At 38.8% G+C, this 144,179-nt stretch overlaps 1 protein-coding gene and 2 long non-coding RNA genes across 4 annotated transcripts; 1 reads left to right on the top strand and 2 right to left on the bottom strand.

The window, feature by feature from the left end:
* Positions 1 to 33,782: 33,782 nt before the first annotated feature.
* On the bottom strand, positions 33,783 to 35,712 carry LOC127059677 (uncharacterized). Its single transcript, XR_007777692.1, has 3 exons — positions 35,604 to 35,712; positions 34,709 to 34,915; positions 33,783 to 34,515 (listed from the first exon to the last, which is right to left on the bottom strand). It is a non-coding gene; the product is annotated as an uncharacterized LOC127059677 (long non-coding RNA).
* METTL15 (methyltransferase like 15) lies at positions 35,607 to 119,685 on the top strand. 2 transcript variants are annotated; one of them, XM_050975316.1, is made up of 6 exons: positions 35,607 to 35,733; positions 37,065 to 37,344; positions 74,182 to 74,318; positions 108,864 to 109,055; positions 111,653 to 111,831; positions 119,127 to 119,685. In XM_050975316.1, the coding sequence occupies exons 2-6, from the start codon at positions 37,081 to 37,083 to the stop codon at positions 119,570 to 119,572; spliced, it is 1,218 nt and encodes a 405-aa protein (XP_050831273.1). In that variant the 5' UTR covers positions 35,607 to 35,733; positions 37,065 to 37,080; the 3' UTR covers positions 119,573 to 119,685. The 2 variants fall into 2 exon arrangements, with proteins under 2 accessions (XP_050831273.1, XP_050831272.1); XM_050975315.1 differs by lacking the exon at positions 35,607 to 35,733 and having other exon boundaries at positions 35,858 to 37,344.
* On the bottom strand, positions 65,507 to 66,604 carry LOC127059679 (uncharacterized). Its single transcript, XR_007777693.1, has 2 exons — positions 66,535 to 66,604; positions 65,507 to 66,335 (listed from the first exon to the last, which is right to left on the bottom strand). It is a non-coding gene; the product is annotated as an uncharacterized LOC127059679 (long non-coding RNA).
* Positions 119,686 to 144,179: the final 24,494 nt, after the last annotated feature.

Genomic DNA, 144,179 nt, shown 5'->3' with positions numbered 1-144,179 from the left:
CCCCTTCTGCTCTTCTGTTCAATCCTGCTGCATGCCAATCCTTGAATATTTCCCACAAGCTTTCCAGCATTCCCTGTGCTTTAATTCTCTGAGCAGGGTGAAGGATGCAAGAGCTTTTTGAAGTTACAAATGCCGCAGCTATGTGTTGGAACCCCTGTGCAGGGTCTCAGTCCTGCTTGCTGTGTCTCTCCCTGTGAATATGGTATTTTGCTCTACATACTGGGAAAGTTTCACAGCAAGAACCTTAAAGGATACCCCATTCAGCCTGACGTTGTTTCAGGAGGGAATTAGCCTGGGAATTTGGGCCTGTGAATTCACATTCCTTTATTTCACAAAAGGGGCCAAACCAGTCAGTAAGAAACACATGATTCACATTTTACATGCAAAGCTCTTCCCTCAATTATCAATAGTGCTTTCATGTGACCTAGAAAGCAGCTGTTGCAAATAAAATTCAGTGTAAAGCAGAAAGGTAGACTAAACATTCGCTCCACAGAGCTGTTTTTATCTGGAGGATGGGTTTATGTCCATTATATGTGGCTGCAAAGGCTGAACTGTCCTTTTTAAAGCACTCCATCTGCAGTGTGTCAAAAATAGTGCTGTCCTGCACATGCTTACATTTTTGGCAGCAAAGTGACAGCTTAATTTCTTTTACAGTAAATATATAGATATATTACACAGTGATATGTAGAGCAGATGTTTCTAAAAATGCAAAGAAATTCCAGTCTGTTCATGTTGATATAGTAGCTTTAGTATTTCAAAAAAGAGATGGTTTGGTGATGCAGTCATGGTGCAAACATGAATATTTGAAGAGCCTGTACACAAACACCTTGTATCACTGGGTATGGCCATGACATCTACAAATAAAAAGAAAACTTATTTCAAATTTACCTACGGAAAAAATAAAGCATTCCTTTCAAAAGTTTTCAAAGTGAGGGACAATTCTTGTATTCAGAGTTCCAGCATAACAGGCTTGACTCATCGATAGATGACACATCAAGCACAGGGAATTTGAAAAAGCACTGCTTAACCTCGCTAAAAAAAATCATGGTTTTGAGAACAGGAAAGAAGGAAAATTGCTTTCTGATCCTTGACTTCACCATGTTCAAAAAGGGTAATGAATGTTCTGATAAAACACACTTCATTGGACAAATAAATCTGGTTCAAACTGACAATGTTATGTAAAGGGTTGTTCAAGTCTGTTTAAAAATCATCTTGAAGCCGGAAAAAAAACAAACCAACAAACCAGAAGTCCAGTATGAGATAAGAATTTAAGTTAACCAGTGCATTTTTTGTTGTTGTTGTTTCACTTGTAAAACTTTTTTAGTGACATCCTTCACTCAACAGTATAAACGTATAGGAAGGGGGGAGGGGTACCAAAACCAAGCCTCTAAATTTAAAAGTGCCCAAACAAACAGACTTTTAAAAAAGAACAAACAGCACCACACATACATCTGTGAAAGCCCAAGAACTACACTCAGCCCTTCACAGGGGGACAGCCCCAAGAATGGGAATTTCTGTTGTCTCTCATACTAAATAGAGCAACAGGGTACCTTGCATCTCATTTACAGCTTTAAATTAATTATTACTGGCTTAATTCAGTTGCTTCATTAGAAGCATCTCTTGCCATTTGAAGTGCAGGGGAGTACCTGAGACAGATACATGGGGTATGGAGATTATGACCTGTGGAAACGTTTATTTAAATTCTAGAGTAGCAGCCTGAACATCATAGGCCTTGTCAAAAAGCAGTGGATATCTGTTAGATACATTGACCTTGATGTTTTCAGTGTTTTCATACACCTCAAGCATCTTTTGAAACCAAGGGGACAGCAAACTCCAGGATTGCTTCCTTGAGCCCTAATATTGTGTCATTGTGCACAGCACAAATTGTGTACATCGGCTTTTCCCAAGGCTACCCTTGTTTGTTAAAGGTGCTATGAGTCATTGCTACTGGATAAATAAAATTATATAAAATTATGTTTTATATATATATATATATATATATATATATATATATATAAATGATTTATGGGGCACAGCCACCTTTTCCTTGCTTTAAGATTGATGTATGAATAGAATCAATGGAAGAAAAAAAAATAGAAAACCCATATTTTGCAAAGCAGTTTTTGATTCCCCCCATGGTAAAGGACTAAAAGGACTAATTACATGAAGCGACGAAAGACATAAATATTTATGAAAAATTGAGGTGTTGAAAAGCATATCTAATTGGGTAGATCACACAGAGATTTGCACATCAAAATCTAATATAAAGCATGTGTACAGAAATTATGCATAGGAATATCTGGAAGGCCATTCACAGAAGTGAAAGTAAGGCAAGCCATTCTGGGAAGCAAGCCATAAAAAATATGTCCACAGCTTTTCATGAAGAAAAATGTTTTTTCCAGTAGACAAAAAAGGGGTTAATAACCAGGTGCTGCCTGTTTTAAGAATCACACGAGTGTCAGCTCTTAATTTTTCAGCAAACAATCTAAATGCTGCTTCCAATAGCATCCATTTGGGAGATCTCCTCAACTTAGTGCAGTCTGACAGCATGAAAAAAAAAAGGCTTGAAAGTGTTTGCATTTTCTTCACACTTGCTGAGCAAACTGACAAAACATTAAGCATCACAAGTGTTAACACTATTTGTTTACGATGAAATAGTAGGTTTTGCTGCAAGAGCAGAAAACAGCAGTAGTGATATATCACATGATGCAGCTAGAGAAACTCTTGGGAGACTTACAAAAAAGCTAACAAGACAGGAATCAGCGGAGGAAAGATTTGTCAGCCAGCTGCTTTCTTCTAAATTTGTGATGTATGTTTAATATCTCAATTTCGCTCTTGCAAAACTGGGGACTTGCACACATCTTCTAAAATGTGTTCTCACGTTGTTGTCTGAAACAGCATTGCATATAAGAAAAAGAGTTTAACATAAAAAATTGAGAGCATTGCTTCCAGTTGTCTGGGTGATATTTCATCCATTGATCCACATGGATGGAATCAAAAGAGAAAAACAGGAATATCTGCTTTCTTTAGAAATAACGAAAGAATAAAATTCTTAAAACTCTTTGCGATTTGTATAAGAAAAGCTGTTTTGAAACATTTTTTTGTAAAAGTTAAGTTAAATATCCCTAATATTTTCATCACCATCCACAAAAGTGAGTTTTCTCTCTTTGAAATATTTTTTGTCAGGAATTCTCAACCATTTATTTTGTCCTCTGTTATGAAGAACAGAAGGGTGTAATCTGGTATGAAGATGGCTGAGATTTATTTAGTGTCCATGGTCAAAGAGGGAATTTATCTGCAGAAATGTTTTCTTGGAATCCTTCCCCTGAAAACCTAAAGCCCCTCAGATTCTTGACATTACATATACATGCAATATAAAGAAAAACTTGTTTGGAGCTCATAAGATTTTTCACAGAATAGTTAAAATTACACAGATGTACAGTTGAGAATTATGTCTTGTTTAATTGTGTGCCTGGAGATGGATTTTTGGGTACTGACATTTGAAAATGTTGGCCTTTGCATAGAAATTGTTCCATGATAAATCTGTTCAATTAACGAAATTTTATGTCCAAATATCTGTCACAGATAACAGAAGCAGCATTGACGCTATGTCTTGAATTCAAGTTATTTCTAATATTTTGTGAGTTTTGTAGGCAGAGTTTGTGATAATTGGCTCCAGCTGTGCAGGACAGGTGACTGCCATGGAAGGTAAGGAGCCCTGGAGTGCCCAGGGGTGCTGAGCAGTCACACAGGGAGCAGAGGGCTCACAAGGGCAGGGCAGCAACAGGAGGAGATAAAAGGCTGAAGACGGAGAAGGGCAGATGATTGCAGCCTCCTGAAGTGGTGTGGTGTTACTCTGCTAGGGCTGAAGCTTGCTGGTATTTTATGGGGACACTCTGGGTATCGTGACTGTCTCAGCTGTGGCAGGTTTGGATTTCCCAGTAATCAAGGTAGGTACAAGAGCATCTTTTTCCAACACACATGGCCAAAAGAATAAGTAAAAGTCTTAAGACTTCCAAGCAGATCTGCAGATGCAATAAATTTCTTGACTAAGGAAGGGTAAACATGGTAGACTGGAACTTAAAACCTTTTCTCCTATCCAAGTTGAATAGTGATGAAGGGGTTTGAGCTCTATTGGAATTGAAAAACAGTGGAGATATAAAAGATGTCCTGAAGTTGTTCTAAGTTTTCAAATGGGAATTCTAAACTTTTGAGATATTTTTATGTAATTTTATTTTTAATTCTTCTTCACTCACTTTTTGTTTGTTTTTTTTTTTCTTTCAGTGAGAGGGTTGTAAAGCATTTATGAGAGGTGGGAATGGAAACAGTGAATAGAGGAAAGTGAGTTGGCTAATATTTCTATTGGTTTTGTTAAATGAACTGTTATGAAACTACTTTCAAATATAAGGCATTGCAAAGCATGCTTTTTGTACATTCACTGGAAGGAATGAACTTCAGTACAACTGTAGTGCCAGTAAAACAGTATCCTACAGTTGGAAAACAGTATCCTACTTATATATTTATACAGTTAAACATGAAGGAAGGCATCTCTGACCTGGGAGGGCAGGAAAGAGCAGGTACAAATTGAAATGTGAGATATTCAAGCTGTGGCTCAGGGGAAGCCCTTTTTGCCTTAGGGACTGGAACAGTAGAACAGGCAGCCCAAGAGACTTGTATATTCTTAATCTTTAGAGAGTTCTCAAGACATGATTTCTTCAAGTCTGGAGCAACTGTGTCTTATCATCTGACTGGCCCTGCTCTGAGCTGGGTTTTGGACTAGATGAACTGCCAAAATCCCTTCCACACAGGGGCTTTCCATGTTTTACAGATCCTGCATCCAAGCTTTTCTGGATAGCCACAAGCCTTCAAAGACTTTTTTTCTCTCAAATTATCAATACAGAACTTAGAGTGTGCAAGAGTTGAGAACTGAGTGGCTTTGGCTGCTGGCTACAAAACCAGCATTGGAAATTGGTCCTGGGGGAAAGGCTGTGATGGGATTCAGTAAGGGACGGAATCTCTGATCTGGCAGCCTGGTGGTCAATGTGCGTGGAACTGTTGCATAAATCACACAGGGACAGTATATATAAGAAAGATATAGATATAAAGGAAAACTTTTGCTGAGGGATGGCCATCTCTGGTTCCTTTTGTTGTCCATAAAAGAGTTCTGCTTTCTGGCAGAGGCTGGAGAGTAATGCAGGCAGCTGTGCTGAGCTAAAGCTGGTTTTTATGGTTGTGGCTCAAGTCCCCAGCTCTGAATTTCCTTTTTACTAACATCTGTAAGGTCCTTGCCTCTTTAATCTCACTCCTTGTTTTCTTCATTGAGCAAGCTCTCTGTGGAATGGCACTGTGTGAAGGTATCCACAGATATGAATAGTTTACACTGAACTGAGGAGTTTGAGTTGACCCTTCATGAATATTTAATGGTGATAAAATTTGTCAGATTGGTACTACTCAGGTGTCAGAGTTGAAAAAAAAGTTATTTTTAACTCTGTGAAAAAAGCACTGATTAATTTTTGTACACCTATTGAACTGACTCCTAATAAAATGCAGAGATGCTTTCAAGAAATTCCAGAACCAAAATATATTAAGATGATCCATCCCTGAAAAAAAATCCGTTTTCCCAGATAAAGTAACAATTTTGGCTGTGACAGCTATGAAATGTCTCTGTGACTGTGTATGCACAAAATTTAAGATGAGCAAAACAAGTTCAGTCCATGCACTCCTGACAAATCCTTGCACAAAACTCCTCAGAAGATACATTCGAGGCAGTAGTTCATTTCATGCCAACATTTTTAATCTATTTCTTCTGTGAAGTTTTTCAGAGTTGTTGCAGTTATTTTCTTTTAAATGAGAAGGGGATACCATATTTAATTTCCTCCTGTCTACAGATCAATAATTTGATATTCTTCTTGACATTAGGTAGGGTGGGTTTTTTTATGCCTCCCACACTTAATTTTAAGTTGCTTTCATTGTAATAAAAGAAAATTTAAAAGCATAAACTGGTGTATTTTGAACACAAATGTATGAAAAATATGATTAAATGGTTAACCACCTCTTCTGGCCAAGTACACAAGCACTCAAAAAAAGGTGAAATTGAACCCATTAAATGTTTTTTCATATTTCAAAGTTCAGTTCTATATCCCAAAACCAAAGTAAGCCACCTCCACTTGTATGTGTTTGTATTGCACAACACAACATTAAAAATAGAGAAAATTTTATTATGTAGGTATTTGTTATGGAAATGTAGGTTTGATTCTTATCTTTTGGGTCTCTATGTCCTTTGGGAAATATCCTTTCCATTTGGTGATAGATGGCAGAATTATATTAATAGAAATAAGATTTAGCCAAGTTATTAAAATTCTCTAAATATTAAGTTAGGACTAAAAATAATGCAGCAAGGTCTCTTTCCATTTTCAGTACACAGAAATTTCCCAAACTTTGACGTAAAGCAAAGAATTTACCTAGCGGGTTGGGGAAGGGCTTCAGGTTAAACATTCTATTCAAATACAGCGAGTTCTTTATTTGTGTTTGGAATATTTTATATTTTGAACTCTTTATTTGTGTTTGGAGTATTTTATCAGTTCAAAAAGGAACTATTGCTCTCTGGTTGGTTGGGGTTTTTCCCTCCTCCCAGTTACTCCTATATTTTAAGTCCCCTTAAATTTATCATTTAGTTGTAGAGATGTCTTACTCAGGTTTGCTCCAATTTTTACTCAATTCCACTGTAAAGCGGGCTTTACAGACAGGACGCTGTTTTCCCCTAAACATATCCTTGTATTAGCAAACAACAAAAGCTGCTGAAAAAATTGAGTTTGCATCCTCAGAGTTGTAGAACACACATCCTAATTTTCCCCTTCCTCAGTGCTCTTCAGTGCACTGGCTGCTCCCTGCTTTGAGAATGTTTCTGGTGTATGAAAAAAAGCTGTTGTTCTTCCCAGAGCATCAGAAGGATTTGTTTCTTAGCCTTCTATTTCTATCACATGGGAACAGATTCTATTTTAGATGTTTTCAGAAACATTTCATTTTGGTAGGCTTGAATGTGCTTCACCTAGTTACCTTACTTCCTCATCATCCTAATGTTTTCAAAATAAATTTAGGTAAAACTGGAGATAACAAATGGCTTGAAACCATCCTGTGCAGATAGCAGTATGGTGTGCCTTATGTAAGAAACTTTGGATATTGTGTGTCACCGACATGTTTTATGAAAAATCCTTTCCTTAGGATTTTTCTCCTCCTGAGAAGCTGAGAGGCCTCAGGAACAAACTGTAAACAATTCTTATCTGCTGCTGTGGAATACAACAGGGGGAATCTGTGATTGGCCTCATCAGGCTGTTTCCAATTAAGATCCAATCACAGTTCACCTGTCCGGCCGGTCTCGGTCTGAGAGAAGACTTTGTTATTCATTCCTTTTCTATTCTTAACTTAGCCTTCTAGTGAAATCCTTTCTTCTATTCTTTTAGTATAGTTTTAATATATTATCTATCATATAATAATAAATCAAGCCTTCTGAAACATGGAGTCAACTTTCTCATCTCTTCCCTCATCCTGTAACCCTTGTGGAAAATACCACAATTGTGATCTCATATTTGACATTTCCAGACATAGAAGTAATCTCCATCCTGTCCTTGCACATAGAGGATTCTACAAGAAATTGAAGTTGGATTCCATAACTCAGGGAACTGATGTCTGGGGATCTTCCCTACTCTGCTCTTTGCTGATGGGAGGTGAAAATAGAGCTCAAACTTATCAGGCACAAAAGGAAACTTCACTGTCTATTTATTCTTCCCACTTTTACCTCCTAAGTGAGTTGAAATGATGAAAATCTTTGAGCTCTTGTCAGTCTGGAATTGGAGAAGTTAATTCTTCCCTGAATCCCATCTGTCATAGCTTGACATTTGTTTATTTAAACCCAGGCTTTGATGCCACATCTGTGTAATGAGATCTTTGTGGTGGACACCAACTCCTCCCCTAAACCAGGGTAACCTGCAGGAGATGGAGCCAAGGCCAGAACTGGAACACAGTCTATTGAAACATCTGGACCATCAAATTAAAACTCTTCTCATTGTCAATTCTTGCATTATCTGCCTGCATTAAGTTAATGGAAACCCATCTTAAAATAAATATTTTTGTTCCCACTGAAGATCTTTTCCAGATCCTTACTCCTTTGATGCATAGGAGGCTTCTTTTAAACTTATTTATGGACACGCATATTGTTATGTTGACACACTGACCTTTCACAAAGCCCTGACTGCTTTCTTCCTCTGCTATGTTTCTAGGGAACAAATTTATTTCTTTCCTTGGCTTCTCCCTCTTCCCAAAGTTTTCATTCTCTTTGGAAAACTAAGCCATTTTGGTCTCATTTTTCCTTTGGTTATTCTATCAATTTTTCTGTTTCCTCACTCTGGTAAAGTTGTTCTTATTCCTGATGGATAAAAGCCAGGAGTATTCCAGGTAAGAAATTTTTATCCTGTGAGAATCTCATGCTTAAAATTTAACCAGTGATAATGATAATGATTTCCTTCTTATTTTCAGAGAGAAGATGCCACCAGTGGATATTTAGCAAATAAAAGGCCTGCTTTTACAAAAAATGTCACTTAAGGTGGAATGCATAATTATATCCTCTGCTGCCAGACAAAGTTACTTTTACTCCCTAAAACAAGATATAGAGTCCTTACTTGGGGAGGAATGTCTTGATCCTGGTTTTTGGGCCATCTTCAGCAACTTTTGTACAAATAGATATCATATCTGTGTATGAGTGGATATTAATGATTTCTACTCCAAAATTATGGGCCTGATTCTCTCTAGAAATCAAGTGCAAAACCCTATATATTTTCATCATAAAATTCCATATTGGTTGCAAAATGTATCATGCACTTCACTTTCAGCCTTCTTATTAAATTTCCCATCCCAAATAAAAAATTTTAATAGGAATTTCACCTCTTAGACATCACAGGCTGAAGTCACATGAAAACACAGGACAGGTGCATTAAGACATTCAGTTTCTAACACATTTTTAGACCTATACTGGAATAATTTTGGTCCATTTCCCAGTCAGACTTTGTTCAATAGAAATGTATTCATAAGACCCATGAAAGATCTATCAGGACCCAAAGAACAGCTGCAGCACAGCCACTTTATCCCATCATAACAGGCAGTAAATTTATTTAGTCAGCTGTCTTGGAAGTTTTGTATCTCTAGTGACACCTTGTGCAGGCTGTCCTAGAGCAGAGGCTGGACAGAGCTAAAGAATAAAGCAGGGATTTATTCCAAGGATCTCCTCTATGGACCCACCTTGGGCAGCACCAGAGCCCAGCCAGGGCTGTACCCAAGATGAACCAAAATGGCCCCAAAATGCACGAGCGCTCCCGGGGTCTCTCCCTGGGATCAGTTCTGCTCCATTTGCACCTTGCAGTTCATTGTCCCATCCCAGCTTTAGCCCAGGCAGTCCCACCCTGCTTGTTTTTCTCTCTCCAGCCCACGGGGTTTGTGCTCTTGGGCCTGAGATTTGGATCATTTGTCCTTGGTGCCCAGCTGGAGCAGGAATTGTTTTGTCGCCCTGCTCTGTGCACAGTGCTCACCATCCCCTCATGTAAAGCTCAGGAAATATAAACTAAAGCAGCACAGAATGTGAAAAATAGAAAAGCTGAACCCTAAGACATCAAAAGGGTTCATTGTTCAGGTGTATCAGTGTGATTGGAATGTGCCAGCTGGCTGGCAGCAGAGGTGGCACAGCTGTGGGCCAGGAAGGAATTCTGTGGGTCATGTCCTTCTGAGCCTGAAGCCCAAGGTTTTTTCATCCCAGCTCTCTAAAGGCAGGCACCCTGTGGCCCATACTCAGCAGGACTGGGTTGTGTCCTGCCACCCTGAGATCTGCATCCTGTGCCAGCTTTGTTAGCCCAAATCACAGAACCACAAAATCAATTAGTTGGAAAAGGCCTTAGAGATCTATGACCAGACAGCACCTTGTCACCCACAGCATGGCACTGAGGGCCACCTCCAGCCTTTCCTTCAACACCTGCAGGGACAGTGACTCCCTGGGCAGCCCATTCCAATGCTCAGTCACCTCTTCTGTAAAAAATTCTTCCTCATGTCCACCCTGAACCTTCCCTGGCACACCTAAAGGTCTTCTTGTCCTGTTGTTGGTTGCCTGGGAGACAGTCTGACACTTTGGTTCCTAAAGAAAAAAAAAAAAAAAAAGGCAAAAGCTCTAGGACAGAAAAGTATGAGGTGAATTTCTTGGTGAACAGAATAAAATAACTTAGATCTTGATTATTCCTTTTATTTGAGACTAATCTTTGTCTCGTATCCAGAAACCCATATCTAAAATGTTAATATTGCTTGGAAATAGTTATTCTGGGTGTGATGTCACATTGTTTTCAAAGTGTTAATTTTATTGAAAATTAGCTAAAAGAATTATCTAATTTTATTACAAATAAGCTCTGTGAAAATGTAGATGCTTTGCAAAATGTGTTTTGGGTAATTAATTAGTTTGACTGCCATTAAATTGGATGTTCAGCAAGAAGTTTAGCCAAGGCTTCTGTGTTTCAGAGGATATAATTATGGACGCCACTTTAAGTGTCCTTGTTTCTAAAAGCAGACCTTACATTTGCTAGATATCCACTGAACGTATCTTTATTCTCTCTGAAAATAAGCAGGAAATAATTATCAGACCAGCACTGGTTGAATTTTAAACACAGGATTCTCAAAAGATCAAGTCTCACCTGGAATACTCTTGGCTTTTATCCATCATGAACAAGACCAACAGAGCAAGGAAACAGAAGAATTGATAGAATAATTAAAGGCTGGTAGAAGAATTAAACTGGATGTTCAGCAAGAATTTTAGGCAGGGTTTCTGTGTCCAGGCTTTGCTCATGACCCTGCCGGGTACCCATAAAATGGGATTTGGCTGCTGCACACAGGAGCAAGGCATGGAAGAGCTCATTGGGCTGTACCCAACCACCAGAAGTTTTATTTAGTTTCTTTAATTTTATTACTGCTGAAGCTGCACCCATCGACAAGTGAGGAGTTTTTTCTTGAGCATTGCCTAAGATGAGACAGGATTGTGGATTTCTGGATCTGCTGAGTGCTAGGACCTGAATCAGTCTGCAGGGCTCTCCTTACTTTGGGTCTTTGTGGGATGTTTGTCAGCTTAGGAGCAAGGAAGCTTCGCTTCCTTCTTGCTTTCACAGTTTACTTTTACTCTTTTTCAAGGTTTACTTTCCTCTTTAGAGGAATGTATTCACATGTAAATGAATATCTTTCAATTTCATCTACATTCTTGTATTAAAGGCCAGATGCACTATGGAGTATTGCATTTCCTTTTTTTCTTTTTTTTTCCCTTAGCTTACACCTTCATTAATCCTCTTCTACAATAGAATCTCCCTGAAACATTTCCTAAGAACATCTTATTAGCAGTGCTCCCAAATTGCATTTGATCTCTTGCTAGAGGACTATTAGAAAGTCACAAGGTTAATTTTCCACAATTAAAATTAGTTGTCCTTAGTCACAGCCTTCAATCTGCTGCTCTTCTGTCAGGAATGATAACTTTCATACAGCAAGGCCCCCTGGAAATTCTGCTTTATTGGAGTTGTTCTTCCTTCTTGAGAAGCCTTTTCTGCTCAGCTCCTTCTGCAAGAGGGAAGAGATGGAAATACTCGTTCTGGTCCACATCAGCCTTCAGTAGAAGCGTTCTTTTTCAATATTAGAAAGATCAAAACATTGGATGACAGAGTACCCAATTTTATCCAACATAAAAGGTCATATTAGTTTTATGACAGAGTATTTTGACCACAGAATAAGATTTCTATTGAATAAAATTATCCATTTTCAATTTAATTCAAGTGTTTTGTCTTGAGAAACTAAGAGGATTTTAATTTCTTTTTAACCTCTGTTCAGCAAGTAAATTAATTCTAAAGTTAATGCATTTTAAATTTATTTTAAAAAATATAATTAGTCAATTCATTCATTCCTTCATAAGGCAAAGGGAAAAAAATACTACTGTCCTTAGAAGAATATTCAGGAAAAAAGTCTAAAACATTGCTTGTCTGTGTTATTTTGAGAGTATTTTTCTTTTTTTTTTTTTTTTTTTTCTAGTATGTCAAACTTGTCCGTATTGTGTTCCTTTCTGGGGACCTCAATTTAAATTTGTTATAATTATCCATTTCTCCTTTGCTGCAGTGATGTTGTACACAGGCATTTTATTTTTAGGAGATTTTGTCCTTAAATCAAATCTGATGCCTGTTCTCTTCATGACCCCTTTTTGAGATCTTTTTTCAGCAGCACCAGTCATTCTGCAGTCTGTTGGACATGTGCTGATATTTAGCAGAGAAATGTGAGCAATGCCTCTCCTGAATGCAGAAAAGAGCCTTTCCCCAAAGCAGCTCTTGATGCATTCAAAGACTCTGACTGGATTCTCCAAGTGAATTTATCTGGTTTCTCTGACTGTGATCTAAATGTGCTCAATTGATTTGCATACTAAAATATATTTTAAGTTCTAAAAAATATACATTTTTTTTAAGTCTCTTTGTTTAAATTTGTGAAAGGGTAATTTTGGGGGGTGGGGTAGTTCTTATTCCATGTAATCACAAAAATTGAAAAATTTTTAATTCATCATCTTCAATGGCTTTCTCTGAAATCTTAATGTTCTGAGAACAACGTTGTACTTCTTCAAAAGAGTGATGCATACAAAGCAGCTTTATTTCCTTGAGTGGCATTAATTAAAAATTACCTTCTTAATTATACCTGTGTTTAAGGGCTTTGCAAGAATAGGCCCAAATCACAGTGGCACTGTGGAACCTTGAACACAGGTTTTTCTCTTGTTTCAGTCCTGTTTTCCTGTCTCCTGAACTTTGCTTTTTGTACTTGATTCCTAAAGCTGGTATTTTTAACTTGAGATGAGTTGCCTGGAGCTGGCTTTGTTGGGTTGTTTAAGATAAAACATTTCAGCTATACCTGGGAGCAAATACTGGCATAAACCTGACCAGTTTTTCTTAAAATAAATTAGAGTCCTCCTGGAAATTTTCTTGACATCAGCTCCATACTCAGGAACAAAGATTAAAAATTAATTAAAAGGCTCTGAAATCCTTATTCAGCATTCTTTGACATGGGTTTTTGAAAGCAACTTTCATGAGTAAGTCTGAACAGCACTGAAGTGGTACGGTAATAAAATTCAGAAGCTGATGAGGGATTTTCTCTGAAACTGCTGTAATGGATTCTTAGTTTGTTTTGAGGTAATAGTTCATTTTAATATGAATTAATTTTAATGCAGTTGATGCCATGAAACAGTAGAAAGCTGCAAGCGACTTTACTTCCAAAACAAAAATCTGTAAATTGGAGAATGAGACATTTAACACTTACAGAATCTTGTAAAATAATTTTCTTGGTGAACAAGTAATTGTGAATTAGCATTGCGTCATGCTAAGGAGAGAGAAAGAGTGATATGGATCTTTTTGCATGTTTAATGATTTTGCATAAGTACCACAGTGGTTTCCATGAGTAGTTTTCCAATATTGAAGGCAGTTCATCAAATACAGCAAGTATCACAGACAGAAGTTTGTCTGCAGCAGAGACATGTATCTCCTTGGCAACTCCAACTCCCTGCTTGTCTCTCCTGTCACTTTTTGGGAAGTGAAGTATGTCACTGAGCTCCAGCCATGTGAAAAGCACAACTGCTGCCTCAGAATGAGCAGGAAGGGCTGTTCAGCATTGTTGAAAAAACACAGCCTGGTCTAGACAAAGTAGATGATTAAGATACAGCAAGACAGTCCAATGTGGTATTTATCTGCAATAATAACAGGAGAAAAATTCACGTTGTAGTTTTTGGTTAGTTACAGTGAGGATTTAAGAAATAGACTGTGTTTTGTTGTCTATAACTTAATTATTTAGAGCTAAATTCTGTGGTGATAGCTGTCACTGTGATATTTTATGAAAAATCCCTTCCCCAGGATTTTTCTCCTGATGAGAAGCCTCAGAAAAGAAATGTAAACAATAATTATCTTATTGCTTGGAATGTGGTTTGGAGGTTCCTTACCAACAGGAGCATCTTGGATTGGTTTCATGTGAATTGTTTTTACTAAGTGACCAATCCCAGTCCAGCTGTGTCAGGACTCTGGGCAGTCACGAGTTTTTATTATTCAGTCTTGTCCAGCCTTCTGATGTCTCCTTTCTATTTATTATAGTTTCAGTATACAATTTTCTTTTAAAATAATACAATATCATAAAATAATAAATCAGCCTTCTGAGAAGTTGGAGTCAATTCTATCTCTCACCTCATCCTGGGAACCCACAACAACATCACAACAGGTAGCTCCCTATTTTTGCAGTGGGAAATAGACAAAGATATTCATTATCTGTCATTTTGTTTCTGTCTGATCTGGGTTATCCCTGGGAAAAAGAACTTGCGAGAGTTGCAGAGTTCCAATTGGAAATGTATTGTGCACCCTGTGAAAGAAGGTTTGCACAAGCTAAGGGGAGGACAGAAGATGGGAACAAAAACCCTTTTTCTCGATCTTGACCTCGAGTAGTCTTTATTATAAGGATGAGGGAGTAAATTCTCTTCTTTTCTTTTCTTTTCTGGAGGGTGGTGGGGTTTTTTTTCAGGCTAGAAAATGAGAACATTTGCTGCTGACCTGAACAGATGTGTAGAAAATGCCTTGTGCTGAGAGGTATTACAGAGAAATTTGGTTTGTGAAATGTCAGTGTGGGTGGACCTGAGATGATTGAAAGGAGGGATGTCATGAATTCTTTACAAAGATAAACTTGCCCCAAACTCCACAGCACTTGTGAGAGTTGTTTATCCATGGTATGAATAATCTTTTGGATTGGATCTCTGATGTGTCCTATTATTGTAGCTCTGCAAACTCAGGGAGAAATGGATGCTCCATGTCCCTTGGAGAGATGGTTCTCTGTTAAACATTGCCATTGCTGTTAAACTCTGAAGTTCTCTTGTTCTTGCAGGTTTTTCTGGGTGTAGCGGGAAGAAGTTCTGGTTGAAATGTTTTTCAACAGGAGTTGAGGCTTAATGAAGTATTAGAAGTTAGGGAAATGAAGGAATCTGCAGTTCTGAGAATATTGCCAGGAAGAGAAAGATTCTGTGCAAGAGTCACCTTCCACTAAATAGGTACAAGAAATGTGAGGTTTGTGCTCTCCAGCACATGGAAAAGCTGCCCCAAGTAAGTGGCAGAGGTGAATTGCCTTCCACCTCTCTTGTGCTGCACCTTCTGCTCACAGAAAGTTTTCAGATTTGGAGACCTAATAGAAGCGTGTCTGTGGATTTCTACAAGGCCTTGACAAGCACAAAACTTGCACATTTAGAGGGATTCTGGGAGAGAAACACAGAAAAATCTGTTCAGGAAAGAGGATCCTGGTGCACCTGGACTATGAAAACAAGCATGAAGGAAAGAGATTCTGCCAAGGGTAGGAATGCTTTCAGAACCATTCTGAAAGTACAACTGTAGGGCTGCAGCACTGTTAGGAGAATATTTCCCCACTCAGGAAAGAGGCAGACAACCCTGGTGCAGCCTCAGCCAGCTGAACCCTGAAATGAGTCCTTAACTGCTTTCAGCTAAGTGAAACAAACCAACCCAGAAACAGGGAACAACCTGAGAATTAAGAAGAGTGAATGCTTCATAGTTACCATCATCTTAAAATAGGGTTCAGGAAAAAAAAAAAAAAAAAGAGTTTTGCACTTATAATATTCCAGACTGGGTTTAAAATGGTAGCTGGGAGCAGTGTCTGTGGTAGTGAGTGAAATTTCACTTACCATGATGTATTGCACATTTCTGCCAGCATCACTATGGAAATATGACTTTCAGAAGCAACCAAAAATACTTGCTCTTTTAGTGAGTAACAGTTTAAAGCACAACTCTATATGGGACAAAAGGCTCCTTGGAAAAAGTCAAACTCCTAGTACCTGTCCTAGGAGATGGTGCATGCCAGAAAGGAGATCAGAGCTAACTTTCAGTTCTCCAGCCTTGGGATCTGAGTCAAAGCCATGTTTTTAACAGCTACCAGAATGTTTTATTTCCAAAGATAGGGCATGCTAGTGAAAGGGACAATGGTGTGCATAAAGGATGGATGCAGAAGCAGGATAGAGATCAGTGACTTCAGGAACAGATAAATGTTATTGTGGGTTTTGTGTAGGCCTCAGGGTCCAGCTTTTCAGCACCAGTTGGCCGAGTCCTTCAGGTTTCTATAGAAACCTTTTGTATGAGGCTTTAAATAGAGGCTTTGCATGTACCAAAAAAGTAAGATTCAAGAATTCTCTGGTGGCTTTGGTTACAGGATCCTTCTTTCACCCAAAAGTCAAGCCTTACAATATTGAGAAGATGAGAGATACTCTGGAAGGAACAATGCTACAGTGATAACAAATATCTGTATGGTTTCCATCATTTTGTCATCTTAGTTTTTGTTTTATGTACATAAACTAGCCAAAGCATACAATCTTCCCAAAAGTTTGTATGCCTCATTTAATAATACATGAATATTAATTAATTTGCAGCTTCTTTAGGAAAGATAACTATTTTTTTACAATTCTGGATGTTCATTAATTAATATCTTCTCCAAGATTTCAACATTATTGGTAGAATTATGCTTAAAGACCATGAGACAAATTCTGTGCCTGAGAGTATTGTCCAAACACTTCTTGAACTCAGGCAGCCCATGTCATCTGTAGCTTTAAAAACAATTATTTCTCTCTTCCAAGATTTATTTTGTACAGCAATTTGCCCAGAAGAATGCAACTGTGCTAAACACAACCTTTCAAAGCTCATTCTAATAAAATAAGTAAATAAAAATACTGAGACATGGTTCTTTGATGCCAGTTTTCCTTTCATAAGTCTTTCCCTCTAAGTCCAGCCACCTCCAGCTTAACAAAATGTTTTCTCCTACAGTATTTTACATTAGTGAGACTTTTATCTTGGGATTTTTTTTTTTTTTTTTTTTTTTTTTTTTTCTTGGATGGTCCAGTTTTCATGCAAAATGAGCTGAGGACACTTTTTCCCCCTTGCCATGCTAATTTTGCTAAAAAAGTGAGTTCAATTAATGTTTTTCTTTCCCCAGACAGGTACTTTGATGTTTCACTTGAAGAGAAAAAAAAAGGCCAAACTAGAAATTGAAACTTCTATTTTCTGATTTCTGCCTCACATTTCCACTGCTTTCCAGGAAAAAGAAGTCATCCAAACTTCTTCTGAGGAACAGACTAGCCAGAGCCAGTGAAGTTATTATCATGGGTTCATTAACTCACTGCTCCAGCTTTTGACGACAAAATTGCTGCCTTCTAGAAACTGGTTTTGAAAGGACTAGTTCTTTACCAATCAATGAACTCTTCCTGCTATTTCTTGTGCAATATTGGGGATTTATTGTGAAATTATTGCTTGTGGGCTTTATTTGTTTTTCTGGGGTGAACTCTGTCAATTTGAGTGGTGGATAAAATGCACAATTACAGGACTTGGATTTCATAGGAGTGTTATGCTCTTAGATGTCCTGTAAACTCCACAGGCTGTTCATTCACTTTGGTTTTGTTCTTCCAGAAAATCCAGTGTGTTCACAATTTCCATGTTGCTGCATGGGCAGCCCTCAGCGGTGGAGAGGAGTTAAAAGATCTACTTGGAGCTGGTAAATTCAGCTAAGACCCCACATATGGAAAACTTTTAAATTTTAGTACCAATGAAACTGGCTAATACAGGCTTCAGATTTTTTTGAGACAGTTTAGATATATTTTACAAGTCATTCTTAGGTATTGCTGGGTCATACCTACAAGTCCATAAATTATTTAAAGAACAGGATGGGAGAGAATAGACTTCAATAGTTCTAGCTGGAAGGGACCTTCAACAATCCAATTGTAGTCCAATTGCAAGTAGTGGTGGACAGCTAAATTTCTAGGAGTTTTCTGGATGAAAAAGCAAACTCTATGCTCCCCTAAGAGTTGTAGCAGCAATGGGGGGAGAAAAAAGAATCATTAAAATCTACCTAGTGGAGAAGCAGACTCAAAACAAAACCAGCTGCTGTCAGACAGCTTGGCAGCTACCTCAGCTGAACTCTCTGGAGTGAATTTAGAACTACTTGTAAACTAGAACTACTTGCAAGCTCTGATCAGTTGATAGTAAGTGTGCTACATAAATCATGATGATTTACAGGTGCAAAATCACCATGAGTGTACAGGTGAGGGGCCTCCTGCTGGAACCATTCCATAGTCCATGGATTTATAGTTCATGATTCCAAGGAAAAAGCCTGTTTAAAATAAAAGCAATATATAATGTTAAGATTATCCATTTAATAACCCCTTGTACTAGAGAGATGTTGTCATGCACATCAAAAGAAAAAGCATGTTCTTTCATAGTCAGTTTATTATTTTTGGTGTTCACAGAATTTCAGGATATGGTGCCCTCAGCAGCTCCTCACACTCCTTCCCCTCAGGGCCCTTCACCTTCCTCGTGGCCTCCGTGGGATGTTCTCTAATGGCCTCACTCTTTTTTGTAGTGTGGCACCCAAAACTGCCCCAGCACTCAAGGAGAGGCCACCCCAGCTCAGAGCAGAGCAGGACAATCCCTCCCTTGCCCAGCTGGCCGTGCTGTGCTAAATGAATCCTGGTTTGGTTTTTTTAATCCTGTGAATTACAATATTTTGTAGTTGTATATTGAAGCAGCTAATAAAATACTTCTAAGCCACTAACACTCAAATCCTGATTCCTTGATCAGCCTTGTGCATGACTTTGCATGCTGCTCAGCTCAAAGATCCATGAGGATGCATCTCTCAAACCTTGCCTGCTCAGCTCATCCTCATTCAGAGACAAGATTGAAATGCAGAGGAACTGCAGAGGAAAGGTCCATCACAGTGTCAAAGAAAGAGGCAAGTTAATTTGGATGAAGGTGCAACAACATGTTCTGAGCCAGGACAGAGGAGCAATATCATCCTGTTGAATTGCACTCATTAATTTTTGTGTCACCTTTCATTCAAAATGACTTGCAGCTCTATGATTTAGACATTTCTGTTGCTCTATGACTGTACTTCTTTTTTCAGATGCATCTCAGTAAGGTTTTTGCCTTAGTGGGGCATTTGCCAAATTTCTCATGTGTTATTTGATAGATCTTTCTCTTGTTCTTGGTGTAAGTTGAGCAGTGCTCAGGTAGAAGAATGTGTGTGTGTACTAGAAAATGTAAAATGCCTCAGCTCCAGCAAGATGCATTCACTGGCTTCTCCATGTGGTGTTCTTTCCTGAGAACTGATTACCTTGACGGGGGATGGATGGCCCAGGTTTTAAAACAGGACTTGATCACATTTCACAAAAAATAAAAACCAAGTAAACCCTTCTGCTTACAGCTCTGATAACTTCTTAGCTGGTATAATAGTCACTTCACAGAAAAGTGATTTCCCTTTGCTTAAGTCCCATGTGGCATATTTCAGATGAATCCACTGAGCTAAGCTCAGTGTGTTCAGAATAAAACCTTACCAGCAATAGGTGCTTTCTATTGGATTTTTTTTAACTTTATATGTTCCTTTTCAACACTCGTGGAATGTTTGTGTCTCTAAATTTTCAGAATTTGTTCAAAAGATCCATGCAGCAAGTGAAAAATTCTTTTTCTATTTTACCTTCAGGATACAACTCCGCAGTGACTTGGAAAAATGTCAAGCTTTGAAAGAGCATTTGCTGTGTCTATGAGAGAGAACTACATGAAACTCAGATAAGAAGGGTCTGGAGACCACCCCAGTGCTGACAATTTGTCTGTCATTCACATCTCCTAATTAGCAAGCATGATATTCCCAGTGAACTCGGAATTGTGAGCTATTCCCTGCAGAACTGGAGTCCAACAGGAGAGAGCCAGGTAATAACAGGCATGTCAGACACAGGCCTGTCAGCAAGGGCTCCCCAATCACGAAAGCTCAGGTCTGGAAGGAAGTGTTTCATTACAGCTCTGTGCACACAGTCACATTCCAGGGTGTTTGCTGCATCTTTGATGACACAGAGTAACTTCCTGCAGCCACTAGAGAGAGTGGATTGGATATGACTCAAATCATTACATATTCCTTCTAAAAATGGTGCTCATAGCTGATGTAAGAATAATACAAGCTGGAACTTTGAACTGAGTGGCTTTGCTCATGTTTTGGGGATTATTTAGCTGTAGTGGCCTATCTGCTACCTACTGACTTGGCATCTCTTGAGATGATTCAGAGTAATATTTTGTTTATTGCTGATTGCCTTGTGGTTTGTTAATACTGAGTAATTCATAGAAAGAATAATCTTATCACTGTCACCTTAATAATTTTGGCCACCAGGGAAAGAAGTAAATTCGGGAAAGCAGTTATGGAACTAATTGTTCAGATTGGTTTTTTACCTGCCTCCTATTTGAATTTACTATTTAAAAAAGAGAAATGAAGTTTGTTTCAAATTATTGTTTAAATTCTGTTACAAGCTTTTTTATCAGCTGTACCTTTGGGTTAGATACTTATTTTTCAAACTGGATGCAGAGATGGGCTGTAGTGGTTTTGCTTTGTTAATTTGAGATTTTATTAATTTTGAGGGGGTTTTTTTGTTAAGGTACCAATTAATGTGGGTTTGGTGTTGGTTAATTATGAGTGTATTTATTTTTTGTTGTGAGATAGGATTAGGAGAAAGGTAAAGTAGGCTTAAAATTTTAAAAGGCTATAAATAAAACTTTATTATTAATTAAATACTAAGTAAATATAAATAAAAAGTAATAATTATTAAATTATATATAATTAATAAGAAATAATAATGATAATTAAAATAAGTAGTAAGAATTCAAGTAATTTTTTAGAATTTTTAAAATACTTTTTTGTTGATAATGCAAAGAAATATAATGTAGAATTTTTAGTTAGTTCAATATTTTAATTTTTTTTTTTTAGTTTACTTAGGGAGAGAAGTTTTGGGTTTTTTTTTGTTAATGTTATGAAAAACCCTCTATGGAGAGCTTTTCAAAATAGAATAGGGTTTTTCAGAATTTTGACATGGGCCCAGCACCAAAACTATATGATATTTGTATGTGTTGAATGATTGATAATTCCAAACCCTGCCAAAGAGCTGCAAACTGAATTCTATTCTTTGTAGGCATCAGAAGGATTATTTTGCCAAGGTGCAGGTGTTACACATGCATGACACGAGGCACATGTGATGATGCAAATAAAACAAAAATGTGACAGGTTAAATCAAAAAAGTCATGCAAACAAATAAAAGTTCAGTTAATGAGATCTCAGACTATGGAACACTTTAAAATTGCATAACCAGGCAGCCTATAACAAGCTGTGATTTTAATCAAATTAATGAGTCTACAGTTGAGCACTGCTGATGACTCAGAAAAGTCTTTCCCTACAGCACAACTTCCTAACAACCCCTCATGTATCATTCATTAAACTCACTGGAACACCACCTGAAGCATAAGGAGATACAGGACAAGGGATTTTGAAAGAGGAACCACACACAATTTTGGAAAAACCAGCTTTATATCAAGTCCTAAGAACAGTTCCTTAGTATGCTTGTTACAAAAAATAAACTTTGTCTTTACCCCTTCTGTGAGCACTGCACGTGTCCTCAAGTTTCTTTCTATGAAATACTCATACTCTTAATATTCTTAATGCTTGTTTCAAACATGAGAATTTTGAAAATGATATTGCAGCATTTTTTTTCTTTTTCTTTGTTTAACTAAGTTCAACATTGACACAAATTAGCAAAACCATCAGAAATCTGAGACAGCATCTAGCCCAATAATGAAGTCTGAACTGAAAAAAGCACCATCAATATGAAGAAAGCTCCCCTGAAGGGTGGTAATATTTGAAGAAAGAAGTAAATTATTTATGTTGAATTCAGGTTTATTTAGTTTTTTTTATTGCTATCCTTTTCTCTCTCCTACTTCTGATAACTGTGTAATTACTGAAGCTACCATGAGTCCTATCACATGGTCAGATTCCCAAACACAAGGTACAATTACAGCAGTGCAGGACCCTCAAAGAAGGTGCAAGAGCTGAGTGAATGTCTTCAAGTTTAAAAGGCTGCAGAATTATCATCCACGTGCTGAAATAAAGCCGTTTATTGTTGGTGCTTCTCCAGTAAACAGGTGTTTGATTTTGAAAAACCAATATTTAATATAAAACTTACTTGGATGGAAAAGAGCAAATAAGCCTTGGATCCAGATCCATTTTGAAATCATTGAGTGGGGTACTATCAGTTTCACCTATGTGGATTTTGCAACCCTGGTTTTATTTGCCAATCTGAAGAGCTGCTTTTCTTCAAAGCTGGCAAGGCAACATAGAGCAATGTCTTGGGAAACATCACCTCAGCAAGGTGACAACATCACTGTTCCACTGATGCCTCAGGGTTCAGCTTTTCTATGTTTCACATTCTGTGCTACTTTAGTGTGTGGGTCTGGGCTTCACATGAGGGGATGGTGAGCTCTCTGCACAGAGCAGGGAGACAAAACAATTCCTGCTCCAGCTGGGCACCAAGGACAAATGATCCAAATCTCAGCCCAAGAGCACAAACCCCGTGGGCTGGAGAGAGAAAAACAAGCAGGGTGGGACTGCCTGGGCTAAAGCTGGGATGGGACAATGAACTGCAAGGTGCAAATGGAGCAGAACTGATCCCAGGGAGAGACCCCGGGAGCGCTCGTGCATTTTGGGGCCATTTTGGTTCATCTTGGGTGCAGCCCTGGCTGGGCTCTGGTGCTGCCCAAGGTGGGTCCATGGAGGAGATCCTTGGAATCAATCCCTGCTCTGTTTTTTAGCTCTGTCCAGCCTCTGCTCTAGGGCAGCCTGCACAAGGCATCCCCACAGGTGCCTCAGCCAGGTGAGTTTGCACCTGACACTGGCTGAGCTCCCTCCAAGGAGGCTCTCCCTGGGAATGTCCCCAACATTTACAGCCTCACAACATCCTTCCCCATAGTGCTGCCTGACTGATGAGCATTTCATAGAGTTTGCAGCTCTAGGGAAAATTACAGAATGTGGATTATTGTTTTGAAGGGCTTTGTTAACAATGCCAGTGCACAGCCAAAGACAATTATGTTTCTTTTAGGATACTACAGAAATTTAACATTTTCCAGACAGGAAGGCTGAAAATTGTGTATATGACATTTACACAGGTCTGTAACGTGCCATGGTCTCCAGAAATCTGCAGGTATGAAAACAAATATTAATGAAACTTGATTATATGATTCTCATGGCACAATTTATAAGATAAGTACATTTTTAAGGTGGTATAAATAATGTGTTCCCCTTCATCTTCCTCTGAGAGCATGAAATGTGCTCTGATTTTTTGATATTGTTACAGTGGTACTAAAATGATACTTTTAATGTTTTGTTGTATTTGGGTTCTTTTTCTTAAGCTAGTGAAAATTTATGCCATTTAAATTTGTATGTAACAGTAGTTTAATTTTGAAGAAAACAAATATCTCTTAAATGTTAACAGGATGTTCTACCCATGGGGAAAACTGCAGTTTGTAATTCTTAGTGGTTTTGTGTTGCTTAACTAGTCATCTTTTTGCTCCAACAAAATTCTCTGATTTTATGTGTGTTGTAAACTTCAGATTAGAAGTGTAGGAGTCTAGTTCCTGAATTTCACTGCCCCCTTTTATACTGCATAAAGGAAATTTTATGTATTTGTTTGGTTGGTTTTTAACAAAAAATTAAACCAAAAACTAGTATTTTTTCCATTTCTGCAGCACTCATCTGTTCAGGTTTTTATTTGTCATTTTAAACCCAAGTTGACAGAATTCATGAGCTACACAACATTAGACTCTGAATTTTTAATTGTTAATTTTTAATTTCTTGTTGAGTAATTTTTATTTTCCTAGCAAGGGAACTGTTAGGATTTTTTCAGGAAATTTTGGCAAAAAAAAAAAAAAAAAAAAAAAGGATTTTTCTGGTGAATTTTGGGGAAATTCTCACCTGTAATAAGAGATTCCTTCCTTAACATGGGAATGCTGTTGAGCATTTGTGTCATTCTCACATAAACAAATTTAATCAGGACAGGTCATCTTATGTTTTGTAGATTGGGAGAGGTAAACATGCCAGGCCATAATTAATATGAATATAAATAAATATAAATGAATATAAATTTCAATTCTTCCATCTTCTCTATTCCTTTCATTATCAATGTGCTGAAACTTGTGGCTAAAATAATAGAAAAAGGAATGTACAATGCCTTCTCAAGTCATGTTTCTATATTGAAAAAATGGAAATAGTACAGGAGTTCCCCTTTCTGACAGGTAAATATATTCTTCTTTATATTGATATATTCTTCTTTATTGGAGTTTTGCATCTCTTCATTCTTGGCTAGAAACATTTTTTTGTGTGTTAGAAGCAATGTTGGAGAGAACCCCTCTCTTTTATCCCACACACTTTTTTTTTTTTGTCTCTGTTGGTGTCACTTTCAGGAAGGTTGCAATTACTTTCTTATCCCAAACTCTAATTGCAAAATGCAATAAATGTAGGTGGAATAATGGTAGCTGAACAGGGAAGAGCATACAGAGAGACTATATTTTAAAATGATTTCCTGCTGTAATGAACTAAGTCGGTGATTCTGTATTTAGTGAAGAAATTTCTAAGAATTGCATCTCCCCTTTTCTATGGCAAGGAAGGAAAATTTTCAGTCTATTTTATTTCTTTCTGTTTTTGAATGAAGAAGAGTTTGTGATTGTAAGCTTCTGTGTCTCACACCATTTTGTTGTGTTGTTGTGGGCTCATTTCTTTTTAAATTTTTTTTTAAATAGTATAACATACTTTATGTTCTTCTATTTCTTATTAAAAATAATCTTTTCTGAATGGAGCTTCATCATAGTTCAAGTGCCACTAAAATAAAGGTTAGATACTCTGTATGTAACTTTGGTGGAGAAGCTTTCATAAATGACTTTATTGTTCCACAGGCCTTGGAGAGTGCTGCTGTGGATGGCAATGAGTGTGACTCATCTGGCTATAGAGCTGGAAGTGTAATATTAAAGAAAATAAATAACAAGGCTGTAAAGAGCAGCAAATGAGGAAATGAGGCATGGATGTGTGAGACAGAGGTTGGTCTGCTGCATGTAAGTATGTACCACCTAATTACTTGGGAAAAGGAACTTAGTGAGGGCAGAGCAAGACCACGAATGGTCTGGAAGCACTGTAGGATATGCTTGGCTTCTCAAAACAGTGTATATGGAGGGATAGCTTCAAAATTCCAGTCTTGAAAGGAAATGCATTAGAATTGTTGGGAAAAGAGATTTGTGCTATCATTTTTTTGGTTGATTTTACTGCTTTTTAAAGAATCTCCTATTATAAGGAGGGTTTTGCATTGTGCAGCAACAGCTCATCATAATCAGTGTCAAAAACCATGGGGCTTTACTTATAATAAAAATAGGAAAAAACACCCAAAACATTCCCTCAGTCTATTTTACTCTGGGAACCTTTAACAAACTACAGCTGGGAACTGTAATGTCAATTTTGTTGCATGAAAAACTGATCTGAGAGCCATCAATGTCCCATCACTCACTTCAGCAGGAAAGGCATCGCCATTCTCGTGGTAACCCCAAAACTGTGCAGGACTTTTGGGGAGTCCTTGCTCTTACCATGCTCTGGTTTTTTTTTTTCTTTTCCTCCCCTGGAACTTTTATTCTTTTGTAGAAGAGGAAAATAACTCTTCCTGCTCTACAAAGGAACATTCCTTTCCAAAAAAAGCACAAACTTGCTTTTTTTTTTTGTTTTTATCTTGCTTCCTTCTTTTGTTTTTAGTTGACCATTGACTGTGGACAAAAAAACTTTTCTTATATCACTCAAATATGTTTATGTTCTTAGGTTAAAGACCACCAACATCACCACCCTATGTAATACAGAAATTGCTTGGAAAGTCTGAATGTTCTAAACTCTACCTCTAATAAATTTATTTTGGTAAAAAAAAAAATAAAATATATGATGATGTGTAAAAATATGTTGATGTGTAGTTGTACCAATATTTATGAAAGCAAACCTCTAAGAGATGTTATTTAAAGAAGATTTAAATCAGTGGCATTCCAGATTCAGTGCTCACATATCCTAGGAACTAAGGCCATGAATGAAACTGCTGAATAATTTCCATGTGAAACCTTGTGAACATGTGTCCACAAAAGACACAGATTGAAAGGGGTGTGCTCATTAACATGCTGCTGTTTAAGTACAGTTCTTACTCCTACAACCAGATGAAATCTTTTGCAGTTCATTTTTTTGAGATTGTGAAACAGTCACCAGCAAAGCCTGCTGGGAAAACCAAGAATAAAATCTATATTATCATTTCATTGATTGAACATATTAATGTATTATTATTTGTTAACACATTGGATCGAATTATTTCTTATCAAAATGAATTAAATGGAGAGATTTATTTTGCAAATCATGTTTTGAATTTTGAAATAAGCAAGAATAATATGTCTAGGTCTTCTCTAAATACTATATATCTGATATATATATTTCTTATGTTTTTTTTTTTTTTTAATGAGATGAGCTGTGTGCAAATAATACATTTCCCAAAGCTGCTTCCTACAAGCTACTGGAATATAACTAAATTTGGGGCCTTGACAGATAAAAAGATGAAGGTCTTATGGTGTTTATTCTTGGTCTTATAAATGATGAATTACTTTCCTTATAATGACGTGTAATTACACACATATAATACATACATATGTATAAAATATATATATAAATATATATATGATTTAATACATTAACTATTACATCTATATGTGTATATAGACATATATGTATATATATATATAGACATATATGTGTATATATGCACATATATTTATGTTTGTAAATATAAATAATGCAAAAAGCATGGTTTGATTTTATAATTTTTAAAGGAAGTGGACCATTTCTAAAGAACAAAATAAATCAGTTTCAACAATGGTTGTCAAGAACTGTAAGTTAGAAAGTAAATTTAGAGACACCAAGGGAAAATACATTTTATATTAAAGTATTGACAGTGGTAAAGAAGGGACCACATTTCAGTAAAGATTGGGATATCCCCAGGGGGAAAAAAAAATCTAACAAATTAGATGATCTGGGGCTTGGGTAGAGCAGGATTATTGTGGCTGTCACTTCAGATATGTCTAGTGCTCCAGCTCAGGTAGCATCTGGATGGAAAATATACAGGAGTTTTTACAGATGCAGAGGATGATCCAAGGTTTGTGCTTCCTGCTGCAGTTTGTGATGGCTGGTGGTAGTTCTACCAGCCCAGGAAAAATCACTGGATATACTGGAATCATTTTTATGCTGGAATAACTACATATATTGGAATACTGGATGTTCATGTGAAAAGATGGTTTAAGCCTAGGAGGAGGGTTTTATTAAGGAGGGTTCTCCCCTATTCTGGCACTTCTTTCGCTCTCCCACCAGCATTTTCCATCATCTTGCATTTCTATGGGGGAATTTCCTCTGTGGTGGGAAGGAAGAACTGCTGTGGTGCAGGGTATGTACTAGAAATCCATTTAATATATGGTGTAAAAATGCATGTTTCTTCTATTCTTCTTTTTGAAGAATATTCTTCTTTAATTCTTCTTTTTGAAAAATATTCTTCTTTAATTCTTCTTTTTGAAGAACATTCTTCTTCATTTCTTTTTGAAGAATATTCTACTTCTGTTTTTCTTTTCGAAGAATATTCTTCCTCTGTTCTTCTTGTTGAAGAATATTCCTCTTCTGTTTTTCTTGTTGAAGAATATTCTTCTGTTCTTCATTTTGAAGAATATTCTTCTACTCTTCTTGTTGAAGAATTTTCTTCTTCTGTTCTTTTTGAAGAATATTCTTCTTCAGTTCTTCTTGTTGAAGAATTTTTTTCTTCTGTTCTTCTTTTTGGAGAATATTCTTCCTCTGTCCTTTTGAGGAATATTCTTCCTCTGTTCTTCTTTTTGAGGAATATTCTTCTTCTACTCTTCTTTTTGAAGAACTTTTTTCTTCTATTTTTCTTCTCCTGCTGAGGTACTGAAACCAAACTGCAGAGGCCTGTAGGTAATCTACTGCTCATCTCCAGCAAGAGACTGACAGTCAAATCCACATTTAGGAGTCTTGGTTTGACCAGCTACAAAAGTTACAGAAAGAACTACCAGGAGTCTTATAAGAAAGTAAAAATTCTGAAAAATAGATGAAAAATAATAGGTATGGATCTGGCATGCCTTTACACGTCAGGTAATGAAGAATATGTAAAAAACCAAAACTCACAGTTTCGAAAGGTATGAAGAAATTTCACTGAGCTACTTAAAAACTGGTCTGCTCGTAAAACACCAGTCCCTGCTAAGTCACCATCACACACAGTGGGTAAAACCAGAGATGAAATATTTTCCATGTTTTTGTGTTCTTCACCTGCTAGTTTTCATTTTACTCTTTCCTCCCTGAGCTGCACAACAGCAAGCCAAGACCTTCTGAGCACCCTTGACTTGATCTCTCTTCTCAGAAAAGTGGGATTCAGCACCAGGAAATGTTACAGGTAGGTGCTTTTATTTTATTTCCCTTTCTTAGAAACATCAGCTGCAGTGAACTTGCATGCATTGTGTTTGTTACAGAAAAAACAGAACCAATTTTTATGGATTTGACCTCAATGTTTTCATTTATAGAAGGATGCCTGTCTAGTGTCATGGTAGGTCCTGACTTTAGTTTTAGCAGTGTTTGTTCTTGAATTCTTCTCAGCAAAAATTCACCAAATGCAGCAAATGTTCTTTCTTGTGTTCAGTAAGAAAAAAAGGACTGTCCTATTAGCGATAAACAGAACTGAGATTTGTGTGCACAAACCAAAACTGATCCAAATATTGTCACTTGAGTGTTGCAGTTAGTCTCTTCCAACAAAAGATGGCACTGCTCAATTTTCTTCAGAACTAATCTCCATTCATTGAAAAGAAATGCTCCTAAAAAAGTTCCCTTGTCTTTGTCTAGAATCTGCGCACTTAGATCAGTATTTGTTATTACCAACCAAGTAATAATTTGGCCTCAGATATTTCTAAAAATATCTATTTTGTGTTTCCACAAAAAGCCCCAAGTGGAAAAAAACCTAAGTGCCAATAATTCACAAATTACTCTTGCCACTTGATGAGGTTCAATTTGGAGTCAATAATTATTTTATGGATGCAGTTTTTCAAACAAATAGGAAATGAAAGGAAAATAGTTTCCAAGATTATCTCAGATCTATTTTTTTGCAGGCAGCACACATTAACCATTTAGATATTAATTTAAATGCCTTTTGGTAAAGGGATATCTTTTCCTCAGAAGTTTCTGCTTACATTTTGGCTGTACCCAAAAGCAGAGATTTTACTTAAATTTGAACTTCTCCAATGCCTTGTATAAAATTAGACTGCTCTATACTTCAGAGCTTTGCTAGATTTAGGTATAGCAATAATCCAACGATTATCATAAATTAAAAATTAGTGAGGCAAGAAGAAGAATATGGAATTTATTATTATATTATTTATTATTTATAGGATCACATGGAATTTATTTAGGCTAAAAGACAGTATAGTCTCCACAGACAAATTTGCAACAGGTCTGTCATCTTTGTTGCCATGACTAAAATGTAAAAAAAACAAACAAAGCCCAACCCACAACGTTCTTGTATATTATTATTACAACGTTATTAAACGTTGTAATAATAACATACAAATGTCACAAAGTAATATAATTAATTCAGGGAATAAAACGTGAAATAACTCAGCATAATGTAAAAATACAGAATCATGCATGGTTTTTTACGTGTCTTTTTTTAATACAATCTGAAGCTTCAAATATACAAAGATAACAGTAATTTCCTACAGTACCCAGAGTGCTCTGTGTTAAATGGCACTAAAGAGGTTCTGAAGGTTTTGGATAAAGGGTAAAATTTACTTCCTGTCTTTGTTTTGGTTTTAGTCAGTTGTGGGGAAATTTCTGTGTTTCAGAAGTGGCATTTCACATAGTTTTTTCAGTTTTCTTTCTGGGTTTATTGTCTAAAAATACTGTGATGCTGTGCTTTAAGAAACACTCTTCGTGCTCTTTTTCAATCCTTTCCATGCTTCCCTCAAGGCGCAACAAAAAAAACAAGGATTCCCTCAAAACCAAGGATTTTTAAAGTTATTATCTTATTATTACCTTTTAGAAATAAAATTGCTAAGAGAGAGATGCTATATTTCCTAAGAAGCTTCTTCAACATGACAAAATGAAGTTTTTTTAGAAAGAAAGATGTTGTTCCAACCATGAGAAATTATTCAGAGCACAGAAAACCCCCCAAAAATAAATGCTCCCAGTTCTGGTGGGCATCATTTTGAATGGGATCAGCAACAATAGCTGGGAAACCTAAATTTAAAAAAAAAAAAAAAACATGACCAAGTTGTAATCTGTAATTCAAACAAGATTGTGGAAATTTATGATAATGGCTTCATAGCAATTCAAACAATGGAACAATTCAATTTCAGAAGGGCAATAATGAATTTTTTATTGGCAGAGGAGTCCCTAGTTCTTATATGTAGCTCACTAGGTCAGTCTTAGCAGCAAATAGGACAATGATGCATTGATAAAAACTCATCATTATCCTCACTGGGTTGAAAGAAAATGGTGTTTTTACAGGTCTAGGCCCATTTTCACAGCAAGAAATCACCTTACCTCATTAAAAATACATTAGCATTTTGTTTATCTGCTCAGGAAGAAGGGCTTTAATGAGATTCATCTTAAATTACTGTTTTGAGAGAAACAGCACATTAGATAGTACACACATATTTCAGCATATATGCAGTAAAAAAAAAACAAAACAACTTTCAACTAAAGGGAAAAAACCCACATAATACACTAAAAATTAAGAGGCAGAAATCACTACCTTGTGGCTTTTATTCCCCATTGTGCATGTAGAATTTGTTCTAATATGCCACTCTTGGAGCTGGGAGTTTCCCCACATGTATACACTTCAATAAATTGGGCTTTTTTTGCCCCACATCTCTTGGCTGCACAGTGAATTCCACAATAACTCTTTGCCAGCCCTGTCTCTGAGCTCTTTGCCCTTCCTGTGCTCTGCCTGCATCACTGCAGGGCTCTCTCTCTTTAAACACTCACGTCATGGCTGTGTTTATTAGAGCTGGAAATGAAAAGTATAACTTCTCCCAAGGGACACTGCAGGAAAAAGTCATCCCAAGGAATTGGACTTTCTGCTCATGGAGAACTCTGCTGACTCCTGTCACAACCCCAGCTGCCAAGAAGTGACCAAGTAGGGGCTCAGCTCAGAAATTCCTACAACCTGATCACATCTGAGGTACTGAAAACATTCAATCTACTGCTGACATGCTTTTGGAAGAAAAAGCAAAGTGATATAGAGTAACAGGAGAGATTGAATGTGATGATCTAGGTGAATGCAAAACTTTAACAGAAGGTCAAGCCTGTGTTGAGTGTGGAGGGTAGTAAACTGAATTGCAAACTTTGCCACAGTGGCTTAAAAATGCATTTGGTTCTTTCTAGGGGAGATGTGATTTTCCTGGCATGCTGCTCCTTCATGGTTCTGCATCAGCAATTTTATGAGGTGTGTGGCTTGCAGATGTTTTCTCAAAACTTAGGTTCTTTCAAAAGTGGCATCACAGCAATATGCAGCTAAAGAAGTCAAAATTTCATGTAAGTCATCTATTTGTTTTAATAAGCTAATTTAGATGTACTGAAAATTAAAAACAACAGTTAAATTTTTATTCATAAAGTGAACATTTTTTAACACAAAGTGGGGATCATTAAGGTATGTCAGGTCAAGGTTGTTTTAATTTTATACATTCCAGAAAACTAACAAATTGTGGAGATCTTTGAGACCACCTTAATCTCAAAATATCCCATCATCATTGAAGCTACCTCACCATATACCTAAAAATATAATTCTGTGTTCCTTAGGATGTCAGCCAAATCCATAGGGTGAGAGGCAAAGCACAATAAAATGTAATAGAAAGCAGATTGGAGTCTGGTATGTATAGTATAGTATGTATAGTATAGTATGGCTGTTTGCAGCCAAATTCCTGAGTAAACCTAGGATCTCTTGCCTTCAGCTTCAGTCCTGTGCTTGGGGCTGTCTGCAGACCCTAGTGGAGGTAATTAGCGATGTTGAATAAGGGGTAGGAGCTCTCATTTGGGCAGTTTGATTGCTGCTGCTTGTCACGAGATTCACAACTCTGTTCAGCAAAAAGTACAGAGTGAACATAAGCTGTACCTTCCTCGATGCCAAAAATGCAGCAAGCACGTGGTCAGAAGAGGAAAAAAAGGAATTATTCTTAAGAAACACAGAGCACAGTGTTCTTCCAATAAACCCTTCTGCTCTGAGAAAGATCATGGCAAATATTTGTTAAACTATCAGAGGAAAAGTCATTTTAGTTCTTATCCCATCTACTGCTGCTCCTTAAATTCAGGAGCAGTGCCTCTTTATGCTTGGCTTGCAAAAAGCTCCTCCTCTTCCTTGCTCCATGTTTTGGCCTGAGTACAGTAGTTTTTTGTTTTATCAGGAAAGTACTTGGCACAGTCTGCCCTGCCCCTGATGCTTCCTAATAAATTCCTATTTGTTTTCCTCTGCCCTGTCTCCCAGCCCTGTTAAATTGAAACTTGACAGACATCATCCAGGTATGTAGGGCAGATTTGGTAAAGGCCTTAGCTGTCTAGGATAGAAATGAGAATTTAGGTGCCTGAGTCTAAACCCATTAGAAAGCTTATGTGCTTTTTTCAGTTCTCTTTCTGGGTTTATTTTCTAAAAATACTTTGCTGTGCTTTGAGAAACACTCTTCATGTTCTTTTTCACTCCTTTCCATGCTTCCCTCAAAAGCAAGGATTCTGTTATGGTCATTATTTCATTATCCCTTTTTGGAAATAAAATTGCTAAGTGAGATTCTCTACTTCCTAAGAAGCTTCTTCAACATGACAAAATATTTCCTTTTTTTACAAAGAGTCATGAGGATCCTCACAAGGATCAAAGATGACAAGATGCCCATTGCATCCCAGCAAATCTGGAAGGAAACCATCTGTGTATTGCAGTTTGTGCACGCATTTTGCACACACACAGAGTCACTACAGAAAATAGGAAAGGATAAGAAATGCAAGACTCCCACTGTCAGGAGCATGTCCCAGCCCCTAGCCACTGAAATAGTTAAATAAGTGAGTAAAATCCACTCCCTCTCTCTGCCAGGTGCAAACTGTAGGCACTTGACTGCACCTGGATCTGAAGGGTTTGGACCATGTTTGGAAAAAAAGTCAATAATAGTAAGAAGAGACCATAAGTACAGAAAGGTTTTCCAAGTTCAGGGAAAAAAAAGTACTTTGATTTGCCCAATATGAGATGTTCTGTGTTCTGCAAGAATATTTGACTTGAAGAATAGGAAGAATATAGTAGGATTTCTCTCTTCCTACTAGAAACAATATTAAGGAATATTAGAAAATTTCTGAAGCAAAATCTGTTCCTCATCCTTTCAACTGCTGTAATGAAAACAAAATTTATCTGGGCTGCTAAAAATCCAAGTCAACACTGTTTAGTTTTGAACTCATTGGTATCATATAAAAGCTTTTTATCAGTAGGAGCTTCCTGAGCACAGAAAAGTGTTCACTCATAGAGAACAGAATGTTCTTTCAAGTTCAGGTTCATTTAATGGAGCTAGCGTTTCTTTGATTAAACCATTTTATTTGCTTCATTTTAAAACATTATACTAACACCCTTGGATGACCTAAACCAGAAATATTGATAGTATAATACTATTAAAATAGTAGGAAAAAATAAACATAGTCTTCTTCCATACTTTGTAATATTTTTATTAGAAAAATAAATAATAAAAATGAACTAAAATATAAAAATATATAAGAATCTATAAGGACATATAATGATATAAGAATACATAATAATATATAAAAGTAAGTAATACAAAAAATACGGTATTTAGATTGCAATATGCAAAAATAAATCCAAGTTCTAGTGCTCACTTGCAATGGGCAATTAGGAGTCAGTCTATTTCGATTAAATGCAATTTCCATGAGGTAAATTCATAACTTTTTCTTGTAAAATAAGGCAACTTTAAGAATTCGGAAGCCTCAACAAATTATGTGATTATGATTTCTATGAAGTCAAAGAGAATTACAACTTTAATTTTTACATTTTCTAAAGACTTACATCCTTATCATTAAAAAGTTATAGTATTTCATCACCTTATAACTTTCAAATATTTTAAAAATCTATCTGCATGTATTTAATTCTATGTTATGGCTCCTCTTTTATTCCTGAATTTAGAGTGCTGGCTTCTATTATCTGAATAGAAACATGAACTTCTTCCTCTGGAAAAGAGGAAAATGGATGAATGCATGAGATAGATATTTATAAGGAGATATATATGAAAAGCCTTCAAAGTATGCAGAAGACACCAAGTTCATATGTTGGGGTTCACAAAATTGTTCCTGCAGTTTTGAAGACATGTCAAGCCAAGGTGTGACTTTCAGGCTGTATGAATGTAGAGAACTCAAAGTAAAGCAAAGAAATATCAAATGTTCCATTTGTTATTCCTCCTTTGACAGTACTGTTTCCCCTATCATTATGGCTTTAAAACTGGCTCTTTCCTAGTAAAAAAAAAAAAAAAAAAAAAGTTTTATTTTTCCAGCATAGCCTTAAAATGAACTACATGTTATGTAGATTGTCCTCTCCACAACCTGCCTTTTTGGAGCTTTTTAGGAGAAAGGAATTGGGTGGTCCTGTCAGGTCTTAACGTGTAAGGGTGCAGTCCTGTTAAAGCTATGCCTGTGTGTCACTCACCCCCTCCTTTGGATCAAAGACCAGCACGTGCTGGTCGATGACACGGACCACCCTGCTGAAGCTGCCCTGCTTTTCCTTCTGGCTCTCTGGGCGCACACGGACCACCACTCTGACATGGCTGCAGACATCTTCTTCCTTGGCTGGAGTCATCCCTTCTGCTCCCCAGCTCCACTCCCAGCACTCTCAGATCCAACAGCTGAATCCTTTCTACAGTAGACAAGAGAAGTTTCATTTGCAATAGGAGCCTTTCACTCTTCCGAGCAGTTCACACGTTTGCTCAGGCCCCTGTGCTGGGCCCACCTGTGGCTCATCAAGGGCTGCCCCAAGGAGACTTTGGCAAACTCTGCAATGGCCTCGAAAGGTGCCTTAACTCAGCACGGCCTCCAGAAATCCAACCAGCACTGCCCCAAGGAATTCTCGAGTTCATTTCAGAATGTAAACTACTAAATGGCCTACAGGCTTTCCTTTATAACAGAGCAAGTTTTCAGGCGAGACACCTCATTTCTGTGGACTAAAGCAAGCAGTCTTTTTGTTCTTCAGCACAAAGAGGAGCCGCCCGTGTTGCCCTCCCTGGACTGATCCAGGCATGTCGCTCGTACATTTAAAGAGAGTTAAAGCGGGATTGACGTTGACGTGCCCCGCAGGGGATGCGGTAACCGCCCCCAAACCGGAATTCCCTTTAAACAGCCCATTTCTGCTGTTAGCAGCGCTGTTGGCTCACCCCCGGCAGCGGGCACAGCCAAGGTTCCCAGCGCCGCCGCTGCCGCTCCAGGGCCGGCTCGCCTCTCTCAGACGAGCCCCTCCCAAGGCTCGGCTCTCCCGGGCCCTCTCCGGTATCACCCCCGGGCCGTGCCCTCGGCCGTTCCTGCTCTCTCTCTCACCACCAAGCCCTCACCCGTCCCACTCGCTCTCTTTTTCTCCCCCGCCAGCCGCCATCCGCCGCGCAATTCGAACACGGGCAGGACGCGCTCCTCGCCTCCTCATTGGCTGTGCGCCGTGACGTCAACAGAGCGCCAACGCCAGCGGTGAGTGCGTGGGGCCGGGAGTGTGCGGGGGCCTGCGGGGCGTGGGCGGTGGCGGAGCCCGCGGGGAGGGCAAGGGGGGGACGGAGGGAAGCACGGAGGGAATGAGGGCAGCCGTGAGGGAAAGGAGGCACTCCCGGGGCTGACGGGCAGCGGGCGGCCCGCGGGTCCGGCTCCAGGTCCCGGGCTCTCCTCCCGCGCGGGGCCTGGCGCGGAGCGGGCCGCGGGGGCTGCTCTGGCCGGCTCCGATCCAAAGCGCTTTGGGCTGGGATTTCTGTCCTCGCCGCCTCTGGTTCTGCTCCAGCGCCCGTCCCGGTCCCGAGGCGGCGGCCTGCATAGTACCCGCTGCCCCTTCAGGCGTGCGATGTGTAAAATGAAATAAAACACAAACTGTGCTCGCTGTGAGGAGGAGATGTCCGGTGTGCAGGAGGAGGTGGCTTCCTGTGTGCAGAGTCCCTCGCGTTCTTTCAGGGCAGGGATGGGATGGGATGGGATGGGGCACTGCCGGGGTTCAGCCCCTCCTCGCCTTCAGCAGAGGGGCCGAGACGGAAGGGGAAGGGACAAAATGCACAAACTCGGCGGCTGCCATGGAGAGGGTTCAACAGGTCAGAAGCTGTGCAGACAAGCAGGGCAGAAGAAGGAAAGCCTTCCCGTGGGCTCAACCCTCTCCGATAATGGTCACCATTATTGGGAGCACCAGTGCCACCCCTCCCGTCCTCCTCTGCCCCCTTTCTGTCTGGAGCATGGTGTCCTTTGCTCTGGGGTCTCCCTTCAGTCCTTGGATTGCTGGCCCAGCTGTGTCTCCTCCCTGCTGTGCTCAGCAGAAATCCAAAGCAGCCCCAGATCAGCCCCTGGGGAGAAAATGAACTCCAGGCCAGACAGGGCACAATGTGGTGATACATGTGTTTTCTGTAGGCACACCGGGGTTTGCTGCAAAACACACATCTGTGTGTCTGCTCTAAGTTAGTGATGTGCACTTTCAGATTTAAGGTGGCGGAATTATGGCCCTGTTGAAGCCTAAATGATCAGGAGGAAGTTATTCTCAGCATATCCTTATGCAGGCAAAATATTGTTAGCCTCTGGCAAGGTAAATTCAACAAAAGGACATATTAAAATCTGATAGTGAAAAGAATCTGCTTACTGCTTGAACATGATTGATTTGTAGATAATCTTCAGAGTTCTGAAAACATTTTGCTGACATGGGATATCTATAAAGCTCCCCAGCTTGGAATGTGTACAGCTTTGCCTACAGCATTTCCCCTACGTTATTTAAACAAATACACTATTTCAAATATTTGTTTGAAAGTAATTCCCAACATTTACTGCTCTTCTAGGCTGATCAACTCCAAAATGTTACCTCAAAATCTGTGCCAACTTTGCAAATGTTTATTTCTGAGTAACTTGAAACTGAACTCAGTAAATGTGGCTGGTTTGGCCAGAAGGATCCATTCTTCATCAGAAAAGCTTTCTGACTCTGAGTCAGAGGAACAAACTGTCCTGAAATGTGAAAGTGAAGAGCTGCCTCAAAATACAGAGAACAGTAATTCTGGAAGATTGCACGTACCAGTGATGCTGGAGGAGGTTGTTAATTGTTTATCCCCTCAGCCAGGTCAGGTGAGTTAAATGGTTAATTGACATCTGCGATCCATTAACAGTGCAGAAGAAAAAAATTGTGGAGTATAGGAATGACTTTTGTTTAGAGGAATAAAGGGATGCTCTTAAACAATAAGCTGTATCTTTCAAAGGTTCTCACTTGTTTTGAAGTTCACATTAAAACTCTGTATTCAAACTAATAAAATTCTGATGTCTGTGTGCCTGAATCCCCAGGTAGGTGATGTTTATTAAATCTGTCATATTTGACTATTCTGTTGCTTTTGTGCTTGTCTTTCTGAGTTGCACTTGTGTGTTCTTAAGGTTGTATTAATGACTGAGAGGGGAGTTCTCATGTGTGGTTATGTCATCAGTTTTTGAAGAGCCCTCTTTCTCTTGGATAAGAGGTAGTAAGTATGTACGTTTTAAAAATTCTTTAGCCTCATTAGCATGGGGAACTGGTTCAAGGCTTCTGGTTTGGGTATGGCACTGTGAGTGGTTTCTTTTCGTGTCTGGGGTCGTACATGGTAACACATGAAAAAAATGGGAAAAAAATTATACCCAGGGAAATGTTTTTTTTCTGGGTGGTCTTAGTATTAATTTGGAAGGATTTTTTGAATAATGTAAATTCCTCAATAATGTTCACATTTCAGATACTTTGATCTGTGATTTTAGTGCTTATGTTAGCTTCATAGAATCTAACTAGTTTAGGCTTATCAATGTGTTGTTTCACTATAAAGACTGAAACAATAGGCAAAGAACTAGAAAGGTCAAAGGATGTATGTTTTTATTTTGATTTGAGAACAGCACAATCCAACAGTGGCAAAGTGATATAGCAAGTCTGAGGGGGATTTAGTGGTCAGAAATTTGCCGTCAAATCTTGTTGTGTTACCTTGTGTATCATTTTAAGTCTTTGAAGAAACGGTGAAAATGCAAATAGTGTTGATACATATTAGCATAAAAATTGCTCTAATTGCATGTGTTCTACTGTTGAAGACACCTAAATTAGAGAAATACTTAAGGAAGCTGGAGTTCAGATTTTATTCTCATGACAGAACTGTGATGACATTTTCACACGTTAAATGAACATACAAACTGTGACACATAGTGATACACTATGTGAAATATTTTTTCCAGCTGTGTAAGTTTTTACTTTGATGAGATGAGCCTGATGAAATCAGTGTCCATTAGACTCTCTTTGTAGATTTAGAAAATCTTACTTGGCAACAGAACTTTAAAAGAAACTATCCAAGGTTACAAAATGTGGAGAGTAACTATTACTGCCCCTGAAGACTTTTTCTAATTTAAATATTTATGGTTGTAAAATAGCTCATTTTGGGGGTGGGGTTTTTTCAGGTCTGCGTATACATGGTTTTTCAGATTCCTAAGCTAGTAGTGAACCACTGATGACTGCCCAAGTGTGTTTACCTCAAACACCAGCATTTATAATGCTGCTATCCTGTTCAGCATGACTACAATTGCAAACTGTTCAGCACTTCTGTTTTTTCTTTTCTGCATGTATTCTCAACACTTTCTGAAGCCTTGAACAATAAGTGGTGTGCAAAAGGATGCAATGTGTCAACTGAGTTTTGTGAGTGTCAGTGAAAGTCTGAACACAGATTGAGACAGTTCCTCACTAACCCAAGTGGTGGTAATCCGTTTGCACTAACCTGCATGTCAACTGGGAGTGTCACATAAATTTACATTTTTAAGATTTTATAGTCATGACAGGAAGTCTATGAATGCTTTGTTCTGTGGGCAGGAGAGGCAGTGCTCTGATCTCAAATTCAGTTTTTCTGCTTTAGTCTCTCCTCACACATAAAGAATTCTTTTGCTCAGCTTTAATGGAGTTATATGCTTTGTTATAAAATAGCTGATTTGGGCCTCTAGTTCTTCTTGTGTCTTAAAACAAGGAGGTACTAATATAAAAGAAATCTAATTAGAAAGATGATGTTCTCCCTGTAGTTATGGTCACTGAATGGGATTTTCATTTTACTTCTAGAGGTTCTTAGGAAAGGAAATGTTACTTAAGAGTGAGTCACCACTGAGACAAAGATGTTAGTGCCCTCCCACTGAATATTCTTGTTGACTGTCTCCTTTGGGGAATCTGTGTGTCAGGAGTTGGAGCAATAATACTTCCATTTATCTTTGAATCTTCTTTTATTGCCTTGTTTCACAAAGTTCCTGTAGTAGTCCTGTCTTTGAAGCAAGGACTACCAATTAGATTTTACCAATCTACCTCACTGCTCAATGAAAAGTCTGTTGCACTCAGTCCACACATAAGTAATTTCCTCTTTAAGTTTACTGCACTGATTACACTACATTTTCATCTTCTCAGTCTATGGGTGGTGTTTGCAAATACCCGACCAAAGTTTTTGCAGTTGTCTGGACAATTCTCTGTTCTCTTAAAGAACCAAACCTATTTTGAATCAAAGTTTGGACATCCAGAGGCATGTTTCCCCAGTTTTCAACTACTTTTTCCTAATTTTTTTTTTTGTTTGTAAAACTCATGTTTCTTTTAACTAGAGATGTGGATCTTTTCCACATACTGTGGCTATAATGTTAAGTAAAAGAACTTTAGTAGCAATGAGTTCTAGTATGAATGCCAGAGGATGCAACTCTGAAATTTTAAGTGTTCCTCTGAGAATCTTAAAGGTTTTTGAGTTGCAAAGCTGTAGGAAATGATAGTGCCAACAAATCCTTCTATATATAAACTTTAAACTCCAGCTAGAAGAGAAGCAAGTACTATGCCCTACTCAGATTATATGGGGAAGCCTGTAATCTGATGACATCTATGGTTTTATGTGATTGATTTTATCTGTGGTTGAATATGATCTAGAAGAGACTATAATGGAGATAATAAAAGCTCTGCTAGTATTATTTGGTTTATGATAGTCCTAGAAGCTGGGCTTTTTTTAGTATCTGTAAATCAAATGGTAGGTGGTCAGACTTGAGGTGAGAAATAAGGATTGAGACCTTTCTATTTTCTCCAGTGTTTAAGTGGTTAAGCCATTAATAGTAGATGATTTTTTTATCTCATGATGTTAATTTGTTTTAAAAAAAAAAGAAGGCAGATAGTTTTCCCCAAAGAGATCTCATCTGAGATCATCTTGAGTTAGCCAGGACTTACTGTGGATATTTCCCTTTTGATTCTCCATGATATTCAGATTTTTTTTGCTACTTGGCATTCACTGAAGGAGGTATCCTCTGTCTTGGAAATCATGTGTTAGTCCATGTGTTATTATTTCTTTTTCTTGGAAATCATGTGTTGGTTTCTAGAAAGAGACAAGTATTTCCTGAGAACATGCAGCTTTGCCATGAGCTCTCCTTTCACTCTTTCACGTACAAACTGGTTTGTTTTCAGGATGGTTACTCTTCAAACATCCAAACATCAAATTATTCTCTTTCAGAAGAAGTGTGAGCATGGACTTGTAAAATAACAGGAAGGAAGTGTAAGGCACTCCTGACAGCCAGACATTGTTTTGTTGTGACTGAAGTGCTGCTTGAGCTCTGGGGTTCAGCTTTGAAGGCAGCTTTTCACCTCTTGGAGGTTCTGTTGCTACTCTTGGGTTTTGATCTGGAGCATCGTTGTTTCCTTTTCTGCAGAGCTAATCAGGCAGTAGAGCACACCTGAAGAAAGCTGAGGGAGACTGCTGGTGGGAGAAAGCAGAGTCACTTCTGGAATTGTCTTACTCTCTGTGTATTCTTGTCTGTACATCAGTATTCCCTTTCTGCCTTGGACCAGGTGTAAATGTAAGGCAGAAATAACCTTTCTCTGTACAGCACCCTGCAGAGGGGACTTCTGTTCTGTGGCAAAGTTTCCAAGTGTTGTGGTGTATAAATAGTTACATGGTGGTGCTGGTGACCAGGCTTCTTCTCATAGCATCTCCCAAGCCATCTGCAAGTCATGCCTAACTGGAATGAGCCATTTATGCTAGAGGTGCTCAAAATGGAACTTTTCTGCAGGGTGCCCAAAGTAAAGAGGAGTTGAAAAGGGATCTGGAAAAATTAATTCTGACTTCTCAAGTTGTATGAGTGTTTTGGTAGCATGCAGCCAAAATACCAAGTTTGGAAGCAAATATTAGTTGCATCATGAGGTCAATGATTAAATACTTGTTTTGGAAAAGCACTACGGACACATAAAGATAATAAAAATTTTTATTGTTTTAGCCCTTTTTTCACTGGACTTGTAAAATGAATAAGGTGACATAAAGCAGTCAAATTGCATAATGTTCTTTATTGTAGAAACAATTTTTTTTTTAATGGGGAGCATGCTGAAAATATCTTTCCATATGCAAATTTTTTGGCTAATTTTTCTCTGTCAGCAGCACAGTGAGCTTTGTAGTGATTGTTGTAAAAAAGGAAGGAAGACAGAGAAACTTGCAAGTCAGTAAATTAACATAGCGTAATTCTGAAAATACTCTAGGAATTCCAGAACACACTTTTTTCCCGTGGTACTTGGGTGTTACTGGGGCATATTGAGAGTTGTTTCAGTTGATCATGAAGTTCCTGTGTGTTTTTTCTGTCACTCTTACCTTGCCTGATGTCCTGGCTGCACATATTGTAAATTTACAGAAGTGGCTAGCCAGGCTTGAGATCACAGCTGTGTGTGAAGTGTGTAATAAAATGCCCATGCAATAGAATGTGTATATATGCAAAGTACCTTTTTTTTGGATGTATCTACTGGGAAACTAGCTAAGTGGATTCTCATCAGATAGCACTGTTTAAAATACTTGGCTAAAATCATACTTTAAGAGGGGTGATTCTAGTGAAGTTAGCATTTCAAGTTAGTGCATGAAAATGGAAAACATTCTCAAAATAGTTTTGACCAAGATGTGCAAAAGATACTGCTTCAGGTATTTATTATTATTTTAAATACTAATATTGTCTGGTTTTGCAATGGTAGTGTACGCATGCAGATTTGGAAAAGAAGACCCCGTTTGCTTACGTTCCTTGACTTAGAACCATTGCTCTCTGGTGTGACATGCAGGCAAAACAAAATGTGCTAAGGGAGGAGTGTTATTGAACAGTGTAATGCCAACAAATGTCATATGTGTTTTACAGTATCTGCATCTGTGTGAGTGCCATCCCAAGATGAGAGAGGACAGAAGGGGACTGGGAAGAGAAAAGGACGGGAGGTGATACTCATGAACAGCTTGCCAGTTGAGGAGGCAGAGAAAGTCACGCTGTTCAAGTGTCTGTTTCTTTTACTAACTTCTGTAGTGGGCCCTCCAAAAGTACAGGCATCTTAATTTCCATATTGACAGGTGACCGAAATGTGTGATTTATCTGAGAGCGCTGCATAACTGCTCTGTTTTGAAGCTGGTGCTGCTGAGTGATTGGACTGTGGTACCAGGAAATGAATAATGTCCGTGGGTTTGGATCTGAATGATGGCAGGATATGAATGAGGCATGCTGAAGAAGTCCCTTCAGATTTTACTTTTTTTATCCTTCCAGAATTAGGTCTTCAGAGAGAAAATAACTAGAATACTTGGATGAGAGGAAGAATAAGTTGATGGCTACAGCTGCAGAGGAAAGAATGTTCAGTTTGTAGTTCTTGCACATCTGCCTGACCTCTCTTCTTCCCAGCTGCATTCTGGCTCTCTGGAGGCTTACCTCAATGTTACCAGCAGCCACAAGGAGAAGACCTCTCACCAACTTGGTTTTGCATCTTTCTCTGGGGCAGTAGAGGAAGGACAGCCTGCAGCTGCTCTCTCCAGAGATACCAGCAAGGGAGCAGGGGCTGCCTGCTGCAAACAGCTCTGCAGATGTGCACATCTGGTTTGATGGTGGTGCTGGTTTGTTTGCTGTTCCTGCTCTATCACATAACAAATGACAGCCCTTCAGGAGGCTGTTTAAGATGCTGTGTAATAATAAAGCAAGATTCAGTGCTTTGGGGTGACTCAGCTTGCAGTGACGCTGTGTGTGCTCTCCTTTGCTGTTGTGACAGCATTAGTCTTTGCACCTCTTGGGGAAAACTAATAAAATTCTCCAGAAAGTAATCTAAGCCCTTTAAATTTTAACTTGAGTGAGCCTGTGTTCTCAGAAAGGGTGATAATTAATATATGTTGCTACTCATTTCCTCCTCATCTAGTACTGTGTGTCTTTAGTCAGCCTTTTGGCTAAGCTTTCTTATTAAATATTTGAATTTGAGTTTGCAAACAGAAATGCAGACTTTTTTTCTATCACACAGAATATTACTAGCAATTGAAGATCACAGGTGGAGCATGGGAGGTATCTTCAGCTTTTGTTTTCTTATTTTGTGTTTTATACTGCTGGGAGTAGTTTTGCACAGAATTAACTTGGGTAAAGAGATAATTAAGGGGTTAAGCTATTTAATTTGTTAAACAGGTATCTGAAGGTTCATGCACATGTGTGATCTGATTTTTTTTTTAATATTTTTTCTTTTTCCCAGAGTTCCTGAGCATGTTATGTTCATTCCAGTGATGTTTGCTGATGCCATTCCAGTGATGTTTGCTGATGCTCAGCATTTTGGGAAAATACTTTTCTAATAACTGTGTTTTAATAAATGACAAAGTCTTTTGTTTTAATAATGTCCCTGAAATAAATGAATATTGTTTCAGGCTGACTCTGTATCAAAATGGTATTCTTTAATGTCAAATTGCTGGAGGAACCTGGAAGCCAAGGCTTACCAAAAACACATCCATGTCTTTTTTGGGGTTGGCTACTATTAATGATAAAGAATTAGATTTTTACTTGAGCCTTTGTAAAATTTTCATTGCATCTTAAATATCTCCTCGGTTATAATTGAAGAAAGAAGTTTCTTCCGAGTTGGGCAGAGGAAGTCAGCTTTTTCTTTTTAAGTCCGATGATCAGCTGAAGTCATTCAGACACTGAAATTTTAATTTCCTATGGAAATGTTAATAATGGTGTGTTTGAGTCATAACTTCATTAAATCTAATTCCAGACAACATTACTCTTAGGAAAATGAGTGAAGTAAATAATGCATACTGAGGCAAGGTCTGCCAGTGCTGTCTAAAAGCAGGTGGCAGAGGTAAAAAAAGTGGTGGTTTTTGTTTGCTTCTCTTACTTCTTGTGCAAGGGGGAAGGGGCTCTAGAAAATAAGTAAGGAGTGCAAAACAGAGCAGAAGTAAAATGCCTTTTTCTGTGTTTTCATACAAAACCTGTCCACTTTTGTTCATATGCTGTTTTGTATTTAGCTGTAATCAGAAAATGAAACCCTTGTGAAGAAAATACATTGGAAATTATTTTGAGGCAGTAAGTGGGTATGATTGATGGGTGCTGCAAAATGTGTTCATAGGAATCTTTTTTCTCCTCTATGTGAAATGTTGAAGAGATTCTGGTTGATGGTGCAAGTTCCTGAAATTCTTGGATATGCCAACTTAGTGATGTTGCAGATATTTCAGCTGTGCTAGTATAATCTAGCAGCATCCTCTGTTAGTGTACCAATGGGATGAATGGGAAAAATGGGAAATGATGCTTGCATTATGTTAAATTGCTGAATAGGCCAATGCTGGAAAATAACTTTTTATTGTACTTAATGCCTGATCTGAGAAGGTTGTTTTCCTGCAAAATGCCAACTATTCATTTCTATTTTCTTTGTGATGTAAGTTGTTAGACTTGGTGTGTAAACAACTTTTATATCATTTCAGTGTCTGTCAAGAAATACTTGTGGAGAAAAATTAGTCCAGTTGTGTTTTACCTATCAGTCCTTATTTCTTGAAATTACAAGTGATACCTTTTTATGTAGGTGAAAGACATGTACTGTATAGAACTGATAAGAGACATCTTTTGCTTGCAACCAAAATTCTTCTTTGCTATGTACTTCTTTTGATAATTTCCTTTTCATAGGTGCTAGAAAACAAGAGATTTTTTGGTGTAATTTATTACCATTAGCAAAAATATAGAACCGTAAATTTTTGCTTTTTCATTCAACTTTATTTTCTGGCAGGCCATGTCATCCTGCAGAGTACCTTTTAATCCCTTTTTAATATTTTCACTGACAAGTTCTGCTCTTGTTTACTTGAGCAAGCTTTGAATGGGAATTAGGCCTGTCTAGGTCAGTAGCTGCTCATAATTTTCACAATGGTGTTATCTACAGCATCTTATTGGTTCTGGGTCTACAGATTTGTGTAAAGCTTGTTTACCTTGTATAGGTTTAAAACATTTTCCAGTTTACTGCAGGGAAACCTGTAGTGAGGCTTTGCTCTACAGGGTAATCATAAGCACTTCCTGCTGCAGATGATTTTATTTTCCAGAAGTTCCTTTTTTAGTCCTTTTTATTGTTAAGGAATTTAATGTTGCAGCATGGCAGTGTGTTGTTACTGATTGACGTTGAGATGACATCAGAACATCACCTCTCATTTTTAGAGTTCTTACAGAAGTAACAGAATGCAAATGAAAATTGCAACTTTTCAGGATGGGAGCATAGCACAGCAAGGTGTCTGTGGACTGTGTGTGATTCACTGGATTTGTAATATTATTTTCCCTTCTGATTTTGAACAGGTGATTAAAAATCAAAATGCGCTAGTTGAAAAACAGCTATGTCTGATTTACTTCACAGAACTTATTTGCAAAGTATTTTGAATTCTCATAAGAGAAAATGAAGGTTATTAGCATGCTGAAGCCTAAATATTGCTTTACTAAATTTGAATAAAATAGTATGAAAATGCAAGAATAACTTGGTCTCATTGACCTCTTATTTTCTTAGTTCTGGGATAGTTTTTCTTTTTTGTGTGTGAATAGCAGCAAGGTATGTTTTAATAACGTTTTCTTCTGAGACTTGGAGTGTGTGTAGTTTCTTAGCTCATTTGGAAAAACAGTACAACTCTTCCAGCATTTCTCTAAAAGTACATTTCTCTACTAACAAATCTTTGTTGCTCTCTCACAAGCAATTTACGTATCATATCTCAGGATGCCGATGGTTTTTAACAATCTGGTTTATTTCATGTAATTTTAAAAACCCCACCTGTTGTCAGACACATAAAACAAGTATACTGTTTTAATTCTTGCATATTTAATGGGAATTGAGGACACATTCTTGGATTGTTATGCAAAAATTAAAATACAAACTTTTCTCTGCATGGTTGATCTGTGCATGCCTTAGGTAGGACGTAGTGGTAGGTGCAATAAATAATTTTGAGATAAATTGGGAGGATACAGAATACTTACCCATTTTAAATCACATCTTGAGTCAACCAAAGAAACAGTGCTTAGGATGGAGAAATGCCATGGAAATTTGTAGACACATGATTTAGTCAGACTTTGACTTGTCAGATTTAGTCTGCAGTCTTTGTTCAATGGCTTTGAGAAGCTGTAGGTATTTCACCTTACAAGGGTCATGTTCATTCAACAGAGGTGACTTCAGGCAGAGCAGAAGGAGAGAAAGCTCCAAGGAAATTCCATTTTCTCCCACTGGTGGCTGAAATGCTAAGAAGGAGAAAGAAGATCTCCAATTGCTAAATCTTCTAATCAGTATTTTTGCTTTAGCAGAAGTAGTTCTAGATTTGGAATGGTTCTAGAAACATGATCTAATTCAGTAGTTTAAGTTTTGATAGATGCCAGTATTTAAAACCAGCAGTATTGCAATTGTGAGTTTGGGAGTGAGCGTACATAATGTGTATATTTTGTTTGTTTGTATATATTATTTGACTTCTCTCTTTATTGATGAAGAAATTTTTACATGGGTAGTTGTTGAGCAGGACTGAATGCTGACCTCTGCTGGCATTGAATTTATAAGAAAACTGTAATCTAGGGATGATATTAAAAAATGAGAATGACCTTGGAAATGATCTGGAGTAAAACCTGCTGGCCTTTGTGCAGGGGCCCAGAAAAAGTGGTGGTTCTGTCCTTTGAGAATCTCCTTCCACTGGCCTGTTCAGGTAGATACAGCCAGATAGTGCTGGGGAAATAAACTAAATCTTTTGTTCATAGGCATGTCTTACATGCTGTTTACTGTTTAAACTCTGCTTTGAATTTAGACTTTTGTCTCTTGAATTATTTCCCTACAAAATTTGAGTCATCCACAGATTATCTTTATAGATAAATTAATTCAAATTCATTACACAGAATTTATGTTTACAGCTGTCTTGTAAAGTAGCACAGTAGTGCTTCCACTTGGCAGAATTTAGAGGCAGCAATGCTGAAATTCTGCTTTGGGTGCCAGAGCAGAAATGCCTCTTTGCCTGGATTTTCCAGGAGGTTAGCATTTTGGTGGAGAGCTTTGCAGAAGATTGGAGAGACATCCACCTGCAGCTGGTGAGGTCACAGCATGTCTGGGAAGCAGATCCAGAGTTTGTGAGTTTTACAGACACCTACCTGCTTGGTGTGGTGACCTCCTGAGTGTCACAAGGGCTGCGTGGCCCAAGTTCCCGTGTCCCTCTGTCAGCTGGCTGCATTTCTGTTATTGGCTTGGATGTTGCCATTTCTAGTGTTACTGTGCTTTGGGAAAGAAAACTGGAATGGAGGTGATGGATTGTTCCTGAGGATTTGCTGGAGAAGCCAAGCTGAGCACAAAGGCAGTGGAGTGATGCCACTGAAGGGGACAGGTCCAGTGTCCCTACTCTCCCCTGTGTCACCACCTCCCCCCGTGTCACCACCTCCCTTCTCAGGTTTTGTGTTGCTGAAATGGCTCCTGAGGTATTAGAAATTCTCTTTTTCCCAGTCCCATGACCAAAGAAAAAGTTGAGATTCCTCAGCTCTGCTTTTCAGGGTTGTTTATTTTCTTTTATCTGTTACATTCTTTCTCTGACCTGCTGAGGTCTGACTGGCAGGTTGGTTTGTGGCACAGTCCCTGCCCTTGGGGTGCTGTTAGCTTTTTGTACTAAAAACTACCTGTACTTTATTTACAATAATTTTCCAATCCCTGTCACCTGTGTTGGACAGTCTGTCTCTACTCTAAACCCATCCAGAAGTGCCACCATCACAGCAGGAGATGGAGGACAGGACATGTCCAGATTCCTCCATCTTGCCTCTTGAACCCCCATTCTAAAACCCCAAAATTCTACATTTTCACCCTGTGAGAAATTAATACATTCTACTCAAACTCTTGTGGCTTGTAACTCTTCACACAAAGTTGTTAGTTGTTTCCATGGGCTAAAATCAAAGGCACAGCTGTTTTTGACTCCTTGCCAGGGTCTCGAATCACCCAGGGCAGCCAGAGCAATGTCCTGGGTCCCAACACTCCCTGAGCTCCTGTCCCTCCCTGACCTCTGCACATCAGCTAAACACACAACCCTGTCAGAAAAAAAATGCAGCTTTTTCTCTGTTTCTCTTTTTGGGCCGTGTTGCTGAGTTTAATTGGCTTGTGGAAGTACACAGTAAACACCTGTGCTGAGAGAAATTAACTGCAAGAGGGAAAACACACAAGAGAAAATAATGCCTAGTTACTCCTACACCTACCACTTAACATCTTGTGCAACTTGGTAGTCCAACTGATTGGTGTAGTACCAATCTTAGCTAAGTTGTCCCTCTTTGTCTTCCCTGTGGGAAGATGACATGTGCCTGTTCTGAGTTACAGCTTTTTCACCTGCTAAAAAACTCATGTGAAATACTGAGATTTATAGGTTCTAGTATAGTTCTGGAGAAAATGTGCTTTAATTTTCATTAATTTCTTAATTGTAACATTTGTGCTGATTTTAACCCTCAAGAGCCTTACTGGTTCCTCCCATTTCCTCCAGGCCTAAAATAAAACTCACAAGTTCTTAGATCAGAGCAGAAGGTGAGAACATGAGAACAATTAACACAGCTTTCCTTTTCCAGGATCCTGCACTTGCAGCTTTGGCATCGTAGCCTGGCACAGAAGTCTTACTTGGAAATCTTAACAAGTTTTTGGAGGTCCATGTGAATATCAATAGAAGAATCTTTCACCCAGGATTATCTTCCTGTTGTTTTCACTGCCAAACTTGAAAATCTCATTACTGCTTAGTGCAGTGGTAGAATTGTTCAAATTCTAAAATCTAACCAAAGGTTTTTGGTTTTTTTTTCCCCAACAACAAGGAGATGGCTGAAGACATTTTGTCACTCATTGCCACCCCCTTCCATCAGCTTCCAACTTCCAACACAGAAAAATTTCCGCCTTCAACTGTTCAAATCAGCCCAGACTCTTAAGTGACAGAAAAAAGGATTTTTGATGGTAGATGTTTTATTAATAGTAAATAATGCTACTTGAGCAGCTAAAAAAAAAAAAAATCAAAAAAGCCAAACAGACTTAGAAAGTACTTCTTCAGCCTCAAACTGTACAAAGCATTATTTGTACTTTGATTTTTTGAGATTTTATCTGAAATGGAGTTAAAACAGTGCTCCTGAAAGTCTCCCTTTCAAAAAGCCTACTTGAGCACTTGTGTCACTATCCGCTTTTGGTCATCTAAATTTAAAACAAGACTTTTGCTAAGAAGGTCAGTGTAAGTACTTTCCTTTTGATCTTGCATCCTTGTGGGTGCCCGGGTAGCTGTGTAGGAAAGTTTTCCTGAATGACTCAGTGCACTGAGTCATAGCATGAAGCCTGTAGTGCTGCAGACTAACTAATTGGTAACAGTCTCAAATGTAATTAAAGCACAGTTGTCAGCTCTGTGTTACTGACTGACATCCCACTGAAGTATTTTGGTTTTAGCAACTGAGATTAATTGTTCTTTGCTGCTAAAGTTTGTGTGGTGTAAGATGTTTCTGTTGAATAGACCTCTTGTTACCATTATCTTTTACTATCCTCTCTGATTTTTATAGTACTCAGTTTGGTTTTTTTTTTCTGTTAGGTCACATATTCAGTAATTATGCTTTTTACCATGCTTGTGCATTTACAGATGTTTAGAGTCCTTTGAGGACCTTTTAAATTTTTCGTCATTAAGAACTGTCCTATTAGTACTGATTAATGTTTTTTCACTATTCCTAAACTCTTTAAAGCATCATTCAAGGCTTTTTAAAAACCAGACTTAAAAAGAAATATATTTTTTGTGTTTTCTTGATTATGTTTTCAAGGTTTGTAGTTTTCATGTCTGATGTTCATCTTGTGTTGTGCCCTGTTTTATAATAATAAATGGCTTTTTTTTTTGTCCACATGTGCGCCCACCATCCCCAGGTAATTAGCAGTGTTTTCCAGTAGCATTGGAGCCTTTCTTTCTCCTGTTCTTCAGTTCCTTTGTGTGTGTGTTTCTTACCATCATGCAGCTTGAGCAAAGGGCTGGATGGGGCACATGGGACAACAGGACATGTCTTGAAGCTGTCTGTTTCTTTAAGGAAAATAAAACTACCTTAAAGCATTGGGAGGAAAGCAAGGTTTGATTTTTTTTTTTTTTTTTTGGTTATTAGCATTATTAGAGAAAACAAACCTTGCAGGCTTTGTGCAGGACTCCTGCTTGTTCCCACTGAGAGCAGAGGAGTGAGAACACGAATGGATGGTTGCAGCTGAGTTTCTTGTTTTCAAAACTACTGAGACAGTAATTTTGAACTGTAAGAAAGGCCTTCCATATGTGATGAATGCTGAAGCTGGGATGGTGAACAAAGGCCTCTTTAAAGACTGGAGGAGGTGGAAGATTCTTTGATGATAAATTCTTTTTCTCTTGAATAGTTTTTCTTCTCACTGAAGCTCTTTAGATGGAAGGACACTGCTGAGTCACAGGAGCATCAGTGCCCCAGCACTGCTTCACATCAGGAGTGCCCGTGGCCAGGTGTCCAGTCCCTGGCACACCAAAATTCCATTGCTGCAGCTGCTAATGGAAGCCTGAAAGAAGGGGAAGGGAGAGAATGATTATTTTCTACCTGGTGGTACCTTCACTTGACAACAGTCATGGAAGAACTTCCTTGCAGGGGGAAGGTTGGGGCTTGTACTTGTGTAATATCACTAGTGGGCACAGAGCTTGTGGTGATTGGGAGTGGGGCTGAGTATATAAAAACCAAATATTTAAAGTATTTAAATTTCTTGTATTTTAATGCTTTAATAGATTGCAGGTCTGCACAGTATGGGTTTAGTGTTGGTTAATTATTAAGTGCACTCACTAGAATGCAGTTGTGGGCACAGAGTTTGGGGTGATTGGGGCCCAGCCTCATCCCCAATGGGTTCCAGCTGTGCAGGACAGGTGAATGCTATGGCAGGTAAGGAGCCATGGAGTGCCCAGGGGCGCTGAGCAGTCACACAGGGAGCAGAGGGCTCACAGGTGCAGGGCAGCAACAGGAGGGCATAAAAGGCTGGGCTGAAGGACAGGAGGAACAGACACTTGCAGCCTCCTGAAGAGGTGAGGTGTTACTCTGCATGGACTGACACTTGCAGCCTTCTGCAGAGGTAAGGTGTTATTTTTATGAGTTGAAGCTTTCTGAAGTTGTCTGGTGTTGCTCTGTCTGGGTTGGAGCTTTCTGCCTGTGTGGTGACACTCTGTGCTTTGTGGCCCTCTTGACTGTGATGTGCTGGGACAATCACTGGCACTGTGTTTTTTCTAGTCCATCTCTCTACAAAGTGTGTTACGTACTGGACTTCTCTCCACATTATTCATGGTTTCAATATTTGCATGAAAGGCACTTTTTTATTTGTTCTAACTTGATGCTTGATAATATCATCAAGTTCCCTGAGCTCTTTTATTTTGAGATAAGTGAATCATACCATCTGCTGCAGCTGTATAAAAACAATTTTAATAGTCCTCCACAGAAAACTGCTGGAGCTTTTGGATGTTTTATTGGACCAGAGAGATGTGTCCTAAGGGAATTATTTTCCACATTTCCTATTTTCTTGTCCTCCTCTAAGGCTGGTTTCATATAAAGCAGCAGTGATGGAAGGTGTTCTGCTCTCTTCTGAAATGATCAGTTGGCTCTGAAATATGTTCTTTGAATGTGATTTTATTGTTTTTCTGGACTGGAGATTTCCCTCATACCAACTTTCTCCTAGGAGTGCAAGCCTTACTGATGCAGTTCTTTTTCAATCACCTTCCTTCCTAAAGGATTTCCTTCTTTGTGCATTTTTTCGTTGTTGTATTTATCTTGGTTTTATCTGGTTTTCTCCTTTTCTAACAGGTATTTATGTTTCCCCAGTTTAGTTTTATTCTTTATCAAAGTGTTTATTATTTTGATTTTGCGTGTTAGCTACATTTTAAAAGCTAAATTTTTGAGTAGGTTTATGGCTGTAACTCTGTCATGTAGGTATTTGTTCTATTTTATCAGTTGAGGAGAAGCTTAGATGTTTTGAATATGGTCACCAAAATCATATTTGTCCCAGAGACTAGCAATAGAAATAGTTCTTGAAGAGTAAAATGCAGCATATTTCAAAGCATCTTTTTCAATTTGAAAGAAAGCAGTAAAGATTTAAAGCCAAGCTTTCACCTGCCTTACAGTCACTGAGGAGATTAAAGCTCTACTTGGAAGTATTCTGTTTCTAGGAAAAATCAGATAAATTTAACTGAAATGGAAGACTTTTTTTTTCCTTGCTCTGTGCAGAAGATTTAAGAGAAGATTGCTGTGGTGGAAAGTTGTAGATTGGATTTTTAATTTAATAATTTGGGAACTGTTGTGGTTTGTACAGTAGTTCATGCTACAGCAGTAGTTTAGGTGATAAAGTTGATTACTTTGTGAAATATTACTTATGTAATCCTGGTTATAGAGTTAAAAGTGGTAACAGTTCCCTATTTGTTCCCATCTCATTTCTCACACACCATTAGCACATGTATTTTTTGGGTTTTAGCACTCCAGAATTCTTTGGATTAGGCAGAATTTGCTTGGCAGAATCAGTCTGTCCTAAGCTGGAGTACTGAAGATAAAGAAACAAGATTCCTCACCTGTTAAAGGGATTTTTGTATCTCAGTACAAAAGTTTGGAAAATCTCACCAGTAGTGGGATTGTCATTTGCATTAGGTGGAGGAACTTTTCAGCAGCATCTATGTACACTAATTAATAAACCAGGCTTTTTGAATTGTGTGGGACAATGCTTTCTTCACAACACCACCAAATTAATGGTGATGACAGAAGAACACTTGAGTGTTCAGAGGTTGTCTTCTGTACAGGGACATATTCCATGTCACAGCCAGTGGTTTTGCCTTGCTATGGTCGATGGATTGCTTTTACAAATGTTGCACAAACGTCTAGTGGGTTACTTTCTTCTTCCAGGCAGGAAAGGAAAAAATTAAAATTACTGAGTGGCATCAGTAGTACCAGTCTTGAAAGTGTTTGTTAGTCTTTTATCTGCTGGTGGAGAGAATCATTAGAGACTCAAGACTTGATTTCAGCAAAGCTAATAAAAAAATTCTGTCTTGTTGACCTGTCTCTGAGTGGGCACAAATAAGAGCTCAGAACCTGGCATTTGGAAAATCCACACCTAATTGTTTCATGCCTTAACACCTACTAGGGCATGAAACAATTAAGGAACCAACTTTAGAATAGTTTCAAAGACTGTAATAGTTAAAATAATTGAACAAACAGAGCAGTAAGTACACTTGGAAACATTCTTAGTCCTGTGTTTTTTATGGTTCTGTAAAGCATTTCCCTATACACTTTAGGAATGTTATTATTTTTGCTCAGCAAGTCAGGTTGCTAGTTTTCTATTTGAGTAGTATATTAAAATATATACATGCTGAAAGCAAGAGATGAATACAAGGGCCAAGTTATCAAAAACAACAACATTAAGAGAAAAGCAATAATGGTGCTGGGTTTTGCATTAAGGCATTTAACCTTTCCATACAGAGATTTTTGGGGTGATTACATACCTGTGGTATTTAGAGTAGACACGACTATTCTTGAGTGGTTCCACTCATGGAAAGGAGGTGGAAGACAACCCAGATGGGTCAGCAGCACCTCTTGTGTGCCCTTGTTTGTGTTGTGTTGGTATAGGCAGATTGACTGGGTGCATCCGCCCGGATGAGGATGTTGTGTGTTCAAAACAGAAGAGCGCTCCCATCTTAAAATAAGCTTAATAACATCAGGAATTGTGTGAAGTTCAATAGGAAAAAATGTATCCCACTAAAACAAACTCTTAATCCTGTGTTCTGTTTGAGCTGTTAAATGTCTAACATGGATTAGTGCACACTTAGTGGCTCAGGTTCTGCTTGTCGAAGAGATGATTTGAAACTCTAATTATTTAATTTTTCTCTTGTGCAACTGACTTTTGGATGAAAATACAGGGTAAAGCTAACAGTTACAAAACTCACAGGTCCACCTAGCTATGCATGTTTATTCCAAGATAGCTAAATAAACAGATTTAATTGCTTTGTGCTGAAGGATACAACTGCTTATCTGTAATTGCATGAAATTGATACTGTTATCTGCATGGTCTTCCCTACTCTGTCATGTTCATTTGTTTGATCTTGAGTTAGATAACAAGTTTGTTTGAAAAGAACTGCATGCTGTGTGTGTGCAGATCATAAAGTTAGTTTTGCTGATGGTAATTACTTTGGTCTCTAATAAAGGATCACGGCACGCAAGCATCACCATAAAAAACTGAGTAAAACAGCTTGTTTGCAGGCAATAAATAACAGGCAAAGGGGAGCAAGCAAGTTTACTGTATTTATACTGTTTCTTCTTGTGGTAAGAGCTGTCTTATTTTCTGTGTGTTTGTAGGGATTTTTAGAGCAGTTTTTACAGTAGGGTGTTCAGTGTCATTGGGCCTGTTTGTTGAGTTTTCCAGAACTGCTGCGTTAGAACCAGCTGATTAAAATACTGCCTCCATCTAATCTGTGTAATTAGATGTAATCCTTGTTTCAGCCACTGGGAACTAGCAGATGTGAGCCAAAGCAGCTCCTCCTTGTGCAACATGCTGCCACAGGCAGTGCTTTGTTGGTAAACAAAGAGTGTTATCAGAAAGTGAAGTTTGCTCTGCTGCCTCTCCCCAGCTTTTGGTTCATGGTAGCATTTCTACAGTCACATGGAAACACAGCAAATTAATTCAATAGCTTCAACCTGAAGTGTCATTTAATATGTCCTTAATCCTCTCAACTGCCCTTGTTGTTACACAATGTATACCTGTCATGTTTGATTGGCAAAGGTACATACCCACAGTAACTGTGAATAAATCAGTGTGTTTGCTGGTTTATTTAAAAACAAGCTGCTCTCTAATCCAGAGATAAGTGTAACAAATTAAATTTTCATTTTTTTTATTTAATCAAATTATCCTTTTTTAATCTAGATTATTTTTTCAAATAGGAGGATTCCCTGCTGCCTTGTTTTAAAAAATACAGACCTTAGAAGCCATTCTTTGAAAAAAAATACTAAAGCAATGTAGACTTTGTCATTCTAGTCTCACTATAGGAGGACTTCCCAGGTATGGTATCTTAATCCACTTGTTTATGCTTTCTGTAACTCACAGCTGGTTTTAAATAAAATAAAACCTCCACTCCAAAAATTTGCTTGATTTATTCATGCCATGGCGTTCTGTGATTTCCACCATGGCATTCTGTATTTAAATGCACAGCTGGTGGAATTGAGAATGTTTTTGCCTTAAAATGAAAGCAAAGGGACCCTTGTTCAGATGGCAGGTTGTGCATGCCTGTTCTTTTTCACTGGCTTACATCAACATTTTAAAGATATTTTATTGCTATAATTGCATGCTGCTCAGACTTTTTATGCCACTAATTGAACCACCTGAGCAGTTTCCACAAGAGGCTGGGAATTCCTGGTCTTGGATTTTATGCTCTGAAGGGCCAAGTAATCACTAGATTACTTCTCTAATCAATAGATTATGTGAAAACAAATATAAATATGAATATACTATATAGTATATTATACTGCATAGTTCTACAGGGTTTTTATGCTCAGTATTTTTGTCAGGGGCGATTGACAGTTTTTGTTTTGATTGCTGTATTAATGTAATAAAGGGTATAAAAGTACATTACAAGTCATGCTGTTCTCACCAGGAGTTGAAACTCATGTTTGTGGTAGGAAATTAATCTGGTTTTAATTGCCTGTGAGCCTGAAGTATGTTTCTTTTTGTAAAGCTGATCTCACATAAATATAAATCAGTAGCTGCCTGTTCTTTAATTATGTATTAGTGTATAGTATCTGCATGCTGGATGAGAATATGAGCATCTCCAGTTACAGTGTATTGGAGGTCATTAAATCTTCCCTGTTGGATGAAGTTTAGTAGCACTGCATTTCTAAATACTGAAAAATGAGCTGGGCTGCCACTTCTTTTAGAGTGTTACTATGTTCACCTATAGTTAGTTACTTTATCAGTAAGATAATAGGGTTTTTTTTTTCTACAATATGGTAAACAATTGCTGTAAAATATACTATAAAATTGCAAAAAAATTTTAGGTTGTTGTAAATTATTTTGAGATAATTTAATGTAAAATAAAGCCTTTGAACGTATTTTTTGGTGTTTCATAAATATATGGCTGAATTGTATCACAGTGCAAAAATATTCTATGAATTTTTTGGAAAGAGGACTAATGTAACCTGCATTCTTACATGAGTTACAGAGAACAAAAATAAGTGGAGAGAGAAGGGAATTCACTGAGTTGGTTTCTGGAAAAACAGTTAATAAACTTATTGCATGAATGATGTTGAAATCAAATTGGAAATTATTCCCAAATTACTGCCTTTGGACTTGCTCTTGGAGAAGAATAATTGAAATTTATTTGAAAATATATTGAGGTTTTTTGTTTCGTGGTTTTTTGGGGTTTTTTTTTAATAGCCATTACTTAATCTGTAGGAAATGTTAAGTGAAATAATATTACTAAGAGAAAACTCTTTAAAATGTTTGGATGAGTAGATTTTTTGATGTTGAGGGCAAATTAGTCTTAACAGCAATTTTGATTCACAGTATAATTGAATTGGTAACTTTTACAAGTTATGATCTTGGATTTACACTCCAGCCCAAGATGAACAGTAAAAATACATAATTTTTCAAGGAGAATGTGCTCTAATGGAGAGGCCCATGGGTGTTGGCTGGGTGTTGTGATTTTCTTTTTTAATTGGTTGGAGCTTTATTTTATTGAAAGTAAATTGAGCATTGTTAGAAGAACTAATAATTATTATTAAATAGTAATAAAAATGAGTTATTTTTATAGTAGTTATTTAGAATAAAGGTAATTTTTAGCTATTGGCAGGTGAATATTTGTGAGGTTTCTGCACACCATGGGGTTTTAAGCATGCTGGTCTGATCAGAGCTGTAAGCTGAGTCCAGCCATGAACTTGAGTTGACAGAAAAAAGACTCCATGTGTCTTTCAGAGGAAAAGTGATCCCACTTCCATTAGTGTCTCTCCAATGGATTGTTTGTTCCCATAATAAGGTGTCCCAAAGCCAACACCGAGCTGTTGGATTGCTCTGTGTAACTGAGCTGCTCTCAGTGACTTTACCTGGCTGTGACTTTGCAATCAATAGCTTTGGGTTTTTTTGGTTTGGAAGTGCTCATTTACCTAGGTTTTTAAAGAATTGCTTTTTATTTTATTTTTACATAAATATGTTCATAGTGACCTTAGGGGAGTGGTTCAAACTTCCTTTTGTGCCACGTTATTTTGTTTGCTGCACACAATGACTATCACAGTTTGTTCAGAAATAATTGTGAGAAAGTTAAAATGCAAAATGATGCCTGAAATAGATTCTATGTCAATCTATGTGAGGAATGAGTAATTCTATTCTGTGTGAGGAGATTTGGAATGATTCGCTTTCTATCTCTGACAAAATTATACCTTGAAGTTATTACACAATTAAAATTTAGCTTCCTGTTGGTATTACAATTTTCTGGACTTGTTCAGAACATATGTTAAGAAAAGACAGTCCCAGTTTGTTTTTTTTTTATTTAATTTTCTGGTATATTTGGCCATGATCTGTCCAAACTGCTCCAAGACATGTGGCTTCAAAAGTGATGAGCTGCAGAACCAAGATTTTCTGCATGTATCTCACATGATAATTTTAGACTCACATGTTTTGTTGTGCTTTGCAAAAACTAATAGTGAAATTTCTTAAAAAAAGCTCACAGTCCGTGTAGAAAAGAAGATGAAATGATGACTGATTTAGTGGAAAATTATGGACAGAACTATATGTAGTGCACATATATATAGTGCTGTAAGAAATGCAAACATTGAATACGTGGTAAATGTTTTGGAGAATTATTTTTTTCTTTGATGTAAAAAACTTGCCTCTTCAGTTGCTGTTTTCAGCATATCTAAACAATACTTTTTACATGTTTGCCATATCAGAGAGCTCCAGGGGATTATCAATGCTGACATCATAAGTTGATTCACAATCAGCAGTTGGTGGAAATCTCGATTGTAGTCTTGAGTTGTGCATGCCTTGGAGGTGACCTGGAGAAAGAGGGCAGGAGAAATGTAGTGTTCATTTTGTTGGTGAACAACAAGCAGCAAATGAGGCTTAGATCAGATATTAGGATGAAAATACATAAACCTGACACTTTTGCTTTCTTTTAAAACACTTTTCTAAGGAACAGGTTTTTTTTCGTTTCATTTACTTTTTGTGAAAACTTCTGCATTAGAGCATTACATCCTCTGAGAATATATTTTCTGTTAATTAAAAAGCATTTCCCGTAGCAGGTATGTGGTTTTGGTAGTGTGAGAATGTTTTAAATAACGTTGGTCCCAGAAATAGCTGGGCTGGCTTATGTTTGTGTGGAAAATCACACTGTGAAAGGGCAGTGTCCACAGAGGAGCCCTGCAAGAATCAAATTTACTTGAATAAAGCAAGAGAGTCCACTAGGCCATAACCCTGAGGGGTCTCTCTTGAGATTTTGGGGGATGCAGCCTCCTTTTATCCTGAGCTCCTGGCTCCTTGCTGCCTGAGGGACTGGGCAAGTGCAGCCTTCCCAAACCACCTACCAGACATTGTCCTTTGAGCACCTGGCATGCCCCTATCCACATCCTGCATTGCATGGCCATTCAAATGAGCCTTCAGCCCACCCTGGGCAGAGAAGTTAATATTGATCCCATTGAATTGATCCTATGATGAATTCAAATTTAATTCATCCTATTGAATCGATCCTATGATGAATTCAAATTGAATTCATTCCATTGAGCTGATCCTATGCTGAATTCATTCCATTGAGCTGATCCTATGCTGAATTCATTCTATTTAGTTGATCCTATGATGAATTCATTCTATTGAATTCATCCTATTGTATTCAAATTGAATTCATCCTGTTGAATTCATCCCATGATGAATTCAAATTGAATTCATCCTGTTGAATTGATCCTATTAAACCTGTGTGCTTGTGCAAAGCACAAGCATTGTGCAAAGCTCAGAAGTTCTGCTTGCCTTGATGGCCATAAAAACCTCATTTCTGCTCTTCCAGGGCCCCCCAGGTCCTTTCAGAAGGAGGCACTGTGGAGGATGTTAACCCCAGTTCTGCTCTCCTCTGCAACCCTCACCTTGCTACATTAATGCATTGTCTGAATCAAGTTTGAGAGCTCCCTGGTGCTTGGTGGTCCAGCTCCTGCAGCCTGAAGTAGTTTCCATTGCACAGCATGTGATGCATGTGTGCACAGTCTAATTTTGGTGAAAAGCATTCTCTTGGGTTTTTGGAGGTTGTGAATTAATTTGGACAAAATGGTTTTGTCTGCTTTTTCTTTGTTGTTATAGAAATTCCGAATATATGTTGGCGTTTTTTTTCCAATCCTGCAAAAAGTGGAAAGAATGCCATTTTCAAAACAAATATATTCTGCAAGTTTCTTGAAAATACACTAATTTTATACTTGTATCATTACATGGTACTTAAAGTTACTGAACAGGATGATTTTAGTGTTTGGTAGGCATGTCCTGAACAGAACTCGCTATACATATCATCTCCTTGTGCATTTCAAATAGTCTTAAAAAAGGGAATAGTCATATTTTTCTTTTCCTAGAATTGTCACATAGGATGTTGCTGTATGCAGAGACATGGGAAGTTTTTTCAGAAAAAAATTTTTGCTTCTCTCTCCTCTTGGACAATTATCTTAAAATGAAAGCACTTCAATATCTCCATAGATTCCCGCTTTTTAAGGTGCATGATGGTAAATCCAAAGCATTTTGATGACGTAAAAAAGAAGTGGAATTAAAGAAAAACCGCAGCAATATACAAATCCTTGTACCTTTTGACCATCTCCCAAAGAATGCCAGAATAGCTGTCAGGAAGGCCTGAATGAAATGTTAGTAACTCAGTTTGGGTGAATATTATGGATTTCAGAGTAACAGAACTTCTGTTCCTGTTCTGCTGCCATATAGACTTGATGCGTTTTAGGATGGAAAATCTTTGCTCATCCACTGTAGCTGAAATTGGTCTTGAAATTAGAAGAAAAGAGGTTGAAGTTTGGATGTATTTTTCGTTACTCTTAGAAGGAAAAGATTATAGATTTCATTTGCGCTTCAGATTAATTTTCTCTCTGTGTTTATTGAAACTATAGGTTTGGTGAAGTTGGTCTTGACAAAGACCAGCAGTAAACATTAATTCTCAGTTTTGAGCTTTGCAGAAGGAAAAAAAAATCCTGAGGAACTGAGAAGAGATTGCCTTTTTTAACAGTGGACTTTTAAATATGTGCCCAAGCAATAGTCTATGTACTTTATTCAAGAAACACTGACAACAGTGACTATTTTTACAATGTCTCTATTCATACCTTTGCAGTGATTAGTTGTGAAAGATGTGGTAATAAAAGGATAAAGCCAATCAACTATTTATTGTTAAAAAAAAAAAAAATCCCTGCTAGAAAAAGTTCCTATAGAATTTGTTGTCATTGCTCCCCACTTCAATTCAGCTTGCTCTGCCTAGTGTATATTAAATAGTGGAGTGTCTTAAAATAGTAAGCTGTAGAAAACCCAAGGTGTTTGAACAAGAGGTCAGATGTCTTTTATTGCACTTCGAGTTGATATTTGGAAAATAAAGGAGAGTGGAAAACAAGTTGTGTTGTGACAATGACCAATTTCTGTTGTGAATACCAAGGAAAGTCAGACAGCGAGTTTGGAGAACATGACTCATCGTAGGAACACCAGAAGAATGAAGTAGCAAACAGCATCTTGCAATGTGTTGATTGTTTTGTTTATATTGCTTTTCTGCTCTCTGGATTATTTTTTTTTTTCCCAAAAGAGATGGAATAGATACAGATAAAATAAGAACAAATACTTTGATACAGACCAACAGTGGTTGGCAATGCAGTAATAAATATTTATTGTTAGCCTTAACAAACATCCTAGTATTTTGACCTTCTTTGCATTTTCAAGCAAGTACTAGCTCTCATTTCAAGTATGAAAAATTTATTATTGTGAAAAATGTTGGCTTGTCATCCCACTGAGAAAGATCAGTAAAAACAGAGAGGAGCACTGTGATCTAGCTTTGATTGGCTTGGAATACACTAGTTGATGGTGGCTTTAATATTACAGAAATACTACAGAACCTATTTCTCTCATCATGTTTTTGTTCTTGTGTACTTACCTTTGGTAGACTACCCAGTATAATAATAATACTTCAAGAACAAAGATTGTTACTTTGACATTTGCATGAATGCCAATTGCATGAGAGAGTCTCAATTTTATTTCTCTTTCTTCAGGGAGCAGTTTCCAGGTGTTTCCTTTTCTTCTAGGGACCTGAAATGTTAGCTTGCATGCTGGCTAGCTATTCTTCAGTTTTTCCTTTGTAGTATGTGTTAAAAAAATCAGTACTCTGGTGGCGGGTGTTTTTTTTTTTTTTCCTATCCTGTAAAAAGTGGAAAGAGTGCCATTTGCAAAACAAATGTCTTCTGCCAGTTTCTTGAAAATATATTAATTTCATAATTGATAAGCCCGGAACTATACTGATTTCATCATTTCTGAAACTGGAACTACACTGATGTCGTCATTGCTGAAACTGGAACTACACAGATTTTGTCATTGATACAAGTGAAAATATGCTAATTTCATCACTGTTGTTCTTTGTAACTCCTCTGGGAGATTAAACATGAATGGTGGGGTGCTGGGGCTGTGTTCTCAGCTGTTGCAGCAGGGTTTGTGGCTCTATTTCTTTTTTTCCACAGCAAGCTTCTGTGTTCCTAGTCTGTGATTTTTTTTTTTTTTTTTAATCTGGTTTCTGGTTTTCTAGTTTCTTCACTTGAGAAGGACAGTTTTGGGTGGAAACCCTCCATTAGGCATGCATCACTGTTAAATTAAAATGTTATATATGGCATTGATGTGGTACTGGCTGAGGGTGGGATTCTTGCAAGCTAATTTTTCTTCTGCTCATATTTTAAACATGGCATTCATGTTGTTTCACGATTCTTATGAGCATTTCATTTGGGAGGAGTACTGCAAAATGTTCTACTCACTGTTCTTGAATGGCTGCCATTCAATGAAACATTTCTTTTAGGCAAGAAGGGGACAAATGCCAACAGCAGGAGCTTCAGAGGGGAGTAGTTGTGGGGTTGTCTCTTATGGTTGTGTATTAAACCGTTGGATGAAGGATCAGCATTTTCTGGGAAGGTTCTATTGAAACTGATTTAGTTTTATTTTATTTTTTATCAGAGAACTTGGAGGTAAGATGGTTTAGGTGATTACACTTGCTGAAGGCACCCAAGATGGTCACTGTCAATATGGATTTTTGATTTTTATTTAATCCAAAAAGTAGATAAACAGGACTGGGGATGGAATCATATAAATAGAATTAAAGAATTGAATTAAATAATTAATATAATTAGTTAATAGAATTAAATAAATTCTATTAATAGAATGAATTAATAGTATTAAATAATTATGCAGTGCAAGGTCACTTTTTGGGGAATAACAGCCTTTCTGTTTTTAGAAGAAATTAATTCTACGTATTGGAAAGAGCCATGGAAAATGCGTTATCACAATGTGCATGCTTATCACAATGTGTTAATGATCTTTATCACAATGTATTAATGATCCAGAGCGGTTGTCTGGACAAAAAGAGAAATGTCAAGAGTTTGTCCCATGGAATGGGGAAGAGAGAGGCTGCTCATGAGGCACTGAGTCCCAGGACGGGAGGTTGTTTGGCATGTCCTGTGTCCTAACTCAGCATGTCTTAGAGGTTTTGTGCAATTTGGCACAGTCTGTTGGAGATGTTGTCCAATATGTCCAAGTCCTCTTTCAGACAATGTCAGGGTTGTGAGAGGAAGAAAAAACACTTTTTGAAGGATCATCTGATGGAGTCCTTGAAATAATAAGTAATTAGGGGAAAATGAAGTTGTACATCTAAAGGATCAAATTACTTAAAAAAGAATATAAAGTTCTTGCCTTTAAAAAATAAAGAGTGGAAAATACTGAAATTGTGAGCTTTTAAAAACTAGCATTATGATGTTTCAATTTATGTGTCACGTTTGAGTCTCAATTTTGTGTAAGTTCTGCAAACTCATTTTGTTACACAGCAAAGGAAAAATAATCACAAAGGCTGTCAAGTGTTGTGGAGTAAACTTTATTACATGTGGAACATAATCATTACAGGAATTCCAGATCAGCCATAGTAAAATGAAACGCTTAAAAGGTATTTATTATGAGAGCTTTTCTGTACAAAGTCTTGTATACCAAAATGGTGAACCCCAACTCTTTTGTGTCCCTCTGACTGTAGTAGAGCTAGCTGTAAAATGAAAGCTGTGAAATTTTAGTTTGCTCTCTGTGTGCCATGAAAGAGCCAAATGCTTTCTAAAACCTGCAGTCACAAACTGATTATGAAATTCCCGGGGGGACTCTGATGGGACTGTCATAATTTAACAACAGAATGGTGAGTCACTGCAGGAGAAATTCATGTAATAATCTTTCCTAGTATTTATAGGACCAGGAGGATAAAATGTCATTTAATTTCATTTGATTAAAAACTAGTAGGCAAGAGAGAAAGAGAAAGAAAAAAATGATGCATCTTATTTCAGGCGTGAAAGATGGCAGGAATATGTATGAAGCATATTACGAAGCAGGATATTACAGTGATTAATTTCTAATCTGATCAATGCTCCAAAATGGCCGTGTTAATATCATAATCATTCTATTTGATAACTTTAGGTGATAGTTATATTTTTTTCAGATCCTAGATGGAGTGTAGCTTTTGAGTGGAACAGCTGGATTATGAGGAAGTGGATGTGGATTAAATCTGGTGCTCTCAGGTTAAAGACCATGGCTGGTGTTGCTTAAAGGTTTGGTTGGGGTGTGTTGGTTCTTTCAGAAAGGGATTTCAGTGAGCTTGTGTTCATTCACAGCAGGTGAATGGCTTCCATGGGTTCTTCAGTCAATCTTCCCAGTGCTGTCTCAACGTTGGCAGTTCGTCAGTGTGCCATGGCACACCCACTCCATCCTCTCTCTTCTCTACCTTGCATTGCCAGTGTTTATTTTTGGTATATCTTCAACATCTTCTGTGTGGTTTGTTAATAAGCAGGGTGTATAAAGGGCTTGTAAAGCTTAAAGTGTATCAAATTTAAAAGGAATGAAAGCAGAAGCAGGTATCTGTGAGGAAAGGTGAGACTGTTAAACAAAATGTGAGTATTCTTGAATGAGCTAGAAAAATTCATCTGGAAATTAAAATCTCAGTGTCACGTGTTGCTTAAAAAGCAAAATTGTCTGGAGGTTTGGCTAAAAAGGTCCCTAATTTATTGTTTCATGTTCTGCTGTTCAAACCTGATGGAATCAAGGACTTGGTAGAAGTTGTGGTGAAAGAAGCATCAAATGTGTTCAGGACTTTGTAGAGATGACCAAAGAAGAACCAGATGTTTAGAAGACAAGAAGACATGCAAGAAATAAATGTGTAGTTAAACATACTAGAAAAAGGGAAAAGACTATTTTCTGGAAAGTCAATTTGCTAGTGAGTTGAAGTGGAATAAAATTATTAATTCAAAGTATTTTATTTTAAAGATAGAAGTAGCTCTTCTGACACTCTCTATCCCTTCCATGACTCTTCCTGCCAACAATTTAGGTCTGTTTTAAAAAAGAAAATACTGATTTTTTTCAAAGTTTTCATCCTAATTTTCTAGCTATGATAAAGAACAAGAGCATTTGTTTGTTTTTTTAAATAAAATAAAACAACCAAACTCAACCATGAAGACGTGACTCATGCTGATTAAACTTTTTTTTTCCAAGAGGAATTATGATGTAGTTTAGGTTGGTTTTGATTGTAATGTGTTGCTGCACAATAAGTGTAATCCTAAATGACACTTGGGACTCCTGTGATTAAGTTTTTGAGTGCATTTCTGAGTGGGTTAATCTTATGCAAAAAAAAATAAAAAGGTGGTGTCATGGTTTTGGACTGGGCACAATGCCAGTGCCTCCATGAAAACACATCCACCCTGGTGTCTACTGTGAGATGTGATCAGAAACAGAGCAAGCAAACTCCAACTTAGGAATAAAGGAAAAAAAAAACTTTATTAACATACACACACACACAAAAAACAGAATGGAAATCTTTCAAACACATTTCTCCTCCCCCTCTCAACCCACATTACAGCATACAATACAAACTCAGATCTTCCTTCAGTCCCCATCTCCCAGGTTTTAATTCTCAGTCCATTATCCTTCTTCAAACAATCAATTCATTCTATTAAAGAGAAAGGAGTCTTCTCCTTGTACCATTTCTTGACTAACCCCTTTCCTTATTCCATGCTCTCACCATGGAAATGGACCAGAAGATTGCTTCTGGGGTTTCTCTTTTTAAGGATACTTTGGTCAGTTCCAAGAAAACGACAGTCTCTCCATTTTGGGATAGTAAAATCCCCCCCATTTCCCCGGGGCTAGGGCTTCACGACAGAGATCATCTTCCTCATTTCTGATCTCTGTCCATCACCACTCTTCACTGCCTTTCTTGGATCCGAGCCATTGCTTTCCCCCCAAAACCGCAGTCTCTGTGTTACAATAGAAAGCCAGTCCGTCCACAGCATACAAGAAAAAGTTCAGCCGAAAAAACTGCTCCTCCATTTATCTCCTCCCAAGTAAATTCTTCTCATTATCTCCGCTATACCCTACTCACACAAACCTCTCATTTTACTTGTCCATTTCTTCTTTTTCCAGCCTTATCTCTGTCCTCCGGGAGGATCAACGTTTGCAAGGTTTCCATCATGAGGAAAAAAAAGGGTTAAAATCATCTTTATAGGTGCCGGACTCCCTTCTCACTTTTGGCCGACTTCCCAGGAGCTGCAAGCCGCGTCTTATCTCTTTCCCTCCTTTCTCTTTCTCATCTCTAGGAAGCGGGATGGGGGGGGGGAAAATTTGCTCGGTGCTTCTCACTACTTCCACCCCTCCATCCTTTCACTTCCCCCCCCTCCCCCGGTCTCTCTCTCTCTCTCCAAGGTCCAAGGCCTCCGGCCTAGCTCACGGCGCCTCGTGGCCTTTTCCCCTCCCCCACCCGGCCTACAGCCGGAGGGGGAGAGAAAACTGACCTGATCCCTTTGCTCACCGAAAAGCCAGAGAGCTACTTCCTGGGAGTTCTGCTTTTATACCCTGTGTTCTCAGAGGCGGAACCATCTCAGTGGCCCAAACAGATGCCAATATTCACACCTGAGCTCCCACTGGGCTAACCACTGTCTCCAAAAAAAACCATTTCCTTTCAAACCAGGACAGGTGGTTTTAATTTTTTGTTGCTCCTCAACATATTTCTAAAGGGATTTTATAAATGGATTTCCCTACAGAACTAGACTATAAAAGCTAGAGGTCTGTTTATTGCATATGTACATTGGTTCTGGTAAGGATTAAATGGAAATAACTTGAGTGGAAATCAAAGCATAACAGATATACCCTGGAAATTTTAAAAGTAAATTAGGAAGATTTGTATTTTAGATATTTAGATATTTAGATATTTAGGATTTTTATTTTAGCTTTTTTTTATGATTTTTATTTAAGTGTTCTAAAGTAAAATGTTCATTTTTACAATTTTCTAAGCTAAGTGCTGAGTGAAAAATTACATTTTTATATTTTTATTGAAAGGAGATGTCCTAAGTTGACTATATGATGCTTTTATCCCCAATTGTCTTGTTCTGTTTATGCTGAATAGTAAGACTTGCTCCAAGGATTGAGGGGGGGAGAGGAGGTGTGCAGTTTGTTTACAGACGCTGAATTCACTCCTACACATTCCTGCTCCTGGACTGCGTTGTCTGCGGATGAACAGACAGCGGGACAGGGCTCTCTTTTTTTTGCTTTTAGTTAGTTTAGCTAGCTGAGGCAAAGAAGTTCCCTGGACTGTGGTTTTTTTCCTTTTTTCCCTTTCTTTAGACCTGTTCACACCTGTTCCAGACTGAACAACCATAAGAGCACCAGCAGCTCGCATCGGTGGCCACCGGGGCGGGGCTTGGGCCATGGCATTTTTAGCGCCGGAGGGACTGATAAGGGATTGAGTGAGCTGAACTAGAATCTGGAGAAGAGACTGTCTAGGTTTGTCATCTCTTTTAGAGCAGCAAGGGGTTTTATTGTTTAATATTGTTTAAATTTTCTTGTTTAATAAACAGTTTTTTTCCACTTTTCTCCAAAGAGCTATTTTCTCCCGAACTGGTTGGGAGAGGAGCGATAGAATCCGATTTCCTAGAAGAGCCCTTTGAGAATTCTCTCCCAATTTGCCCTGAACCACGACAAATACATCAATTGGCACCCAACGTAGGGCTCGAGAAAGTGGAAAAAAGCATTAATGATTGCATGCTGGTTGTGCTTGCTCTGTAGTGAGTTAAAGCAGTCAGTAGCCACGTTGCTTGATTTCGTAATGTCTCTTGGGGTGGAGGCCTTCATGTGGTTCTGGTCTATGAGCCTTTCTGAGGTTTCAATACCTTTCTGGTCACTAGGATTATTGTCCCTAAGACGTAATTTTCACAGTACAGGGGCACGGATTGTAATAGCTATTTTGCTGGCCTTGGTGGTAATGATTTATAGGCATTTACAAGGTTACTGGAGTCTGCTTACAATATGTATGGTTTATGGTTTCTTCGTCCGACCCCGCGTCCTAGTTCCGGTAGTATGTTTTGTGAATTTATTAGTAATTGCACCCAGTTTGTTAGAAGAAGAGCAGGGAATGAGACTTTCCAACCTCTCCTTTCCTTCTTCTCCTCTGAATCTGTTATGTCACTTTTTGAGAATGTTCAGTTTCCCCTGAATGTTAAAGAGACCATCTTTCTGGTATTTAATCTGGTAAGCTTCCTCTATATAGTCTGCATCTTCTCTAGAATGAGGGCTGAGATGTCCAGATGAGCTGACGAGACTCCTGACCCAGAAGTAGACTCAAGCATGAAAAATGATGAGTGGTGTATAGAATGAGAAAATATGAGCCAAACCCTGAAAGAATTTTCTGATCCTGTAGACTGAGATTTTTTTCTGAACAAATTCAGAACCCAGCTGAGGTGGGACAATACCTGAAAGAGAAGTGCCATGGTGACTCTAAGGAAAAAAAGTCTCATTGCAATAAGCCGGGCCCTGGCCTATGCTTATCGCACCCTGCTAGATACTGTAGGGTAGCCAACAGGCAGGCAGGCAGGGAGATAAAGCAGCAGCTGCCCCAGTCACTCAGGCTGCAGCCAACACTCCAGCTGCTCAGGCTGGAGCTGAACCAGACAGTAAGCCTAAGTCACTGGCAGTTGCTGCAGGAAAGAAGCACACGAGCAAAACCAATTGGCCAGTGACTGACGATGATGATCCAGGGGAAGGACCCTCACTACCAACTACTGATAAAAAGCCCAAAGTTAATAAAACTGACACAGCATCAGAAGCTAGTATTGAGTCCTATTCCCTGAAGGACCTTTGTGGCCTAAAGAAAGATTATACCCAGCGACCTGATGAATCCATAGTTAGTTAATCCGTCTCTGGGATGCTGCAGGTGAGGCTACAGTTTTAGATAGTAGTGAAGCCAAGCATTTGAGATCCCCCGTCACATGATCCTGTCATCGACCAAAGAATGATGAAGAGGACTAACCCTCACAGCCTCTGGGCACAAGTCCTAAGAAGTGTTGCACAAAGATACCTGTGTGCAGACGATCTCTATATACAGCAAACACAGTCAAAGACCATAAAACAAAAGATCCAATGCTTGAGGGAAATGGCAGTGGCAAAGATTGTCTTCTCAAATGATGTAAACTCTGTAAATCCAGACTTGGTACCATGCACATCTGTAATGTAGAGAAAACTTGTACGACTTGGGCCACATGAATATGCTTCTGCCCTAGCAATAATAAAGCGAGATGACGGTGAAGAAACTGTGCTGGATGTGGCAAAGAAACTCCGAGCATATACAGATGCTGTGCATGGCCCAACACATGCCAAAATTGCAGCAGTGGAAACACGTCTGCAGAAGTTAGAAGATAAGATAGAAGAGAATCACAAGAAGCTCAGAGAACAGATTAAAGAAGACCTTCTTCAAATCTCAGCAGTACAAATCAGAAGTTCTGGTGCCCAATGCAAACGCTCCCCAGACAGAGAGAGAAACCACACCCCACAAGCTGAGCTGTAGTTCTTCCTGCATGATTGTAGAGAAAACATATGGAGATGGGATGGAAAACCTACTGCTGCTCTGGTACAATGGGTGCGTGAACTGAAGACTCAGAGAAGTTCCAAATGAGAAGCAGCTCCAATAGCCAGTAACCGAACTGTCATATATGATGATAATGACAATATTTTTGATGCTCTTGGAAGAACCTCCAAAATATGTCCAAAGAAAGAAAAATAACCATGGCTTGTCCTAGAATCTTTGGCAGAAAATGCCTAGAGAGACTCAAAGCCGACCACTTAAATTTCAGAGTTGAAGCTACAGAGAATCTGAAGCCAACTATACCCCAACAGAGAAAGAAATTTTAACAGCCTATGAAAGAGTCCAAGCCGCCTCAGAAGTAATAAGCACTGAAACACAACTCCTCCTGGCACCCCGACTACCAGTACCGGGGTAGATGTTCAAAGCAAAAGTTCCCTCTACACACCATGCCACCAGTGCCACATAGAACAAATAGATCGCTCTGATCACACAGCGCACCCGTATTAAAAAGCTGAATCACCCTGGAATTCTAGAAATAATTACAAACTAGCCAGAAGGTAAAAACTTTAGTCTTGCTGATGAAGAAAAAGAAGTGGTGACACGTGCTAAAGAAGCTCCACCATACAATGAACTGCCAGCGGAAGAAACGCGCTACGCTCTTTTCACTGACAGTTCTTGTCGCATTGTGAGAATGAAACAAAAGTGGAAAGCAGCTGTATAGAACCCAACATGACAGGTCACTCAAGCTACCGAAAGAGAAAGTAGATCAAGCCAACTTGCAGAGCTCAAAGCCGTTCAACTAGCCCTAGACATTACTGAGAAAGAGAAGTAGCCAAAAGCTCTACCTTTACACTAATTCATAGATAGTAGCCAATGCTCTGTGGAGATAACTAGAGAAGTAGAAAGAAGCTAACTGGCAACGTAGAAGAAAACCAATTTAAGCTGCTGATGAGTAAAAAGACATCGCTACCAGAGTAGAGAAGCTACCTGTGAAGGTCTGCCATGTAGATGCCCATGTCCCCAAGAGCAGAGCTAATGAAGAACACCAACACAATGAGCAAGTAAACCAAGCTGCAAAAATAGAAGTATCAAAGATAGACCTAGATTGAGAGCACAAAAGAAGGTTTTTCCTAGCTCAGTGAGCCCATGATGCCTCAAGTCATCAAAGTAGAGATGCTACCTATAAGTAGGCATGAGACCGAAGAGTAAATCTAACCATAGACAGTATTTCTCAAGTTATCCATAACTGTGAGACGTGTGCTGCCATCAAGCAAGCCAAGCGAGTGAAGCCCCTGTAGTATAGTGAGCAGTAGTCCAAGTACAAATATAGAAAAGCCTGGCAAATCGACTACATCACACTGCCCCAGACACGCCAAGACAAGCGCTACGTGCGAACCATAGTAAAAGCCACGACTAAATAGTTAAAAACCTACCCTGTGTCTCATGCTACTGCCCGTAATACCATCCTGGGCCTTAAAAAGCAAGTCCTGTAGAGACATAAAACCCCTGAGAAAATTAAGTCAAATAATGAGACTCATTTCAAAAACAGTCTTATCAACACCTGAGCTAAGAAATATAACATTGAGTGAGTATACCATATCCCCTACCATGCACCAGCTACAAGCAAAATAAAGAAGTACAATAGACTGTTAAAAACCACTTAGAAAGCGTTAAGTAAAAGATTTTTCAAACACTGAGAGCAACATCTGGCAAAAACCACCTGGCTAGTTAACACCTGAAGCTCTACTAACCGAGTGAGCCCTGCCCAATCTGAGCCTTTGCATAAAGTAAATAGGGACAAAGTCCCAATAATACATGTCAAAAGTTATTAGAGAAAACAGTTTAAATCAATTCTGCCTCGAGTACAGACAAACCCATTTGTAAAGTTGTCTGTTGTACAGACGAACCCATTCGTAAGTTCTTTGCTCAAAAACCAAGTTCCACATAGTAGATAATACAAAAAGATAGAAGAACACAATGTGTACCTCAAAAAAATCTCATTGTTAAGTGAGATTGATGTGTAAATATCACTGTTTGCTAAATGTTACTACCATTGTCTGTGTATAGCTGTATATTGAATGTATGATGTATGTGTTTATTTAGAGTTAGAATATATATTAGTTTTAGTAGTAAGTTGATGATATGGAGATAAAGGGTAGAATGTCTTAGGTTGACTATATGATGCTTTTATCCCCAATCGTCTTGTTCCGTTTATGCTGGAATAGTAAGTTTTGCACCTTTAAGACTTAGTCCAAAGATTAAGAGAAAGAAAAGGAGCGCGCAGTTTGTTTTCAGACATTGAACTCACGCCTACGCATTCCTGCTTCTGGACTGTGTTGTCTGCCGATAAACAAACAGCAAGACAGGGCTCTCTTTTTTTTGCTTTTAGTTAGTTTAGCTAGCTGAGGCAAAGATGTTCCCTGGACTGTGGTTTCTTTCCTTTTTACCTTTCCTTTGGACCTGTTCACACCTGCTCTGGACTGAACAACCATTAGAGCACCAGCAGCTCGCATCGGTGGCCACCGGGCTGGGCCTGGGCCACAGCATTTCCAGCGCCGGAGGGACTGATAAGGGACTGAGTGAGCTGAACTAGAATCTGAAGAAAAGACTTTCTAAGTTTGTCATCTCTTTTAGAACAGCAAGAAGTTTTATTGTTTAATATTGTATAAATTTTCTTGTTTAACAAACAGTTTTTTTCCACTTTTCTCCAAAGAAGTATTTTCTCCCGGACCAGTTAAAAGAAAAGCGATAGAATCCGATTTCCTAGAAGAGCCCTTTGGGAATTCTCTCCCAAATTTGCCCTGAACCAAAACAGGAGATAATAAAAAAGTAGCTAATTAGTTTAATATCCCATTCAATAGACAGTGTTGGATTTTTATGGGTGTAGTCGAAGTAACAGTACAATGCAAAGAAAAGCCAGAGTGATTGGAGTCTTTAATAAGAAGGCTTCTCTGAATCTTACAGGTATGTGAGAACTTATAGAGAACATACTTGGAGATTTTAGCATATGCAAGTATATTTAAAATCCAACTAAATTCTTATGTTCAGTTGTGTTAAAGAAACCACCACATTTTTTAACTGTTTCAGTTTTGTGTTTATAAATTGGTTTCAAGGAATATACTTTTGGTTTTGTCATGGCAGAAGATAAATCAGAATGCTTAAATGGATTGTATAGACTGGATGGAGTGCCCTCTGTAACACATATTTGTCTTATAGATACTGCTTACAAAAAATTCTGGGTCAGTGCTTTATTTCTTCATATGAGTGATGCAATTTAATATTGAGTGATCACCCAGCTAAATTTCGTTTCCTTCATTAACTTTGTTAAATATTGTAGGAAGCTTTTGCTTCTAGAACATAAGCTTAGGAAACGTGGTAGTATAGCACAAAGAAATTGTCTTAAATAATGCAGCCTAAAGATCTCAAAAGATCATCATTTGCCCTTACTTTCAGCCACAGTAGAGTTAGATTATTAATCTCATGTTTGGGTTTTTTTTTTGGGGGGGGGGATTTTCATATGTAAGTCTTTGTTTTCTAAAAAATGTTTCTGGAGAAATGTTTGGGTCTTCATTGCCTTTGAATTTTTGTTCTTATCCAAAGGAATTTGTGGTTGAATCTTAGTTCTTTCAAGAGTTAGACTGGAAAATTTCACTTAAAAGGTGCTTTTACCCTTGATCTTTATAATTTGTGTGAATAAGTTTAGTTAATAATAATTTCTGTTGAATATGATTGTAGCTGATAAGTAGTCTTCAAAACCTGTTTCACATAAAAAATAATCTGAGAAGTGGGAAAAAAACCTCATGCAGATATTAATATTGAAGTATATGGAGAATTTGTTTTTCAGGTCTAGCTTGAGTTTCCCCCAGTCAACAGAGGTCAGTTCAATCAGGTGAGAGAAAAGACTTATGGCAATACCAAGGTGCAGAGTCAGTCCATTTGTACTTTGGTTTAGATACAATGTCACAAAAACAATAAAAATCCTTTGCCTTCTGTGCTCCAGTATGCATTCCCTAGGATTACAGATTTGGTCATTTGAAAAGAAAATCTTTCCTAGGTGGAGTTGCAGCCATGCAACCTTTAATACATTGCTGAGTGGAGAGCCAGTTATTGCTGTCACCAAAAATAGTTCCTGCCTTGTAATCAGTCAGGTACCAGCCAAAGGAGGAAGGGGCTTGGGGCAGCTTCTGGAAACGCTGCTGCTCCTTTATAGGGAAAAGAAGGCTTAACACAGCATTAAGCTCCCTTAACAGGTTTGGGGGGAGGAGGGGGTGTTCCATGGTTTTTTTTTTTTTGGTTGGTTGGTTTTTTGGTTTTGTTTGTTTGGTTGGATTTTTTGTTTTTTGGTTTTGGTGGTTTTATTTGTTTGTTTGTGGGTGCTTGGTTTTCTTTTTTGCTTTTAGTTTTGTTTTGGTGAGAGATTATTCTGACATCATTGCAATTCTGCACAAAATACAAGAAACATTTCCAAAAAGGCAATGCTGTATTTTCCTCTAGTTACCGGGGGCGATTTTCAAACTTAAGTTCTACACCAGCCGTCAGTTTGTCAGTGCTCTGAAGTGAAAGTGTTTGTGTTTTCCCTCCCCAGCGTTTCCTGGATATGACCTTTGGAGCTGGAGGTCACACAGCAGCTCTCCTGGATAGAGCCAGAGACATCATAGTGTACGCCCTGGACAGGGACCCCACAGCCCACAGCATAGCTCAGCAGCTGGCAGCAGCCTACCCGTAAGTTGTGTCCTCCTGTCTTACAAACATGGCTGGGATAAGGGTGGTACTCTGGGGTTTTAGAAGTAATTCAATATATTTTTATAGTTTTGATGTCTTGTTGTGAAATTGTGTTCTGTGCTGTGTGCACCCTGTTGAACAGGAGATCCAATTCAATTTGTTTGTGAGTATCTGCATGCAGCTGCTTCTTGGGTTTTTGGAGTTAAATGTGTGTTTTATGGGTATCAAATATCTAATTTTATATTTTAAAAGGGTTTTAATAAGATTCATGCATTCTGCTTGCCCTGAGATGTTTCTGATTGCAAAGTAGAACAAAAACATAACGTGGTGGTTATGTATTTCACAAAAATGATGGAATAATAGGTTTTAAAGTAATTAGGTTATTTAAATATGGATTACGAATATTTTAATTTTAAAAAACCCAAAATAATTGTAATTCAGTATTGGGTTTGCTAAGTATTTTGCCACCGGCTTCAGAAACTACTGAACAATTTAATAAGCCACAATTTCTGTGTATAGCTTATGCTTCAATTTTCTTTTTAAATAAGAGTGCTGAATTTGCTAAATGAACAATTGCGAAATGCCAATTTTCACTTCTTTTTTAGTTATGCAAAGTTCTTGCTCCTTTATTTAATTCAGGAAAGAACCCAGTCAGAACATCAGTGCATTGGTGCAAAAGTGTGCAATATATGGAGTTGAGTGTGAGCTTTTCAGAAAGTGATATTTTCAGATCTGACCAAGAAGTAAAAATGTGCAGATACAAAATTAAATAATGTGTGGTAGTCAAGACTTGAGACATTTAGGTGAGGTAGTAAGGAGAGAATACTCACTGTCAGGTTGAAAACACTATTTTAAAAAGAGCTTTAACATGAAGAAAAGCAAATATTTCTAGTGAGAAGAAATCTGGAAGAGGCAGATAAAAACCCACGTGGTTCTTCAGTTCTGTTGTCCCACATAAAGAGGAATTTTAGGGCAGCAGTAATATTAAAGCCATGCAGAAGGTGTTCCTCAGCTTTTCTAAGATAAAGGGCTAAACTGTGCATTCCTTTCAAGTGTGTTTCACAGAGACCCAGTGAGAGAAATGCAAGCATGTGCCAGGACAGCATAGCTTATATTCTAGCCATCCTGCTCTCTAAGACCACTTAAATCTATTTCTCTAAATTTTCAGTTCTCTTTGGGCTGAAGTGACATGCAATGTATACTTACAAATTTGTGGAATGCCTCTCCCCACTGTTACTTTTCCAGAGAATGCTCTTTTTGACAGAATGCCGTGGAGAGTATTGTCAAGAAAAGTTCATTTTCTTTTAAACTAAGCCTGCAAACATGTTCTGCCAAATGTCATGGGAGTTGTAAAGTCTTCTGTTCTTTGTGTCATGGAAAAAAAAAGAGTCCTTTAGAAACATTCCCACAATGTAAACCAACAATGAACAGTCCTCTGACTCAGTATAAGTTTATCTGAAGGTATCCTATGCAAACCTGGATGTGAAAAGTTCATTTTCCAGATAGATGAGGAGATTTGACAATTGTTAGGTGCTCTTCTGACAATAATTGACACCAGTAATTTTCTGCTTGCTTAGAAAAGATGAACTTTGTATAGCAGCTGATGTAACTTCTGATGGTTTAATAGACTAAGGAGGTCTAGGTCTTATTTTTGATGCTGGTGTCTACTTTAGTGGATGGCAGTTAATCCTTAGAATGAAGTAATCCTTAAATAACATGTTGGTGAAAAGTCTTAATCATTGAAAGATGACTGCATATCACCTGGATATGTATTGTGGGATACAGAGCCATATTCTTATTTGCTCTGGTGTTTTCCCCTCATTTTCTGTCCTTCCTATTAGAAAGAACAGGTGAGACCTTGTTCAAAAGGTAAATACTATCTTTTCTTATAATAGCTTGTGTTAAAATTTGTGGCAAAAGAATGTTCTATATGTGCTAACTATAAATCTGCTTTCCCTGGGAAGTCATTTGCATCAACTATTATCAAATTAGGAGGAGAAAGGAGGTATAAGGATATAATTTATAAACATGTAAAGCTAGTGTTTGCTTACAAATTAGTTGAGTGTAAGAGATTTATTTCTGAGATATGGAGCTTTTATAAATGCTTTTTTTTCCAATATTTGTTAAAAGATAGTTGTTCTAACATCATGGGATTTTGTTGTCTATTTTCTGCACCGTGTAAGAAACAAACCTTGCATCAGTTCAATTCAAATCCATATGGGCATCTAAAGCTTGGAGAATTCATCCAGGTGACATCTGTATCTGGTCAGGTCTGTTCTCAGGTGAAGTAGCAGCCTGGCTCACCAGGTAGCCACAGAAATAGTTGTGCTACCTTAGAAATGGCAATGGCAGCATGCAGCTGCAGTCTGAGAGAGATGTGGGGCTGTCCCTCTGTGAGAGGCACAGCTCTGCATGTACCTCATTGAAAAACTGCAGCACAGGGCTAGAAACATCCTCCACTTTCCCTGCTCCAGGCCTTTTTCCACCTCCTCTGTTTGGCACTCCTGTTCAGGGAGAGGTAATTTGACTTGCTCAAGTGGCTCATGTGCTTTGGAGGTGACAGCACCAAGCTGGGGAAGAGGCTGTAGTGTACCCATCACCAGTAAAATCTGATTCCCACTGGCTGAAACTGCAAATGCAATGGGCCAACTGCAAGTCATGCTTCAACTGAGTTTTCTGTTGCCATTTTTTCCCTGCTTAAAGCAGAATGCTGCATGTGTTATTGGTAACTCTGGTTAGATGGCAATAATCTTAGTGAAATCGCATCATTCCCATTGGTACTCACTGTGTGGCTTGGTTTGCTGATAGTCATAAACTAAAACATAAGTGCCACCTGGACATGAGGAAGAACTTCTTTACACTGGGGGTGCACACCTGCTGCAGGTAACCCTTCTTGGCAGGGCAGTTGGACTGGGTGGTCTCCAGAGGTCCCTCCAACCTCAGCAATTATTTCTGTGATTCTGTGAAATACACCCAAAGGTACTGTGGCAAGAGCAGATAAATATGGGTAAATTAAGGGGATTTTTCTATATTCAGAACTCAAAAATGAATATATCCTCCATATATTTAACTGAAAGACAGCTGGAGTAATAAGTCACTGGAGGAGAACACTGAGGAAAAATATATTTGATGTTTGCACTTTAAATGTGCCTCTGTTTTTTGCTAGCGGTTTTGTCAGAACTGAAATCTGAAGAGGGCAGAGGAATTCCAGCTGCAGCTCTCACATTCATTTGGTGCTGCTGCTTATTATTTTTATTTTTTTAAAACAAGTAGTGCTGCTTTAATAAAGCAAAAATGGGTCAGGGTCTGTTAGATATTCAGTGTGTGGGTGGGAATCCTTTGACATGCTTTCTGGGGAAGCCACCAACTTGGGAATTGCTTCTGAGGATGCAGGAGAAGAAGATAAAACTCAGGCAGTAGCACCAGATATTACAAATAAACCCTTTCACGCCCACTGAAAGGATGAGGCTGGAGAAGTGGCTGAAAACTGGCAATTAACCAACAGCATGGAAAATTTTTAAGTATGAGAAACTCGTACAGAGGGGAAAAGTGTGTGCTTTGTAATTCTCTGAGCAGAATAAGAAGTTGTGCCCCAAAAATTTGGAAAAATACTATAGAATTCCTCATACCATTTAAATGCCATTTTAAGGTAAAGTGATTTTGAGGTGTGAGGGTGTTTGTGGATTTTGCTTTCAGAATTACACAAAGTTTGCAGAAAAAAAGTGATAGATCAGCTGTGCATTGTATGCTCTGGGGAAAACAGATTTTTTTTTTCTAGTTCTAGAAAAAACAGCTCTTTTTTTTCAATTTTGATACGCTTTTTTTATGTGCTTATGAGTCGTAGCTGAGTATTATATATTGGTGCTTTTCCTGCTATGTATTGTTTTTATTTAGTTTTTAACTGTAGTTGTGTAAGGAATACAACTAATTGCAATCAAGGCATATTCATTATAATGGTGCCTTGACTGATAAGTATACTTAGTCAGTTACAGGGTTATTTCTTTCTAAAGAGTTCTCCACGTATGTCAACATCTGGCTGTCTGCCAAATGCAGGCAACAAAGAGAAGTGAGTTACCTTAAATATGAAGTGGAAAAAGTCAATTGAGGGTAGTAAAAAGACCCTCAAATGCCATTAACATTAAAATATTACTTTACTGACTTTTATTTTGTTTCCCAAAACATTTGAGTATGAAAGCCAAACATATTTCTGTACCAAAACATAATGTCATTTTGATCTGAGTGTTCTTGAATAACCTACTTAATCATATTATTTTGGTAGGAAAATCTTAGAAGAGATATGTTTAACATTGAGTGAGGTTGAGTTTTGTGTATAACTGGCATTTATCAGTTTTGGTTTAGTCTCTTACAATATATCCTGGTTCCAGCCAGGTCAACTTTGGCAACAGCCAGGAGGGGCATGGCCAGGACCTGGATGTTGTTCCCCACCACCCCACATATCCTGGGCAGGGGGTGGGGAGGGAAGGGAGGGATGGGTGGTGGGGAGCCCATGGAGTTCCATGAGGTCACACATGCCTGTGTGTGAATTGTTCACCTCTCCTGTATACCCTGTTACTGGGGTTGCTGCCAGTGCTGCTCATTTGCTGATTTAATTTGCTGCTTCCAGTAAATTGTTCTCACCCCAGCCTGTGATCTTCACCTGCTGTGATTCCAGTTCTCCTTTCCATCCTGCTGCAGGTGGAGGGGGTGGCAGTGATCCCTTCTGCAGGCTGCCCCAGAGCAGAGGCTGGGCAGATCTAAAGAATAAAGCAGGGATTTATCCAAAGGATCTCCTCCATGGACCCACCTTGGGCAGCACCAGAGCCCAGCCAGGGCTGCACCCAAGATGAACCAAAATGGCCCCAAAATGCACGAGCGCTCCCGGGGTCTCTCCCTGGGATCAGTTCTGCTCCATTTGCACCTTGCAGTTCATTGTCCCATCCCAGCTTTAGCCCAGGCAGTCCCACCCTGCTTGTTTTTCTCTCTCCAGCCCACGGGGTTTGTGCTCTTGGGCTGAGATTTGGGTCATTTGTCCTTGGTGGCCAGCTGGAGCAGGAATTGTTTTGTCTCCCTGCTGCAGAGAGCTCACCATTGCCTCATATAAAGCCAAGACCCACACACCAAAGTAGCACAGAATGTGAAAAATAGAAAATCTGAAACCTGAGGCATCAGCAGAAGGGGAAGTAAGCCAGCAATGTGTGTTTACAGCACCAAAGCAGGGAGTGCCATTCCCAAACTTTGCCACAATCCCAAAACCATTCCTACAGGAAGAGAGTTCAGGATGTCGTCTGGTCCAGCCTCACACTTCAGCCCCATCAGTGTGATCCATCTGCTCATGGATCTGTATTATCTTGGAGAGCTTTAGATGTCCTCAGACAATGGAGGGACAGGTTAGGCAGCTCCTTTCCTTTCTGCCTGGAGAGGCTGCACCCTTTAGAGCACAGGTGTGGATCAGGAAACAAAGAAACACTCACTAGGATGAGTCGTTTTTTTTCCATCACAGTTTGTGTTTCTAGGAATACTCTGAAATGCTAACTCCTTTCATGTGAGTTTTTGGTTTGTTGGGTTTTTTCTTTTATTTTTATTGGGGTTAGGATTGAAGGTATTTGAGATGATAGTTTGTGTTTAGATTGAGGTGTTTATTGTTTTTTATTAGTGTTTTAGTTTTACAACAGTGAGTTATGCAGGTTTTTTTATTAGTAAGGTATAAAATGATTAATTACTTTTTGTTACAAGGTTTTTTAAGGTTAAATTATTTAATTAAGAAATGAGATTTATTTTTTTAAACCTAATAATTGATTATTTGAAGTCCACAATACAGACTTTTTTAGTTATAAAATATTATTTCAACTTAGAAAGAAGAAGGAGGAAGAAAGTAAAGAAGAATAATTTGTTTCTGTTTTAAAACCTCTATTCTGCTTCATATTTATTACTATATTCTAAAGCCCTAAACTTTTAAGTTTTTTACTTTGTGATATTATCCACTTCTAAACCACCACACACCCCTAATCCTAGTGCCACTAATCAACTTTGGAAACCTCCCTTACAGCTTCAGGTCAAACGTAGTGTTCTCTTGTGAGTTTGTGCCTCTCAGCACAGAAAGTTCAAAATTCTCAGTATTTAGGGTTCTAACACTGAATGAGAGAACCATCGTGTAAGTTGATAGACAGTGTGGTATTCACACTCTCTGAACAGAGAGAGACAATTCTCTCTCCCAGGATTTTTCCTGGGGAAGGCAGTGAAACTGGTAACTTTTTCCACTTTTTCTTTTTCCTTCTAGGAGGCTTTATTAAAAAAAAAAAAAAAAAAAAAAAAAAATATATATATATATATATATATATAAAAATATATATAATATTTTATATAAAATATATTCTATATTATTGTAACATATATTTTAATATATATTATATGCAATTGCTTTGTTAAAATATATTATATTACACTAATACTATATTAAATTACATACTAAAGAGATACTATACTAAAAGAGATAGTAAAGAAAAACCTGACTGTCTGAGAGAGCCAGGACACAGCTTTGACTGTTGGCCAAGGAATCCAAACAACCCTCAGCATAATCCAGTTGCCAAATCACTCTGGGTGAACAATCCCCATAACACATTCCACATGTGCCTAACAGCGGGAGCAGTGAATAGAGATCACAGTGGTTTTCTTCTCTCTGTGCTTCTCCAGGAGAAGTCCTTGGGAAGCTGAGCCTGCTGCTCTCTGTGAAGAGAGCTGTGGCCACAAGAGAGGGGTAAGAAGCCTCTGAAATAATTTTAAACAAGTGCAAAGCCCTCTGTGTCTTGGTTAAGGAGATGGAGCCGAATGTGGGTGATTTGAGTTCCTTTTTCATACAAATGTCCAGATCCTTAATTTATTTTAAGGACCTGTTAGCTCAGCTTGATAGAATGCAGTATCAGGTGTTACTTTAATCAGTGGTGGTTTCAGACATGCTCATGACATTCTCATTCATTAATTCATCTGTATCAGTGTGGTATGAAAGTGATCAGGAAATCCTTAAAGTTTACTGCTGCAGCTTTTAAACTAAGAGTATTTCTAACAACTGTTCTTTGAGGCTTAATTTGGGTTGTAGGTTTTTTGTCTAAAAGGAAAAAGTGTTTTCAATACCCATCAAGTAAATAGTTACCATACTGAAATAATCTTTGCACTTTTTTGATCTGTAAAGGAGACATCAGCTTTTTCTGTCAGCCAATTTTCCTTCTTCTTGGTTTTGATGATAAAGTTTCTTATAGATGTTTGGATGACTTAAGGACTTTCATATTGCTTTTGTAACCATCTTGTTACTAAAATTCTTGTAAATGAGTGTAGAACTTAAATTCTGATTATTAACACTTAATAATATATATTTCAAAAATATTTAGAAATATCTTATAAACAGCCGAAGCATTTTTTTCCAGGTGAAGAGTTGAGTTCTGGGTTTATTTTCATTACAAGAGTTTACAGTTTGATTATTATAAAAATAATCTTTGTTTCATAAATGACACTGACACAGTACTGCTTTCATATTTTCTAAAATTCAGTTTTTCATAATAGCAAAACTCTTTCTGATGGGAAGGCAGAGAGGAAGGTAATCATTTCCAATCAGAAGGTTTTTGTACCTGGTGGCTGGTTGTCTACAGATCTTTTTGTCTTGATAAGAAGATACTATTTTCATATTCCTTAGCAATTTTGTACAAGGCTGCATATTTAGCTTATTTTTGCTCATACTGACAATGGGAGGCATTAAGGCACTCTGCACAAATCAAGAGGACAGAAACTGATTTAAAATACTCCTTCTTGTATCAAACAATACAGACAAAAGGTTGTTTCATCAGAAGATACATGATAATCATTGGGGATAGAAGACAGCAGCAGTTTGCTGTGAAGGTGGAAATTATTTAAATGTGTGGACAAAAAGATACTTGTCACTTACTGAGAGAAGGTCAAGACATGCTGGTATTTAAGATAAACGTACGATTTACTAAGTGGCTAAATTAACCAAAAAAAATAAAATAAGCTGATAGTCTCTGATTCATAATCTTATTTCTTCTACTTTGATAAAAAGGAAAAGAAGTAACTAAATGAAAATATTTGTAAACAGATTTTTGTATCAGAACTGAGCTTCCTGCTTAACTATGAAATATAAAAACATACAGAGAAATTCAGATTATTTTTCTGATTGAGTCATTGAGTTTCAGATACTATTATTCTTAGATGCATTAGGATCATGCATATAGGTGACACAGACCATAAAAATGAATTACTTTGACTACATAATTCTGGTTTTTCCTTGTCATGATAATAAACATAATTTCCATTTTAATTTGATTTTAGTCTATGTGACTCAGCTGTGCCAAGTATTGTACAGAATATTGAAAGGGCTGAAAGTAAAATCAGGAAGTTAATTGTTGCTTTGTTTTTGGATGCCTGAAAAATACATCAACTTAGCTTGATCAAGAAGCAAAGATTTGGGTAGAGAGACTTCAGAGAATTTACATGTAAAATTCAAAAGAAATTTCAGTGTCAAATTCCAAAATCAGTAATTTGGAATGGAAGTTGCCTGTGGCCTTCTCACCACGGAATGGTGCAAGTGTTTGAGACCAATATTGACTAAGTGGTCTTGACACAGAGAGATTTACAAGGAATAATAGAGGTGTCATATCTTACCAGCACAAACAATCTGTGGTGTTGGTGCTGTTTATACTGTCAGTCACCGTGGTCACACAAAGTTAGAGGCTGCTGCAATTTACATATTTAAAATCTCCTTCACCTGAGTATTGGGGTAAGTTTTGGTTCCTTGCACTACAGTCTGGACTGAGGTTGGAGTGATGTGTAACTTCCAGCATGTGAGCAGTCTGCTTTTAGGTGGATGTTAGCACCCAGTGAGTACAATATTAAAATTAAATACCTTCTGGCATTTAGTAGTGTTTAAGCCAAAAGCTGGTGATGAGTGAAATTATGCTAGTACATTCTTGTGTTCTAAAAATAAAGTAAAATTAATTTTCTATAGATAAGTAAAAATTTTGTGTGAGGGCAGAATTGAATGTGAATTTTGTTACTTTTCCAAATAGCAGGACCAGAAATGTGTGAATATTGAATGTTGTGTGAACATTTTGAATAATCAGTAGCATCACTTTGTTAAATTTCATGCTGCAACAAAGCTGATTTCACCTAGAGCAGACTGACCATCTTAGATACTGCTCTGACAGTATAAAGGGCAACTTCTTACTTCAAGCTATCAAAATTTGGGTATGTAAGGTGAAATTTGCTTATGCAGAAATTTATGTCCTTCAGGTTAATCTGGTCTATGTGTCAATATCAGCAGCTAAGGAAAGGCTGAATAAGAAGGTTAATGCTAGTGTGGTAATGAGGGGGAAATTATTATCATGGTAATGAGGGGAAACCCCACAAAGAGGTTTACTTTTACTGTATGCTTAAGGTAGGATATATGTGATTGTGGTTTTGTGGCTGTGGTATGACTTGTGTGGTTCAAATCATCTGATCACAGCAAGTTCCACCAGAATATCAGTTAAAAACTTCTTTCCTGGGCAGGTGGCCATGCTCTGGAACAGATTGTCCAGAGAGGGGTGGATTCTCCTCACTGGAAATATTTGAGAACCATCTGGGCACAACCCTGTGCAATGTGCTCTGCAATGACCCTGCTTTTGAGCAGGGAGGTTGGACAAAACCTGCTGTGGTGCCTTCCAACCTGACCTACTCTTTGATTCTGTGCAATTTTCTATCACCAGAATAGCTCAAGAGGTCTCATCTCATCCACTTTGTTTTATACAAAGCAAATATTGCAACCAGCTCAAAGCCTGGTTTTATGACTGGTCACATCATCTTCTCATTATTACCAGCCATTTTAGCTAATATTATTGTTAATCTATTTGACAGTTTAGTCTATTTTAATCTTATTTTTATCTTTTTAAAATCTTATTTTTAATCTTATTTTCAATCTATTTTTAATCTATTTGAAAGTTTTCAAAGTCAATTTGAAATCTGTTTGAAAATAACCCCAATGTGTTATTTTGAAGGCAAAAGAGAAATCTATTTTGATTATGCATTTTATTTTCTGAAATCTAAATATTTTTCATGGTACAGTATGCTTTCCAAACAGGCAGTTTGGAAACAGGCAACATCAGTTTCTGCCCATGGCTCTGTCTCCTGCTGCTCCACATCACTGAACGGAGCCTGGTCTGTGCTCTGACCCCTCCCTGCACACACTGACAGGGTCCTCCCCTTTCAGCAGCCACCCCTCCTGGGGCTGGACAGGCCCAGCTCCCTCAGTCCCTCTACACCAGAGATGCTCCATCCCTTCATCATCTTTCTGACCCTCCTCTGGGTCTGCTCCAGGAGCCCAAAGCAGGACACAGCTCTCCAGATGTGCCTCACCAGGCAGTCCAGATGTGCTTCACCAGGGCTGGGCAGAGGGGCAGGATCACCCCCCTTGACTTGCTGGCAGCAGTCTCCCTAATGCACCACAGGACCCTACTGGCCACGTTGCCCACAAGGCACACTGCTGGCCCACGGACAATTTCTCATCCACCAGGACCCCCTGCTCCTTTACCACAGAGCTGCTTCCCAGCAGGTAAGTCTGTTCGGGTGCATGGACTTGCTCCTCCCCAGGTGCAGGACCCCACATTTCCCTCTGTTGAATTTGACACAGTTCCGCTCTGTCCATCTCTCCAGCCTGTCGAGGTCCCTCTGAAGGGATGCACAGCACTCTGGGGCCATTTCTCCCATCTTTGTGTCATCAGCAATCATGCTGAGGGGGGCATCTGCCCCTTGGTCCAAGTCACTGATGAGTAAGTTACAAAATACTGGGACCAGTATTGAACCTTGGGGGACACCACCAGTGACAGGCCTCCAGCCAGACCCTGTGCCCCAGCCCTTGGGATCTGCTGTGCAGCCACCTCTGCATCCCCTGAAACATCTGCTCCTCCAGCCCAGCTCCCTGAGTTGCTCCCGAGGACCTTGTGAGAGAGTGCTGAAAGCTTTGCTCAAGTCCAGCCAGACAATATCCACTGCCTATTTCCATTTTGCTCTTCCCAGCTATTTGGACTACTCTGGTTTTATGGGGAATTTAGCAGAATAGAGCAGCAGACATGGCAGACACTGGTTTTCTTGGTCTCATCTGTTTCTTTGTTTTGCATGGTCACATACTTGATGGACAGGGCACCAAAACTATGTCTGAAGGAAACCCTGAGTTCTATTTTCTTGGATATTTTGCAGATAAAAAAAATTGACTGAAAAAGAAATCTCTGTAGGCTTTGATGTTAATTCGATGTCTTTTTCCATAGCTCTTTAGTGGAAATACTAGTTTATTATAAATTCAGATCTGTCGTAGCAAGAACTGTGAATTAAAAATGTTACTGAATTTTAAAAACTTAAAATTCAATACTCCTTTTGTGCAATGACTTCATGGCTTCAAACAAGAACTGAATCTCATTGTATAATCAGAGGAATTTCTTGCTTTCAAAGGAAAATGTTTCCATTTTAAATTATCATAATTAATAAGATATTAAACATTGAAAAATAGAAGTGTGCAGAACTAAAAATGTCTTGTTTTCTCCTATCTCCATTGCTACAGGAAGAAATGTTTGGGTGCCAATCTGGAAGCTTCTCAATGATTTGGTGTTGTACATTTCATAGAAATAGATAAATATGTAATAAAATTATGGTACATAAAAAAAATTTATGCATTAATTCTGCATTCAGAGAGGCAGTGTAAACCCTTGAATTACTGAGTCTTGCTTTTGAGTTTTCAACTCAAAATTGGATTGCCCTTTGCAGGTCAGACAGGTTTTTGTCTCTGGAAGGAAACTCTCCTCCTGCTAGGCTTTGAGGTGCAAGTCACACCTTGATCCAATGCACCAACAGCTCTTGAATCCACATTTTTTGCCCATATTTTGTGGCTCTAACATTGCCTGCCAGGGTAATAGAGGAGAAAAACCAAAAGCTGTATTAAAATGGAAGTAAATGTACTGTTTACCTGCTGTCTACAGAGGCAGGTAGCTTGTCTTAGATTTATTTAAGGTAAAACACTCCTGGATCAACCTCATTTATTTCTGTGTTGCCTGTTCTCATCTTGCTCTTCGAGTATTGTCCTTTCCTTCCCTGTGAGCACAGCCATGTTTGCTCATCTAAAACTTTTTGGTTGGTTGGTTGGTTGGTTTTTTTTGTGTAGAGGAAGGATTACAGGATTACTTAGTTTGGAAAAGACCTCTAAGTGCCACTGTTAACCCAGCACTGCCAGGTCCACCATGTCCCTGAATTCAAGTGTTAAAGCACTGTGTGTTCAAGTTCCTAAATGGAAATATTCAGCTCCATCCATGCACCATAGCTTTGTCCATCAGCTGGGTGGCTCAATCCCTGGACCATTAAACTGTTAGTTGTACAGGCACAGCCCAAGGTGTCATCTTTTACAGAATGAAAGGGTAATTTGTTTAATTGCTGCACGGCAGAAGGAATGGAAAGACAAAGCTTCTTTGCTACTTAATATGTTTGTTCAAGCAGGACTCAGAGATGTGTTGTAATGCAGATTTTTACAACTTGGGTTTTACTATGCTGTCTTCTGGGTAAAGGTACTATAAATACTTTTTAAATGTCACTTTCACTCAAAATTGCTTACTCTGGTATTGGTCATATGTTTTGAAAAACAAAAGAAAAATTATATCTGCCTCATTTTACCCCCTCAAATCTAAGTAAAAGGATATTACGAGGTAGAAAATACTATTTTTATACCCTCTGTCACCTTTGTTAATATTTTATTAGACATAAATCATGTAGTTTCAGGCTGCATAGTGGCAATATGGTTCACTGTGGGTTCTATTTTTATAACTTTATTTAAAACTGACATGTAGCTTGCTGTACCTGAAACCCCAAATGAGCCAGTTATTGGAGTGTAACAAAGTTCTGACGTCAGAACTGCTATTTATTCCACTGGCAACCATTAGAGATGCATTACCCTTTGGCACTCGTGTTTTCAGAAACACGGTTAAATTTTTATGACTGGCTCTAGCCAATTAGGATCCTTTCTCAAGATAAAAATAAGGGAAAGGATCTTTTTTATGACTTAGTAAACGTGGCTTTCCAGAAACAACATAATAAAAAACAAGTGAATGGTTGCACTCAGAGCTCCCAAAAGGTTCTGTGGGGCCACACCTGGGCTGGCCTGCTGGCTGCGCACATGTGTTTGGGGTCCAGCCTTGTCAGAGGCATGAGCCTGTATCAGAATTTAATGTCATTACAGCTGAGTCATCCTCTCAGCTCAGTCTGGGAGCTTCAGCAGGATGCTGGAGGGGCCAGGTAGGGAGAACTTGGGGAGATGCAGTCTTGTATTTGTGAGGTCCCCCATCGCTAGAAGGAAGGAATGATGGATCTGACTCCATGTTCTCAGAAGGCTAATTTATTATTTATGATACTATATTATATTAAAGAATACTAATCTAAACGATACTAAAGAATACAGAAAGGATACTTACAGAAGGCTAAAAAGATAATAATGAAAACTCCTGACTCTTTCCAGAGTCCCAACACAGCTTGGCACCGATTGGCCAGAGTCAAAACAATTCACATGAAACCAATGAAGCAATCTCCAAATACATTCCAAAGCAGCAAAACACAGGAGAAGCAAATCAGATTATTATTGTTTTCCTTTTTCTCTGAGGCTTCTCAGCTTCCCAGGAGAAGAATCCTGGGCCAAGGGATTTTTCAGAAAATATGAATGTGACAGTGCAGGAGGTGTGGAGGGGCTGGGCTGGTCACAGACAAATGGAGAGCAATTTCACTGGAGCTTTCTAATGCTGCCTTTTCTCTCAAAAAGCTAAACTTTACTAATATTTAAGAGTTTTTGTAGCATATTTTTTAAGCATATTTGTAGACCCTACACACAAAGAGGGATGGAGCAGCTGCATGAGAAGGTGCTGTGGAATGTGATTCCTCCCTGTTGGTTCACTGCATAAGAAATGCCAGTGTCTGCAAGCAGGACTTAGAAAACACCAGATGTGTTTTCCTTCTGTGTAATGTTCAGTGATCTTCTCCTGAGGGCTTGGTGATCTGCACTGTGCATTCAGGCATGAATTCAGAGCTGCTTGTTGACTGAAGTTACAAAATGCTTGTTTGTACTCGTTGCTTTGCTCATGTGCTATGGATTTGTTTGGAAGGGAATGCTCTTTTATATAAGGTTATTATTCCATTCCTGCCCTTTATTAATGATACTGTGTTCTTTGTAGCAGTAGTAAAAATATCACCAGATTTTTGTCACTTGTTGTTTCCTGCAAAACTGCTTCTCTTCAAGGCTCTGATCCATATTGTAACAGGGCAACTTTGTTGTGTAAAAGGTTGTGGCTGCAATCTAAATTTGGCAGCTACATCCTGATTTTCCAAGTAAATAGAAGCTGCTTGATCTTAAAGTATCAGCTATCTGCATTAATGTGTAATTGAGTTGTAATGTGATTTCCAGGCTAACAATTGTTTTTTGAGGAGCCATGAGAGGGAAACTTTTTGGATATTCTGTTTCTGGTTCTTGTATTTTGCATGTGTGGAACCTTCAACATCCCTCACTGCTCTCTCTGTAATTTGGATATTCTGGGTGCAGCACCTCAGAGGCTTTTACCTGTCCTTTTTTTCTTTACCTGACTTTTGCTGTCTTTTACCAACCTGTTTCAGTGTTCTTACCAAGTTAATGGGGACAAACATTTTCTTTGTCAGAGTAGTGGCTGAGAAAATTGTTGAAGGCGGAAAAAAGTAGTTGTGAGGCCCAAGAAAGAAAGAGTTGTTTGAATGGAGGGACTGTCCAGGAGGTGGCAGAATTTGGAGACCATTGAAACAAAAAGGAGAAAATATTCCAGAAGAGAAGGAAAACTGCAGGAAGTGTTTCCAGTTTGTTTGGGAAAAGCAGGAAGGCAATTAGAGAGGGAGAACAGATTTAATTGCCTAGTAATTGTATGAAGGAGGCATTAAGTCTTCCAGAAAGCCTTGTTGGTTCCTCCTGGGTGCACATTTGTCCTGAATCTCCTCTCAGAGCTGTGCAGTCATTGCCCTGGCAATGAAAGTTTGTCACATCAAAAATCTCAGTTGTCTTTCTGAATAATCCTTCCAATATTTTCTCTAAAGAAATTTTCTGGTGCAGAGACCACTTGTTTATGCTTCTTGGTGTCAAGAAGGAGATCAGGAACAGCCTTTTCCCCTTGGAACAGGCACCTTTTGAAGCTCTCTGTTGGCTGGTTGCTTGTGGTGCCTGACTGGGAATGGGAACACAAGGCTGGCTACTTCTGGAAGATGAAAAGCTACTTTAAATCTCAGATTTAAGAATTGCTCTCTAATGTTAATCCAGCTTTAAAATTACAATTCAGTATTTCAGCTGTGTTTTCCTGGGTGCTTGCAGATATTTAGTCAATATTTGGGACAGTAAATTTTTGGATATCTGAATAGTGATTGTAGACTTTCTCCTGCTACTACACATGCAAAAATTGAATAAAAGATCTCTTGGAGAACGTTCTGTAAAAAAGGAGATTGGAGTTTTGATTGGTAAAGTTCTGAAGTAACTGTTCAAAATGAATTTGTGTTTAGGCTGCCACAACTTGCAAAAAATCCACATAATTGCAATGTGGATATCCCTAACAGACATATTTTTTAAAATAATGAGCTAAGGCTCTTGTATGACATAATACAGGCAGTAGTTGCACAGTTTCACTGTTGTTTTAATTGCTGGATTTTTTTTCAGCATTCCTTGATTCCTTACCCCTTCTCTCCCACTCCCAAAGAGGTACTTTTATCACAAATGCTGGCTTCTTAGATTAATCTGCTTGACAATATTAATCTCCTTCAATAGCCTACATTACCCTTCATAGGAAAATATCTGTAATTCAGCCACCCTGTATTCTCATTGGCACAGGAATGAACAAAGTCTCTAACAGAAAAGCAATACATGGCAGTGATAACACACAAATTAATTTCAGATTAATTTTCTTAACATTTGCTGTTCCATGAGAAATTAGATTGAACTAGACATGCAAGATTGACAAGTGATTATTTAATCCAGTTTGTGAGCTATAGTAGTGGAGAGCTTTTTGGGAAGAACTCAATCATACCTACAAGTCAGAGTTTCAGCCCTCCAGCTCCAGTGGTAGGTTGGTAAAACTTGGTTTAAGTGTAATGAGCTAAAGAGGCTGATTTTTATTTCTGCAGAACAGTAAAATGTCAGTGTTTTCATTTAATTTAGGTGGGATTTATTTGTAATGAATGTGAATATGTTCAATTTGATCACTTTCTGTATCATACTGAGAAGAAGCCTGGCTCATAACTATTTGTGTTATACATTGGTAAATTAGATACAATAGCAAGAAATAAGCATCCTAAGAAAAGACAAAATTTCTTAGTCCTAGGAAGTGGGAAAAGTTTTCTATGTGATGCTTTCTGTGGTAAACACCTCTTCATTGTTCACAGACCATGGAAATTATAATGTTGTAAGAATACCTATGGGATTGCCTTGAGAGATGTAGAAAAGCAGTGGGGAAGAATATGGAAGAGAGCACAGAATGAATGAACATGTGGAGACTTGGGAAAATACAGCAATTGAAGGGTAAAAATCAAGTCCAGAGGACAAGAGCTATCTGTAAGTTCTGATGAGAAAAATTCCAAGACAAGTGGTTTGAATAATTAATGATTGAGGGGAATATTATGAGACAGAGATAAAATGAATGGAAGAGGTGCAAATATGGAATGTGACAGGCAAAATACAAAGAAGAGAAATTAAATATCAGTTGGCCATTTGACAACAGCAGTTAAAATTGATGGGTAAGGCTGGGATAGCCAAAAAAGAGCTTGATGTGAGCTTCAGGGTACATCTTGAGGATATGCAGTTCAGGGGGATGTACTGAGTGAAAGACAGGTTTTGGTCTTTTCTTTAGAAGGGAAAAAACCTGAAAATTGTGCATGGTTGTGACTTTCAGCCTAGCTGCTTCTTCTACTCTACAGAAACATATATGGCATGTCTTACAGTTGCCATGGAAAGTGCTGGGGCTTTGCACCTCTCTGTCCACTTCAGCATGAAATCAATCAGTGAAAATGCTTCTCAGTGTACTCTGCTCCCTTCATACTTGACTGGAAATGACCTACTTTTATTTTTTTGTTTGTTTGTTTTGTAACATCTCTGTTCATATGCTCAGCTTTGAACTACAATTTTCAATTCAGAAAGAAACATGAGTTCTGTGTATTATACCTGCTTAAAAATACCCTAAATAATGACTCAAAACATAGTTTTGGTTGGAAGAGAACCTTAAAGATTGTCTGGTTCCAACCGCTGCTCCATGGGCAAGGATGCCAGCTATCTGTGTCCTTGCTGTAATACAAAGAAATAAAATACTGGTAAAGAAACCCCTGATGCAGTTACAGGAGTATCAGGAGATAAGACAGAAGAAAGAACAAAGTGACACAGACAAAAATTTCATCAGTCACTTTTCCACAGATGTGAAATCAGATGTTACCAACTTGAAATTTAACTTGCCAACTTGAAATTTAACTGCAGATTTCCTGATCAAACTTAGCAATGAAACAACTTAAACCCCAAATGATTCCCAAAATAAAATTTAAATAAAATAAATAATGGGTGTTGGAAACAAGGGGTTTAAGCACTGTCAATAAATTGCAAAATTAAAATAAAATCTAATGTACTTCTGGAATTTCTAAACACTGTTTGCCTTTCCCCTTCCTAGAAGCATTCCATAATAACAGGAATTGCATAAATAATATGTCTTGGTGATTTCATGCAGTTTATACATGAAGAAATTTTCCCAATGTCCAGCTCAGAGCTCCATTTCTGCCACCTCAGCCAAGCATTCCCTGATTTGCTCTGGTTTGGCACACAGAATGGCTGAATGTTGAAGCCTTTTTAATAACTTGGTACAGAGATAACCATCAGATCCCCTCCAGCCTCTTTATTCGCAAAGAAAAACAAAACAAAGTCCAGGTTCCAGCATTTGCATATGACTCATGTTTTCTACCTGCTTCTTTGCTGCTCTCTGGATCTCTTTCAGCTAATTGACTCCTTGTTTTAAAGCACTTGCTACATAATTTGGCCCAGTACTTCAGGTGATACCTGATTAGTCCTCTGACACATTGGCTACTTGACTCTTAATTTTGATTATCAGACTTTTGCGAACTATAATGTGACGGTGTTTGCATTTTTTTCTAGTGGATGCATCTGCAAAGAAGCTGTGCCACACCCTTGTGCAGAATGTGGTTCTACTCTCTTCTTCATTTCAGACAGAGTATTTGTCTAATATTTGTCAGAGTGATCTGCATGTTTTGAGAAGACCCCAGTGTGGTTTTGCCATGATTTAAGCCTTTGCCTGACTTTTTTGGCTCAGCTCCTCCTTTGTGAGATGCATGATGCCAAACAGCTCTAAAGAGGTGAACATGCCTTTTATCCCCCACATCTGATGGCACCAGCACTCTCTGACAGTCCTTTTGGCACACAGGGTCTCCCACAAGGTGTTGATAATCTGTGTGTCAGATAATTCACCCGTTTTATGGGCTGTGATGTCAGGAGTGCTGTGGATGGGGAAGTCAGCACAAATGCAGGAGGTGCTGAGCAGTCAGACCCACAGTGGAAGGTTTATGGGCCATGGTTCCTGGGTTCTTTTGAGACAGAACAATAGCTCTGGGATTGTCGGAATTCAGGACATCCCTCTGGCTGTCCTGGACTGCCACGACCCCTGCCAGGGGGCTCAGAGAGCCTGGCACAGAGCCCAGTAGGCCTGTGGTTTTGATTATGACCCATGGAGCAAGTTACCAACCTTATGTGAAGATTTGCAAGCCATGGTAATTTAAGCAGAATGATAGTGAATTCATAATGGGGTGGAAAATAGATTTTTGGAGTTTTTAGAATGGGGGTTCAGCAAGGAATCTGGGCATGTCCAGCCTTTTTCCTTCTTCTTCTTGGCCTCCATCTTCTGCTGTGATGTTGGCACTTTTAGATTGGTTTAGAGTAGAAGCTCACTGTCTTACATAGGTGATAGGTATTGGAAAGTTATTGTAAATATTGTACATGTAGTTTTTAGCATAAAAAGATAGCACTGCCCTAAGGATGGGCAGAGTGCCTCTAACTGTCTGAGCAGACCTTGGCAGGACAGGGGAAAGAATTTTATAGATAAGAAACAATAAACAACCCTGAGAATGAGAACTGAAGAGCTCTGACTCCTTCTTCGACTGCTGGGCTGAGGAAAGAGACTTTCTAACAAATCTCAGGTCACTGTGACCAGCAGAGATTCTGAGATGGGATGACTTGAGGATTACTTTTATAAATCCAATGGAGCCATTCAGTTTGTAACAAACCCAACAGCCATACTGTGAATATGATCCAACAGTCAGTGGTGATGCAGGTGCTGTGTGGGGATGAAATTTGCTGCAGCAGGTTTGTGGCAGTGCTTTGCAGAAGGTTTACTTTTGACATTGACCACTTCCAGTGGATGCTTCTGTTGAATTCTGCTTCATTTCATTTGATATTTTGTTGTTGGACACATGGGTCTTTTAAAGTTCTTTTAAAGGAGTTTCTCAAATGGAGTTATACTTACTCTTATGGCATGCCAACTTAGGGAAGAGATACTCCAGGTAAGGCATTATAATACTGCCAAAATGAAATAGTAAAGTGTTTCTTTAGTATCTCCCATGGGTGATTTGAAATGTTACCAGAGCACATAGTGAGAACACCAGTGGAGGCAGCTGCAGTACTCTGAAGGATTTATAAATTAGCCATGGTTTTGCATTGGCAAAGAGGCATTTATTCTATATAAAAGGTCTTTTTTTTTTCACTTGAAGTGCTGGTATTGGTATTTATAATGATTTCAGTAGTTTAGCTTGTGAACAAGAACAGAAATGTATTTGTATAATAACAAAAGTGAGACTTTGTTCTAGTGAGAGTTATTCTGCTCAATAATAATTTTTTTTTTTACTAAAAAGTATTGTAGCAAATGGAGAGCAATGAAATTCAATTTGCTGGTACTTCCAGAGAAAACCATAATAGAACTGAAAAATCAGCTATTGTGGGAACATGCAGGAATACTGAGATGTAAACCAGCTTGTGTTTAGAGCTTGATTCTTAAATTTTTCATGTCATCAGGTAATGATAAGCAATTATTTTATGTCCTGCCAAGAATCCAACATCAAAACCTCCTAAGTCATAAATTAGTAGCCTGATATGGAAAATGAGTCTGCTTGTAGTAAATATGTAAATGATTCAGGAGTAACTGGTTAGCTTTCTATGTGACAAAACACAGCTAAGAATAAATCTTCCAGAGGAAAGCCAAACTGCTCATTTTATAATTTTTTTCTTAATTTGATTTGATACATTTTTATTAATTTGATTTTGATTCATCTAATGCATTAATTGATTTTGATATTTTTGATTAAATTACATTACATTATCAAATTATTATTATTAAGTTACATTACGTTATTTTAGATTAAATGCACAGTTACTACATCCTAATTTCAAGTTGTCTTGGTAGTTCTAGGGAAAAAACTTAAAATCAGGATCAGCGACCTGTAGTATTTTTGAAGACTTAAATAACTGAGAACCCTTTGCCAACTTTGTGAAATGAACAACTTGCACTGGAGTTTTTCGCCTGCCTGAAGGGCTGCCCCAGAGCTGGAGTCTGGTGGAGGCTCTGAGACAGGAGTTAAAGGCAGGAAATGGCAATTAGATGTGGCCAGAAGGGCTGTAGTACTGGAAGAGGTTTCCTGGAGAGCCTGTGAAATATCTTTGGAGGCGTCCAACTGGACCTGGCCTTGGGGAGCCCACCTAGTTAGGTCTGCTCTGAGCTTTGGGCTGGAACACCTCTGGAGGCCTCTTTTGCAGATTGTTACCTAGTTCTGTGATTCCTAGGTAAAAAGAGGGCACCTAAGAAAAAATTCTCTGCAACAGTCTGGGCACTTGTGGATCAAATGGATTCTTGCCTAATTCCAGTTTTGGAAAACTTGAGTTTTAATAAATGCTGAAGTGGACTGTAGTTTTTTTCTGAAGGCTGTCAGGATCATGTTGTGTGTTTTCTAGCACTTGGAAGGGGGTTTATCTTGGTGTCAAAATTGCCTGTAATTATTTTACTTATAGGATCTTAACCTGTAGTGACATAATAGAAAGTAGTTGTCTAATTTAGGAATCAGCTGCTTTACAAAACAGTTGGGAACCTGCTGATGAGCATGGAGAAATAAATACAGCCTACAAAGTCCCAAGCCATGGAGGAGAGGGTTAAAATGTTCTTAGAAGTGCCTGTTCTTCTTTATTGCAGTTGGATAGAATTATACTTAAAAATAGCACTAAAGTAATTTGGGATTTTATTTGGGAGTTTCTTTTTTATCTCCTTTTATATCACATTAAGTTAATGCCTTTAGACTATTTTATTGCATCCTATGGAAAAGCAGACACTCAACTTTTGAACTACTGAACTCTTCCTTTAATAACAATCAAAAGTTGTTGATCTTGGGATCCTAATTATCCTTTTGAAGCAGCAAATAGGTTTGGAAGTTCCTTTCTCATGTTCTGAATTAAGGAATCAAAAAAAAAAAATAAAATAGGTTGTATCTGAGAGCAGTGTATCTTTTGAGTTTTCTATCAGAAAATAGCAGTTTCCAGTCATTATCAAGGTTATGTTTGGTTAAAAGTTGCCCAGTAACTGCTTTGGGTAAAATTAAGAGAAAGAAGCCTTTTCAGTGCCAATGTTGTATTTATGCATTCAGTTAAGGGGTTTCTAAAAATAAAAGGAACCATTTATACCTAAGGGGTAAGTTATTCTTAGGTTGGAGTATGTTTATACACATGTAAAATTTGTAATGTGTATATGTCTTGATAAGTTTACATAAACATTTTCAGGGTGAACTTTTCAGAGGAGAACTATAATAGCTGTTCAGATATAAACATGCTGTAGGAGACTTCTACAGCACTGAATCCAATTGCATGGCATTATAAGCCACTGCATAATTTCATCTCCTCCCCTGTGCTCTATCTTAAAAGTAATTAGGAGTTCTATATGCAGTGCTCCAGCTATTCCAGAGTCTAATTTTTCATTATAGGAAACTTTTTTTAAAATTTCCAGTTAAAGCAGTTACCTAATCTAATTTTAATTGAAGAAAATTAACTAATAGTATATTAATATCTCTTAGCTCTTTTCTCTCCTTTGCATTTTAAAATACTGGCTGTAGAATACAGACATCTATTCTTGCCCTTCTCTTTTGTATGCAAAAGAAGTCTGGGGGTTTTTAATCTTTTCATAATCTCTCACTTCTGCTCATCCTGTTCCAGCTCCTCTGTGCCTGTTCTACTCTGAGCTGTTCTGTTTTAGACAAGGCATACCAAACTCTGGATGAAGTCTTACTATTCTATTTTAAATACTTCTTTATTCCAATTGAGACTTCTGACTTTCATATTGTAGGGTTTTGTTTTCCTTTTCACAGCTGTTTACTGTTCATATGGCCAAATGAAGCTTGCTGCTCCTGCTCTTCATGCTTATGTCCAGGTGATAAGCTTTCAGCTCAGGCAAGGGGTTTTTTCAGTTTTTCAGGGGTTTTTTACACATTTAGTACATATTTTCACACAAGGTGCTTTGAGCTCATCACATTTCTCTTTGGTAATCTTTTAGGAACCTTGCCATCCTTTACTGGGGCACATGCAACAAATTTAGCTGGACTGACACTTCCCCTTCTAGGCTAGAAACTTGCTGCAGTTTTTTTTTTTTGTTTATGGAGTTGTAAGGATGATGTCTCATGATGCTTTGGGTGGGGTTATACAACAGCTTCTGTTCTCATGGTCTGCCACACTTGTATACTTCCATATTACTAGTTCTATATGGTGTCTTTATGGTATCTTTTTAACTGTTGATTATGTGTCTGTTTCCTTAATTTGCATATTTGGTAGAGCTGACTCACAGCTTTTTTTTTTTTTTTTTTTTTTTTTTTTTTCCCCTCAGAATGTTGTCTTATTTCACAAATGGGGTGGGGTTTTTTTCTTTTTTTCTGGTGTATCTCAATTGAATATATTTTCCCATTAGAGAGGATCAGAGCAGTAATTTAAAATTGTATGTGTGCTTTCAGGAGCAAATATTATTCAATTGAAAGTTCTCTTACTTCTCCAAATACTAACAACTTCAGACTTTATGTTGTAATCTGCAGTGGCAAGTAATAAGACTGGATTTAGTATCTGTGCAGAAAAAATAACATTGTTGAGACTAGGGTATTTCAGTAAAACTAATTATCATTTCTGATACTGACTTAAAAGATTATGTGCACAATTTTTGGATGTTCATTTTATAGGAGGGAAGTTTATTTGAATGCAGAATTTCGTGACTTGAATGAAGTAAAAATGTCAGTGCAGGAAACACTGAATGTCAGGCTGGATTGTCACTGGTGAGATGCATTTAAATTTCCCAACTCTTATTGCAAGGCACTTAACAAATGAAGTAACAGAATGAGACGTTAATATAGAATTGTCTGTATAATTCCACGTGCATGCTAACTGGTTGTGTCCAAGATTCTCATGGCTCCTGAACAAACTGGTTTAATTTTCATGATTGCTTTCTGAAATTGATATTTTTAAAATTGATATTCTTTAAGAAAAAGGGTCAGGGTCACTGGGGAAGTGAATGGCTACCAATTTGTGTTTTAAGACAGCATTTTCAATTAAAAGTTGTCTTTGAGTTGGTAATGTTGTGTTCTTCGGTAGTTTTTCAAAATTTAATTTCCAAAATTTAATGCTTACTGTTGTAACTGAGGTTTTCTTGAGGGATATACCTAACTTTGCATATGCAGGATTTGGAAATCATGACTTTCTTGAGGATTTCATTTGATGAACAAGTAAAATTTTTTTTACTTGTAAAAAAAATTTTACAATATTTTACACGTATCTTTTCACTATGCAGATACATGTTATAACCTTTAGTAGGATTACATTATTATACATGTTATAATCTTAACTAGGATTACATTATTATTCATGTTATAATCTTTAGTAGGATTATATTATTGTACATATTATAATCTTGAGTAGGATTACATTATTATACATGTTACAATCTTAAGTAGGATTAATCACATTACTTTCTTCCCAATATTGGAATGCAATGTTCTGAGAAGTAGATTTAATTTTGATTTTAAAGTGTTTCATACTTTGGAGCAATTTTCAGAGTTGGTAAATACAGAAGTAACAAGTGCAATTTAACAAGGTAAAGTTGAGTAGAGAGTAAGTAGTGAAAGCAAAACAATCTTCTGGTGTGGATTTTCTGCCTGGTTATAGGGATCACTCTGATCTCATTTCAAATTATCTCAGCAGTGCAGTGCCACAGGGATATGTGGGTGCAGCATGCAACTTATTTACTCATCAGTTATCAAAATAAGCCAGTACGTTGGTGGGTGGCATGATTTCTGGTTGATTCTTGGTTGATTCTTGGTTGATTTTTGATTGTTGATTTTAGGCTGTTACCTGATACCGCAAAAATGAAGCTTTTTTTTTTTTCTGGAGAACTGCAGAACCCCACAAGGCAGCAGGTGAAAAGACATGGAGTTAAGAGGTGTGGGAAAACACGTCAGGTTGACTTGAGAGGGCTGTGAGCTGACCAGAGACAGGTGAAATACTGGGCTTGTCCTGGGAATCTTAATGCATGGTGGTGCTCACTGCTGGGTGGAGGAGGATGCTAAAAGCCACCGGGGAAGGACTACAGAACAAAATACTGCCTGTTGGGCTGCCTTTTAAACCCATGATGTGATTGTATTTTTAATTTTATGCAGAGCTCATGTTGCCTTGTCTGGACAAAGGTAAGACCTGGTGTGAGCCAAGGCACAGGAGAGCAAACTGCAATTGTGGCTGAGTGATGCCCCATTTCCCTGCTGTCCTTATTTGCTTTCCTCTTGTGTTCTGCCTCTCTGATTTCTCCTCCCCACAATTAGGAGCATGGGATGCTGTCCACATGACAGGCAGAGAGTTTAGTGCTTGAGGTGAGAGTCAATTCCAATTGTAGATGTGTTCTTCTATGGCTCAGCTTAGAAAAGAAGTAAAAGTTACTTGTTTCATCTGTAATAAATGAATTCTTCGTGCTGGATGTATTTATCCTCAGTGTTCTGAGGTTTAAGTACTGTTTCAAACAAGGAAATGGTTTGTCAAAGAAAGAATGGTTAATTACTTGTGGTGGTGTGAGGTCCCCAGGACGAGGTGAGAGATGAGAATTTGACTCTGTGTTCTCCGAAGGCTGACTTTTTTTTTTTTTTTAATATTATATTAAAAGAAATTATATACTAAAACTATACAAAAGAAAGAGAAAGGAGATATCAGAAGGCTGGACAAGAATGAATAGTTAAAACCTGTGACAGACTCATAGTCTGACACAGCTGGCTGTGATTGGTCATTAAATTAAAACAATTCAAATGCCGGGTAAACAATTCTCCAAATCACATTCCAAAGGAGCAGAACTGGGAGAAGCTGAAGCTTCCCAGCTTCTCAGGAGAAGAAATCCTGGCAAAGGGATTTTTCATAAAATATCATGGTGACAAATTACTGATTTAAGTAAGACAGAAACATATTCAGAAACTGAAATGTTGCAGTGGGGGACAGCAGGAATACACTTTTTTGTTGTTGTTGTTTATTTAACAAATGAGAGAAAACTGAGGCAAGTTCTTGTCCTTTTAGACTGTAACACATGGTATTTTGGTCATTGTACATACCTGACACAATTAGTCAGTAACTGATCAGTAAAGCTGATTGAGTGATAAATCTGGGTTTGGGCTTTTCTCTCCGGTCTGCAACACTCAATACAATTTCAGATTCCTTTGAGACTGCATGTTAAGGCTGGAAAAAAGAGATCTGCCTCTTTCCTGCATGTTGGAAAAAATTCTGTCTACAGTGCTCGTTGCTACAGATTTTAGTGTTCTTACATTCATGGACTGAAACATGTTCATATACAGCTTTTATGTTCCTGATGTTAGTTTGTACCTTTCAACCTGCTGGTGTACATCCAGAATTTCTTTGTTTCTTACTGACTTTTGGTAACTGGTTCAAACAGAACTTTCCTTCCTTCTATGGCCAGTAGCAGCATTGCTTTTGAGTTCAGTTAAGAACCATTGTGTCTCTAGTGAAAGGGTGAGTTTATATTTGGGTTGTTGTGGACTGGAGAAGAGACTGGAGAGACAGGAGACTGGAGACATAAAACTGGAGCAGTTTTTATCCAGCTATCTTTTAAGGTGCCAGTAGAAAAAGAATATCATTATTAAGATTTATCAACTCTAAGAAAATTTGCTTTGCTGTGTTTTCTTACAGTGAAAAACTTGAGTGATGAGTTGGGTATTCACCTTTTGAAAGTGTTTGTGCAAACTGTCAGCTGAAAGGTCCAACCAAACTTTGCAGTAATTGTTGGGGTGGCAGTAGTGTTTATGAGGAGAGGTGAAAGAACAGGCAGATTGATCTGGTTTGTGCTGGGGCAGTTAAAATTGGCAATAAAGCTGAGGGGGGGGTCACTGAGTGTTTAGGACTCCTGAGGTGGTGGTGATGATGATGACTCAGCTGTTCCTGCTTATGGCCACTGCCAAACTGAGATCCACCTCCCAATGAAATCCACAGTGGAAACTAGAGAAACCAGGACTTTTCTGAACTGTTGTGTCCTATGAGTGACAGGCAGATCATTCTGACAGCTTGGTTTTCTTTGCACATCTCAATGATGGCAGCATATTACATGTGCTACATGTATGATGTAGTAAAGGTATCACTCATAATGATGATATATATTTTATAGCAAAGGCTTTAATGGCTAGATGCAATTGCATAAAGTTTGCTCATATTATGCAGAAAAACTTAGTGTCACTTAGGAAACTAAAAAATACTTTTATTTTAATTTTGGTGAGCTGTGTAATTTTGAAATTTGCCTCGATTGTCTTTTTCTGTTAGTCTTTTGCTTTCCCAGGAAAAGGAAAATAATCGCCTCCTTAATCTGTAATTTAGCAGGACACATTGTCCATTATGAACTTAAATGTTCATACTTATTTTAAGGAGATTGAGTATACCTGCTGTGGAAGGTGTCTAATACAGCCAGATTTTGGATTTATACTCAGTGGAAACCATCTTTGATGTTTTTGCTTTTGGTTTACAAATTATATTTTTTCCTTTAGTTGGAACAGTGTCTTCTCCAGCAGTTTTTGCTGAAATTGTGTTAGTGGACAGAGCAGTGGAGACCAGACTTCATATAGGAAAAAAATGAGCATTTAAACAGTGAGCAGTCTGTTTGGAGCAGGTGTGCTTGAGAGGTTGTTACAAACTTCTAACATTAAACCTCTAAATGAAGTTTTTGGCTTTCGTGCCAATGGCAGAGGAGGAGTGAAGGATTGCAGCATTTCACAGCATGTGGCAGAGAAAGGAGAAGGGGAAGTTTTCCTGGAAGCTGGAGGAGAAGCACTGAAGCACAAAATAACCAGGTCCATGAGGTTTGTGTAAGGAACGCAGCTGGCAAGAGGAAGCACAGAAAGTCACTCCTGGGATAGCATTTCTGACAGTGCTCAGTGCTCTATAAGTCCATGCAAAAAGGGGGGATCCTTTTTTTTTGGGATATTTTGGTGTGATGTCTTCAGGTTATATGGAGAGAAGTGGCTGGCTTTTCAAATGTATGCATGCCTTTAAGATGTTCCCTGCTCTTTAGTGGGAATATGTGGTAAGTCAAAGTTGACCAATTGAAAAATACTTGAAATGGCATTTCAGGGATCCTCAGACAGAGTACAGTTATCATTGTAGCCCTCAAATTTGAAAATCTCAACTTGGTTCTATGGAAATTGCTTTCTACATACACTTCCAGTTCTCAGGCCTTTGTTAATCAATGGCTGAGATTTCAGTTTGTAATTTTGTGGCACAAAACATCACCTAGACTGAGTTGTTAGCTCTCAAGTAGCTACTGGGCTTTCCATAGATATCTGTAATTTATTTTTATATAAAACTAGAAATGTAATGACACAGTTGGCTTAAAAGGTGATAGATGCCACAATTTTCGGTATCACTTTTTTTTCTTGCTGCTGTGGGTGGACCCTGGCCAGATGCCAGGCACCCACAAAAGCCACTCATACCTCTCTGCAGCTGGACAGAGGAGAGAAAATTTAATAAAGGGTTCGTGGATTCAGATAAGAACCAGGAGAAATTATCTGGGCACCTCTGCCACGGGCTGGGGGTGGATCTCTGCATCCCCTCCTGGATCTCTGCATCCCCCCTGGATCTCCACAGGCTGTGGGTGGATCTCTGCATTCCCTGTTGGTCTTTGCATCCTCCCCTAGATCCCTGCATTTCCCCTGGTTCTCCATGGGCTGTGGGTGGATCCCTGCATCCCTCCTGAATCCCTGCATCCCCACAGGCTGCAAGGGCTCAGCTGCTGATCATCCCCAGGGTCTGCAGAGAATCTCAGCTCTGGCCCTGGAGCACCTCCTGCCCCTCCTTCCCCACTGCCCTTGGTGTCTCCAGGTTCTTTCCCTCACATGTTTTCACCTCCTCCTCCTCTTCTCTGGCTGGAATTAAAACTGGCTCCCAGCTTTGCTTTGATTTCTTCTTCAATCTGTAAATCCCAGAGGTATTCCCAGCAACTGTCCCTGTCCCAGCCTTGGCCAGCAGCAGGTCCATCCTCTGAGCCAGTAGGGACTGGCTCTGCTGGGCATGGGGGAGGCTTCCAGCAGCTTCTCACAGGAGCCACCTCCGTGCCCCCCCTGCCAAACCAGGACATGCAAACCAATACACTTAGCAAGCATGAAAACCGTGCCAAATTTCCATCTGATAAAGGTCATGTAAAGTTTTTTTGCAAAGTTTTCAGGTCCATTTTCTGAGAGGGATGTTGCACTGAGGTGCAGTAACACACCACAATTCCCAGGATGCTGGAACTTCCTGGGATTTATGGCCGGAATACTTCACAGTTTGCTTCTGGCTGTGCCTGGGGCAGTGCAGCCAGGAGTGAAAATGACAGCTGGGGGTGACCTCAGCCAGGTGAGGCAGCGTCAAACCAGGTCTGTATCCTCATCACAGCTGGGGCTGCTTGGCCCCTGATGGCAATCCCAGTGCAGTCACTGCATCCAAGCACCACCTTGGTGTGGGAACTCAGAACATCACTCCTGATGTCCAGAGCTACCGAGAGAACCCTTGGGGGTCTCGGGGGTCTTGGAATGTTGCCAAAAGCACTTGGTGGCTTGATTTTGATCCATCTAGGGATGTGCCACCGATGTATGAGGAGATGGAACCTGTGGGAATTACCCGGGTGTGAATGGTGAAGGGAAAATGTAGTTATAGGGTAAATTACAGATTTTGGGGTTTCTGTACAGGGGGGTTATGGAGACAAGATGGAGGAAACAAGGCAGGTCACAAGACTCTTCCTCCTTCTTCTTGTCATCCATCTTCTGCTGTGGTGTTGGCATTTGGGGATTGGTCTGGGGTGAGAATGTATCCGGTGACGAGGGTGACAGGTATTGGGGATGAAAATTAAATATAACATACGTGGTTTTTGTTATAAAAGATGTGCCCGCCTTGGGGGTGGCCAGAGTGGCTTTGGCTGCCGTGCTGGTCAGATCCCAGTCGGGCAGAGAAGGGACTGTACAGATAAGATGTAATAAACAATTCTGAAGACCGAAAAATCCTGGAGTCCAGACCCATCTTTTGAGACACAGCCTGCCAGAACCACCCTAAGCGTGTGTGGGGACAGAGACAAACAGCCAAACTCCACACCTTGGTCTCCTTGTTTGGTGTGCAATGCCAAGAGTTGACTGAAAAACTTGGTTTTCTCTTCTCCTGGAGAAAGCATTTGTTCTGGTTGGGTGAAATGTAGTTTTCACTGCTGGCAAGGGATGGGTGTGTATTTATACACAGAGTTTTTAAGTGGAGCAATAGTGAAACATCAGGAGCAAGTGTTATTATGAATACATAAAAAAATGCTGAAGCACCATCAAAGCATCATTGTACATCTCTGTGAAATTACTTGAATGATTCATGTCATGTCAATGTCTGTGGCAATCAAGAGAAATTAGATGACAGAAAAGATTCCATTTATTTTGTTGAAGCTGTGTTAATGCTTTACTTTTTTTTTCTTTTTTTTTTTTCTGTGTGGATCCCTCTCAACTGAGTAAAATGAGAAATAAATATTTTTATAAAGCATTGCAGAATACCAGAGATTAAACCTGCAGAGCCTGAAATACTTTAGGAAGCACTGAACTCACTTTCTCATTCTGCTCTTTCCTGTGCTTGAGAAGTGTGTATCAAGTTCTGTCTAGCAGAATTACTATGCTATGTGTCACGACATAAATAAAATACTGTGTTATGACCTGAACAAAGGACCTGAACCCAAGGTTCTGTATTATTTTCCAAATGTGTTATTTCCCAAGAATTCTGCAATCTTCTGAAGTTGTTGCACAGGAAAATCTGTTAAGGCCCCACAACCTTAGCTGCTGTGAATAACTTTTTATTCTTTTTAAAGTAGGCCAGATTGTTCATATTCCCAGGATTCTTTGAAATCTTACATACATTTTTCCTGTAGGATGTTGTCCTAGGGTGACTGTTATCCCCATTTGTGTGTATGTAATTTATGCTGGATATTATGTTCTGTGTCTTTAAGACTGGCAGAGTGAAAGTTTTGTTTTGGGTCTCTCATCAGCCACTCAGCGGGACATCCAGAGAGCACCAGTGCATGTTGCTGCTTTTTTGCTTTTTGTCCTGCTTTTTGCTCTTGCTTCTGCTTCGCTTGCTCTTGCTTTTTTTTTTTTTTCCCCCTCTTCTCATTAGTTAATTTAGCTAAACAGTCCAAATTCCTTCCTGGACTGTTTCTCCTTTCCTGTTTGGATCTACCCAAACCTGCTCCAGACTGGGACCTGGGAAACACTGAGAGAGAGTTTGCACCCTGTGGCTGCAACAGCTGCACCAGTGCTGGAGGGACTGATAACAGTGACCACCCCCAAGAGAGACTTTCTGAATTTGTCATCTTTTTCAGAGTGGTGAAAGAGCGGTGTCATCTGGTATTGTTCATTTTGTGTGCTGGGGGGTGCAGTGCCTGTTAAATGAACAGGTTCTTTCCACTTCTCTCCAAGGAATTCTTCCCAAACCGGTCGGAGGGAGAGGCTGTGTGGGTTTGTTTTTTGGAGAAGCCCTTTTGGGGGATTCTCTCCCAAATTTGCCCTAAACCAGGACAAGATTACTAAAAAGGGAGTGAACATGTTGAATATTTTGAGAAATTAGAGATTGCTTGTCTTTAGAAGTTGGGAATTTGCTGAAAAACTGTCATGCTATTACCCCATGCACACCTCCCCAAATGAGAGCTAATATGACAGGTATTTTCTGCTTTCTTACATCCTCAGACCATGGTTTCTGAAATTGTCTTAGCTTTTCTATGTGGTGTCTTCAAGTCATTAAATATTAAACCCTACAAGTCTTGTTTCTCCATTTATAAGAGAAGCTAAAAGCTCTTCATAGTTTTTTATGTTACTAAAACATTCTGAATATATAAAATGCTGCTCAAGTACTAAGTTTAAATATTTTCTCTTAAGCAAGGCAACTTGGTTTAGTCAGATTTTAGCCTTCTAAGACTGCCTAAAATGATTACAGGGACCCTTTGTAGTCCTAGCAGCTTTCCAAGGTGTCAGCAATGGTGAAAATCCCCACCCAGTCTTGCTCTGGGATGTTTTGTCTCTCATCTCAGGCTTCTCAGAACTATAAACTTGGCTGTTTTAATTGCTGTTTACAGATGTTCCCTGGTTTACCTTGCCTGCTTTTTCCACTGAGCACTGGTTTTGCAATAAATTAAGACAAGGAAGTGTAATAGATTTTCACACTAGGTGTAAGTATGTCATAGAACATAAATCCTCTGTTGACCAAAGAAAACATTGGAAGGCTGAAAAAGAAAGTGGCAAGAATTCTGCATATCTAGGTAGAGCAGAAGGCATGTGACTGTAGAAAATAAAGGTTTTCAACATAGTTTAACAGCTCATTATTTATTATTTATTTGAGATTTTTCTGGGAAGTGGATTTACAGATCACATAAATAAAACCTGAATTCAAAAGGAAGTTGAGGGGAAATGAAGAATATTTTGTGAAATCCTGTGTGTTAACTGGCAGGTTTTATTTGAGTATAGGCATGAAGAACGATAGACTATGGGAGAGTTTCTTTGTCTTCTAACAAATGTTCTGAACTCTTGGTGAAATATTTTATTTCAAATAAATATGGCATGCTTATAATCTAGTAGATTAGTCATTTTCATCACTATCATCATTACTACCTGACCAAAAAGAGAGTTGATATTTGTGTTTCCTTTCATATGGTGATAAATCTTTCATTGCTGTGCACTTGGTTTGATTAATGGAAGGGGATGAGTTACCCAAGATGCTTAAAACTGTGTCTTCTGTTCCACAGAGGAACAGGAATCCAGAGAGCTGGCCTGGACCTTGTAATACAGTCATTATAACCTCATAAAAGCCACTGGTTTTAGTGAGAATTTATAAATTAATTTATTAATATTATAGTATTTTATTTTAAAATATTTTTATTGTAATTAATTGTAATTTATAATCACCAGGATGCCTGTATCCACCATTTGTACCCACAGGGCAGTGCATAACAAACACTTTATATATACTTTACATTTACTGTAATTCCACACAGCTCAAGACTGACATCAAATGTCAACCTAATAATTCCTCAACCTTTTTTTTCTTTTTATTTGCAATCTCCAGATTATGTTCCAGCTGAAGCATCTCTCTACCAAAGACTGAATTTCTGCTTAGTCAAAATTTACTTATTTTTTTAATTAACCTTTTCTAATCACAAAAGTTTGGCAGATCACAACCCAAAAGCTGTCACAAATATCTTAGCTATCCACGTATTTTGACTTGCTTAAAGAAATGTAAGAAAAATTCTAGCAATAAATAAATACTGTTCAGAGTAATTTTTCAGATAGGTTTGCAGAGCACTACTTCAGAGCCCCTGACATGGATTACTGTCTGCTGGGGAACTGGACAATGGCAATTTATAGTTTTATCCAGGTCTAATTTTATTTTCATCTTCCACATATGGAATTTTAAAGTTCATTCATTTGCATGAGTCAGAAAGGTAGAAACACTGCCCAGCTGGAAAAAGGAGTATGCATTTTCAAGGAAATTCCGCTGATTATATTGGGGAGGAAATACAATCTCAAAACTATCTAACTATGTACCTTAAATAGGTTTAAGTGACTGAAGTGGATCATGGTGCTTTTCAGGAGCTGTCAGTTCTTATTATGCTGAGTAGCTGTGTTCAGTCATGGGCTGGACAGAAACCAATTCCAAATTGTGTGTTCCATCATGATATCCCTGGTGGACCTTGTCCATTCACACTGTTTCCCAGATTCTGTTCTGTGCTCTGTTTACTGGGTGGATTTGTTCTGCTCTGATGAGGAGAGCCTTGTGTAGCTCAGTGCTCTTCCATGTGGTTGGAGTCATAAGTGTCTTCCTTTTAATGGAGCTGTTTCTCTCCACATGGAATCAGTGGCTTCCAGAAATGTGTTCTATTTTGCAGGTACTGCTTAAAAATGCAATAATTTGTTGATTAATCTTTCTAAGCCTGTGAACTCCATTTCGATTTTGAGAGACGGGTAAAATAAATTGTGCAGTTGTAAGCCACCTTATATATAGGCAAAACCCAGAAGTTTGGGATTAGAAACCCAAGAGAGCAGTGGCAACCTCAGAGATGATGGAATCACAGGGTAGCCTGAGCTGGAGCAGAGCCATCAGGATCACTGAGTCCAGGACACCCCAGGAATTCCATCTTGTGCCTGAGAGCATTGTTCCAGCACTGGGACACACACTTGTGTGCCTAAGGTGTGTTCTCTTCTCCCTTGCCATTCCTCTTTTCCTTGCCAGCATGGGAACATTAAGAAACAACCACTTTGAATCCAAGAAAGAGCAGTAAGCACAGAAGTGCATGTTAAACCACTCTCTGCAGTGATCAGGTGCCTAAATCCAATATGCAGAAAGAGTTTTGCCAGCTTGTGGTTGAGTGCACCTCATTCTCCCAGTTAGTTTTAAAATGACAAATGCCACTAAAAACATGTTTGGTCCCATGGCAGGAATTTGGAATTGTTTTCCTGCTGGGTAAATATTAACCACAAGGTTGTGCCCTCTTATTCCATTTTGTCTGCTTCTCTAGATCTGTTCTTTCTTTTCTGCATCTTGGCCTTGCTTTACTAAGGGCCCTGCTGAGTGGGACAGGTACTTCAGTAGTCAGGACATTGCTGATGAAGGTGTCTTGAGTTTTTGTGAACTGAAAAGAGTTAAATTATAGTCAGTTTTCCATTTCTTTAAGATAAAGCAGGAAGAGAGTAAAGAGTTAAAGCTGAAGTAGCCACTGAGGGGTGTTCTGGACCAGTTTTCAATGTCGGCATATGAGAAGACATAAACTATTACTTTGGGAATAGCCCTATTGCTTCCGAGACAAGTTGAGTGCTATTATCTAATTCCTGCTGTGCAAGGGGGAAAGATGGCATTGTTATAACTAAACTTGGGGCTATTCATTTTTTCCTTTCTTACAGGAACCAGCTTCAGCCTCTCCTGGGAAGGTTCAGCCAGTCAGAGGCTTTGTTAATCTCGTCTGGGGTTGAGCCAGGCACTCTGGATGGAGTTCTCCTGGATGCTGGCTGTTCTTCCATGCAGTTAGACACACCTGAAAGAGGCTTTTCCCTGCAGAAGGATGGGCCCTTGGACATGAGGATGGATCATGACAGGTACACTATAATAGAACATTTCTTCTTGAACCTCAAAGACTGGCTGCTCTGCAACCCCTGTGCGTTTCCTTTCCTCTTCAAATGGAGAATCCTTATCCTCAAACCACATCTGATACTGCACAACTATCCTGTCTTTCTTCTGCCAAAAAGCTTTTTTCTGTCTCAGTGCTCAGCCCTTTGCTTTCTTGGAAATGAGGGGAAGGTTCCAGTAGTGGGTGATTTAACAGTAATGTTTCATTAACTGCACCTTTAAATGGTAACATTTTTGGAGTGTGTGGTGCACAGTTACAGGAACATCTCTCTTTCAGAGGCCTGTTATTTCCACAGCTTCTCTGCCTGTACTTGTTCTGCAGACTCGCAACTTCTTGCTGCAGTCCCTTTCCTTTTCTCCCACACTTGCTGTTTGTGGAGAGTTCACTTGAGCAGGTCCAGTTGCTCCCTCAGGAAAGGAGCAGCATCTCTCTTTTGTGCAATGACCATTTGATCCAGTTGCTTCTCTGTGAAAGGAGCATCATAAAAATAAATAAATAAAATTCTCTTCATTATATCTGCTAGCTTAAATCAGATAGCCACATTGCTTTTAGCATGCTAGTGGGACATTGTCTTCCATGCCCACGTGTTTGTTGTAAGTTCTGCTTAGCAAAATTAAAAGTTTCCTTTCTCTTTGTGTAGAAGGCACATCAGGCTTACTTAATTGTCAAATTAATGGTTACTGAGTAAATCACCTGTATTTAAATTTCAATTAGTGTTCAGTACTTACAAGAGCATGAAAATTAGTCGTGGAGTGATAATTTCCACTTATGCAGTGTTTTTCATCTTCAGACAACCTGATGTATGTCTGCAGCACTCAGCCTTTTGCATGAGCAACCAAAGATCTGTCTTGTCTGGGTTATGGCTGTAATTGCATGGCACTTTACATGACAGAGAATGGCAGTTCTTTCTTGGTGTTTTGATGAATGTGGTGTCTTAAGAAATGCCATTTGTTCTTCCGTTGCCCACAAGAGTCAATGGGAAGTCTCAATTTCTAAGGAATTGGCTTACCGTATTAATGCTAAGTCTTAACACAGCAAATTTCATGATACTTGCTTTTTCTGGTCTTGTGCAAAATGCTCCCATGGTTCTCCTGGGATTCAGTCCTCAGATTTCAGGAATCTGAACTCCAGGCTGATATGTAATTCAGATGCATCATGAGAAAACAAACACAGAACAGCAGCCTAAGAACAAAGGGTACCTGAGACATTACAAAAGCCTTGCACTGTGGTTGTTGCTATGATACTACTTGCCTCTAAGTTTTTTTATCTTTTGTAAGATACTGCAGGGGAGTAAAAAATGCCTGAAAGCAAAGAAGAGAATTTAGAAGAGAATTTACTAGGTAGTTTGGATGTTTTCTCTGATTAGTAAACCCACAGATGATGTTCATAAAATACCCTGAACTATTTCAGTAGCCAAGTGACAGAGATGTAGATACATAGATTGAAGTCTTGCACGGTTTAAATTGTAATAAATCCTGTTGTTTGTATGACTAGGTCATTTCTATTATCTCAGGACAGTATTACTGTATAGATTCTTATGCCTTTTAGTGAAAAGTAATGTTAAATTAAGAATAAATATATTCCAGTATCGTGCTAGGATGGAAATTATTTCTCTTAAGCCAGATTTAGAATATAAACTTGCCTCTTACGGGTTCGTTTCAGCCACCTTGCATCATATGTTATTTTCTAGCCAGAACTTATTTCAAGGATCTTTTATTTCAAATCTCCTGCTATGAAAATAATTGCTAATGAAGATAATTAAACATTACTTTTCACTAAAAGGCATAAGAATCTATAGAGTAATACTGTTCTGAGATAATAGAAATTACCTAGTCATATAAACTACAGGACCTATTACAATTTAAACAGTGTAAGCCTTCAATCTGTCTATCTAAATCTCTGTCACTTGGCTACTGAAACAGTTCAGGGTATTTTATGAATATCGTCTATGGGTTAACTAATCAGGGAAAACATACAATAAATTCTTTATTCTAAACTATTAACTACAGTTTATGATAACACTTGGAAGCTAAAACTGTTTTAACTGAAGTTAGGGAACAAACTCCACTTAGACCAGTGAGAAAAGGGGGTGTAAAAGGCACAAGCATGGTTTATACCAACACTTGGAAGTTAAAACTGTTCTCATTGAAGTTGAGGAACAAACTCCACCTATATCATCGAGAGAAAGAGGTTTAAAAGCTACAAGCATGGTTTATAACAACACTTGGAAGTTAAAACTGTTCTGCTTGAAGTTAAGGAACTAACTCCACCTAGACCAGCAAGAGAAAGGGGTTTAAAAGGCACAAACATGGTTTATAACAGCACTTGGAAGTTAAAGCTGTTCCAGCTGAAGTTAGGGGACAAACTCTACCTAGAGCAGCGAGAGAAGGGGATGTAAAAGGTGAGAGCTGCTTCCACAGCGCTGCCACCTGCAATGTGCACACCTCCCAAGCAGTGTGCAGAGTGTGTGTGTGTGTGTGTGTGTGGCTCTGTGAGAGCTCACCTCTGGTGGATGGCAGTTGAGGTCGGAGCACTAACTGGACTAATTGGCTGCTCTGTGTGTAGATGCCCTGCCATGGCCACGGCTGCTGATGTGGTGAATGCCCTGGACCGGCGGGCGCTGGCAGCGGTGCTCAGCGCGTACGGCGAGGAGAGGCATGCCAGGAGGATCGCCTCTGCCATCGTGCAGGCACGCAGCATCTACCCCATCACCAGCACCAGGCAGCTGGCAAGCATTGTGGCAGGTACCCTCATTAATTCTGCACAGAAGGGAAGGAAATATTAATCCCTGCCAAGTCCCAGAGGGATCTATTTGTACTTGGAGTGATGCGGGGTCTAATCCTGCCCCTTCTGCTCTGATGTCAGCTCTCTTCTTTTTTTTTTTTTTTTGTATTTTAATTTGACAATCAGTTCAATAATAGATTTAACATGAAGTGATTTATCATTTTGTCCACCCCAGAATGACAGCAGCCTTGGGTATTCTTTGTCCTGGCTATTGATCCTTTCAAATACCAGATATGTCATATCTGTCCTAGTTTGAAGTTTCTGTATTTTAATATTTTAAGGGGAGGTACCATGGCAGTTTCCAATTACCAGTAAAATCAGATCATTTCTGTCTTTTTAAAGAATCAGGAAGCACAAAGCAATAAATGGCTTGCTTCACCTTGTGCATGCCAACTAGATCAGCCTGAAGAGAATATTGAAACACTTCATCTTCCTTGCTCCTCACTGTAAACAGCTTGAAGAAAATGCAGTTAGGCAGGAGCAGTGCTTCCATCAAGAACCTTTATGTTTGTTTTCTCAAGTAAAAATTTGCCTAAGACACAAATCCTGTTCATTTAGATAATATGTAGCATCAGGATGTTTTTATTTTTTTTACCCAAATGATAAAAATCACTGCATCTTGTCACAGATAAGTCTAAACTGCTGACTTTGAATAGAGACCTTTAAAATTCTAATCAAATTTAACATTTGCTAAAGAACAGTGTAAAATATTTTATCGGTATCCTGAAGAGTATTAAAAATTTCATGGTATTCTTAAAAATTTGTATGACTTAAACAAGAAGTCTGAGGAGAAATTAAAAGGTCTGGATTTGTAGAAGTCAGGATACTTTAGCAAAATGCCCAGTCAACCAAGGCTCAAAGTTGAGCTGAAAAGATAAAAGGACCTGAAGACACTGCTTGCTGTTGTAAGCCCCTGCTGTAAATACAGTAAATATAACCAATCTTAAAAAAAAATAAAAATAAAAGAGACAAAGCACTATGAGGCTTTTGTAAACTTTTAAATTTTTAATGTCATCATTAGCAATATCCTGAAATAACAATTGTGAGCTCTGTCATATATACTCCATGCTTTTTGAAAATGTGCTGGTCCAGACAATGTACTACCCCTGAGCTGGAAGCAACTGTCTCACTGTGTTAAAGACATAACATGTTACACACAAGCAACTCAGTAATTCTGAAATCATTTGGTGCCATAGCTGGAAGTAAGGGAATGAAAATACAGGTGTATGCAAGGCAGGATTGGAGATCCATTCATGTTTCATGTGCTGCTTGTGAGTCAGCAGTTGATGCTCCCTTGCTTTGACCATGAGAAGGATTTTTTTTTTTTTGTCCTCACTTTAAATTCCCTGCTATGTCTGAAGAGCGTCTTGATCCCCAAGTCAGGTATGCATCAGGTAGTGTACATGCCAAAAACAATGAGTCCAGCACACATCTGCCAAAACAACAAGTATGTATGTTTGGTGGGCTTTTTTGAGAGTACACAAGTAATTATAACAATTTTAGAGCTGTTACACTGATCCCTGTTTGCATAAAACTTCTTCCAGTTTTAATTTGGTTTGTCCAGTAAGGAAGCACTGTGGTGGATCCTCTCAATTTGTATACTAATTAAGGAAACCTTAAGGAAGTTTTTCATAATTGTGATATTTTGATTCATTTATCATCTGTAATGAACATATATTTTTACATGGAATTATATTGGTGAAGTTATTGGGATAAGCCAAAGCTACAGTGCCAGAGACCACAGCTACAGGAACCTCTTGATGGCACAGCCCAAAACAACACTGACTAATTCAAAACTTGACCAGAGTAAGATTTATGACCTATTAGTTAAATTTTATGTCCTTTAAAAAATAAAATATTAATTAGAGTAGTAAAATCTCACATTTTAGATTTTGCAGATTTTCTGCAAGCCTGATTATCTTCCAGAGCAGGGTCATCATTTTTGCCTGGTACAGGAACCAGAACATAAGCAAAATAATCTAGCCAATGAATCTGGGTGTCAGCATCTGAGAATCTGTGTAGTGCCTGTATTTCTTTCTCCTCTTACTGATTACTGTGGCTTCAGGTGTTCCAGAGTTCCCAAGTTTTATCTTATGGTCCAGCTGATCAGCAGAATCCCAGTGAATCTAGACTTGGACTAACCTGAGCTTGGAAAATTTAATTTCTTTTGCTAGAATGCTAGATTTCTGGTCTTTCCTACCATCCCTCAAAAGCTTAGAACATGTATTGCAGTTCCTAATCCATTGGGAGATAAAAGTGAAGGATGTAGTTTCAAAAAAAAAAAAAACCAAGCTAAAAAAACAGCATTAAAAATTTTAAAAATTTTGTCTTCCTCCTGGTGACAAAATAATATTATAAATATTATCCAAAAGGCTTCTGATCTGTTTAAATAAGATCTCTAGGAGCTGTAGAATCTTCAGTAGGAGGAGTTTGGGGAACAGCATCTTTTCCTGCAGCACAGTGGAACTCTTCTCACTGTTTTTTATTTTCACAGAGCTGTTTGCACATCGAGTGCTCTGTAAATACTGAAAATCAGTAGTTCTCAGCTGAAGAGTGGTGAATAGATGTGTGAAAGTTGATTAAGAAGCACTTCCTCATGTCTTTTGTTGTACCTCATTGAGCTGTTTGGAAATACTAGGTCTGACTGCATGTGTAGGAAAACTCATGAAAAATTGTGACATTTTTAGGACATAATTTTCATGTGCTTTTTCTGTACAAGTAATGGTTTATTTTGATTTCTTTTCAGGGGGCAATATACTCCTTTTTTATCTATTAATTTTTGTTCAAAATTTATTTTTTCTGAGCATAATTTAGGTACATAATCTATGAACAGACAATTTTGAGATCATGTGATCATCTGGCCTTAACTTGAAAGGAGTTGATGATGACATGTTAAAAAAATTTTCCAAGTTTAAAGAGAATTTTAATCAGTGAAGTCAATTTCTTTCAGAGTGGCTCACTTTTACAGGCTTTAATTATCAGTTTGGAATTTGTAATATTGCCTGCATTTCAGCTGGGTGAGAATTAACACTGTGCAGAGGGAGCCCAGACAAAAGGACATTGGTTGCGTCACAGAAACTTATTAAGCGCAGTGCTAATGCAACAGATGAATTCCTGCCAACAGGTGCAGGCTCTGAATTTATTCTTACACTCTCCCACACTCTGGGGACTTGGATAGTTCCTATTGACAGGCACAGCACACTGCTAATTCCATTCACAAGCTTTTCAAATTTCAGTGCGTTTCAACGTGAGAGCCTATTAGATTTTTTTAAAGTGTAAATATCATCAGGGCATCCTGAAACTAAAAATGGATATTTCTCTCACTGGGATTCCAAACCAGTCATCTAGCCAGGAGTGTGGTGTTTTTATGAATGAAATTCACTTTATAATCTTTCCATACAATTTTTTTTTTTAATTTTTTCCAAGTTTTTGTGCATTGAACAGCCAGTTACTAGGAAGGATTTTCTTTAAGTGTCTTGGTAACTGGAGGGGCCTGGGTGAGAAGTGATGTGCCTGAGCAGAAAGCGCAAATAGATTTTGATTTAACTGAAGTAGAGGAGTAAGAGTGATAGGGGCATTTTTCACCCATAGAACATAGATCAGAATCCATTGCCTTGGCTAAAAAGCTGAAGACCAGTGTGACAGAAATTACATTTAATATTTAATAATAACCAGATTAGAATAACCAGAGATGACATTTATGAGTTAATCCCAGTCTTTGACAGTAGATCAGTAAGTCCTTGAACATGTAAGAAGTTTGATTTTGGTTTTAGTCTGGGAGGTTTTGGTTGCATAAAACTGCAAAGTGGCTGCATTTCTTTACCAATTTCCTGAATACTGGTATTCTGTGCTTTATTTTAGGAGCTGCAGTGCTCTTTGTGCATGTTCAGCTGAGGCATGTAAGGTTGTGCTACACTTACAGAATATATCTGGGCATTAATTAATTTTTCCTCAGTATGTGATAAATTATTCACAGTAATAAATTAATGTCAGAGTTAATTGTCATAGAAGGTTATTGTAGGAGGAAACTGCACTCAACAGCCACAGCAGGATTAGTAGAGGAACTTCCCAAAGACCTGTTAGTGTCCTAGTCATGCTAATAGCCTGAGTGTCACTGTTCTTTTATTCATCTGCTCAGTATTGCAGTTGCAGAATATCAATGTTGCTGAGCAGACCAATGAAAACCTGCCCAGATGATCAGTATGCTATGTCCATTTACATTTTTACAAAGCCTTTTGAAGTTGAATTTAGATTGACAGGATGGTTTGGGTTGGAAGGGCCTTAAAGCCCATGCAGTTCCATCGGCCCTGCCATGGACAGGGACACCTTCCTCTGGACCAAGTTGCTCCAAGCCTTGTCCAGCCTGGACTTGGACATTTGCAGGAATGGGGAATCTACAGAGCAACCTATTCCAGTGTCTCCCCACCCACCAAGGGAAGAATTCCTTCTAATCTGATTAATTCCATAGTTCTTGATTCATTCCATAGTTCTGAGCATCCTACCAGTGCTGGTGGCTGTTACTTGACCTAAACAAAGTTATATTTATTTTGCCTAGGATGATGTTCCTTTATGCTGTGCACTGAGACACAGCTCTCATCACACACAGCTGGCACTCAGTGGATGTTCCAACGGCTCCATTTTCAAAGAACCCATTTTTAGGTGTGCAAAGAGACATGGAAACAGAGACCATGCCAGTAGGCACAGCTTGGTGTTGGTTTCTTGGGATTCCTCATGCTCTGTGGTTTTTAGCTCTCCTTTTAGTTGCGGTCTCTCATCAAAACGAGCTTTGTGACCTCATCAGTGAGAGCACACGTTCTGTTTGTGACTCATGGTCAGTACAGAAGGTTATGTTCTAGAGGACAGGAATTACATTGACCAGCTAGTGCAGCTTTTTCTGGAGTCGGTAAATGATGAAGAAACTTCAGTCCTGCAGGCTGCATCTATGTACTGCTTTGTGAGACAGCTTAAGCCACAAATTCACATGCACTCCTTGGCTGGGAGAAGTCAGTCTTGTTGCCACGTTCTCTCTTGAAGGATTCAGACTATAGGGATTGGAAGTAGCCACAGCTACAATGGGGTCTCTTCAGTGACTTTAGGAGCTGTTAGCTTTGGAGTTCAGAGGAGGAAGGTAGGAAAATCAGTTATGCAAAAACATAACTTACGGACATAGCACGTGTTGTAAGAGCTGAAATGAGGGAAGTGGGACTCCAGGCGGCTCTTCAAAATGCAATTTATTACCTCCAAGATGTTGCAGCAGTCCAGGGCCGTGGATGACAGAGCCTGTGCCCACAGCTGTCAGCTCTAGCTGCAGGCAGGCCTGGAGACCCTTTGGTTTTGGTTACATTGCATTATATACTTTTCTTTGCTGAGCATCTTAATACAGTAGAACCAATCTATCCCTTAACTATTGTGCATAGCCTATCATAACTACTCTAATTACCATAGTCATGTTACTATTCTTCACTCGCTAAAAGTCAGTACATTACAGTATAAATTAGAAGTTGTTTTTCAGTTTTCTTGCAGTGGAAAATTCTGAGACCTTTCTTCTGCTTGCCACATTTGCTGACTTGTTTGCCTGGGCTATCTTCCTGCTTGGTAAAAACATCTTCTTGTTTGGGGTGGGTTTATCCTTTGCTCGAAGTCATAAAGGGCCCTTCCAACTAACATAACCTTTGCCTCCTTGGTTATCCAGTAAGACTGGCTCAGCAATTCTTTTCTTCTATATCAAAACTTGCTTCCATATCTATTCCTTCATCAGACTCAACATTTAAGAATCTTTCTGCTAAGCATTCATATCCGTAAGACTTTCTTGTCAAACTTTCATCTTTCCCAACAATATGTGATAATAGCTGTGTTAATAACAACTGACTTTTAAAATCCCGTTATTTTCCTCTGTCTTTGCTGAAGACTGAGATGGCTTTTGTGTTTGTGATGTTCTTTGTGAACACTTAGGCTTTCTGACATAAGTAAACTCTCAAGAATTACACTAATAAACTCTTCTGTGTGAGCCTCTCATGGGTAATGATTTCTCTATTAATTTTTTTCAATCACCCATGCAAATTTGAGTTTAGAAAACTGGTTTCAGAGGTACAGTATTCCCCTCTTTCACTTCACTCTGTAAAATATCCATTACTTGATTGTCAGCAGTGTTTACTTCAAACTCTTTGCTTCACTATGTTGTAGCTTAGCACTGACATGAAATTGGGCATTCTAATCCATATGTAATACCAAATGTATTGCCTCTTATTTAGAGAAATAACTGTCCACTTATGTGCTAGCATGTTTTATTCAATTTATCTTTACCAGACTCCTGTTGTCACTTAGCTAATAGATTGTAAATTTACTTAAGTTTCACAGATATTGCACTTTAGTTCCTCTGATCCATCAAATCAGGCTTCTCTAGCTTTTTGTTCTGTATCCATGTAATGAAAGTTCAAGCTTAAAATACAATAAATATTGGTATAATAAAATTTCTATCAAATTTTTGGTCTCTGCAAAAACTTGTTGGACTCATAGGAATTTTGGGGAAAGGAAAAGGGAGGTTTTTGCATCTAATAAAAAAACATTTAATCTGGTGATTTTAGGTCTGACAAACTTTGACACATTGTGCTGTGTAGGCACATGAAAACACAGCAGCGGCAGCTGCATTTTCTAAATTTCTTAAGGGATTTTTGTGAACATTTGAAGAAACACAGGCAGAGAGTTCAACAATTGGTATTTCCAAACAAGGATATCTCTTTTAAACTTCAGGTAATTAATTGAAAGATAGTTATTGCCAGGTAGACATTGTCTTCAGTTATCTCTGCCTGTGAAGAAATGCAGTTATCTGGAAGCCACAGGTAAGACTGTGACCATTGTACATTAATTTTTTTCCTTAAAAGCATAACACAACCACAAATTCCAAACTGACATTTTTTACACTGAGCTGTAAAGTGAGACTTGTCTGTCCTTTTTTTTTTCTTTATCTGGATTTCAGCCATTATATTTTAGTTTAAATTGGTGATGCTTTTGGAGAAGGAACTTCTCTAAAAGATTCTAGGGAGAAAAACCCAACCACAAAGCCTCTTAGTTTAATAGGCTTTACTTTCAGGGACACAAATTCAAAGCATAAAATAAAGATGTATTACAAAGAAGGAAGCTCACTACTCAAGGTTCAGTTTTGACTATGCTTTCCTTTAAAGTCATCTTGCATGAGTAGATGTCAAGATGTAGAGATATGAAGTGATTAACATGCACGTTTTAAAATGTGTGACAGGTGCTTTCCCAGCATCAGCTCTCTACGCACGGAAGGACTTGCTTCAGAGACCCGTGCATGTTGCTACTAAAACTTTCCAAGGCCTGAGGATATTTGTGAATGATGAGCTCCATGAACTCCTGATAGGGCTGAAGACAGCTGAGAAGTTCCTGAGGCCTGGAGGTCGCCTTGTGGCCCTGTCCTTTCATTCCCTGGAAGATCGAATCATCAAACGTTTCCTTCATGGCATTGACATGACAGAGAAACACAACCTCGGCTCAAAGCAGAAGATCAGAAAAGCTCTGAAAAATGCCTCCAGAGGAGAAGATACTCAAGGATCTCCCTGTGGAAAATCCAACTCCAAGTGGATTTCTATACAGAAAAAAGTTCTCACACCCCAGGCCAAGGATATTCAAACAAACCCAAGAGGAAGGTCGGCCAAGCTAAGAGCTGCTATTAAACTCTAAACCAAAATATATGATTACATGATTGTATCATTTCCAGAAATTCTGTTTTCCAGAATGCTAACTGGACAGATATGGTCAAACTGAAAAAATAAAATGAAGGCTGTGAGAAAACATTTCTTTCTTACCTTTGTGCTTCTTTGTGCTTTGGTTAGGAAGTAGTATAGAGCATAAAAATGCAAACTAAATGTTTATAAGTGGGTGTCTCTAATTATGCAAAAAAGACATCTTTTTTTAAAAGAGCATCAAACACCAAGTTTATAAAAATTGCAGGTTTGATGTATTTATAGTATTCGCTTTAGATTAATTTCGAAATCCTGGCATTAACAGTCTAAATTCAGTAGCTAATTGAGGTATATTTTTATGGGGGTGGATTTCACACACCTGATTCACATGTCTGGTTTAGTCTAGAGTAAGTTTAACCTATCTGTTTCTGTATCCCAGCTAACTTGTTGCACGAATGCCACTGGAACAAGAGGTAATCCTGAAATAAAGTGACATCAGTGTGCCATGTTCTTTCCAGGAATTTTTAAATGGACTCTTAGCTTTTTTAAAGTATTAACGTCTGAGTGATCACCTGGTTGCTTAATGATAAATAATGCATGTATCTTGGGGGGGGGAAAGGGTTATTAAAAATCCACTGTTGGCACTTGGATGCTACAGTAAAGCAGTCAGATTTGTACATGATGATCTGAATTTATTCCTGCAGCCATAACTTCTGTGCACAGATCCTCTACCACTTTTAGGTGCTGATGGAATTATAATTAACACATCAGAAAAGCAGTGTTGTGGGTCTTATGAAGTGTTCTCCTTTGCTGGTGATTGTTTATTAAGAGGTAAGTATTAAATTATTTTAGGAAGGGCTTAACACTAGCTTTGTGTTTGGGTGCTATACTCTGCTGTAGAACATGTAACATAATTTCTTGTTTAGTTACTATGAATTAAATTTAGTTTTGGGGTTATGTTTTATCTTAAGAGACCAGTGGTTTTCTTGTTTTATTTGCTACAAATGAATGGAAAATAGTACAAGTTTCTCAACTTCTTTGACATCTGACTCATCTCTTCAGGAAAAAGTCTTAATTTAGATAATCAAATTGGTACCTGGATTTCATTTGTGATGTCTGAAACTTAGTTGGTAGAATAAAAAAAATGCAATTTCTGACTCAGCTAAATGACCACTACACTGGCTCCTGAGCAACTGACTGGATCATTCTGAACTTGACTTTGACCAAGCATCCTCTTTGTGTTGATGTAAATTATGACTTCCTGGTGGTCTTTTGGCCCATACTGACACAAACAGATATTTAGGTTCACTGTTTAATATACAATATAGTGAAATAGCTAGATATTTAATTCTTTGGTAAAGGTAAGTCACATAATGTGTTCTTAGGTAACATCTATCACTAACCTGAAATATAACAGGTAAATGATGATGGGCATTTCATTCTTTTCTGAAATTTCAATATTTTTCCACTAGCTTCATTATACATGCTGCCTAAATAAAACATTCCACTTCAAATAATATTGCTTACTCTTGTCATCTTTGAGACAACAGATTGTACTCTAAATAGACAGAGGTTTTCTTGTGCAAACATTAAATATAAATAGCTAAGGTTATTTTTAGCTGAGATTTCAGTTGAAGATTTGAAAAATTGTGCCTCCAGCATAGACGGAGAAGAGTTGTAGTGCCATGCTGTGCCTTGTTCAGGACACGCTTCAGGGAAAAACCATCCAGTTATTATAGCAGAATTGGTACCTCAGAAATTATAGGAAAGCATTAAAATTCCTTATGCTTAAAACAGTGTTTAAAATCAACACTTCTCACACCTAAATTCCAATGCACAGTTTCTTAGGATGACTGAACTGCTGCATACAGGGTTGTGTGAATGCCCCCTCATTCAGGGAAAAGAGGCTTTTCCTTGCCTTTAGGTTAGCGTTGCACAGCCAGGACAGTACATAATTTGTTGATTTTTGTTTTCCCTTTAGAGGGTCTGTTTCTCCTCTCAGCATCTCCTCACTTTCAGCTTTGAACCTGACATATGGAGAGTCCCAGAATTTTAACCTCTGCTTGCCTGAAAAAAAAAAGCCTTCTGGTTTCCCAGAAACACCTCTGATTATATTTGATTAAAGCCTTCTTCTACTATAAGCATTTCACTTAATTTCATTTCATAAGAAAATAGGGACTTTTTACACAGATATGCAGCGACAGGAGAAAGGGAAATGGTTTTAGTTAGGATAGGAGAGATTTTATCTGGTGTTAGGAAGGAATTGTTTACTCAGGAGGTGGTGAGGCTCTAGAACAGGCTGCCCAGAGAAGCTGGGGCTGTGCCATCCCTGGAGTGTCCAAGGCCAGGCTGGATGGGCTCTGAACAGCCTGGGACAGTGTGAGGTGTGTGGTGTTTGTGAGGGTCCCAGGATGAGGGAAGAGATGAATCTGACTCCAAGATCTTAGAAGGCTGATATATCATATCATATCATATCCATTCCATATTCATATTCCTATCAATTTGCTATACTAAAACTATACTAAAGAAAAAGATAAAAGGAGACATCAGAAAGCTTAACAAGACTGAATATAAAAACCCGTGACTCCTCAGAGCCTTGACACAGCTGGACTGGGATTGGTCATTAATTAAAAACAATTCACATGGAACCAATCAAAGATGCACCTGGTTTGTAAACAGCCTCCAGACCACATTCCAAATCAGTCAGATAAGTATTGTTTTCATTCTTTTCTGAGGCTTCTCAGGAGAAAAATCCTGGGCAAAGAGGATTTTTCAGAAAATATCACAGTGACAAAGGTGTCCCTGCCATGGCAGGGGACAAGGAATGGATGGTCCTTAAGGTCCCTTCCAACCCAAACCACTCAGTGACTGTGTGACTTAGGGAGCCACATGAAATTCTGGGCAGGGTATTGGACACTGATCTTGCTGGCAGGTCACAAGTCCACAGAGCATACCTTAAATTTTTCTAATGTGGTGTGTGTGTCATGTTACTAAAACTAACTGGTTTTTTGCTACAGTTGAAAATTATATTTAAGGAGCAGACAGCATTTGGTGGCAAACATCTCACTGGAAACCGAGGCTTGCACCAAGGTACAGGTGATCACTTCTAGAAACTTCCATTCCACCTAAGCAATGCACATTTTAATTCAGCCAAATTCATGATCATCTATCTGTCAAGAGAGAAAAAAGCTTGTGGGCTGTGACAAGAATGTGGTCCTGTACACAAGGGGAAGGGTAGAAATATCCAATTTTCTATAATATAGAATATTCTATATTCTGTAATATAGAAAAATGCAATAATTGTGGAGAGCATCGTGGCAGCTCTGCTGCCATACAGTATGTGCATGCAGAGCTCATTGCTGAAGAGTGTATCTTTTCAGGTTAGTACTTTAGAAGAGTGGGAAAAAATTAAAAATGGTAAAACCCAGCTATAAAACTATTTGTATACATTGCAGCCATGCTTTCTATTGAATTTACTAGATACTGGGATTTAATTAGTTAATCCAACTTATTGTAGGAGTTGGTATGCCATCAGAGGTACCTGCCTGGTAAAGAAATTGGCATAGAATATTTATTTGAAAAGTAGACAGAATTATCCTTTGACTATGACATTTATAATAAAAAACCCTGTACATTTAAAACATAATTTAACAGTATAAACACAATTATCTGCATTTACAGCCAGTGAGGGCCTACTGACAATTATTGCTTCCTGAAGAAAAATAATGAGTTTCATTGTTTCATAATGCAAGTAATATAAGGAATTAATCTCTTCAGTTTCGGTTATTTGGGTTTGTTTTTTCTTTTAGCTTTCACAGTTCAGTATTTTATCACTAGTCTTTTACAGTCACGTAATCATGTGCCAAGATTGCCACTCGAGCCAAATCCCAGTCTGGAAGGTGAGTTTCTGGGAAGATGTGTGGAGGTATTTGAGAGATGGAAGCTGGAGGGAAAGGATTCCTAGTGGGGTACAAATGGGAAAATGCTGACTTCAGTGAGCACCCTCAGCAAGTGCCTCCTCCCGTAGTGAGTCTTCCATCAGGTGTTTCGCATTCTGCTTCCTAGAGTAGCATGTCTGTGGTTATTAATGATTCATTTAATTGCTCTGAGATTGCTTTTTGTGCAGGGGAAGTCATGGTGTTGACTGGAGAGCAGTGTAACAGCAGAGCTGTGCCCTCAGGAAAGGGCAGGAAAGGGAATTTGATGTGCAGGGGTGGGAGAGTGGCAATAAGAAGCCTTAGATGCAGATTGTTGGTGATTTGATTATTTTAAATTTTAAAATAACTTAGTTGTTTTAAGTAATCAGTCGTGACTCACTAGTTTTAGTGCAAAAGTACTGGTGAAAAATGAGACAAATATGAATCAACAGAGAAGTAATGAACTCATAAGTCAGTTTTTTGCTGTCTTCCTTGCTTAACATCTTTAGCAGCAGCAAGAAAGGGGCTCAGGCCTGGTTTCCTTGTGCTCTTCTCAAGAAAGCGCCCTTCAGTAGATGTTTTACATCCATTTACAACTCATTTACAGCAGGGTTTTGAAGAGAATAGAAGTCTTAGTAGCCATACATTTCCTTTTTCATAAAGCACATGCTCAAAATTTACCTGTGAGTTAAAATAATATGAAATTATAAGTTTTTCAGAAATATAATCAAATGCAGAGGCCATTTTACACTGGAGTTATACTGCAATTAAAGCAGGATTTTGGAGATTAATTAAGACTTCATTGCTACAAGTGAATCTTGCAAATAATTTAAATGAATGTAGAACAGCTTTTTCCCTTCCCCTTCATCCAGACCCTGTAGAAGATAGAATGGAAAAATATGTTGAATTTAAAAAATATAGGCAGTAAAGTTGAAAAGCCTTTAAAGAAATTTCTTTATGAGGTTGATCTCCAATTTTAACAAAATTTCACATGTGCAGTATTCTGTTACTTTTTCTGTTCATTGCTTGGTTTTGCCTGTTTGGGGACAAAGAGCAGCAGTGGGAGAGCTCAGTATCTGCATGTGGATGCAGAGCATGGCTCCTCATGCACAAAGAGATGGAATAGTGGAATAGCTTCTAAATATGATCTGTGTTTTTTCCCTCTGTCTCCTCTGCAGTTAGAATTGTGTTTGCCTTTCTGGATCCTCTTTAAGTTTCTTTCAGGTGAATGAGAGGGAGGGGCTTTTCTTTTTTTGGTGAACCATAAAACCCATCCTTAGAAGTTTATTCAAACTAATGCTATATAATACTTCTCTACTTGACATGTTGCAGTGATGACATGCCATGTGTTTCAGTATTGCTATTACATCACTAAATCAGGAAAAGGGGCAAATATTTGTTCATGGGAAATCAAAGCTAAAAAAAACAAAAGAAGTTGTCAGTTGTCTAAATTTCTTAGTGACATAGCAATATTTATAAAAACTAAACATTTCTTCATTGTACCATGATCTTTAGGCAAATCTTATTCTTCATGTTGCTTTTACAAGTTTAATTTGATTGGCTGTAATGGTGAAAAACAAGCCAGAGGGTATTTTTTAACTTGTTTTTATGGTTGCAAGTTTAAACTTGACAGCTTGTGTATAGATGCCTTTTTAAAGAGAAAAACTGGATATACAGCTCCCTCTGTCTGTCCTGGGAGTTCCTCTAGTGTCTTTTGAGAGCACCTGCAAATGATCACAGGAGGAGTATCTTTATTGCCAACATGGAAACAACTTAGGGATAACTTGTTTTACAGGTCAGTAGATGTTTTGAGTTACTTTAACTGGAATTTTAAAAGAACAAAGGTCATTTTCTTAGCTGAAAATACTTCAGTGGAGGTGCCTAATTCAGAACACAGAAAAACAAACCTGTGCAGTTTCTCAAAATTTATAATTAGTGATTATTATTAGAATGAAATATCTATGTATAAAAGTTCTGTCTATTCTTTAGTGCCCATACAATTTTTTGCAGACATTACAGTGGCAAATATATGTCATGGTTTTGACCATTCATTTAAAAAATATGCCCAAACTGTGAAACATTAATGAATATGACAGAAACTGGAATGAAAATAAATGACACTATATAAATCACATCTTAAAATTTATACATGCTGGAATACCTAAATAGAAACTTAGGGGTTTGTACTCCATTGTCATCTCTTCAGTTCCAGTCTGTGGATGTGATTCTGGCAAAGAAAATATAGAAAATATAGTCTGTGGTTTATATTTGTACTGAACATACACTAGAGCTCAGGTTTCTGCTTGACTTACCATGTCATTAGAACTTTCTATTAGCTGTAATTATACTAATGATATTAACATAGAAACACAGAATTAACAAGGTCATAGCACAAGTTAGTAGCTGTAAAAAAAAGCCCCTCAAAGCATTGTGATAGCTTGTACACTAAAATCTGTGGAAGCTTAGTAATCACTTAGTCATCAACAATTCAGGCCAGGAAAGATTCTGTTTTAATTTGAACAGTGCTTTAAGCTCATCCCTCCACATCTTTCTTTTAAATTATAGATATACTTTATTTTTAATCAAGTAGTTTCACACAGAAGAGCATCTCTTGCAGACATTGCTAAGAACTGAAATGAGTATTGAGAGTCTTGGCTGAGAAGTATCTGAAAATGGAGATTGAATGAAACTGTTTTGAAATACAGTGCAGAAGTTGCATTCACAGGAGAAATGAGACATGCCTGCCTGTTAATTCCTGCACAGCCTTTAGCTTCCTTGCTGTGGAATGATGGAATTGTTGGAAAAGGCCTTTCAATCATCCCAGCACTGCCCAGTCCATCCCCAAACCACTTCCCCCAGTGCCACAGCAGGCATGACATGTCTCTAAATTCCTCAGCCACTCCTTTGGGCAGCCTGCTCCAGTGCCTGACAATGTGTTTGCCTTGTTTCTAAAGTGGCCCAAATGGAAATGGAAACCTTGGTGAGCAATGAGAGCTGGCAGAGCAGGGGTTAAGGTCAGTAGGCTGATGGTGGGCTTCTCTGGAAACAGAAAGAGCTTGAAACTCTGTAAAACCAGGTCTGCTGAGAATGGGGCAGTGCAGGCTGACTGCCAGCACGTGTGTGATAGTGACTGAACATGATGATGCTGAATTAATCCAGTTCTTGATGTGGAGGAAGTTTCACAGATGTATGGTATAGTGCATTCTAGAATGGCTTTGTGGGTTTGAGAAAATTAAAGTTAGGGAAATTATAATTTAAAAAAGTCCTTGGAATTGAAGCTTCTATGTTGCTTTTATCTGCCTCTCTTTGCAAGGGAAGGAGGATGACAGAAAAAATTCTTGAGATAAAAAGGTATTTATTCCCTAGTGTTGCTGCACCTATTACAGATAGGAGAAGTTTGCACTGTTGTAAAAAAACAGGAGCCCTCTACCTCAGCTGCTCATATCCTGTAGTTATCACTCTTACTCAGGCTGCTAAAAGCTAACAGGTGATGTGAAATTGTAAAATAGTAGATTGTCACAGACACATTCTATGAAAAATCCTTTTCTTAGGATTTTTTCTCCTGAGAAGCTGAGAGGCCTCAGGAACAAAATGTAAACAATAATTATCTGGTGGTGTGGAATGCAACAGGTGCAGCTTTGATTGGTCCATGTTGGTTGTTTCTAAGTAATGGCCAATCACAGTCCAGCTGTCTCAGACTCTCTGGTCAGTCACGAGATTTTATTATCATTGTTTTCCTTTCCCTTCCTTGCTAGCCTTCTGATGAAATCCTTTCTTCTATTCTTTTAGTATAGTTTTAATATAAAATGTATCATAAAATAATAAATCAGCCTTCTGAAACATGGAGTCAGATCCTTGTCTCTTCCCTCATCCTGGGACCCCTGTGAACACCATCACAGCAGATGATTTAAATGAGCTTGGCAAATGCCCTGCCATGTATTTGTGCTGCACTGGAGAGTATTCTGAAGCCAAGGTGATGAAGGGATGGCTGGGGATTTTTCACACCAGCCTATCCCCCAGGACCCTGCCCATTGTATGTGTCTGAAGTAAACTCAGCAGCAGTGGGCTGCAGCCTGCACACCTGGGCAGGAGCACTGCTGGAGCCAAAGTGGGATGGCTGGCTGACTGACAGGGAGATTAAAATCTCAGCCTCCCCTTTAAGTGTGCCACTATCTTACTTTTCAGAGCACTGACTTAAGGCATTATTAATAAATCTCAAGTTATTTGGAAAAGAGCATATCACAGTCTCAGAGTAGGGGGCATTCTCTGATTGCTGGTTGGACTTGATAACTTTTGTTCCTCCAGGCAAGCTTGTTACCCCGTTCAGAGGGGTCCCATGATGAGGGAAGAGACGACAAAGTTGACTCCATGTATCAGAAGGCTTGATTTATTATTATATGATATATAAGATATAAAAACTATACTAAAAGAATAGAGAGAAGGATTTCACTACTAAGCTATGCTAAGAATAGAAAAGGAATGTGTCCTCCCAGACCGAGACGGCCGGACAGGTGTTCTGTGATTGGCTCTTAATTGCAAACAGTCTGACGGGGCCAATCACTGACATCCCCCCATTGCATTCCACAGCAGCAGATAAGAATTGTTTACAGTTTGTTCCCGAGGCCTCTCAGCTCTCAGGAGAGGAAAAATCCTAAGTAAAGGATTTTTTCATAAAACATGTGGCGACACAAGCTGGCTATTGTTCTTTTAGAATTAAGTGAAACAGCAGCAGCAGTCAGCATTTGTCTCTGAGACAAAAATAATCAACCTAATTGCAGTGACTATCAGATCCAGTTGTACACCAAAGGGAGCACAGCCCTCCATATATACCACATTTCCCAATTGTTCAGTAATTCAACAGCATATTTAAAATGCTCTTTCACAGTTTATACACTCCCATAGTTACAGTTGGCAAACATTTTACTTGACCTAGTCAAGTTTTAGCTGTTTTCAGGATTCTGTTTCATTTGAGCACTCTTTGTACAGAAAAAAAATGTCACAAAGTGGTTGGCTTTCCAGAGAAAAGGCAATTCATTCTTTTTTTCAAACACAGTCTTCAGCAAAGAAAACTTTGCACTTTTTTTTTAGTTTGGGGGGGGGTGTTTGTTTATTTGTTTGGGTTTTTTGTTTGTTTCTTAACTTTGATAAGGAAATAAAGATCTAAGATTTGTGCCATACTTTCTCCTTTGAAGTAATTCATTATTTGTTTTGGGGATGCAGAATTAATGCTGCCTGCTAAATAGAACTACTGGCTGTCATTGATGTTCCCCCTCACACAGGGTGCCACCTGACCTGGCATTGCTCCCTGGCACTCCCTATAGCCTACAGGATATCAGGCATTCCTCAGCAGGCATTCACAGTTTGCTCCTCCTCATTTGATAGTGAGGCTGTGCAGTCTCTGTGATGAACTTGGCTTTTATTTTCTCTAAGAAAAGCCCTCACTTGTAATTCTGCTTATTCTTGCATGTAAAGTTATGAGATGTTGCTGTGTTCAAGTCACCACAGTGCTGATAACACTCATTACCCTTGTTGTTAATGGTGCTCCACGTTTTCCCCTGGGCATGAGAATATCAATTTTCCTGAAACATTAAAGCTTAATCCCAGCCTTCATAGCAGCAGAGAAAACCATGCAAATTGAAGCCTTTATCTTTCCCAGAACTATGTGTGATAGTCAAGTAGAATCTTTCTGCATTTCTATTTTCCCCCTTTCTCTTTCCCTCCTTTAAGTTTCACTTTACTCCTTTGCACCCTCCATCCTCTCTTGCTTCCCTCAGGATGGCCATGTCATTTTTGGCCCCTTGCTTCTGAATTTTAGGAGCTGCAGTCGTTTCCATGCTTCCTTGCCCTGTGTTTGCCACCCCAGGGGATGAATGCAAAGGTTTGAACAGGAGGAAAAAAAGGCTCATTGCTGCATCCTGCTTATGTGTGATTTATTAGCTGATCAGGTCATCTTCAACACACCAATTTTTGCTCTCTGAAGCATAAAAGCTTCTCTTAAACATGAGCCTTTACAAATGCATCCTTGAAAGTATTTCTTATTCTTTATATCCTGTGAGGAGTTTTGAAAGAATTCGAGGCGGGACCTCTGAGTTTTTTAGGTGATGGGATTTATTTTTCTTACCTTCTACATAGGCAGGAAGGCTCACAACTTCACCCTGTGGCTCAGAAGGTCACAAGACCCTCAGCTACAAGACCCTTTAAGGATTTATTGCCCAATAAAGCACTGCCAACAAGGATATTTATGGTTTTGACCCAACCCTTCAATATTTCATCTTATGGACCCATGTTACAGTGTGAGCTTTCTTAGCCAATCGTGTTATGGCATACAAACCTACAGTGCTGCATTCTAAACTCCTTGTTTACCTCTGTATCTACTTTTTTTTCTGTATCTTAAACTCTAAACTTTCCTTTACTTAGCTTAACTTATCTCTCCTTTAAACTATAAATCCACATTTTCCCTTCCAGCACCTGAGTTTGGAAGCCTTTTCCAAAAGGTCAAATCCTCAGGTCAAATCCTGGATTTAATTCAAAGCTTTGGCTTACAGGCCCAAAGTTCTGAGAGTTCCCTGCATTCCAGATCCAACAATATCCTAGTAAGGTTCTTGTTGAATTTAAAGGACTGTGTTAAATATTTATCAATCCAGCTTTGTAATCACAATTTTTCCCAATGTGCAATTTCCTTAGTCGGGAGTGCCAGGTCAGTCCATTTCCAGAGGAGGCTGCTGAGTGACAGGATGTCACTGTGCTATTTTATGGAAAATCCCTTAACCAGGATTTTTCTCCTGAGAAGCTGAGAAGCCTCAGAAAAAAAATGTAAGCAATAATTATCAATTGCTTGGAATGTGGTTTGGAGGTTGATTACCAACAGGTGCATCTCTGATTGGTTCCATGTGAATTGGTTTTACTTAATGACCAATCCCTGTCCAGTTCTGTCAGGACTCTGGTCAGTCAGGGGTTTTTATTATTCAGTCTTGTCCAGCCTTCTGATGTCTCCTTTCTCTTTCTTCAGTGTAGTAATATAATAATATAATAAATATAATATAAATAATAAATAATATAATAAGATAATATAATATAATATAATATAATAAATAATAATAATATAATATAATATAATATATATAATATAATAAATATAATATATAATATAATATAATATAATATAATATAATATAATCAGCCTTCTGAGAACTTGGAGTCAGATTCTCATCTCTCACCTTGTCCTGGGGACCCTCACAACATCACAACAACTGATGACCACAATAGGAGGCACTTTGCCAGAACCAGACTGGCTTTGGGGACAGCTTTGGGGGAGCTGGAGATTTGGGGTCTGCAACTGGGCAGCTCCTCATGCTGTCCCTGAAGCAATCCTGCATTGCAAAGCAGGGGGGTGTCTGAGTGGGGCTGGCCCTGGCTGTCAGCTGCAGCCTGCAAGGACTGCTCAGTGGTGGTGAGGGCTGCAGGATCCCTCTGGCAGGACGTGGTGTAATAGGTGATTGTGCAATTTACAGTTGCCTTGGGTAGCCATAAAGGCTGGGGATTGTTACTGGATAAGGAGGATCATTTCATCACTCTCAGAAAGAGTAATGCACACAGCTTTTCCTGGGCAGGGTAAATTGCAGGGGTATATCTTCTGCAGTGGAGAGAAGTGTTTCATTTGAAAGATGCTTCTTTGGGAATATCTCTTCCAGTGATTAAAGTCAAGATGTAATTCAAATTGCCTGAGTCATGCTGCCATTTTTTCCCTCAAATTATGCTTTGCTGGTGGGCAGTTAGCAATTACATGGGATCTGTGTTAAATCCAGCAGCTTGAAATGCTCCAAGGCTTTCAAGTGTTGTTGGGAGAAAAGTTGAGAAATGTTAGAATGTGTGTGACTGGTATCTAGTTGGCTTAAATAATTCTTATTAGCTCTATTTGCATTCACTGCCGCCACTGCTGCCTTTCCAAAACCCAAGGAGAAGGGAATTGCAGCCCACTGCATGCCCTGACAGCTTTTTGTGGCAGAAAGGGGCAATGGCAAAAAAATAACATTTTCTTTATTGCAGCAAAATGTAGGGGTAAAGCTTAGGCAGGCCTGAAGGATTTTGAGATGCCTGAATGTGACAGGAAAAGCTGTGATTTCACTTAAAATAATGATCTTAAATACACACAATCTGTAATTACTTGATGTGAATTTATTTTAATAGCTCATTTAGTAAAAACTGCGCAGATGAATGTTACTCCTGGAAATAAAAGCAATTTAGTTAGAGCTGTTAATCCTTGTTCAACAAAAATTTATTAGCTTGGCTATGTTGCAGCTGGGGCAAAGAAACCATGTCTCTCTCACAATCTTTTTCCTGAACAGGCTAACCTGACTGGGGCAGTTTGGGTTTCCACCAGTGATATTCTACTTAAATAGCTCCTCAGCTGACTTGCAAGTATGTCAAACTGTCATTAAATGGCAATTCATGTTTTATCTTCAACTGCTTTCTTTGCAATGCCTGCAATTGTCTTTTTGTAGCAATCATGGCAGCTCTCCCTCTATTTAGAATGATTTATAGTGTGTGATGAGCAGCAGAGGAGCACACCAAGTTGAAATAAATCAGAAAGAGGGTGACAGGCACAGTTTTGGCAAAAGCAATGGTTTGGGCTTTAGTCCAATAGTGGGTTGTTTGGTCCAAGAAGGTTAAAGACTGTTAGAACCCTGTAGTCTTTAATGTGAAATGGCCATGGAGCCCCTCGCCAGCAGCATCTCAACAACTATTTCTCATATCTCCTGAGTTTAATCTGCTGGAGGATCAGTCATCTGGGACAGATGTCTGTAAATAGAAAATCCTATTGATCTAGGGTTCATTTTATACAGATATTAGCTGGCAAAGATGTCAGTTCTCCTCCATACTGAATGTAAAACATTGTTTTTTTCTATCTAGAGAGAGAAAAGATGAAAGTTAAGGAGGTTTTGGAGCATTTCTGAATAGCAGAGGCTAATAGGATGTGAGTGTGTGCTTCCCTTGCTTCTTTCCTCTCATCTACACTCATCAATAAATAAATAAGTTAATTAAAAAGCTGTTTCTAAGGGACAAAGTACAGATCCTTAAGATGTATCAAAGTCTCAGTAAAAAAATTAACCACTGGCCTGGAGAAATCCACCCAGGGCTATGGAGGGACAAAAGCCCTCAGATGTGCTGGTTTTTATTGTCACAATGAGCTGCACAAGTTGCAATAATAAATGGAGGGTGTATTTCTCCACCAGTGGGCCCATGGCAAGGCCCATCATGCAGAAAACATGAGACGAAAATCCTGGTTGCAAAAATATCCAAATATCCATATATATACCTAATAATAATCCAAATATTTTGGAAATGTTCCAGATCATCAGGATGTGTAGGGAAAAACATTCAGAATCTAATTCAATGCCCATGGGAGATTCTACCAATGCTCAACCAGCAGTTTATTAAACGTGTGTCTGCATGCAAAAATAAGCATATTATTTAATATTTTAACACATTATTTAATGCATTTTTCCAGGTTTTATTTTTAAGGCCTCTTTTCTGTGCTGCAGGCTGCCTGTGGCTGTTTTGCTCACCCGGGCATCCACTCCTTCTCCTTGTCCATCAGGACCTTTGCTGACCCAACTTTTCTACTCTTTTCTACTAGCCAGTTCTTCTTGCAAAATGCAGGTTGGACTCTGGTGAGTGCTTTGCCTGTCATTGTTCCTTCTTTGGCTTTCTGCAGGGAATCAATTAAAAAAAACTTCATTGGGATGAACACAGGTCTTTGAAAGGGACTCATGAAAAGGTCCTCATCTCTGTCTCTGCACAAATGGATAAATTAGATTAAATACTGATAATTCCAAGAGTATAATTATTATATTCAGTGATGTTATCAGCCAGGGTAGGTAGGTGCTGCTGTTCAAGTACAGTCTAGCACTGCAGGTGGCTTTAATGTGGCAGTAATTCACTCAACCCACAGCAAGGCATTTGGTGAAGAGTAGATTAGGAAAGGAAAAAGGTTTATTAGCAAGCTTCATTTAACTGAGAGTTAAAGATGCACAGAAGCTGAAACTGTTAAAAAGTGTTTTCAGAATGAGTGTTTCCATTGGTCATTCAAGGGGTCATTCAGGATGTTAGAGCCTACGCAGTAAATTAAAAATAGCTGTGGTGGGCACTTGTGGAGAAGTCCTCACTAGTGTTTCACAGGAGTCAACATATACTCATTAGTAGGAAGATTTAATTTTGCCTACTTAAGATTTAAAAAAAATAAGCAGTAGCAATCACAGACAGCAGAGAGTAGGTGATTGGTTCCTATTATTTTTCTTTTTAATATGAACGTGAGGCCTACAGCTTTGTGATTCAGTTTCATAATTTCCTCCCATTTAACCTAAGTAGCTGTTTTGGGAAAGATTCCTTTCCTTGAAATGTAGTTCATGTGTGTGTTTAATATGTTCTTGAAGAAATTTATTATTGTTTTCTTTTATGATCTTGGCAGAGTTTCAGTAATTATATCTTTCGTCATTTAAACTTTTCCAGGTCTTAAAACTAACAGTGTTATCACCTGTTTCAGCAGTCTACTCTCTTTAAACTTTCAGGTATTCTTTTCTAAATTAATTAAATTTGTATTTAGAAATAGAGTTGTGGTACCTCTGCCTGTATAAACAAATTCTGGTCTTCCCATTAATAACAATCCATCTGCTGCAGATATTTCCAGTGCTCTGTATTAGGGCTCGTCCTCCTCTTGCAGGGGAAGAAAAGTTGTCAGATTGAGGAAAAAATCTGTGGAGAGTATTGCTAAAAGTGGTACTGATTATTGCACAGGGCTGGAGTTATCTGAAATAGCAAACAGAGTATTTTTAAATTCCCTCACTTTCCACTCTTTATTAGGGGGATGAGGAAACTTCTGGTGCACTTTCTCTCCTTAACCTTTTAGTCATCTCTGATGAGGAAAAAAGGTAAATAGCAGAAATATGTAGTGATCATAAATATGGGTATGCTTACACATATCTATAACTATTTACAAGTGGCAAGCACATAAAGAACTAACTGACAGCAGGGCTGTTATTAATATAGTTACAATATAGTTTCTGCTGCAAAACTCTTGTGGCACCAGCTCAGTCTCAAAATGGTATTATAGCTCTAACTCCAGCTTTATTAGCATGTTACTTTGTCTATAATATAAAACATCCACCACATTTCTAATAAAACTCTGGTTGGTATGTGTATGAAACACCTTCTGTTGAGTAAAGCATCACTTAGGCAATGAAATGCAAGCTCAAATAGCTCATTTGAAATTATGCTAATTGCCACTCTTAAAGTCTTTATTGCTGATAAAGTCTTTAGATGCAAACTGAGGGGATAAACACTTTGTCTTAGAGCAGCTTTCACGTGGTTGTACCATTTAGTTGCTGGTTCCCAAGAGCCAGGGCATTTTTTTCTCTAAGTCTCCCTTTTCCCTGCATAAATCCTCTTTCTCTCTTCTCTTCATGTCACTCAATTAAGGCAGAGCTTGTTGGAAACTTTTAGCTTGTTGCTAATGAGAATATTGCACTTCTTCCAAATGATGACCATTGGAAAATGCAAAATACTTTCAGTCAGAATGCTGAAGGAAATAGAGTTGCCTGTGTATCAGAAAACAAGCATGGGGTTTTTTTTTCAGATTTCAAGTAGAAGCAAAGAAAATTCTGCTGGTTTTTTCTGTACCCCAAAATGAAAATACAGGAAAAATAAGTGGAGGAGGTTTTGGCCATTCCTCCATCTCTGTTTCATTTTTCTGGATGAATTCTACACATTTCTTTTACATGAGCACAAAGTTCATGTATCTCTGTTGTTTTACCCAAACTAATGCTATGTGTATGCAGGTGTGGTTTGAATGCAGACATATGTGCATACATATACACACCATAAAGAAATATTTTGTCATTTATTGTATTTGCGGGGTGCCCCGTGGCAGGGAGGAGTGATGAATCTGACTCCATGTTCTCAGAAGGCTAATTTATTATTTTATGACACTATATTATATGAAAGAATGCTAAACTAAACTATACTAAAGAATACAGAAATGATACAGACATAAGGCTTAAAAGATAATAATTAAAACCCCTGATTCCTTCCAGAGGCCCAACACAGCTTGACCCTGACTGGCCAAAAAGTCAAAACAATTCACATGAAACCAATGAAACAATCACCTGTTAGATAAACAATCTCCAAACAAACACAGTCCAAAGCAGCAAAACACAGGAGAAGCAAATTTACTCTGAGGCTTCTCAGCTTCACAGGAGAAAAATCCTGGGCCAATAGATTTTTCAGAAAATATAAATGTGACAGTCATTATTTACCGTGGTCATCCTTAGGGTATTTGAGAAGATAATGCCTTAGTTCAAGAGGAAGAAGTCAGGCTAATGAAGAAAAGTTCCTATGTTAGTGGCTTGTAAGCCCTTAAATGTGGACAGTAGTATACTGCACTTGTAAATCCATTTATTGCAATATTGTCTTGCACCTGTACTCGTGTGACAGCTGAGAGACTGGCTCGCAAATGACCATTGCAGAGGACTGTGATGTTGAAATATAAATAATTGGAATGTGGAAAAAGAGAGAGATGGAAGCAAATCTGGGGCGGTTTGAAGGCAAAAAAAAAAAAAAAAAACACATAAATAGATGCAAGGGTGAATTTTATGTCACTGCCCAGGTTTTTCCAAAGGTGATACAAAGGTGGTTTCCCCAATCAGACTTGATGAAGAAATGGCAACTATCATGTAAAGATTTATTCTGTACTACAGGGGAATGAAATAAAAGGAAACCATTTCTCATTTTAGGTCACTAGATTGCATTGACCTCTGATATTTATGTTTTATACCTCAGTAGCTGGAAATGGAAAGTGTTGGTAGAGTCACCTACTTCTTCTCAGCCGTATCTGTTGGGGTTTTCTTTTGACAATAATGGGAACCAGCACACCCACTTTCTTCCCAGAAAGCCAAAGAAGTTTGTGATATTTCCTGTCCATGTTCAGCTGATGTTTAGTTAAAAGCAAGATGAGTCAATGTCTGTGTTTCTGCTGCAGTGTGATGTGCCCGTGGTTTGAAAGAGCCATGTATGAACAGGGGTGTGAAGAAAATAATGAAACTAATGCAGCTAAAATGGCAGAACTGAGGTGGCAAATGTCATTGCTAAACTCCAGGCTCTTCATCTGTGATGGTTCAAGTGTGTTTCTTTCCCCTTTGTGGGCTGATTTTCATTTATGTAGTGCTAAGTTTGTAGTCTGTATGGCACAGCAGAAGTCACAAGGAGGCCCTATGTTTTCTCAAACTCTCCTGTAGTGCATCACTTCCACTGGCATGAGAGCAATGCTGCAGATGTTCTGGGCTGTAGGAAATTGCCAGATCTCTTCTGGAAAGACCCCACTTGTTTTAGAGCTGTTTGTCTGCAGTGCTGCCGCTGCTGAGTCACAGAGCACAGATGTGGGCTCTGTCCTCTCATGGCTGTATCAATTATTCTTTCCTCCTCTATTGCTTAATGATACACCAAATCTTTCCACAGAGCCTGCATGACTCAGGCCTTGCCTTTGCCCCTGAACTATTCTTCTCTTTCTGAATCACAGGTTGGACTCAGAAAAGATGTGCAACAGGGAAGGACGTGTTCGGGGCGATGCTTGAGGAGACCACGCTGCACCGTGCTTGTAATCTCTTGCAATTCTTAAATTAGCACTTTCCTTTAGACACTTTTGTTATTGGTACATTGAAAACATAATCTGGAAATGTTCAGGGGTTCAGCTTGACAGGAACCACAGAAGTTCAAAATTTCTGTTGAACCTCTCGTAACCCAAAAATACGTTTTGGACTTAGATGGGATGTTTTCCTCATGAGCTGATTTGATTGAGTTCAGAAACACTATATATGAAACCTTCCAGTCATCATTTTTCATCATTAAATAACCTGAAGTGAAATAAAGGAAGAGCTGGAATTTTTAAAATTTTGTTGGCAAAGTTTGGTAAATACTAAGAATTAAATACCTGATAATCCACACTTGCTCTTATCTTCATTTTTAGGTGTTTGAATGGCAGGCTGTTTTCTGGAGATTTTTTTAGCTTTTCTTCTATCAATAAAGAAATGTAGAAACTAATCTAATGTGAATCACCAAGACTTTTAAATAAGAGATATGAAATTTGTATCAGCCTACATAGCCTGCATTGCTCATATGTTACAAACTATTTTCCTGCAGGTTCTTCCCATCTTGTCCTACAAATTTGCAATGGCTTTAATGTAAGGAGAGAAAAAAAATGGTAGGAATAAAACCAGCAATGTTGGAGGTTACTGTCACTTTAAATGCCAATCTTTTTAGTAGTATTTTTCAAAGAATACTGATCAGGTTTTTATTTTATCCAGTGGTAAGAGATTCAAAGGTTCAGGGTCTAAACCCAATGTTAATGCTGCAACTTTAGCAATAATATACACACAACCTCATTCTTCAGTGTCTTTTTGTTTTGTTGGGGTTTTTTTAATTTTCCTAAATGATAACACACACTTGTGAAAGTATTTGTTATTTTCATTCAAATTGTAGGAGTCTCTTGCACACCTTTGCAAGGCACTGACAGCGCTAGCATATATTGTGTTTAAAGTAGACCTTAAAAACCAAATATTCCGGGTTTTGCAACCTGGATTCTGGTCAAGATGGTCTCTGCAGCAGTGCAGCTTTGATGTTTCAGGGTCAAACACATGAACAGATTGTATTTGGACAGCAGGAGCATGTCTGTGGTGAGGCTGTGCCTGATCAAGCTGCTGCTTTGGAGCCTCCCTGGATATGTCTGCACAGAAGCTGGCCCAGATCCTTCCTGGACACTCCTGGCAGGTTCAGGTTGGAGTTGTGTGTGACAGCAGGGCTTGGCTTTGTTGTTGCTGAAAGTGGCTCTTGAGGTATTAAAGAGATTTTTTCCTTAGCTTTGTGACTGAAGAAGTCGGGATTCTTCAGCTTTGGTTTTCAAAGTTGTTTATTTTCTCTTATTTAATACATTTTTTTTTCAGACTTGTGGAGGTCTGTCCAGCAGGTTGGGTTGTGGCACGCTGACCACCCTTGGGGCAGTGTTATCTTTTTATACTAAAACTTGCATGTACTTTATTTACAATAATTTTTTAACACCTATCACCTATGTTAGTTTGTCTCTATCTTAAACTAATCTAAAAGTGTCACTGTCACAGAGGAAGATGGAAGACAAGAACAAGAAGGAGAAAGACAGGACATGTCCAGATTCTTTTCTTTTGCTTTCTGAACTTTCATTCTAAGAACTCTAAAATTCTACTTTTTTACTTTGTGATAAATTCCCTATCATTTTATTCAAACTTTTGTGGCTTGTACCTCTTCACACAAAGTTGGTAATTGTTTCCATGGGTTCAAATCCAAGGCACAGGTGTTTTTGACTCTGTGCCAAGGTTTTTGAGCCCCTTTCCAGGGTCTCGAGTCCTCCAGGGCAGTCAGAGAAATGTCTTGGGTTCTGGTGAGCAGGGTGATCACAGACACATAAATCCTGCTGGGTGTCCTCCAGACCACTTCCAGAGCTGGTCAGCTCTAGCCTGGTGTTGAGAGATGTGCATGAAGAGGATCCACATGGGCAGTGATGGTGTGTGTGGAACTCCTGGCCTTGACCCTCTGCTGGCAGTGTGGGGCAGAACTGCACACAGGACTCGGGGGGATAGCAGGTAAGTTTGCAGTGATACACAATGGGAAGGAGCTGTGACTCTCCCAAAAGCAGGGAGGCCCTGCAGAGAGACCTCAAGGCGTTGAAGAGATGGGCAGTCACAAACCATGTGGAGTTCAGCAAGGGCAGTGCCGATTTCTGCACCTGGTGGAGACAGCCCTGGCTGGATGTGTAAACTGGTGACCATGAAAGGGACCTGGGGTCCTGGTCCATGGCAAGCTGGGAATGGGCCAGCAGTGCCCTGGCAGCCAGGAGGGCCAGCCCTGATCTGGGGACATCAGGGAGAGCATGGCCAGCTAGGAAAGGGAGGGATCGTCCTGCTCTGCTCTGAGATGGTGTGGGCTCACCTCAAGTGCTGGGGCAGTTTTGGGTGCCACACTACAAAAAAGAGATGAGGCCATTAGAGAACATCCCAAGGAGGCCACGAAGAAGGAGTAGGTGAAGAAGCGTGAGGAGCTGCTGAGGGCACTGGGCCTGTTCAGCCTGGAGGAGACTGAGGTCAGACCTCATGGTGGTCTTCAACATCCTCACCAGGGGCACTGGAGGGGCAGGCACTGATCTCTGCTCTGTGGGACAGGGACAACACTCAGGGAATGGCTGGAGCTGTGTCAGGGGAGGTTCAGGCACTGATCTCTGCTCTGTGGGACAGGGACAGCACTCAGGGAATGGCTGGAGCTGGGTCAGGGCAGGTTCAGGCACTGATCTCTGCTCTGTGGGACAGGGACAGCACTCAGGGAATGGCTGGAGCTGGGTCAGGGGAGGTTCAGGCACTGATCTCTGCTCTGTGGGACAGGGACAGCACTCAGGGAATGGCTGGAGCTGAGTCAGGGGAGGTTCAGGCACTGATCTCTGCTCTGTGGGACAGGGACAGCACTCAGGGAATGGCTGGAGCTGTGTCAGGGGAGGTTCAGGCACTGATCTCTGCTCTGTGGGACAGGGACAGCACTCAGGGAATGGCTGGAGCTGAGTCAGGGCAGGTTCAGGCTGGGTATCAGGAAAGGGTTCTTCCCCAGAGTGTGGCTGGGCACTGGCACAGCTCCCCAGGGCAGTGTCACAGCACCAGCCCGACAGAGCTCTGGAAGAGTTTGGACAATGCCAAGTGTTTGGGCATGTGATGTTACTCTTGGGGTGTCCTGCCTTGGGCCAGGAGTTGGGCTCCCTTTGAGTCTCTTCCAGCTCAGAATATTCTGTGGTTCTGTGGATTGTGCTGTAGCTGGGTGTTCTCTGGCTGAGTTACAGAGGGACTCCTTGTTTCACTCCTGGTGAAATAATTTCACAGGTGAGCTCAGCTGCAGATGGCATCAACCTGTACAATAATCTAATCACCTGTTAGCTGAGTTATCTCAGTCTCATCTGCTGGGGGCAGGCACTGGGCTGAAAGCTGCAGCGGTGGAGAAACTGGGAACCCCTAACTGCACTGTGTGTGAAAAAGTAAGCCTGGAGTAGCCAAGAGACAAAAATCCTCTTCTTGATAGCTGAGAAAAAAAACAAAGTCTGCTTGTGACATAGATCTCGAGAAAGAAAATCAATCAAAAAGAAGGAGAAGACTATGAAAAGGCTAGCAATAATCTTCACTGTGTGTACTTTGGTGTGAACAATTGCTTCATGCCCTGCTTTGGCTGATGTTCTATGGAATAACCCACCTTTGCTAGGACACAAAAATTCCAAGGCAGAAGTAGCTTTGAATCTGTATCCATCCAGCAGGCTGAGAACACTTGTCTGTTTCATGTTGCTCTTATTCACTAGAGTCAATTCCTACTCTGTGATTGTATCTTGAAGTCTTGGATGCTGTCAAACTCTGGGGACTTGGAATTGCCTTAAGGAACATAGGCATTTCTAAGACTCCTGGTACTAACCAGATGAGGAGAAAAAATTAGTTCAGAAACACATCTAAACCCATTTAGTTTTAATCTAAGCTTCTATGGAATTATTTAGTTATTTCAGGTGTGTAAGGCTTCTGTGTTTAAAAAGGAAGGAATTGGACAAAGATTTGCTTGGCAAAATTTGAAACTCTCCAGTACTGAGAGGTAAAAATGTAGTGCCTGTGTTTCTTTATGTCAGCTATCTTTCTAGTGGTTTTATTAACTTTCCTTCTACTTAAAAAAAATCATTTTCTGCTCCATGTAAGTTAAGGAAAATAGGCCAAAAACCTCACTATGGTTTCTGACAGATTCTGTCAATCATAATAATATGCCCAGAGTAGAGCAGCTCTTTCACAGGAGGACTTATTCACACATAGAGGGATGACTAAGTGTATAGCAAGATGCATGGTTACATGCTGCATTGCACTTAAAGAGAATATTCTACTTTTAATTCACCCCTTCAGTCAGACCTAAAGGTGTGCAGCCACTCAAAGGGCTGCTGGAGTGCCTAAGAAAAGCTACTCAGGAGCTCTCCAGCCCTAGGCAAGACTGGATCCAAGTACATGCCTCACATGCCCAAAGAGGCAAGAAAAATGAGAGCTGTTTTTTAAAAGCTGGAGTTCCCTGTTTGTGGGTGCTCTGGAGCAGTGCCAGTGGATGGAGTGAGGGCTGCTCAGCACTGTGGCCTTGCTGGGTGTGCTGGAGCCTTGTCAAGGCTCTGGAGCTAAAAAGGGATATTCACAGGCTCCTCTGAGGCTGTTAGAGCAGGGATCAGCTTGAACTGAGCACTCATCACCTCTGTGAGTGTCACCCTGCTCCAGTGGGATGCAAATCCTCTGCTGTCCCCTGCCTCTGCTTAGGACAAGCTCCTGTGGCAGAGGAGAAATAATCAGGAAATTCTGATCAGAAATCTCTTGCATATGTTTCTCTGCTCATGGCATCACTGTAGCAGGCTGAATTGCTTCTAACATGGTCCAGGGTAAGAAAGCAAAAAGCAAAATTGCATAATATCCACAGATGTTGAATTCTGCCACATGGTGATGTGATCAGGTCCAAGGCACACACATGGAGGGTGTCCCAGACATATTTTCTGAAAAATCCTTTCCTAAGGTTTTTTTCTCCTGAGAAGCTGAGAGGCCTCAGAAAGGAAATGTCAACAATAATTATTTGCCGCTGTGGAATGTGGCAGGTGCATCTTTGATTGGTCTCATGTGGATTGTTCCTACTTGATGACCAATCCCAGTCCAGGTGTGTCAGGACTCTGGTCAGTCACAAGATTCTATTATCATTCCATTCCAATTTTTACTAGCCTTCTGATGGTCTCTATCTTTCTTTAGTATTGTTTTAATATATCATTTTCTTTTAATATAATATATATCACAAAATAATAAATCAGCCTTCTGAAACATGGAGTCAAGATTCTCATCTCTTCCCTCATCCTGGGACCTCTGTGAACACCACCACAGGAGGGTCCAGCTTTCTCTCCCCAGGGGCCTGGGGGCTGACCCTGGTCTCAGGGCAGTGCAAAGGTGAGGGCTGGTCAGGGAATAGGGGAGGAGTGGCTCAGGGACATAGAAACAGGGGAAAGAGCCAATGGGGTCTAACAGCTTTTTGAGGGGACCTTCTTATGTCTCCCTAGAGCAGGGAATGCCCTCCCAGGGTCTCCACAATTCCCTGTTTTTTATATTATTAAGAAAGCCTCTCTGAAGGATCAACTGAACTAACACAAAATGACAAAAACAATCAAAAGCACCCATAAGACAATTTTTCAAAATGCGAACAATCCTGAGTCCCCAATGTCCCAACAGATTTCCTGGAGTGTCTTAGAGCTGGCAGGAGGGATGTGGGGTTTTCTTAGCATGGTTTATCAGGAAGCTGAGTCAGGAGAAGTTTTTTCAGCAGGGACTGCTCGTGGCACCACTGCTCATGGCATCACATCAGTGCTTTGTGTTTCCTTACACAGAATCATGGAATGGCCTGGCTTGGCAGAGACCTTCAAGGTCACCTTGCTCCAAGCCCCTGCCATGGGCAGGGACACCTTCCACAGCACCAGGTTGCTCAGAGCCCCATCCAGCCTGGCCTTGAACCCTTCCAGGGATCCAGGGGTCCCTGTGGCAGTGCCCCTGTGGTTCTGTAGGCAACAGGAACCTGCTGACCTTGGAGCAGTTTTGTCTTTAGTCTTCTGCTGCACCCCTGAGCCCCTGGCTCTGTCTGGGCTCTCCAGCAGATGGTGCAGGACAAACAAGGGAGCCCAAATCTTCCTCGGAACTCTTCACAGTTCTCCTTTCCAAGCTCTTTGGGGCACTAAACTGATCAGGTCCTTTTATGCTTTTTTAATTTTTTTAAAAATTATTGTCTTAAAGTGATGATGGTTTCTTTCCTCTTATGTCACGTTAATTACATTCATATAAATAGAGTAATATTAAACTAATTAGTGTCACGAAGCTGTTAACCTTTTTAAAGGATTTGGAGCTCCTCAGGGAAAAGGTGATGTGTAAAGGCAAAGAAACCTTCATGCTGATACTTTCATATGACAAAATGTATTTCTGAGTTTCAAAGATAATATTCACCATATCTACCTTAGGCCAAATTTTTTTTCTCACCAATTCAGGATTTTTGGGCTCATTTTTTATTCCCTTTTCCAATAATAATCAGTTTCCTGTTGTTATGCAACATTATGTAGGGTTCATCCAGAGTTTTACATTTGATAGTGGTGGAAAATATTGTTCTCAGCATTTTGCAACTGTCTATACATTTTTTGAATTTTTTAATGAAATTCACCCCACCTCTTGGTAGTGAGTTTATAGATTATATTTTCATAACAAAAATATTTTGCATTTTCTTTTTCTATATTTTTCCATCTAGGCACAACTAAATATTTTATGTTTTGTGGCATCAACAAGTCCTGCACTTTCTCTTCCTGAATACTGTCTTCAGGGAAGTTTTTGAAAATCAGCAAATTGTGAAAAATTACTGAAAGTGATGTTAATGCTTAAATTGACATATGATTATTGTTCCTGAATGTTTGCTTTTGTATTTTCTGAAAAACTTCAGGAACCAGATTCCCATGTGGAGAGGCATTGCTCAGGAGAGCTGAACTCCTCTCAAGGCAGATTTTCCAGTGCAGGGTTTTCCTCTCTGTCTCATTTTGCAGCCTATGGAGCT

Source organism: Serinus canaria, chromosome 5 (genome assembly GCF_022539315.1).
Source record: "Serinus canaria isolate serCan28SL12 chromosome 5, serCan2020, whole genome shotgun sequence".
Classification (NCBI taxonomy): domain Eukaryota; kingdom Metazoa; phylum Chordata; class Aves; order Passeriformes; family Fringillidae; genus Serinus; species Serinus canaria.
The sequence above is the reverse complement of the archived record's forward strand: the minus strand, read 5'-3'. Positions and strand labels throughout refer to the sequence as shown.

Bases quoted from the DNA above. Each gene is read 5' to 3' on its own strand.
- METTL15 (XM_050975315.1), top strand. From the start codon at position 36,961: ATGTGTACAGCTTTGCCTACAGCATTTCCCCTACGTTATTTAAACAAA. The intron at 74,319-108,863 runs GTAAGTTGTGTC...CCTTTCTTACAG, and splicing joins CAGCTGGCAGCAGCCTACCC to GAACCAGCTTCAGCCTCTCC. The intron at 109,056-111,652 runs GTACACTATAAT...CTCTGTGTGTAG, and splicing joins ATGAGGATGGATCATGACAG to ATGCCCTGCCATGGCCACGG.